Source organism: Gasterosteus aculeatus, chromosome 1, assembly GCF_964276395.1.
Source record: "Gasterosteus aculeatus chromosome 1, fGasAcu3.hap1.1, whole genome shotgun sequence".
NCBI lineage: Eukaryota > Metazoa > Chordata > Actinopteri > Perciformes > Gasterosteidae > Gasterosteus > Gasterosteus aculeatus.
Window position 1 is genome coordinate 8663371 of NC_135688.1, and position 129566 is coordinate 8792936.

At 44.0% G+C, this 129566-nt stretch overlaps 7 protein-coding genes across 23 annotated transcripts in view; 3 read left to right on the top strand and 4 right to left on the bottom strand.

Annotated features, from left to right (window-relative positions):
* abhd15a (abhydrolase domain containing 15a) overlaps positions 1-2605 on the bottom strand; it is a 10168-nt gene extending 7563 nt beyond the window's left edge. For both annotated transcript variants that reach the window (XR_013459811.1, XM_040185421.2), the window contains exon 1: positions 1637-2605. Coding sequence is in view for 1 of the 2 variants with exons in the window: in XM_040185421.2 (XP_040041355.2) it covers positions 1637-2158 (522 nt within the window). In the remaining variant the exon portion in view is untranslated. The remainder of the gene's footprint in view (positions 1-1636) is intronic.
* Positions 2606-23963: 21358 nt separating this feature from the next.
* On the top strand, positions 23964-58523 carry LOC120821767 (cGMP-inhibited 3',5'-cyclic phosphodiesterase 3A). 2 transcript variants are annotated; one of them, XM_040180765.2, is made up of 15 exons: positions 23964-26079; positions 48461-48706; positions 50563-50708; positions 50813-50928; positions 51020-51263; positions 51375-51451; positions 51543-51763; positions 51929-52057; positions 52250-52361; positions 52863-52970; positions 53104-53306; positions 53437-53640; positions 53868-54029; positions 54678-54951; positions 55603-58523. In XM_040180765.2, the coding sequence occupies exons 1-15, from the start codon at positions 25171-25173 to the stop codon at positions 55908-55910; spliced, it is 3459 nt and encodes a 1152-aa protein (XP_040036699.2). In that variant the 5' UTR covers positions 23964-25170; the 3' UTR covers positions 55911-58523. The 2 variants fall into 2 exon arrangements, with proteins under 2 accessions (XP_040036699.2, XP_040036708.2); XM_040180774.2 differs by having other exon boundaries at positions 53107-53306.
* A 4145-nt stretch (positions 58524-62668) lies between these two features.
* slco1c1 (solute carrier organic anion transporter family, member 1C1) lies at positions 62669-78690 on the top strand. Of its 2 annotated transcripts, XM_040177435.2 has the most exons (15): positions 62669-63049; positions 65209-65382; positions 68150-68291; positions 70767-70899; positions 71064-71185; positions 71261-71407; positions 71646-71744; positions 72747-72995; positions 73483-73647; positions 74263-74455; positions 74849-75014; positions 75248-75420; positions 75882-75946; positions 76156-76273; positions 76863-78690. In XM_040177435.2, the coding sequence occupies exons 2-15, from the start codon at positions 65284-65286 to the stop codon at positions 77098-77100; spliced, it is 2109 nt and encodes a 702-aa protein (XP_040033369.2). In that variant the 5' UTR covers positions 62669-63049; positions 65209-65283; the 3' UTR covers positions 77101-78690. The 2 variants fall into 2 exon arrangements, with proteins under 2 accessions (XP_040033369.2, XP_077954377.1); XM_078098251.1 differs by lacking the exon at positions 71646-71744 and having other exon boundaries at positions 62693-63049.
* On the bottom strand, positions 78317-82187 carry bcap29 (B cell receptor associated protein 29). Of its 4 annotated transcripts, XM_078098261.1 has the most exons (9): positions 81896-82004; positions 81576-81664; positions 81303-81416; positions 81104-81204; positions 80800-80947; positions 80578-80713; positions 80160-80262; positions 79938-80038; positions 78317-79708 (listed from the first exon to the last, which is right to left on the bottom strand). In XM_078098261.1, exons 3-9 carry the CDS (start codon positions 81392-81394, stop codon positions 79679-79681), a joined length of 711 nt encoding a protein of 236 aa, XP_077954387.1. In that variant the 5' UTR covers positions 81395-81416; positions 81576-81664; positions 81896-82004; the 3' UTR covers positions 78317-79678. The 4 variants fall into 4 exon arrangements, with proteins under 4 accessions (XP_077954387.1, XP_077954386.1, XP_077954384.1 ...); XM_078098260.1 differs by lacking the exon at positions 81576-81664 and having other exon boundaries at positions 81892-82187; XM_078098258.1 differs by lacking the exon at positions 81576-81664 and having other exon boundaries at positions 81896-82040.
* Positions 82188-82697: 510 nt separating this feature from the next.
* On the bottom strand, positions 82698-85219 carry dus4l (dihydrouridine synthase 4-like (S. cerevisiae)). Its single transcript, XM_040177454.2, has 6 exons — positions 84543-85219; positions 84291-84412; positions 84015-84132; positions 83559-83681; positions 83149-83375; positions 82698-83051 (listed from the first exon to the last, which is right to left on the bottom strand). The coding sequence occupies exons 1-6, from the start codon at positions 84632-84634 to the stop codon at positions 82786-82788; spliced, it is 948 nt and encodes a 315-aa protein (XP_040033388.2). The 5' UTR covers positions 84635-85219; the 3' UTR covers positions 82698-82785.
* Positions 85220-86789: 1570 nt separating this feature from the next.
* mnta (MAX network transcriptional repressor a) lies at positions 86790-99862 on the top strand. Of its 2 annotated transcripts, XM_040179770.2 has the most exons (6): positions 86790-87544; positions 90409-90982; positions 91271-91312; positions 91582-91693; positions 96727-96919; positions 97131-99862. In XM_040179770.2, exons 1-6 carry the CDS (start codon positions 87472-87474, stop codon positions 97895-97897), a joined length of 1761 nt encoding a protein of 586 aa, XP_040035704.2. In that variant the 5' UTR covers positions 86790-87471; the 3' UTR covers positions 97898-99862. The 2 variants fall into 2 exon arrangements, with proteins under 2 accessions (XP_040035704.2, XP_040035712.2); XM_040179778.2 differs by lacking the exon at positions 91271-91312.
* Positions 99863-100122: 260 nt separating this feature from the next.
* Positions 100123-117263, bottom strand: septin4b (septin 4b). 10 transcript variants are annotated; one of them, XM_040179800.2, is made up of 13 exons: positions 109658-109828; positions 108567-108856; positions 107518-107832; positions 107109-107205; positions 106914-107000; positions 106691-106814; positions 106356-106490; positions 105625-105742; positions 105386-105487; positions 104837-104933; positions 104488-104650; positions 103907-104003; positions 100123-102550 (listed from the first exon to the last, which is right to left on the bottom strand). In XM_040179800.2, the coding sequence occupies exons 2-13, from the start codon at positions 108651-108653 to the stop codon at positions 102482-102484; spliced, it is 1491 nt and encodes a 496-aa protein (XP_040035734.2). In that variant the 5' UTR covers positions 108654-108856; positions 109658-109828; the 3' UTR covers positions 100123-102481. The 10 variants fall into 10 exon arrangements, with proteins under 10 accessions (XP_040035734.2, XP_077954378.1, XP_077954380.1 ...); XM_078098252.1 differs by having other exon boundaries at positions 105356-105487; positions 109658-109798; XM_078098254.1 differs by lacking the exons at positions 108567-108856; positions 109658-109828 and adding an exon at positions 108908-108925 and having other exon boundaries at positions 105356-105487.
* Positions 117264-129566: the final 12303 nt, after the last annotated feature.

Consider the following 129566-nt stretch of genomic DNA (forward strand, 5'->3'; position numbering starts at 1 on the left):
TTTCTAAACAGGGAACAGAGGCCACTGAATGCCGGGTTGGTTCTCCACCAAGGTCTTTACACACCTCAAGTCCAAACTGACCTCTTAGTGTGACCTTTTTGAAGTTGAGAATGAAAATGAATTGAGTTTGTCGAGAGTATGGATATGCAGACTTTCTTGGACTTAACAGTTTAGATACAATCAGTGCTGATTTAAATAATTGGGAACTACTCTTCACTTTCTTTGACAAATATCATGAAAATCAAAGATCAGAATCTCTCACTGTAAAAATACTGTAAAAGGCGGATTAGCTTATCACAAAAACAGACACGTTTATTTCATATTAGCGATAAAGCAAATTAGTGTTTTCCCCCAATTAGCTAAATAGAAATGTTTTTTTTTCATAAATGTGTTGTGTGATGCTATATATATATTGTCACTTCATTCATGTTTAATGTTACTATATTTATGAATCATGCTGGACAACTTGAAAAAAGGGTGAAAGGTATAGACATAATCCATCTGCTGAAATGTTCTGTGTAACAGAGAAAGGGCCAAGAATCGCAGTCCAAAATAATCTACATTTCCTGTCTGTTCCTCTCTGAGTCACAGATATAGACCCACTTGTGCGTGGATGCCCACGCAAACATGAGCTCTTCTTACACGCATGCACGCACGCGCGCACACAGACACGCACACGCCACACAGACACACACACGCACACACTTATGCACCAGCGACAGGAGTGATCTTAATTGATCTGTATCCCTTGTGGTGCCTCTGCTTTCCCAAGCATGACTGCCTGGTGTCATCACAAACTGATTATGGCCCATAGATAAGCACGAGGCACACATCTGTCTAACTGTAGTAATTACGTTTTATCTCTCCATCAGTTGTTACACATATTTCTAATGTTTTAACACGGTTTTCTTTATATCACCTTTTTTTTTTTAGATCTACATTAAAAGTCGATCACTCTCGATTAATACCAAACCATTTGGGTTTGCAGGCTTCGAGTTCTTGCAGGGTTGTTATTTCTGACACGCGGCTGATAGGAGGCCTGTGACGGATTTACACACAGTACGAAATGAGCGATGCCAGGTGCCCAGAGTGCTGAGAGAGCCAGTAGGCAGTCATGTGGAGCACCGCCGCTCTTCCCCAGGCCTCTCACATCAAGCGATGCTTTGTAATCCCTCACTCAATTACCTCAGTCAGTGTATTGAACGAGCAGTTGAGAGACTGGTGCTGCCTCGCATCTGCTGGTTTCTTAACCCTGCGCCTCTTTTCTCCCCACTGAGCTTGTGAAGGCCTGAGCTCAAATGATTGCCTTTGCCTCAATGAGCGTGGTTGATTCGCACTTGAATGACTGCATGTGTACATCCTCATTTGACCTGTTATTGTATTTGTCTAATTTATGGCAACAAATGTTGGTTATTCAGGAATTGAAAAACAAATGCACTCTCAAGCAGCTGCCGAAGTAAATAAGAGACGATTAGAGACAGTTCATTAAATTGAAGTATGCTTGTTTAAATGACAATAACTGTCTGCTCAATGGACAAAACTGTCCGTTCTGTTTCTGCATGAATATTCTTTAGTCTATGTTTATTCAAACCTTATGAAGGACAATTTGACCAAAGTCCCCCCCATAAAAACGCACCTTCAACACATTTCTCGTGAACTTCCCAAAAGAGTTGGGGATGATGAGCAGAACGGGGCTGGCGGAGTGGCTGGACGTCCTGCGTCGTTTCTGGTAGGACGGCACTGCCCAGTCCAGGGCCACCAGCCCGTCGTCGCTCAGCTGCAGGTTGTCCCGCACGAACTGGACCGGGCTGTCGTAGGGCCAGCACGCCTCGTACACGCTCTGGAGCAAGGCGCTGGCCCGCCACGTCCAGCCGACGCGCGGCGAGTAATTAGTGAAAGTCCTGCAGTGTTTCAGCAGGTAGTTGGCCAGTGCGGACGGTTTGCATATCAGCGCCACCGCGCGCGTCGTGGAAACGTCGCTGCCGCCGTCTCGCTCCGAGACGCGTCCCCCGGCCTGGTCCCCGGTTCCCTGTTGCGAGCTCCTCCCCGGTCCCTTCGGCAATGCATCGGGCCGGCTCTTGGTGCCGAAATATGCGGAGCGCGGCCAGGTCACGGCCACCAGGATCACAACGCACAGCGCTACGAGCCATTCCAGCATCGGTGCGGTTGGGTCTTTGGACGCACCACGCACGCTTCCCTCGCCGTATTCTGGATCTTATAATCGCAAGCGCATACAATAGAAAACAGTCCACGGGGACATGCCAGCGTTTACGGTGTGCCGAGTCTTTGTGCAAAAATGATGCCGAGCTCGTCCTTGAAGTTTTTGCGCTTCCCCTCGGTGCCAAGGCGCACCGGTCTCTCTCGTCGTCGCAGGCGCGCTGTCTCAGTTAAGAAGCTCTCCTATTGTTCTGGCTCCTTGTTGCGTGCCGGTTAGCGCTCTCTAACTAACGTACGAGATTCCGTGCGCGTTGCGTGCGTCCAACGTGAACTGGTTCTTGGACACGACCATGTTCGGGACTGCGCTCAAGCCAACAGCTGGGAGCGCGAGACATGTCCGCGAGCAAAGCGGCTAACGCCGCCTCCAATCACACACCCCTCCCCTCCCTCTCCCCCGGACCCCCTCTCCCCTCGTCTACCACAGGAGAGCAGGTACCTTGTGCACGTGACAATGTCTGCTGTCATTCGCCATCTCGTGTAAAAGCTGTCAGTGCACCCAGTTAAAGGAATTCCTTCTGGATTCTATCATTGTGGACCATGCATATAGCACCACTGTGACTCATAATCGTGGAGAGAGAGAGAGAGAGTGTAACTAAATCGAAGTGATGGTTTAGGGAGGTAGGACCGTGTTCTTTGAACATGCACACTGTGATGCACAGTGAGAGCTGCACACATCCAGCTTGATTCAAGCTACTATGTTAAGAGATCACATTTCAGTCCCTCTTGATATCTTTGAAACCAAAACAGATACAACCGACCCATTCATTGATGAACTGGTAACTAAGAGAGCTGGGAAATTGTAATTGGAAATCTGATATGTTGCAGGATATCGGGCACATGGCACATCTCATCTAAGGAGTGACTGTGTGTAAAGGACGAGACGTTTTATCAAAAGGGGCCGTTATTCAAGCTTCCATGTAATGTTTAATTACAATTAAAGGAATCTTAATCGGTCACAAACTCACTTTCACAGGGTAAAATGACTGGAACAAAGTAATACATTTTACATTGATTGGAAGAGATGAGGTCAAGGAAGGTTAAATCAAACTTTGGCACCAGATAAAAGTAAGATTAGATAAGCTTTGGTAGACTTGGACGTTATACCCCAATATGGACGGGATAACTTGGTCAAAGACCCTAAAAAAAGTTGTACGATTTGTCGAAAGAAACAAACAGATACTGCTGTCCTGTGTTTGAAGACCTTCACCTTTATCTCTAGGTTTGTTGATGAGTGAAGAAGGCAGTTTTGTGGAACATGAAGTCATTAATCCTGTCTATATTGTCTCTCTATAACCATTTAACCATTAATTCAAGGACTTCCAAAGTTTACTAGAAGTCTATATATTGGTTTTGTTCAAGCAGATACATGAAATATTGTAAAATTATTCCTTCAGTGCAAGAAAAATGAGAAAAGCCCAATGCTGTAACGTTTTAGATGACAATCTCAGACACACCAACAAACTGACACCTAATCTGCAATCACACGTTGTACTTTAATATTCATAATAATTTCCCAAGAGACTGACAAAATGGGACAAGTAGACTTAGCCTCGAGGTTGGACTTTCTGCTGAAACGTAGGATCTTCACAGTGGAATAAATAGATACAATCAGTATGAAGAAGCTGATAGAATAACACAAAGGTTTTTCCTTTCGGTGAAAGCTGAAAATGAGCCAGTGGCCGTGATTACATTTTCTTTTGGGAAAGATCCCAATCTTTTTTATACTTTTATTCTAAAATAGTAATTCAGTATTTGGGGAAATGTTCGATTTGGTTCAGCAGCAGGAGTTGAATGAAAAGATTGACACCCCTGTGATTCATATGAAGCATATCATCCCCCTCGTGATTGTTTGAGTTTAAGTTCAGGCTACAATAGAGTGATTAGTATTAAAAGGGAGCAGGAGAGAAGAGCAGTGAAGACAAGGTGCCATTGAATCCCAGGAGGAGAAGAAGGAGCAAGCACCCTGCGCAGCCTCATGACCCATTTTTTGTGTGTGGTCCCGATCCGAGACATTCAATCAACTTTTAAATCTACTTATCTCCTTGGCGAGGATGCGAACCAGAGGACTTCAAAGGATTGTCGGTCGATCGGAAGTATAAGACACGATTTGGCTTTTCTTCTTCTCTTATGTCGTTTTAAGAGTAAACTTAGTTCAAAACACCAACGTCCTACATGAACAGTTGCAAAGGGAGAAACTCTACTTCGGTCACCTCTCCCAACCAAACCTCTGTAGCTGCAGCCAGACGCAGAAGGTCAAGGTCTGCCCTCAACCATTTCAAACACCAACACTAATTCATGTTGTGTTGCAGGACACGGCCTAACCCTGAACCCCGCTCTGACGTAGGTCTACTGTTGACTGACCCATGCCGAAAATCAAACATATGTGTCCACTTCTCTGGGTGGATATTTAACAGGCTGCAGGACAAATCCAAACACAAACTTGCTTTGTTGACATCAATAAGTCAGATTTGAATTGAGAGGGTAAACGTCGTCCTCCACACAAAGGAAAAATTAGGTCACGCTTGCAAGCTGTTTTCACCGCCACCTCTGTGCTCACAACCACATCCTAAGCAGCAGCGTCTCTGCTGCATTCAGACTTCCTCTGACATGAAAAGACGGCATACAAACCAACTTGCAGGTCAGCAGTAGATTGGATCTCGGAAAAAAACAACCTGCAGTACCTCAGTTTAGATCGTTTTCCCAGATATCATAATAGGTCTGTTCTACAAACGTATGTTATAACTTTTAAGGTCTAAATGCTACTGGAAAAAAAAAAATGTTAGAACACCGAGAAAGAGAAACCAAAAGCGCTGTCAGTCAAGTGGATGATTCAAAGCGTGTGTGTGTATTGTGTGATTTTCTAAGTCGGGGGTATTCATTTTATTCAAAAGACATAAACACTTTTTCGGTTGGCTACTAAAGTTGAAAAGGATTGCGGGGAGAAACACTGTGAGCTAATGGGCTTAGGACGGCTCCAACATAAGGCACAGGGAATAGATCTTTATTGAAATTGATTGTATTCAAAGACGTTTTGTTGATACAATAGCGTCATGAGTGTGACTGTTACAACTTGTTTTGTTCTCAGATGTGGTCCAAACGGTCCGCCAACCATCTGCTACTTCCCCTCTGCAGCTCTTCTAATCACTCGTTTCTGAACATTTTTGCCTGGTTTCCTCATGACTTAAATCCTGCTTTAATCAAGCCCGTGCGATCCTCTGGGAGTGGTGAGAGGGCATTTTGATCGGACACCCTGAAGCCACGGTGCCGGTTGCCATGGCGATCTAACTCGCTTTGAAGGGAGTCGACTTTACGTGCAAGTGGGAAGCTGGCCCTTTAGTTACCTCACGGATCCCAAAGCCTTGTTTTCTACCTCTCAGATGTAACTCATTGACAGGAATCTACTACTAAAGAAAGTCCAGATCAAAGCTGGTGTTTACGCTGGTTACTAGGAGGACATTTGCAATTACACCCAAAGGGGATACATGTTCATTAAAGCACCCGTAGCTTTTGTCACTGCGACATATGCAGTTAACCAGATGAGAGACAATCCCATGTAGTCTGTTTATGCTGGATCTCATCCAATTACAGCCGAGGTTAATCCAAGCGGCTTTGTTTGTCTTTTTCACCCACGGTCATTCTTTATGAGCTACAAAGCTGACCAGGTTCCCTTTGAGGTCGCACGGTGCTGTCGATGTGTTTGTATGTTGTCTATATATTGTGTGTGTTTGTACCAGTGGTGAATGTACAGTAAACAGAACACGAGCCCTCGGCTAGGAGCCTGGAAAGCGAGAAGGACATGCAGGAACAACAATTTGGATGAAGGTTGCCCAGATGTATTCTGCAGACATTATTAATCACAGTACTAAATGATTTATAGATGCTATTATGCAAATCAGAGGCTTTCTAAAGCCATGTCATAACTAGCAGCATCACGGCTTTAGGCTTCTTTCGTAGTCTGAGTACTGGAAACACTGGAGCACAACGTTTACTTATGTAACTTTATCACTAACATGTGTAGCAACTCCAAATGTAATATCTGCACATAATGTCATCTGTACTCTCACTAATGAGACTTACAGATTCCAATTATCAACAGCTGTAAGGGCAGGCAAGACACACACACACACACACACACACATCACATCACACTACAGTTAATTAAAGCGCCTTCACAAGGCTGCTTCTGTAGTGAAACAAATGAACCCCTGAGATCTTTACACATGTGTCAGTCACCGGGGTTTGGCGGTCAATTTCGTTTGGACTCCAGTGCGGGTGAAGTCTGTGCAGATTGTTATTAATTGCAGTCACTTAACCTTTATTGGAGCTCAAATGACACAAGCAGCTGGATTTTCTTCCACAGTCAGGAAACATGCAGCATTATACTCTCCCACATAAACCCACCACTTCCATCATCATTGCGGGTAGAAAATCATGCTTTATATAACCCTAAACATATTCATATTGTTATAATCTTCTATTTCCAGTCAGTACCACGATGATGACAATGATAGTGTGCTCTTTAAATAGCTCTAACGACATCGACAGTGAATGCCAGGAAGGAAGTTCTAAAATGAAGGGATGGGTGCACATAGAGTATGACCTTCACTCTCAGACAGAAATAGACCCACATAAACCAACCATATCCCCAAAATAATGAAGAAAATACTCATAAAAGCCCACAAGCACTTTGCAACCCGTTGAGGAGCAGGATACAAAACCCTCCCGCGAGGACCCAATTCACAGTAGACATTTGAACATAAAAAATGCTTTTACATGATGCAGGAAACCTTTCAAAGGGCTTTTATGTTGACTTGTTGTTGTGTCCCTCGTGAAAAATCCTTTGAGATGCAACCTAATAATCCTGAGTGATGCAGTGCGTTGGTCCTTTTAGAATGTCACAACACGTGAAGAGGCAATAACAAATAAATACAGGGTCGACATCTTTCCCGCTTCTTTGTCACAGCTCTGTCGCTTCTGCCGTCCCTCTTCTCACTCCACCTAATCAGTTCAATCTGTGCACCTGCCAGCCAACATCTCCTCAGCCCAATCCCGCTCACCTGTCGCATTTTTTCTTGGACTGATTTCCCGTTGCCGACGCTGCCTGACTCGGATTACGTCGCCTTGCCCCTGACCCGGTTATTCAGCCAGTCTCCTGTCTCTGGCCACGTCTTTTCCCGGTGACCCTACGACCCGTGAGGTTTGTCCAGAAGAATAAAGACTCTGCATTAAACTACTGATGCTGCTTTGTTGTACTGCTTCTCGGTCCCTCGCTCACTCAATTACAATATTATATATTTTTAAAGATAAGACCTCTAGGACTTTGGCCAGTACATCATAATTGAAATAGGAATTACATTTTTCACATTTGCAATTAATGTGTATTTGGAAAATCAGAAAATGTATTTCATTTGCACTGACTGTCAGCATCATGGTCTCAGGGGAGAGAAATATTGAAATATTTCACAAATACTCGTATATACTACTATATAAGCAATAAAATGATTATTAAGTATAATCATAGTATTATCAGATATGCACAAATGATGGCACAGGATTTACACGCACACAGAAGCCTAAAATCATTGTTTAGTTCAAACACAGTCAAGAGGGTTGAAGCGGCCTCAGATCTCTACTATGCAAATTCTGTCTCCCTTTTTTTACACATGCTGCACATCCTGTCTCTGAATGGACTCATGATATCACCGAGTATCAATTAAAACGTTAACATGTCAACACACACACATCAAAACAAATGGGTCTGGGTCAAAGCCGGAATTCCGTGCTTGTTACAGTAATGAAATTGTTTATTTAGGGATTAAATACTGTGGTATTTCTGAGAAGTGAGCACTGCAGTTCCCATTTCTAAACAGCCCACATACCCAAATACACAGAGAAGATAATCCTACCGTGTGTGTATGATACGAGATTACATTTTGTACCTAAAGGTTGCTAAAATTGAGAAGAATGGTAGACTCAAAGCTTATGATGTGGCATCCTCTATATAGACAAGCAAGTACCCGTGTTTGCAGCTTTACCCTGTTGCCTGCGCTAACGTCATTTAGGACATGCTGGCATTGAACAATTTCACGTACATTTTGTTTTTTAAATGGGATCAGCCATTGAGTGTGACAGATGAACACTGTGTGTGTGTGTGTGTGTGTGTGTGTGTGAAGATGAAGTGCGATGAGGATACATATTACTTACCAAGCATACAATCATACAAGAAGCCCTCTAATGTGAAAAATGGAGACAGAAAAGCCTTATTTGGACGCGTTACTGTTTAAGGTGACCAAATACTCCCAAACTATGAATAACGAAGGGCTACAAGCTGTTCGAAGTTTCTCCCCAAAAAGATATCTGAAATAAGAAGAATTGCATTATTACAACAAAACCAGGTTTGGTGTCGAGGCAAAGTCACATTCATACGTGAGTTGCCTATTTGCCCCGAAATAGTTGCTGCCAGCGGCGATTAACATTATCGTTAAAATCGTCATAAGGGAGGACCTGGTTAGCGTCAGTGGAAGCTCAATTTTAGCTGACTTTCCTTATTGCCTCAGGAATACTATACACCATGCCAACTGTATGCAGTGAGTGGCAGCAACGAGCACCTTTTTGTCCCATTTCTCCCTGTATACTGTGGTTATATTTTATTTCTCTATTACATAATACATAGAGCCATGCTAGTTATTGTCTTAAATGGCAATGTGTGACTGTAGCAGCAAAAAGAAAACTCAAAGTCTGAATATTGACTAAATGATGTTTGTTACAAAGTCACATGTTTGCTAACGTTAGCTACTGGTCATACCGGAGCAGGCAGGGCTGCTGAGTGAACTCAGGGGGGATCGTCTTGTGCTGTGAAGTATTGTAAGAATGAGTCATTCCTTCTTGTCAAGACTCACCTAGTCTTGCTTTAGTGCAGAAGCACTCTTCCCTCAATGGACTATGACATCAGTAAGTTCTGGCTGACGAGATCAACTGTTCCAAAGTAGAAAACAATGTCAGCCGCTGTCCGTGTGTGCGAAAGAAAGAATGAAAATGAAGAGAAAAATACTGAGCTCAAATACTGAGCTCACAACAGACGGGGAGAACATTCATTTAAAAGACAAATACATATTACCACCCCAACGACACCTGGTAAAAAAATTCATAGTAATGGTCTCGCGCTCCAAACACTTTTAATTATACAACGCAGTAACAGCTGTTCATGAATATACGGGAGTCTGCTGTGTACTGCGATCCTCACGACGCATCCACACATCCATTAGGTTGTATATTACAAGCTGTGCTAATTAGTTCTTAAACAAAAAAAGGGGTCGCTGCAGGAATAAAATGTCAGCTATAAAGGTCAGCTCCCGGTGACTAATACCAATGTGGCCTTAATGTTGAATGTGTTTTGGTAACAGAGAAGTGCCCACTCTAGTCTACACTTATGTTTCATGCATTTCTACATTGCATTTCTTCCACATGCTTTGCCCCGATTGAATAAAAGCCATAATCCAGAACACAAGTACGCACACTAACTACCACACCTTTCATGCCGCAGGAATTACTTACTCTTTCAGCAACAACTATAAAGGTGACCTCAAAGGATTATTTTGCCGTTCCATATTGATTGCATTAACTCAATAATATCTAGCAAAGACAAAACAAGTGTCCTCAGGCCTGAGCAGAGATCTGACACAAAAGCAAACCATCCTGAAACTGAACGGCACCTCTTGGTAGGTAATGAACTGAAAGCGGCCTGCAGCTCACTAAGAGCCGCCGCGGTGCAGCGGCCTCGACATCCTCTCTCCTGCAGCGTCTCTGAACAGCACGATAAGAGCTCCATAATTAGGAAGATAGAGCGGTATAGTGCGGGCCAGGGATTGTAAAAGCTAATGGGCTCACTAAACTGATCCATTAACAAGCTTTCTGTGGTCAGTGATGCGTTATGGCTAAATCAAACTCTTAAACACAATAATGTTCAGTCAGAGGGAGGAGCCGCAATGATCCGCCTTTTCGTAACAAATGTAGATGTAATTAAGTTATACGTACGGATTGAATACAACAGAAAACCAGGGTTCAGCAGAGCAAAGGAAACAGTGGAAACTACCGCAGTCTAAATGAATCTTTTATTTTGTTCTTCGTAATTATTCGGCCGACCGCTCTTTTAGAAACTCATTTCCATGTTAAATATAGTCAAGTGTGAGGTGCCTGCAATGCGGTAACAACCCCCAGGCTTTATTGTTTGGGGCAGCTTTCTTGCATGGCCAATTGGATGTGGTTCTACAGTGTTTCGTTATTTCCTTAAAGTGGACTTGAAACCTTTGGACTCATTTAAGTCCACCGGTGCGTTGCATATTTGATACAGAACAACAGTGAAAAGGCTCACATGCTACATGAAACAATGGAGCTTCAATGACCTTGAATAAAAACACAAATGACCCCCCCCCACCCACAGTGTTGCTCTCCAAACACAGAACCAACAAACTGCACCACCGCAGCTGTCTTACAGAGTAAAACACAAGCTCAAATATTGCAGAAGTCTGACACGACCCCTTAGAGTAGACAAACGAGTATCAGACAGCCTCCGATATCCCAGCAGTATCACGTCGGGACTGACAGCAGACGTGTTAGTGCACATGGAGACGGTTGAGGCACCGTAACATGTGAAATAACAGACTGTTTACCGAGTCAAGAGACGGCAAAGACAAAGCAATACGGAGCACTTTGGCCTGCCATCAGCGTGGATGCTGGAGCTTTTAAGGAGCCTGAATGAGGGCTGGCGTAACTTCATTAGTGTTCCCGGGCAGCAGTTACCAGGTGGGTTACACCGAGGGACGTCAGGGAGGATCCCATCTGCCGCCAAACAACCAATTAGCAGGTGGCAGAGACACACAGGCTCCGCCGACGGCCTCGGCTGTGACAAACCAAAGGCTGCCGTGTAATTACGTCGGCTGTCCAAGCCGTCCCCCTAGAGGTGTGTGGTGCTGCCGTTCATGTTTGGTTTTAGTGTGTGTGTGTGTGTGTGTGTGGGGGGGGGGTCACGGTAAACAGGGCACTTATTGATCCAGTCACTGTGAACACTCGGAGTGCATTAACTGTGTGAAATGGGACAAGGAGCATGTGTGTGATTGATTACCGTGTTGCTGCTAAAAGCTCAGGAATAAAACAATGATATGTGTAAGTAGTTTAAGTAGTGTACCTGGAATATCATGTGTCCTGTTCAAAAGCAAAGAAAGGAACACATCTCTGTTTTTTGACACTGATATACAGAAATAAACACTAGTGCATTTTAATAATGTCAGCCGTTGCCAAGTGATGCCGAGGATGGATCCTTCAGGCCCGTTACTGTTTGACCCTGTAGTAGCATCTAGTGGATAAATATTGTCAAAGCAGCTCAATGAGTCACACGTTTATCTTGATTACTTTACTACATCAACGTACAAATAATTAAAAAAAAGACAATGAATACTAAAACAGCACTTAATATGAATTTATATTCTATAAGCGTGATGTAATGGTTGTGTGCTTTGAGAAAAGTGAAATATAAGCGTAGTGACAGTTTCTGAGGTTAGATGTACGCCGACCTGAGAAAACTCTGAACACTCGGCTGTCTCTTTGCGTGTACACCAACTGAAATAAAAGTGTGGAACCAAAAAGAAAGATTTAAAAATAAGATTGTCCCTAATTACCTGTGGAACACATTTGAAGCCTAGTTTGATTATGATTTTGAAGACCTTGTCTTAACTTTGGCCTTATCTAAACTGGAGCACTTATGCACTCAGTTTTGTAGATTTGGTGAATAGAAGCCATTTGCTGACTTGTTGGTCATATTGTTTGTATTGGATTCAAAATATTTGCCTTCTCGCTCATTTTCCCATTAGGGAAAGGGCATCCTTTTCCTCTCCTGCAGTGAGTCGCCTCGGGGCAGCTCATTAATGGAACTGGGTCTGAGGCAGCAACTGGATGTTAGCTCGAAAACCAACAAATCAAAAGAACAAATAGACAAGAGTGTTTACTTCTGCATGAAGGAGATTTACGGCAGCCCACTGTGTGTGTGTGTGTGTGTGTGTGTGTGTTTTGTTAACCGCTGCACATTGTGTTCTCGGTCTACTTCTTCTTTTTATTCCACCATACCCAGGCTTTTCTTTTTACGTCAACTGTGGGTTCTCAAATATGTAGCTTTCAATCAAACATGTACATTTTTTCCCTTTGAAAAAAAATGTATGTACTGCGCAAAAAGCATGCAAGGCACACAGATGTCTGACAGAAGTGGCAATAGCGCCACACTGTGGCCAGCCATGAAGCACTTCAGTTGTTGTTTTGCGCTGTTTGTCTCAGTGTTGCAGATGTGATTCTATCTCTGTAACAATCTTCTAACCAACATCCAAGGCGGTTAAATGGCGTGAGTATTAATGAAATACAAACCCTATTGTGACTTTGTTTCTATGAATACATGCTGACATTTCTGCGCTGGGTTCATTGAGTTCAAAAGTGCAGCAGGCTTGTTAGCAATTTAAACAGGGAATTGTACCAATTGACTGTTTGACCCAAAAGTATTATTTACACACTATTTCAATCATCAGCAATTTTCAGTATTTTTTATATTTTCTACCAGCAGTGCCACATGAAACGGCATTATAAAAAAATAATACACAATCACAATATTCTCCCTTTATCAGTATGACATTGAGTATTCGATCTGTAAAAAACAGAAGGGAAATCCCCAAGCGTATTTTGCATACAAGCTAGAGTTTGCAGGCTCGCTCATGCATGTCTTCATGCTGGGCCATGAAAACATTTACTCATGTATGCATGAATGCTAAAGTAGGCCCACATGCAATGCACCTCTCGTGTCAGTTCCAACATTCACACACCCAAATGCACCAGCAACCCCCCTCTACCAACCCGCTGTATATCAGTGGTAAACCATGTGACCATCCATTGAAGCAAAATAATGTGGTCTTCCTCATCAAGTTGGAACAAAGTAGGACACTGAGCCGGGTCATGTGATAAGAAGGTGCATGACAAGATAATGCGGACCAAAATTAGAATGTTGCAACAAATTTGAATGTTGTATGCGTATTGCATGTGTATTTATGTATATATACACACACGTATGTATACACCTTATATAGAGACTAACTATTGACACTGAATATTAAGCCATATTTTGAATATTTAACCATAATTGCATGTGGATGAATCACAAACCCAGCAGAGGGTGAGCTCACAGATGCACACTCATATGGAAAGGTGTGATGAGTGCGCTTACTCTCCTTTTTTGGGATGACAACTGTGCCGTGAACAAACACTAAATGCAGCCAGACACACACTTGAGGTCGGGCTGTATTGAGATCTATTTGGGTTTCTGACATCTACACGCATCACTGGCTGATTTTGTCTGAGCTAATAAGCAAATGGCTCAGTAGGTGTTTCCTTTTTCACTGCAGCAGTAGCTAACACGAGCTTGGTAGAACACAAATGAGTGAAAAGAAATGCTGAAAGGTGTGAGACAGAGGGAGAGGGATCAGACCACTTAATACAGTGACGTGAATTTGTTAAGTGTGCATCAAACAGGAGAGCGTTGTCATGCCGGGTGGACCAATGAGAGGCGGAGAAATGGGGCCACTTATGACATCAATGCTGGCATTGCATGAGAGTCGGCTGCATGAGGGAGCTTTCCAGTGAGTAGACAGACGGAGTGAGAGCGCACACTAATGCTCCAGTCATAAGCGATGCGAAAACACAACCCGCACACTTTCTGCTTTACAATCCAGGTTTTTCCACGCTTTCTTGTTTTCCATTCACACTAGTGTATAGATACAGAACATAGTCGCACAAATATAGAAATATACACGGATTGACTTGATGTAGTACTGTATGTCTGCTGTGTTGTTAATCAATGAGGCCTTTCTTTAAGATCCTGTTTAAGCTTTTTGATGGAGCTTATTATTTTAGATAAAGCCGGATGAAGCGGCTGTTAGCTTTGTTCTTGATAAAAATCCCTCGTTTAAACCATTTCCCGTGAAAATAACATTTATATGAAAATATTTTGCATTATGTGTCAACATAATAGAAAGAACATTCATATCTTGACTTATTGGAAATATATCTGTCATTCATTTGATTAAAATACATATAATTAATGAACAGTAATAACCAAGCAGCTTTCTAAGTAATTGAGGTTTCAGAAATATTGTTTTCATATTTAAATGAATATTTGCAACCCAATGTTGGATTCTAAATCTGGTCACTATTTACTTCATAGTCAATATGTGTTCACTTTATAGTAGTTTATCTCTCTCTCTCTTTCACACACACAGATTGAGCTGATATGCGGCAGCTGCAGCTGCTGCTGCTGCTCAAACTATCCATATTCATCCATTTTACTCATCAATAATAGAGCAGAACAGTATTAGTTGTAGGTTTTGGATTCCGCTGTGCAGTTAAGATACAAGACACCAAAGCACCGACCATCTGAAAACAATTGATATTTGACAATATGTTTATGGTGTCAACCTGTAAAAATATTTGGCTAAATATCCGGAATCGGTCTGATAACACAACAATCTTTTGTATTGTTTGAGCCCCGTCCCCCCTTACAACTCCTGGCACATGTATGTATGCATGTCTGAATGCAATGCAAATCAGAAGGCATGTGGACATGCATCATTCATGAATATTGATGGGTATTTTTACACAGCGTGCATGTACCGGTATGTACGCATGCGTATGTACTGTGAGCTTGCTAAAACATTATAGATCCCGGATAGAAGGGATGTGTTCCCATTCACAAGCACACACAGACTTCAACGTGAATGAGCTCTTACTGATTGGAGGCTGACAACTTGTAATAACTTTTAAATCCTGTCCTCGTAACCGAAAGAGGAAACTCTTGCAAACACTTACACCCCGCTGGCTTAACTGACATGTGGTGCTCTACAAAAAGGTTGTTTTTCACCAATATTAGAGTCATGAACACCCATTCAAAGCGTCTTGATACACTGCATTGTTCACGCTGTCTAAAAGCAACAAAGGTTACCAGAAAGTAACAGCAAGCCGCTTGGCTGAGGTGGTACAAGGCTGCTAGATAAGCTGGTTCAAACGCACTCATATTCTGTGTATCCATCATAACAATGCGTACCCGTCAATGGTATTATGGTTGTGTGCGTGGTTTCAACAACCTAATCAGTTGTTGCTAAATGTGGGGTCACGGCAAGGTCTAATAAGACGGGATCTCAATGCGATTCAGGGAAGGAGAGATTTGCCAACTTTGAATAAAAATACCTCTGAGGATTGTGAGAAATTTCTGACGTCAGGGCATTCTTCTCAAAATGGGCCGTGGCTGATCAGAGGGTCCTGTTATGTTCCCACAATGTTAGTGATGACAACAAACACAAAACATCCACATTAAGTCCAGGATAACTTTATTATGTAAAATGAGCATCTGAGTTTTCCATCGCCACTTATTTCCAGAAGCTGATGGGATTTTTTACAATAAGAAAAGCCCCCTTGGATTTGACTAAATATAATTCTTCATTTCCATCTACTTTATTTCTTGCTCTCTCACCCTCCTTCCTGCTCTCTGTTGCTTTAAGCCCACAGCTCCTATGGGAAGGTGTTTGGACGGGAAGAAATGGTCTGGAGAGCGGGGGCAGAGGGGGGGGAGGGGGGAGGGGGGCAGAGGCAGGAAGGGAGCGAGGGAGTGGAGAGGGGGCTTTTACAGCTGTTTCTAGCGCTTTATTCTCTTTCTATTCCCATATGTGTATAAGGCCAATCCTGGTTTAGCCATGTACACATGCACACAGTGTGTGTGTGTGTGTGTGTGTGTATGTTGTGTGTGTGTGTGTGTGTGTGTGTGTGTGTGTGTGTGTGTGTGTGTGTGTGTGTGTGTGTGTGTGTGTGTGTGTGTGTGTGTGTGTGAATTAAACATTTTGCAAAGTTAGCCAGATTGTGAGTTGTTGCATTATGTTGCATAACTTCATCACGTTGCATTGTTTAGGGACTGAAGAGTCCAGAGGCAAGCAAGAATATTAGAAGCATAAAGTATGAAGTAATGACATCACCACTGGCTCTGTAATATCTGTATTTATAGGTTAAAAAACATGCAATTACAACCTGCTAAGCAGTGACATTAGCTGTGCGGGGGAGTGGTTCTCATTCACGCTGTAGCTTTTCCTGTTTTTCTAAGGAGTCGGACTAACGACCTTGCGGCCACATGCACGGTGCTGTAAACTTCCATGTAATACAGTCCTTTCCAAATAGTTAAAAACATTACATCATTTGTGTGTGTGGGTGTCTAACTTATTGTTGGATTGTTCAGTTTTTTCATTCTGTGATGATTGATTCAGATTTTGTATATTGATAATGTAGAATAGTACAAACTGTCGGGAAATGGGCAACTAAATGAGAAAAAGATTTAAAAAAACATGGTGCTAATGTTTATAGTGTTGGAGTTTATATTCCCTTATCTTACAATCTCTTTCAAAAATCCTGTTAAAATTAAAAAAATAGATCTTTCTCCTCATCTTTCACTATGCTCGCTGCTGGGTTTAGAGCTGCACAAATAAGGCCAATTACATGTGCTTCCTGGTATGCCTGCCTACTGTGACGCTGGTCCAATAATGGCTCCCTTGCTGGGCAGTAATCCCATAAGGATGATGACTAAATGGACCAGGCTTTTTGTTATTCCTCTCCAGTCGCTTGCTTCCTCTCCTGTTTAGAGCTTCTATGCCTGCTTGTGTGTTCACGGGGTTATGCATACATGAATGTATGGTACGTAATTGACTGCCTGTATGTGGTATTTTACAAATAAAGAGCGGGCCAGAAAACCGTTGTACGGTAATACCAGGCCAGCTGGGAAATGTAGTGGATTTTAGTTGCATTTCCTCCCAGTTGGTGGCCTCTGTGTCCCCAGCGGGGAGCATGAGGATGGCCTCTTTGTGAATTGCCTCTGGATCACAAACAGACCGACAACACTGCAGGGAAATCTCAGTCTGACAATTTTTATCCGGAAGCTCAACCTTTTAGTCACTATAATGTGGCCACAGCTCGTCGTTAATGATGCCTCAACGCTTTACTTGAATAAGGGTTAAGCTCCAGAAGAACAGGTTTTGTGCCATTCGTTGTCCTTCTGTGCATAATAGCAAATATGTGTATAGTTCTTCCGACCAGCTACGTGAAAAGTCACCCATAATAGTGAGGTGGGGCGATCTCGTAGTCATTGATATATGCCAACTTTCTAATCTCATCTCAATGCTGGATTGGTTTTTGAAAGGTCTGTGGGTTTTCGGGGGGTTCCAAAGCTTTTAAAATGTTCCCTTTCTGGCCCCCTTCCTAAGACCTCCACTCCAAGACCTCCAAGATCCTCCACTTGGAAATAGATGGCTCTTCTTTTCTGCGAGGCGACTGCACCTGTTTTCCCATTTGAGACATGCCACAGCAGGTTTTTTATCTTGACTGGATCTCAGAGATTTTAGTTCAATAGTGCAAGAAGAATTGAGTCACCAAACGGACATCATAGGGTGACATCATAAAAAAGAGAGGGAATAAGTTCCTTACCACCCGGTCTACCTACCAGAATGGAGTCTGAGGTTTAGCGTTTGACCATAGTAAAAATAAAAGTAAATTCTGTATATGTTCTGTAAAGGGTAATTATATATTAGAACCTATAAGAGATGCATGTGGTATTTAAATGCTAAATTATGCTTCATCCTTTATTTTAGTAGAGATTGTCGAGGTATAACTAATGACTGCAATAAAGGACTGGCTGCGTGATGGAATTCAGTCCTCCACACGGATGCATTTCAAAGCTCTTATGGGGGGGGGGGGGTAATCTGACAAACCAATTCAATATAACTGAAGAGGTGAATTGACACCGATGAAGAAAAACAGATTAGTAGTTAAAATGCAAACAGTTGCAGATTGTTTCAGAAAGTCAATCGTGCACGTACACATATTCGGCCGGCGTTGACACTCAAAGCTTACTTGCTTCCATCTATCACAGTCAATGCTTTACCTGCACTGCCAAAAGACTAATCCACTCTGGCAGCATTTCCCTCTTTTGTTTGAAAATCAACTAACTAAAACATCCATAGGCCAGTTGCACAGAAATGTCATTGGTTGCTGTGCAGATTAGAAAATGCTGCATAAGGTTAACCGACACAATGTCCCTCAAGGATGGTTTCTATTTCATAGATTTCATTGATACGCCTCACTGGGAGGCTTATCACAAACCTTATTCTCTGTATTTTAAAAGGCACTGGGGCGGCCTGGTGTATAGCTATGATTTGCATTTTTGTATTGTGGATGCCATTCAGGAGTTCAGTTCTCGGATCCTAATTTCATTTTAGCAGCTGTAATAAAGCTTTCCTTGGAATGAGTCATAGGAATTAGTAATAATAGCATTTCCTAGAGCTATATCTGCCATTTTTGCACTGCCTGTTTGTTGGCTGACAAGCATATGGATGGGATTGTTAGTTCGTTAGTAAAGGAGGAGCAATGTGATGTAACATGCTGTAAGTGCAATAGTGCCGCATAGGGAGGGATGTACGTGTGTGGCAGAGAGCCGGGGGATAAGTCAGCGAGGCAATGATGAGGACAGGGACGAGCCTGCATCATAAAGGCAGGCATGAAGGCTTGGACTGTTGATCCGACCAGAGTTCAACCAGGGACGGAAGTAAGCGAGGGTGCGACGGAGAGAAGGACCTGCCTGATCGAAAAAAATTGAGGGAGAATTGTTGCAGAAAGACGGTCGTTTTGCATCCTGGCCCTCGGGTGACCTTAGAGCTAGGGCTGTTTTTAAGGATGCTGATTCTAATCTTGTGTGTTCTCTTCAATGTTCACATTTACATCTTTGGTTGTGTATTTGCATTGTTGTTCAAGCATGAACAACAATGCATCAACGTGTCTTTCCCTGCCCTCCTGAATACATCCTCATTTTCAGATTTAAATGTTTCAGAGCCATGTGGCTGTGTGTCATGATGGTGTAAGGAAGTGATGTGATGCTGACAAAGTAATTAAAAAAGCTGATCAATGACAAACACAAGATGTAGTTACATGTTTATCCATTTTGCGTGTGTATGGTCTTGGGCTGCATGTAAAGGGCGGTCAGGGAAACTGAGATGGTCTGATGTTAATCAAGCTTGACACAGCTACATTAACTCCACTGGCCTTATACTGTCTCGCTGTCCTCCCCTGAATCTTGCTCACCTTTCTCTTTCCACCATCGCTCTCAGTCAGCAGCTCTTTGCTGATAGGTCAAAGGTTTATACAGCTCTTTAGGGTTCAGTTCAACGGCGTGTCAAGTTTCATTGGCCAAACAGAGAGGGAGGGAAACCGTCATTTTAATTTGCCAACGAAACAAAATGAATGTATTAGCTGGAAAATGTGTAACAAGAATCAAGTAGCCACATTCCTGCTGTTGGAACAAAAAAAAAAAGCTGCATGCTAATCATACCACCAGGGAGGTACCTTAGCCCCAGGAATGCAAGGTTTGACATTGCAGTGATTGGTAATGTGCCAACACAGAATCTGCACTGACATGGAGGCAAACAGCAGAAGGAAACGGCGCACACTGATGCACAGAGAACCAACTCGGCAAAAAAGATAAAAAGCACCTTTCCCCAGATTACAAACTATTTATGTAATAGCCATTCTTTGTGAGTAAAGATAACTAAATACAAAATATCTAAAGGTTTGCATAGGTCTGACAGAACAATGAAGATACAGTAAGCACTAACCGACCTCCTTTTGTGTGTTTTTTGTTGTCCTTTTTAGGCATCATTACTTGCTAGTATTGTTGGAAGGAAGGAGGAGCTCTATAATTATTCAAATGTGATGATGTAAGTACGGTGAAACCACATCATTAGGTAAGTAATTATTCAATCAGCTGCTCATGATGAATGGTGTAGGGGAACAAACAACAAACAAAACAATATTGTGAACAGCACACAGATCGTAGACTATTGGCATAATGTTCAAAAGCGATCATCAATTCACACGGGACGGAATACTTGTCCGGAGGAAGACAAGAGCCCTTGGAGCATTTCAGATAAGAGCTCACATAAAAGCTCACGAGCACTCAGACACACAGCCTGTGGAAAACACGGTCCCACATCTGCCTCTTTTCTTCTTGCCTCCCTCTTTCTCAATTTTAGTTTATTCCTGTAATGGGAGAATTAGTGCAGCTTACAGTTTTTTATTTGAATTCACGTGAGGCTGCTGGCTCTGTGTTCATCCCGAAATGTTTTTTTCATGGGTTTCTAGCAACTCCAGTTTGTTTTTGCTTGTTTGAGTAATTAATCCAACAGATTCAACAAAGACTTCAATTTCCTTAAAATACGAACATATTTGGATGGAAAGCCCAGACTCTAAGACCCTCATACTACATACATACAAACTGTTCAGTGGACTCATGGTGAATACAGGGCGACAGGCTGTTAAATATTCATCACATCCGGCCTTTCTATATAATTCATTGGTATTTTTCTCTCGGCTGCCACACCTTACGTGACTTCGTCTCTCACCGCTTGTTCTATCACACCAGCTTTGACCATATATTTGTTCTCTTTTAGTGGGATTCGTAAAGCACATTGGTATCACTAGTGGCGCTTTGTGTACACGTCTGTGTCCCCGTGTCGTCCCAGCGGATACCAGTGGTGTGTTGATAGCCGGACAAACACACATTGAGAGAGGGTCAGTCAGAGGGGGCAGAAGTGGGAGGGTGACACACAAGAATGGAGAGACTGTGTGCAAACAAATTGGACTGAGACCAGCGCTGAAGCAGAGGTACAACTCCTGATCATACGTCTTTCCTTTTCTCCGTCTGTTTGTACGCAAAGGAGCGGATGAATACACCAATCATATCTCTGGTATTTCCATCGATCAGGGGTCCCCTGTTTCAATGCCCGGGCCCCCAAAATAGCTTTAGGTTTTGGACGGGGTCCCCTTTTTAGACTCCTCTTAAAAATGTGTTCTACAAACAATACAAGGGCTTACGGCCAATGTAAAACACTGTTAGAATTTATTTCCTTACCTTTATTATGCAATGATTATTCCATTCTATTCCAAATCTCATATCACACAAGCGGGTGAAATCCTGCCAAGCAAGCTAGCTCACTAAATACCAATTAGAAAGATGGCCGTGGCTAATATGATGTTTGGATATGTTATAAATGATATAATAATGACAAGGATAATAATCATACATGCATAGTTGTACTCAAACCTGAAACCATACTTACACACAAACCATTCAATGTCTGGTATGGAATCCTTCGACATTTTCATAAGCTGGCTCTTTCCTGTCCCCAGATCTTTGACTGCTTGAGTAGAAGGGACACACACCTACACACACACACACACACACACACACACATCAAGGCCCCTATCAGAAATTCCTGAAGTATTAGAAGACACAATTTATGTTTTCATGTTACTGACGCAGTACTGCCCAAATAAAGAGACTTTGTTTGACCAGCAGGCACTGACTGGCTTGGTTGGGTTCTCCAGGTCCGGTCTGATAAGATCAAGCAGCAGCAGCCCTGATTAAGCCGGTCGCCGGGGTCTTTCTCCTCCTTGTGAAACATGGATAGGTCTTTGAAGAAAACACACTAGCACAAAATGCATATTTCCTTATTGTTTTATTGTTTTTGTTATATTGTGTCATGCATGCACATACAGGCCTTTAGACAGCGAGTATTTCAGCTGTGTGCCAAGTTGTTTCTGCTGCAAAAAGACCAATGTTGGAAGTGTATTTCTGGTGGAAAGTACCAAACAGGATATGGTACACTTTCTGCTGCGCTAACTCATAAAAAATGCATAGTCCATCAAGTAACAATTAACAAGAGACAGAGCTAGACTGAACATTATGTGTGTGTTGCGGATTGGGGCATTTCATGGTTGCATTTTGATATTTTTTGGCTTTTTTATTAAATTTTAACTAGTTGCATATTGACATTGCATACTTTTGGAATGATCCCACTGGGCAGTTTTACAATATTTGCTAATTATATTACCATTATATCAATTTTGATACATTCTAAAAAATAGATCATCCTAAGTTAACGATGAACCAAGAAAAAGAACTTGCATGCACGTGAACTGCCCTTCTGCCTTCACCTGATGAGAGTTATCTTCATAAACACACAGTATGTTTCACTAATGCAACTTATTCTACAGCATATTTGAATGTGCACTAAAACCTCTCTGCAGCAGGTAACCTGAAAAGATTCCTTTAAAATGTAAACGTAGGACTTACAGATCTTTATTTTTCAGACTCCACATGCATAAATAAAAAAAAACATTCCAACCAGACAGCATATGTTTTACCCTCCAAGGTATTACAAGCCTTCTGCAAGAGTGGCTCCTTGTATGATCGAACTCTGCGGGGAATCACTAATTTGATGTTTTGTTTATAGAGCAGGGAGTTCTGTGTCCTTGTCATACCGGCTTTCTTCAGGCCCCGGAGTTTGCCACTGCACCCAAAACTGTAGAGGACCGTGTGTACAGAGTTTCCCCTTCAGAGGAGCATAGTGTCAGAGCGGCATAACATTTCTGATGTTTGCCAGAACACGGAGAGGCAGAAGGGGAAAAATGAAGGAGAACAGTCATCTCACTGCTGCAAAAGCTCACAGGCTGCGGATGAAAAGTCCAAACATGACCTCCTGACGTCTATTCCCAACCGCTTGTGCTTGACCTCGACGGAAAGCGTCACAGGGTCAAGCTGAGACGTGACGGAGAATTCCACGAGCTTTAATGGGACTGCTGCAGTGGTTACAGAAACCCACTCTACTTTCACTAAGCTACGAAATGACCACCAACGGGAGATGTCACTGACGCCACGGCACGCTTACTGACCTCCGTCTGTTCTTCTCTGATGTGATCGCAGACCGTCTTTGAGGAGCCCGGTGGGAAAAAGGGGCTGAGAGTGGTTGAGTTAGATTGAGAACAAAACCAGCAGAGAAAAAGTGAACCTATAGCAGATGGAGGAGGTGTTTACTGTGCTGAAGAAAACAGACAGGTGAGAAGGCCTAACGAGAAAGACTGATTGTGGTTACTGTGTGTGTGTGTGTGTGTGTGTGTGTGTGTGTGTGTGTGTGTGTGTGTGTGTCAGCAGGGCAGGAAGGCATACGTTGATGACGACGGTGCAGCACATTGTCTACATCCGAATGTCCAAGTGTGGTTGTGTAAGCAAACCACATCCAACACACACTCACGTCCAGTCGTCTTCAAGCACCTCACAATGACAAATGACATTGTTGCAACACTTCCTTTGTGCAGCTGGAGAAACGCGTCTGGAAAACATCTCTGAAGGCAAAGATCGATGGATGTTTGTATCAACGGTGTGTTCGGGCTGATGGCCTAAACACTGCTAGAGGCCTCTTCTTTATTCGTACGGGTTCCCAAACCGTAGACAAAAGTTCCAACTCATTTGGGGTTTCGTGGCTTTCGTTTGCCTCTCTGAACCTTTTCTGACATGCCAACCTGTTTTTTTACAGAGCTGGAATGAGAGTAAACAGTTTGAACTGGTGAATATCCGCTTTGTGTACTGATGGGATAACTCAAACTTTTGCCCTCCACTGACCCATGTTGTTTAACGCTGCTGTGTTTAAAACACTATTCCTCTGCTTCACCGCGACAAAATGAATGTACCTTCTGTATTGCACAGATGTTTTGACAGATTAATTCGACAGCAATTCGGATCTATCGCAGTTTGTCATGACGTGTCATGATGTATTAATACGACACAATTTCTCAAATGTGTTTATAGACGATTTACAGTCGGTACCAAATACAACGACTTCTGTCAGACAAGGAAGAACAAAACTGTATGCAAAGTAAGGCTTCCCCTTCTAGCACAAGAAGTCAATTTGGTGTCTTTACAGACTAGATCAACATGTTAAAATTAGTGATGGTCTTAAATTGCCAAATTTTCTAGTTTTAGAAAATGCTCAAAATTCTAGCTGCAGCATTCTTTACCATTTGAGGACTTTTATTTGATTTAGTTGTATTAATAATAGTACGTGAAGAGATGACAGACTTATGCGACTGCAGTGCATCATTTTAAATCCTCACATCAAATGTAGGGCAAACAGGTGGAGGCTTCTATTTTATCCTTGGCCATTCTGCCACAGGGGGAAGAGGATGAAGGGATTTAGCATTCTAATCCAGGAAAAAGATACATATATCATGCGTAACAAGATGATTACTACTACAGCCAAATTCTCTTCTTTGTAGGATTGTGGATCTAACCTTAGTTTGGGTTTTTTTTTAGAGTACATTTTTGGAGGAAAATCAGTAGCTTCCTGAATTGATACAGATATACATTTTAAATATTACCTGAACCTGGTTGCTAAGTGGTATATTCTGTGTAAGTCTCAGTGGTGATCCTCCAGAATGTATTAAATGATTATTATAGTCAATGCACATCGTGGGCTGCTTTCTATCCTGGAAATCGACATGTAAACATGACAACCGTCCTCTGCGAACCGAGTCACATCGGCCTGCAGAATGAACAAAAACAAGCGGAAGAGCTGACACGTGCCTCAGGCATCACACACACACACACACACACACACACACACACACACACACACACACACACACACACACACACACACACACACTCAGGGCTATAGTGACCAGTGGGAGGGAAAGACGAAAGACAGACTGTGAGAAGGAGTCTAAGCAGAGGCCTGGGTGTGTGAAAAAGTCAGGGGTCTGCAAAACAACAGCAGACCAAATATAACGGGCAAGTTCTGAACCACACAACTCAAAAGAGAGAATCCAATCATTAAGTTTATTGAACTTTATTGTTTTTAGCAGCCGATCCTTGCTGACCGCTGTTCTGCTGCCGGCGGCGCACATCCCGTCCCGTTGGGAATCACGGAATGAGGCGCAGACACGGGGACTACTTATCTCGTCTCCCCGGCCGGCCCGCGCAACGTTTCCGCCCGACTGACCGCGATGGCCTTGGAGGCGGACGGCGACAGAGGTTCATCAAGAAGTGCCCACGAAAAACGACCCCGGGCGGCTCTGGAGCGCAACGGCCACGCGGAGACATGTGTCACCCCGCCGCACCGGGACGCGGGGGCCCACTCGCCGTGGCACACACTCGCCGCAACTTGGACGCGTCGAGGAGCGTCGCCTGCGCTCTGCGCTGCCTCCGTCTCTGTTATCCTCGCTCTGCTGCTCGCATTGGTCGACTGGGATGCGGGCAGCGACGGAAATAGCAGCGGCTCCGGCTCTCGTCTTCATTCGAACGCGGGCTGCGCTGCGGAGCTGCTGGTGACTGCGTGCTACTGCGTGCACCCCGTTTGCGCACTCGCATGTGCCTTCTTCTGGGGCGGGCTGTACCTCCTTCGCTGCGGGGTGCTCATCCGCACCGCGGTTTTCCTGTTAGCCGTGTGCCTCCTGGGCGAAGCCGCGGCGCAGTTCCTCCTGCGCGGCGCCGAGGAGGAGCAGCTGCTGTCCCACCCCGCGACCCTGGTAGTCCTCGGCTGCCTGGGCAGCGGGGCTTTGCTGGTTGTCCGGCTGCGTCAGGGAGTGTCCATCGTCGTCTTCGTCAGCGTCATCAGGGCAGCGTCGGTCGTCTCTCTGGGCAGCTTGCGGGCCAGCTGGAGACCCTACCTGGCCTACCTGCTGGGACTGCTGGGGGTTTTGCTTGCGAGGTATGCTGACCGGCTGCGGCCGGCCCCAGGGACCAGCGGGACGGGGTGCTGTGGCTCTGTGACCGGGGCGAAGGAGGAGGACATCCCTGTCTTCAAAAGGAGACGGAGGTCCAGCTCCATATCGGCCTCGGAGATGATGGCTCACAGTCAGAGCAACAGCAAGTCCCACCGCAGGACTTCGCTGCCTTGCATTCCGCGGGACCAGGTAAGACGCGTCCCGCTCCGGACGTCTGAGGCAAAGCATGACGGGTTCCTTTCCCCCCCCCCTTCTTATTGTCCTTCTCGGCCACTGTAAACCCGCAACGTTTTCGGCTCTCTTTCGGGGACGGCGATGTGTGACACCTTTACGCGCGTTTCCTTCGCGACAAACGGCCCAACCGGGGTAACACATATTGTTATAATAACACACTTTATCATGCTACTAAACATGTGTGTGCTTCATACACACGCTCACAGACCCGTTCTAGTATTTCTGGTGGTCGCACAGCGGTTCTCCTCTAACACTGCTGTTAATTCGGTCGTCGTTGTGCTGTTGAGAATCAAATGCATGGAACATACATGCACACAGCTGGCCAAGTCACCGTGCGCCCGCGAGAGCAAATGAATGCGTGTGCGTGCGTGCGTGTGCGTGTTTCCGCGCGAGCACATAGGTATGAGGTCACATGTGCATATTTTGTTCGGTTTCATTCTGGGTGCTGGCCGCGATGGGACATTGCCAATTGATTCAAGTTCGTCCCCATAAGAACATGAACAGTACACTGCTACCCTGATGTATTCATTAATGTGAAACCTAAGAATCCCGGTTGTTGGTTCTGGAGGTAACAGCAGAGAACGCAGTGATGAGTTCACATGTTTACTTTGGGACCCATTACAAAAATTCAGCTTGATGTGACCAAAAAGCCATGAATGAGCCGGATGTGCTCTGCCCCGAATACTTGTTCAATGTCCTTACTTGCAGCTTGAAGCACACTCTGCTCACATCCCAAAATAGCACTTATTTCACCTTCGGGAACATATGTGTGTTGGTTTATCTTTCGCTAAGATGTTTTTGTAATGTTCCTGTAAGTGAATCAGCATGCATCTAGCCTGTGTGATTGTGATTCACTCCTGATTGTGTTGATTGACTAAAATGTTGAGCCTAATCTGTGCCCCTACCAACCTTGGATTCAGGATACCACTTGACAGAAAGTTGAATGTTCAGATTTTCGGCATGTCCTACAGGGTTGAACGTGCATCAGAACAGCAGGATATGTTACCAGAAATCTGTCATGATAATCAATTTGATGACACAAATGCATGGAGGGAAACTTAAAGCAGTAAATGTATTACTTAAACAAAAAAGTAGGCATCCAACATTAATTAGCATTTGGGCCTGACTTGTGAGAGCAGCATCTATAAGCATCTCACATTTGGATTGAACGGAAAACATATCAAATCCTTTTTCGGATATAATCTTATTCATGGCCGGGAGTTGACCTTTGTTCCTTCTAGCGATGTTTGCGCCAATCATCCTTTCACACCCATGGATTCCTCCTGCACCGAAGGTTACTGTCCTGCTATCTTCGCCCCAGAATGTGCACTTGCCCTCTGGTGACAAACATGAGCTAAACACCAATACTTCCATTGGGAATGAACAAGGAGCTCACAACTAGAGATGGTAATCCATACACATGCATGTGCATGTGATACATTTGTCATACTCACCCATGGAGCTGTAGACTGACGACAGTGGTCTTTTCCCTGTTACCCTCATCTCATTTGATGATTTTGAGACTAAAGAAGGAAATGAAGTGTGGCTGAGTGTCAATGTATTTTCACGGTGCCGTCTGGCAACGGTCATAGATTTGGATTTTTATGAAAAATAACAAAATTAGAATTGTGCTTTTTATGATAGCGTGTCCTAGTCTGTATGTTTGGTCTTTTTAGGTGATCCTGTGGCTGCTCACATGCATTCGCCTTTCATTATTCACTGTTGGGACCACAAGCACACATGTGGTCCCATCTCACAGATTTCTCTCCCTCATTCGACTAGCGATGATCCCACATTAGCTGTCCGACTTTGGATGCCTGGTTGTTCATTGCTAATTGGTATCCAGGGAACTCTGACTTAGTGGACAATCTGCACTGTTACAACAGCTCCATTACCTGCTCGGTCCTATCAGGTCTGCAACAAGACTGATGACAAATTGAACTTTAAAACTTAAAATACCTCAATGTCGACCAGATGCTGAGTGCGTGTGCTCCCGTAGCCTCACTGTGTAATCTGTTGGACCAGTGAGAGGAACATGGAGATTGATGTGGTGCACAAAGAGAGGGGAACGCGCACACGGGATAGCACCCTTTTCAAAGATGACCAAAATTGTGGCATTTTCCAAACAATTAATTCATTTTTTACAGTTTATATAATATAGAATTACCTAAAAAGATCTGCCAATATTCCAGAAAGGTGTAAGATTCTAATTTCTGGCACATTGACAGATCTTGGGCTTTTTAGCTTTGTTATGGTATTTTACCTTGCTAGATGTTAAACTTTCTTCACCATTCAGTTGCCAACATTTGTCATTCTGCTGCTGTTTGTTAATGGAAAATCCCCCTGAAACCTTTTGTCAGTTCTCAAAACACGACTGGGTGTTCATACAGTGTGTGAATGACCACTTCAGTCTAATGAAAAGGCCCCATTGTCCTGAAAAGTTTGCATGTTTAAGAATACGCCATATTGCACTTCTTGCCTTTACTATTATTACAACATTTTCGGAAAATCTATATTTGTTCATGTCAAACATTTCCTCACTATGGAGTAAGCTTTGGAGGGTTTATTACTATTGATTAGTGAACAAAGGATTTTCAACACAACCCCAGTTTGCACAACAAACCACCCTATGAGGGCGAAACCCAGAGTGTAAGAAATCAAGAAATACAGTCATAATGATTTATCATTTAAGGAGCATATATCACATGTTGCGATTCCTCCTCCTACGACGGCACACGTTGTCAGACTGAAATGATTGTACCGTTGTTACAAGACAGACATTTAACAAAGCAGATCACTTACTCGCTCTCTTTCTCCTTAAACCTGTCATTTCCTTCTTTCCCAAAGTCTCTTTGCCACACAAACACACCCAGTTTGTAGGTACAGTTTATCTGTGCTGTAGATTATGACGCTCTCCAGAGTGCAGTTGTACCTGAGAGAAGCGGGCTCTTTTTTTTGTGCAGTATTTATGAAGCGGGCTGGCGCAGCGTGCCGAGCCAGAGGCAGGAGAGGCACTCTGCCCGACCGGTAGCTGGAATACAGCGTCGCCTATGTTGCTGTACTTCTGTTTTTCAGTTGAGAGGGATTTCTTTGTTTTGGTGTTGTACTGTACTTAAACAGTGTTATATAAACGTAACAAGATGTTTCGATAACATCAATACCAGACAGAGTTGAGTCTTAATTTGACCTGTTTTACTCCACTGTGATCTTTCGGGGCAAACTCCAGACAGAGGCCCTGCTTTTCGAGCTTTAGGGCCTCGGGGTCTCGGTGGAATGGGGATTTTGTGAGGGGGGGGGGGGGGGGGGAAGCCTCTGATAGTGTTTTTTGGGTCACTTACAATTAAAAGGCGCTCTATGTGTACAAGACAAAAATAACCATAAATAGAATGTCTAAAAAAAAAGCTATTTTACAGTCACAGCAAAATAAAACAGAAATGTTAACTTTTAGTCACTTGTTTCATCCAAAGCCATAAAAGGTGTGTTAAGAAAGTTTCACTACAAATGGAAACATGTCAAAGTATAATGCCGTAGCAGAGTGAAACAGATGAATACATTTCAATTTGGAGGTCAGACCTTGAATAAGGCCACGTTGCATAACATGTTCATTATCTCCTCATCATATACAGTGTGTGAATGAGAGAGGATGGGGGGGGGGGGGGGGGGGGGCGATGTCTATTTGAGGGAAGGCCCACATTCTCGCATTGACGCAAGTACTTTTCCAGGGAGACACGCAACCTGTTCTCGTTGCCGGAGCTTTCTGACTTTGTGTAACATTGAGGCTCATTATACCTTCGATGAGATGATGGGGAGTATCTTTTCACAAGATTGGTCACAAGTTGGTCGTACAAAACCACACAAGACATTCCCCATCCTCCACATCCAGTATGGAGCACACAACATCAGAGATGGCCCCTGTCAATCCAACATACCGACTTACAGACCAAACCCCCGGTGTTCATTTCTCAGTAAAAAAAGATGGTTGATCGCTAACGGCCCAAAAGTGCCACAAATACCAACTGCTCTTAGAGGCTCTTGATTGTTTGTTGCTGCAGTAAGGCAATGAAAGAGTGGCGTTAAGCAGAGAAAAGGTGGGAGAGAAGTCGAGTCGGATGTGCATAATTTCATGCCTAAGGAGAAAACATGGTTTGAATTCAGAAGCCCGGTCTGTGTTGCCAGATCTGTGTGGCCTTCTTCAATGGATCGTTCCATTCAAAAGAAACGCAGGAAGGTAGACAGACACAGTGAAACAACGAGAGAAAGGCCGCTTCATAAAATAAGGGATTGAAGGAACAGAACGCACTGGAATGAGCACGGGCGGCATCCAGCTCCAAGCAGCAGTCAGATAGACAAGTGAGGGTGTGTGTGAGAGAGGAGGAGGAGGATGGGGGGTGGGGGAGGGGGGGTCGGTGGACAAACTAGCTTGAGGGGACCTAACGAGCTTATGCGTGAGAGAGGAGCAGGGGGAGGGGGGGAGGCGAGGAGGGGAAAGGGAGAGCGTTGAAAGATTTGCACGGGAGGGTTGGGGAAGGAGGGGGGACTGAGAGGGCTTCCGCTGCCAAGCGCAGCAGAAGTGTTGTTGGTAAAAGGACAACTGTCTCGTCCCCGCCACCGACCTCCCTTCTTCCTTTCGCTTCCACACACGCCGTCGCCGCGAGCTGTGACGCGGACTCGCGGACGACACCGATGAGGCAAGTTCGCATTGATGAATGTGTTTTTATTTTTTTTTATATTTGTGTGTTTTTGTCTCCACGTGACCGAACACGGCTCCCATGCAATAAGCCCCCCCGCCCCCCCCCCGTCCCCGTCCCCGTCCCCAGTGACAGGAGAGGCCCAGTGTGTGTGCGTGAGTGAATGAGAGAGTGGCCTGAAACGCTGCAGCAAATAATTTTAACCCGGCCCGGCCACTACTGTACACACTCGCTCGCACACACACACACACGTACAGTGGCTTCCCTCCTGGCTGTTAGGTTTGGTGGCCCTTGGACAAGGATGGCCTTGTTACTTGATTCAATGGCGTGTTTAAGCTCCAAAATATGCTTGGTCAGAGGTGAAAAGGGGGAGGTGTGTGTGTGTGTGGGGGGGGGGGGGTTCTGTCCATACGTCCGTGTGCACGTCTGCCTGGTTCTCGTCACAGTAAACGCGTCGGCTCTGACGGTTCTCTGTGAGGACTTTACTCGTAATGACATTTGAAGTTTTTAGTTTTTGAGTAAATCCGTTTCACTGGGAAATTTTCAATTTGTACCCATTTGTTATTCTGTGGACAGTCGGGGAACAGCACGGCCAGTTTGTTTACCCTAGAATCGGCGTGTATTTGTTTCATGCAGGAATGGCTGGCATTTACTGCTGTGTGTGCTTTGACAGCTGTGCCTTTGCTTCGCAGACTTAAGGCGGACCTGCAAGAAAAGATGCATACATGCGATTTGATGATGATGACAAGTAATGATGCAGCTACCTGGGAGGATGCGTAACAGAACCACAGTGTTCCTGACTGAGCTGCCTGTCTTAAAGAATCCTACCGGTTTGAGTTCATTGTTTAAGAGTCATCCAATTCCATGAAAAGCAACACAGAATTTATCCTGTAAACAAGCAGCTTCAGGCCATAAACCTTTGTGCCATTGTCTCACAAAAAGTGTTAAAAGTTAAGTCAAGAGTCGCACTAGATGGCTTGTTTTGATGCACATTGATATTATAATCTAATCTCATTTCCTCTTGTAAGCAGGATACATTCATTGTATATGTTCTGGTATTTCCATTGGATTTGAACATAATAAAAAGATAAAATAACGGCAGCGTAAAAGCAATTCTAGCTGATCTTGCAGAGGAGGACATTACTTATTCAGTAATATCGCACAGTGACACAATTTCGGAGGCCATGTGTAAGAAACCTCATTTAAATGTAAAACCAATTAAAAACTCTGCCTTTGGCCTTAAATATCTTGCGTTGTATGACGATAGTTTCTCCAAACCTCTGTTTTCTTTACATATAAGTGAGATTATTTATATTTAAACTTAAGCACTCCCATCTAATTGCGAAACAATATTATTTAGGTCACAGTTTCATTAAACCGTATTCCAAAAGCGAGACACGGCCGAAAACAACTTCTGAAACCCCGCTGGACTCGCCAGAGCAGACGCCACGTGTGTAAATTAAATGATCCAGAGTCATCATAAAAGAAGTCAATGTTTGTGGACTCCCGTTTTGAATCCTCGAGACTGGCGTTTTTGTTGTGGCCATCTCGGATTGCGCTCTCGCCATCTTGGCTCCTGGCAACAAGGAAACGGAAGTGACCATGTTTGGACAAAGCAGAGGCGACGTAAGCGCCTTTTCCCCTTACTTAGATTTACATTGTAAAGCCTCTTTGGCTACCCAGAAAAGCGCTATAAAGAACAAAAGTATTATTTTTATTTGATAGCGGTCGTGAAACTGGCAAACCAAACGTAGCCTCGCCCCAAAGACTACCCTGCTTTACGGAATATTGTACACTAAATGGGGCCATCATTCATTTCTGTATCGAAGAGGAACTGAAACTAGCGATTTAGATCATAAACTTGCGTTTACAATGTTTACTGAGCTCACTTTAACTTTAAATTATTAACCCTGGAGTTCTGCAGGTCTACTGAAAATGATTGTTCCCAAAACATCTTTGCCAAAGGCTCTCATGCGATCGATGACGGGACTGTGTGTTTAACGCCACATTTAAGAGATTATGCCATCATTTCTTTCCACCAAGCACTCAATAATATGAGTTAACCTGTTTTCTCTTGTTTTAATCAATACTATAGAATATGTGTAAATCTAAAATGTATCATTGTGTATTTTTTACTGCACACACACACACACACACACACACCAAGCCTGGCCTTCGCTCCCAGATGTGCTGTGTCCTCGTGAAGCAGGACCTCTATTCAGATCGAGTGGAAATGTCATTGTGGATTATTTCACTAACCCAGTCAAGCGGTGTATGGTGTTGCAAATCGAACACACACACACACACACACATAGATTAAAACAATCAGGCACATACACACACATTCAGTCCATGCTGCCAGGCTCGTATGTATGTGCTTTTGTCTCAAATGTTACCATACAACCAGCTGCTAGCTTTCTTCTGTTCTTCTCCTCCATGCCAAGCTCCCATGGAAAAAACAATTATTCCCTCTCCCTCGCACGCACATGCAATAAAGAGAAGACCCTCAAATAAAAAACGGTTTCTTTGGAGTATACAAATCAATGCTGCTTTCATCTCAGCCTTTCAGTTTGGTGTTTACTATATCCATGCATCGTTGAGCACTGCTGAAATACAGGTGTGTGTGTGAGTGTGTGTGTGTGAGTGTGAGTGTGCACGTGCTTCCTAGTGGTTTATGCTCGGTCAACAGTCTGGCAGTGTGTTTGCCTTGGACGCCTCCAGCATGTAGATTACCCAATCAGATAATCAAGGGTATAATTGCATCACATGCATCTGGGAGTGTTTTTCCCTTCCATTATCCCTCATAATGCATGCACATACGTCACACACACACTCGCTGCAGACACAAATTGATGACGTACATCCAGCTTGCAATTGCGGGAGGTTGTCCGTGTTTGGACAAGTCTACCCATAGTCATCTGGACATATGAATACGCTCTACTGTGTTTGAAAGGGGAGTATCCCTATGAGAGACTCCAGCATACCTGCTCCTTTGAAACGGGGCCCAACAGGTTAGAATGATGGCTAAGGGGACGAATAAGATGAGATAATGCAATGTTACATTTCTCTGATGTTTAAAATAACTCGCCTGGGACATTTTGATATGAAATTGCCTTATTTTCTGACAGGTGATGTAATGGACTCAATTAGTTACATCGAACAAATGAACAAGATTCTAGATTTCAATATTTGTTCCGCCAATCACACGCTGTCACATGCATCATTAGTTACCAACAAAATGGCCCTTTGTGACGCAATGTGATTAACCTAGTATGTCTATTTCATAGCTTATCATCAAAACACTGGGTAGGAATCTTATCCCTAAATCTGTTGTCAGATCTTTATATACTGGAAGTAACACTAGGCCGTGTTCTGAGCTTTTTTTTTAGAACACGTCAACCGAAATTCCGATTAAAGCTAAGCAGCCATTAGATAAACGTACACCAGAAGTCCCTACTATACTATACTAATACTATTATTTATTTGTAAAATGTTTTTAATTTGGTTTCAAATCCATCATTTATTGATTCAATCTTTGCCGCCTCCTCTTTGGTAGACAATACACAAACCTCCCACCACTTCACCTCAAAGGTTCCTTACTTTATGTTCAAGTATGAACTGTCTTTGAAGTAATGAGTATTGAAATATAGTTGATATAATTGAATATAGTTTTGAGGAAAATAACGTATGTGCATTAATTGATAGTTTGGAGCTGCAGTGCATAGTCTTTGTGATTAAATATAAAGACATGAACATGAACTGCAGGATTTATTTGGGTGATATTATGCCTCGGCCCAGGGGCATTCGTAGTAAGAAAAGATCCCTTTTTCATTTTCTCTCTCTCACACAGACACACACACACACATGTTTTTTTTTCCTCTCTGTCCAACTTTTACAGGACAAATGCCAATGGCGGTATTGTTGTGTCCTCAGCTGCCATCACTCACTGTGTTATGTAAGACACTGTTGATATGCGTGTGTGTGTTGTTGGCAGGCTTCAGTCCTGATATGTCTTCTCTGAATTCACAATCATCCCAGTGTACCCAAACTAAGGTCCGGCTTCTTTCAGCACTACAGATGTGGAATTTGTTGGAATATGGCCATGCTTAGTTGTAACAGTTGGACACTGTGTTAAAAGGGGCAGCTAGTTAACTATAGCTATAACTATAGGTATTTCACATACATTTTCTTTTTTTTGAACATGGACACAATTTTTCTTTTTTAAACACACTTCCACAAAAGACATAGAAGTTTTAATTTTTTTAATGATTTTTTAATTTTTTTTAACTTAAATTGAATGCACAAAGTTTTGTCATGTTGTTTTATCTTTCAGTTCTTACTTAATCAATCCACCCTTAGACTGCTTAGCGAGTGGTCATTAATTAGGTTTATCAAATACATATGTGCAGGGGACAGAGTATTTCTTATCAAACAGGCCAGAAATATTTGGCCATAATCAGCTTTAATTTTTAATATTTCTACTTTGTTTATATGTAATTGTTCATCATCCATAATAACATGGTTGCTATCATTGATCAATGGACAAACTCTTTGTGAAACATAAACGCATACGGTTGAATAACAGTGAATAAATGCTATAGAATTTTCTTTTTTAATCTATTGACAAATTTTCACAGTATAATGTTTGCTAGTTTGCTACCTACGCTAGTGAAATCAATTATTAGCTACTTACGTTATCAATTCCAGACGCAGCCATCGTGTTTTCCAGAGCCGACGACGGAGGTCAATAACGAGTGAGCCGTCTCTCATCATCCTCATCTCTGATCAGAGGATCACATGCACAGTATTGATTAGGCAAGTCGTCTGGATCGGGTGGCGATAACACGTGTGTTAGTTGTTCCTTTTTAGCGAATTAGCTAACAAATTGCACAACGTGAAATCGCATCGGTGCATCGTCCCCATCGGGCCGGACAGACCGCCATGGAGGCTCTGAAATGAGGTAATTTACTATGGAATGAGTGTTAAAATCTGTGATTAGCGGGAGATGCTTGCAGAATGGAGGCCCATTATTCCTGGACTACAGCTTGTGCACATTTATGCAGAAGCAATGCACTAAAACGCACAGGTGATAAGCACTTTGACTATAATATGCTTTAATTCTGTTAGCCATGAATACACCATCTTCAGAGCTCAACAGCCTCATTAGCGGCGGCCATGGTGATTTCATTAATATTCCACGGAAAACGTTGACAATGTTACTGTCATAGACCATATCTTTCATTTCTCCAGTGCATTGCGCTAAATGGTTCTACCTTTCTACGATGTCTCGAACATCCTCCAGTGTATGTTTGACTAGGTTTGGAGCAGAGAGCCTATTTCAGGCCAAGTTTCAATGTTCCGAAATAATTGGACCCCTTCTATATACAGTTTTCTCTGCACACTGGGATGAAGCGTAATGAAGTTAGAGCTTGGTTCTCATCTGAAGAGCAGAATAATGTGTGGAGCTGTGATGTGGGTACAGGATGGCACACACACTGCACATACAAAAACTATCTCCTTCTCACTATGCCTCAATCAAGCACACGCGTAGAGCTCGCCATGCACACACACACAGACACACACACACACACACACACATCTAATGTATATGTGACTCTGACTCGTTTGGTTCCTGCAGGCTTGATGCAGCTTGTGCTAATGTCAATGCGTTTTTGGTCAGAATATGACTTATTCTTTTGCATATAACTGTCCATAGAATAGCTATTAAATGACATGTTCATTAGCACAACATGTAACTAAAACAAATCTAAGTACATCAGAAACAGTGTTGTTGAACAACTATTGTACCTATAATGAGTTATCTCCCATAACAAGTATTTGCTAAGGGAAACGTGAAAAAGCAAAACGTCCAGAAGCCCAGACACAAACTAGGATGTAAGTCGTGATACATGCAGCTCCAAATGGAAGACCAGTGTCTGGACGCTCACGTTTGTTTTCTCATGGGACTCTGAAACTGCTACCGCTCGGCAACGTTGGTGTCAATCAGCGAGAGCAGGAAGCTGACAGGGAGAAGTAGGTTAGCGGGAGCTGTGACGCACTCCCTCGCAGTAATAGGAGTAGAGAATGACAAGCTGGCGTCAGTAGCCTAACATGGGTACAACAACACAAGGGAAAAGCACCCCACTTAGCCGTGGAGCCTTGGAGGGAGGAGGAAGATGGGGAAGAAATAGTGCGTGTGTGTGTGTGTGTGTGTGTGTGTGTGTGTGTGTGTGTGTGTGTGTGTGTGTGTGTGTGTGTGTGTGTGTGTATGGGTGTGTGTTTTCTGATGAGTTATGTGCATGCATGAGGGCCCGTATGCATGTGATTCAGCTTCAGTGAAGTAAAGATGACAAGTAGATTGTGCAAGAATATGAATGCTCCCTATTTCCATTCTGTCTGCTATGTATGGAGATATCTTTTTATGGGCCACATTCTGTACACCATCAGTGATATACCTTGAAATGTTATATCAAATTGAGAAATCATTTACAGACATAATAATCAGATAGCAATGTCCTCTCTCATCCAATCCACTATTTGAAAAACCTAAAAAGAACCAAAAATAAGGAATATAATTGAAAAGATTTGTAATTTAACACAATATAAATTAGCATCTTATCTAAAATCTTGATCATATAGATTTCTGGCTTTGCCATTTGAAAACATGCATACTTATACATATGAAGTGTATAAGTATGAAGTCAACAAAGCAACCTCCTATCTTCTTCATTTACAGTGTTGAAATTTGGTGCATGTATTATTCAGGGAATAGTTATAATTAGCATTCAACACATCAGCAGATACAATACATCATGCTACCAGACATATGATCACATGCAACTGCCAAACCACAGCTTCATGAGTAGTTTGTTTGTGAGGCACAAATGGAAATTACAAAAATATAAATCCAAATGTGCTGACATATGCAATGCATGCATTTACTTGACACTGCATGCAAAGGCTTAGTCATGCAACTCTGCTGCACACACACATACTTGCCTGAGGAGGACAGTGGCTTCTGTCAACACAGTTTGTTCATTTGGGACAAAAGAGGCTCCAAAAATAAATATAAAGATAAACATGATTACCTGTTTTGTGAATGTCTCCCCCGACAGTGAACAAAAAACACCAATGGTTTATCTACAATAGATTTTGTTGTCATCTTATTGTGTTAACATTTTTATATTTGTACAGCATATTTACTAGAATGTGAGAAAAGTGCTTTTAAAACAGTCCTTGCCCTTCCTCTCTTGCTTACTTTTACTTATTCATAACTAGTTGGAACAAGTCATCTGACTGTGACTTCTGGGAATGCACCAAATTCAGGGGAACTTGCATGGATGGATTGTCCCCACATGTTTTACAGAGATTCCTAGTGCCCAGAAGATAATGTGTACTGACTTTTGTAATACTTTTAGTATAGAGCCACCAAGAGAGGGAATTCATTATAGGAAGAATTGACTTTACATTATTTATAGTCTTCATACTCACAGTCTTTTAAAAAAAAAAAAAAACATGCGTTGTGTCAAATATATGGATGGTCCTTAGTCTTAAATATCCTTAGTGTTGGCCACGGCCATCGAGCTTTTGATAATTTGACAATTATCTCTCGCATGTGCACTCTGACGAACAAGCGCTCGCTGGACGGCGTGAGGCGAGCGCGTGATGAGATGGATAAGCGATCTCTGGTGTGGTCTGGTTTCATAGTGCTTTGACGGGACCCCTGATGTGCTGATTGGAAACAATTAGCATCGGCAGCGCTAACGTGGTTTTGAGTAATGACGGCGATGAGTGCATTTCTGAAATCACGTTTGTGAGTGTGTGGGTGGGTGAGTCATCATCGTGCAGCCAAGAAGCCCAATCTCTCTCTCTCTCACATGCACACATGCACACACACACACACACACACACACACACACACACACACACACACACACACACACACACACATACATACACTGGTAGCTGTGCCAAGACCTTTTGGCGAAGCTACCAGTGTGTGGTGTGAGTGTGTGGACAGTGATTTTTGGGGTTACTATGAACGAGTTAGTGAGAAGTTGCCGTATCATCTGATGATTCTGCTTTTATCTCACTGCAAATAATTATTATCATAATTGGAAATATTTTGGTGAATTGGATTAGGACAATTTGAACAAATTTTGCTTATGATTTACTAAATGTAACTTTGCAATAAATATATGATGTAAATAGTTTTTCATGCACAACACAGCTTGCCCCATGTTAAGCATACCTGTGAAGAATACAGTTCATTGATTTGGACATGAAATGGACATAAAGTTTCAATGCAATATTTTACATTTTACCCACTAGATTAAAAAAGGTTGGATGAGGTGATGATATATCAGATTAGACACATTTAATGGTCTTTGGTGTCTGTCGTTGTTTTTAATTTAATTATACACGTTATACAGTAGTTCATCTTTTTTATGTATTTATAAGATAATTATTTCTTTATTGTTTGTTCCTAATTTGATTTGCGACCATCACTCTGTTTGTTACGTCCCTTTCCTCTGTCTCTTTAGTCTGCTCCAGCTGGGATCTAGTAAGAACAGTTGCTGGCCAGTAGGGGTTTTGCTCTGGCTTGCTGCGTTATTCAGGACTGCAGCGTCTGAGTCGTGACAAACACAGAGCATGCGCGTGAGTGTGCGTTAATGTGTTGGAGTGAATGCGTAAATCCACACTTGCATATATTGATCCAGGTAGATTATATTACATTTATTTAGTTCAGCTCAGAATCACAAATTCAGCCTTACAATCTGGACACTGCGGGATCCTTTGTCCCGGAAACCCTCACGTCGGCACAGGAATAACTCCCCTAAAGAAAACATTAACGGGGAGAAAAAGAGGCAGAGCGGTGGAGGAATGAACAACGTAAAAGATTTACAATACATTCAGTGCACATGACAGAAATACTGAAGCACCATAATAATTTAAAATACAAATAATAACAGTGGACGTACTAGAATAAGAATTATAACAAAGGTGTCAGCAATAGTGATGTGACTACTGATAATAATGTGTAGCAGGGATTGTTGCAGCGGATGTCAGGAGCAACCACCCTTTCAGATTTAACCCCCATCCACGGAAACCTGAGCGCTTCTTTCCGGGGAAGACGTAGAGTCTTTAGTATAAGTGTATGCTGACAATAATAGCAATGTGATTAGTAATAATCATTTTAGTAGCAATCGTTGACAGCGGCTCCTAAAAACAGTGTTGTGTTATGTGTTTTTTTGTTATAATGATTCGTTAGATATTGATGAACTGCTACATGCCATTCAGCAGTCGTGATTAGCATACAGTACATCATCAATGAATACTACATATTGTAGTAACAATAGATTACAGTGGTTTTTTTTTTTTTTTGTTACATTCTTCTTTAATTGGGAGAGCTTGGTGAATAATGTCTCTCAACAACAGAGCTGTAATTAGTAACAGATTGTAGTTGTTGACCAAGTTTGGAACGCATGTGAAATACGCAAAGGTCCGGCTTCTCCAGCAATGTAAGTGTTTGCATGAGAAGAAGAACCATCCTTACTTTGGTTTTAACCTATGCTCATATGAACTATGCATGAATGTGCATGAGTGCATTTAGGAGCAGTCTTCTTAAGAATGAATGATGGAGCTGTGAAGGATTATACGGCTCAGAGGAGCATTAAGCCGCTGTGATTTCCCAGACTCTTATAGATTTGACATGCCATGTGTATTTGAGCTGTAATGGAGGCCTTCGAGCAACAAAAGAGCACCGAGGAGGATTCAAGTAGATGATAGAAGCTGAAATGTGTGTGTTGTTTGTCATGGACAGAAAAGGAACTCATTTGAGCTTCCAAAGTATGATTTCTGCCGTCATGCAGCACTGCGACTGCTTCATTACTTCAATATGGAACCATCTGAATCTTAAGTAAACATCATTAACAAAATAGAAAAGAGGTTCTGATTATTTTACGTGATGGTAGTTCAGTGGGATTCAGCGTTACGGTGCAAACAACCTCCATCCCGTCCCCTGGGGCTCACATATAACATGAATCCACTGTATTAGGCAGATTATCTCATCTGCCATTCAAAATGCAAAGTCATCCCCAGTGGATGACAGTCGGGTCAACTCGCTTCGTGCCATTTCAACATCAGCCTACAAACTATGACAGCTTGTGCGGTTACATACGCGACACACGCTCGCAGACACACACGGGCGTGCACAGTGGACTTTTGCCCCCAACGGTTATTAAAATGATCATTATTATGAAGGAATTATGAACAAGACACATTCTGTATATTTACCTTATTTAATTAATAGAAGATTCTATAGAGCCAAAGCTATGTTTACACAAAGTGAATTCAACGTTAAGCTCTTGACTGTAAATGGCCTTAATGTTGTAAAGACTTCATGTTTAACAGTGCTTGTTGTATTTTAATGAAAAGAGTAGTCTTTATTTTATCTGGTTGGAATTACAAAATCAATTTCTACTCAAAAAACAGCGAGTTCAGTCTTTCTGGAGAATCTGAAAATCAGCACTTAAGCACGATAAGGAGCCGTCAATTATATTTTTCTGACAACGTAGCTGTGGCATAACCAGTCATTTGTCATTTTTTCCATAAACACTTTAAAATGTTGTGATTTATTGTGGATATTACCTCATACCAGCAGTGCCTTTTTTTCCAACTTAAAAGGAACCATAATGTCCGGATTCATTGTTCATTCACTGGTTTTTGAATACTGTATGTGTTAAACATTACATAACCAGAATAGTTACTTTGACCAAGTTGTTTCGTTTCTTGAATTTTAAATCTATAGCGATACAACTTAAACTGTGCTGCAAGCCGGTGATTATTGTGTCAGCCTTTGTTCTTAGTTGTGGAGGCTGGCAAGGGATCAAAATATAAGTGCTGTGAAGCTCCACAGGAGAACGTTTTTAAATACCCCCCCTCCCACGAATGTATAGTTCTTAACTGTGGGGGATGAAGCACTATTCAAGCTGAGAAACCATATCTAAGGAAGCTATTAGCCTGAGCTGTGAAGTACAGCATGATGACAAGTGTCAAGCCCCCTGCACCTGACATCATTTATCAAAATGAAAATGCATAAAGATCATGTTTTTCTAACACAGCAATGGTTAAATTTGAATTTAATATCCGATGGACTATTTCTGGCTCTTCTTCATCCCCACCCGGTGACAGTAACATGACATTCAGGTGGAAAGCGAACACACCCCATGAATTCTTCATTGTCTTGAACTTTACAAATTTCAGCAATAGTCCAAACAGTCGCATCTTGCTGCCATATCGGGTTACCGGTTGCCTGTTGCAGCTTTAAATGAACCCTCTTATACTCTGTGTGTGTAGTGCACAGATGGGTCTGGGATGAGCATATTTTACTCCAGCTATGCACAAATCGCAGAAACAGGAGAAAACTCCTGAGAAGCCCCTTTGATGGTTTGACTGAAATTGAATGACAGTTTCCTCTCATTGAACCAAAGATGGAAGGTGATTGTAGTAAGGCGGGCAGATAGATGGTGGCGGGGAGCCGTATGTGGATCAGCCCTCCGGCGGTAGGAGTGACTAGTTCTTTTCTTTTCTTCATCAGCAGCGCCCGCTCCTTTTTTATTTTTAGACGGGTTGACAGAGAGGGGGGTGAAGGGAGGAGTAGCTAAAGGAGAGAGACGTGTGCATAGATACAGCGGTGCTGCCTTGTGTCACGGAGTGGAAAGGTCTCTGGAAGTAGTTTCTATTCGTATGCTGGTAGCTCCACATTATGTGCCAGCCAGAATGGGACTTCAAGCGAGCTCTGAGCAGATCCCAGGTCAGTGCAGGCCTGAGGAAAAGGAGGCAGGAATGCTGCGTTTGTGTTTGGCATCATTTTTCCCAGCTTTGTGTTGATTTAATTGTTAATTGCTGAATGCCTTAATAAAGCCCCTTTCAGTCTCTCCTGTGGTTTATGTCGGTAGATCCTTCTACTTTTGTCTGATTATTTGCCTGTCCTCTGCCAACACCTGTTTAAGTTAAGGAATTAAGTAGCTTTGTTTTCTGAAGTAGCTGTTAAGTGTTTATTATACTTTATTATTATTTAAATCTTGAATTTTATCTGGGTTTTCATTGGAATTGGCTGAAAGCCTGGCCAGTGTTCCTCGCGCATCGGTATCAAGTCTCTCTGGTGGGGAAAAAATATAGAACAACGTTTTCATGCAAATCTGAATATGTTCAACACTGGTTTATAATGAGGAAAGTATCCGGCACTTTTTGCTTGGCTTAATGTTTGACACTCTTCACGTTGCATTATTTATACTCCATGGCTCTTTCTAGCAGTTTTATTTAGTGTTTTACTAGCTTGACATAAACTTTTACAAAGCATGGTTAAGAAAGATATTCCGAAAAGTCCAAGTTCATTCATAACATTTAGGATAAGAAGTGACCATTGGCTACTTTTCAACGTGTACACATATGGATGATTTTACTTTTTACTTCAAGGCTCAAACCAGCATGTTCTTACAGACAAACAAACTTTTGGTAAACCTTAAGCCATGCCCCCCAACAATAGATTATACTGGTTTAGACTTAATATTTAAACATTCCATCATTTTGCTCATACTGGACGTGCATCTGCTGTTTAAGCGAACAACAAAACTACCGCCTTAACAGACTTTTTATGAATCAATTTGCAACAGCGTCCCGATGCAGGAAGCTCTGCTCCGATAATGCACCTTACTTGCTGCTCGGCTTTTATGCATCTGCTATCTCGCGAAACACTTGACAAGTGGTGGGCGTAGTACAACTGTGACCAACCGAGCCCCAAACCCGGGATTTTATGGTCCACACTCGAGTCACTTTGATCTTTGTCCCGTTGTATCCTAGCAACCAGGTATTTTCAATACAACTGATTTAGGTGTAATGCAGGTCTTCTCTCCCCTGAACCACCAGTGAACCTTTTCAATTGGCAGATGCAGGTGCAGGGGCGGGTGAGAGGACGGAGGGAGGTCCATGAAGAAGACGAGGGGAGAGGAGAGGGCGAGGAAGTGTCTGTGGACCATGGTTATTGAAACGTCCGTTGCTTTGGATTGAGATTCTTAAAACGTTTACGAGTGAACAAGGGTTAAAGGATGGAAAGAGAGGATATCTATAGGAATCGAGATCGGGATTTACCGGTGGGTTTAACACATATGATGCAGAGAAAACACTCGGCCAGTGTCATGGGACGCCATCAGGACAATACACACCTCCCCAAACAGGTACAGCATTGGTTAAACTGGAGTCCCTCTTAGTTTGGGTGTATGGGCTTTGTCTGTGCAGGAAAAAGCCATTTAATCAGTGATGATGAGATTGTTTAAATGGGACAACTTGAAGCAACGTCTAAATGAAGCTTCCTGAGTTTTTAGGTCATCCACTCACTGGTGTTCGTTGGCAGGAGGGTGAAGGTACTGATGAGACATTCACTGTCACTCTGTTGTCCTGTTCTGCTGGATGTGTTTTCTCACATTTACACAATGGTTTGCATAGTTTCATTGTATTCCACCTAACCTTGACTTAGGCATATTTCGCTGGCTACTTTCAGCCCTAATATCAAAGCAGTGTGAAAACGTTCTCTTTATTTAATCGTTTTGTTCTCTACGGTTGGTGTAGTAGAACTGAAACAACGGGCAGCTCCCCACTGTGGTGCTGTGTTTAGAGTTGTTGTGGATTACTTTGTGGAGGAGTCTTCCTCCTTTTCACTTGACTACATGGCCTGCTCGGGGACTCGGATCCTCTCTCTCTCTCTCTGTCTCTGTTTTAACCATCTGCCTTCATGGCTGTTCTGCCTACACACCTCCTAACTGTTTCTCAGTCGAGCGCTGTAGTACGAGGGTAGAAACTAAAAAGAATTGTGATAAAAGGGGGAAAAGGCATAAATGAAATAAGGGAGAGGGGATATAACAAATAGGATAATAGTAATTGCAAGAGTAAAAGTGTACATCCCCGTTGGAAGAACAGACAAGTATATGCGGACTTCCTTATGTGAGTTTCTTGTGCTAGTTGCCTTTTAAATCCTCAAAGTGAAGGTCATTTAATAGAGAAAACAACATTATAGAGGGGCTAGCCTGTGAAGAATCATTTTGTTCAGTGCTATTTTCTGGAAATGTTGGATAAAATGTCTTTGTTAAGGGGTTATGACCCATCTTTCTGTGCACAGCATGTCCTGTAATACTCTGAAAGCCTGACAGTCCTGAGGGGCAATTCTGGTACACACGTGTGTGTGTGTGTGTGTGAGTGTGTGCGTGTGAGTGTGTGTACACTCATCTGTTCCCACTGTTGATTTACTCATTGACCATCGCTCCGCCTGCTGTCTCCTGTGGGCCTTTACGCTGGAAGGAATCGATAACCTTCTTCCTCGCCAGGCCCCCCCACCGCGTCTCTACCAGCACGCCGCTCTGTGACGCTCAAATACTTATGCATGTTGCACTGAAAGAGCTTGCAAATGCACACATGCATCCTGGCCTTTTTTTGAAATGCTTGAATATCCCACATCAAATAGATTAATGTGACCTTAAAACAGCTAAAACACACACACACACACACACTACTCTATCTCACTCTCTGCCTGGCATTAGCTGACCAGAGACCATTACTGCCAGGTAGTAGGTAAATGTCACAATAGCAGGATGTCATAAAGCTCTGGAGTGGTCTAATGGGTTTTGTTCAGGTTGAGGTGACACACGCACACTCGCACATGCAGACACGCACTCTTCCTGGAAACGCATCTTCCTGCGTGCTTGATGCATTTACTGATCACATCACGGAGCTGGGACTTGTTTAAAGAGCTTGTGCAATCTGTCTGAGAATCATCTGTCACTTTGTTTGAACAACAGAGGCGGGGTTCTTTTGTTATTTTAAGTATAGATTTACGTTTTCCCCTTTATTCCACCTTTTTACATTTCAGAGGAAGTGCAGAAACAGATACATGTACAGAAAAGTGACTTTGTGTATGCGGAGAGAAATAATAAGTAAAAAAAAGGCAAAGATACAAGCTGGAAGCCAAAAGCCGGGGTTGCTGCTGGATGCCAAGCCGAGTAGCCTCGGGAAACGGGCAGATGGGAGAGGGAAGGCTTATGGATGGAGGGATCACGTGAGCGAATTTGCTTCATGCGTTGGCACAGCGAGGGAGAGAAGGATGCGGGAAGAGAGCTGGATGGGAGGATAAGAAAACATGACGGCTAGTTTGAATGTCCTTATAGGCCCATCTTAGCAATGGTACGTTGTTCCATGACCTCTTTTATTTAAGGCATTTTATTTGGGGTTGTTGTCGGCTTTCCTCAGGATGTGAAGAGGAAAGACGGTTACATTAGGGGGGACATTTACCGTACATCATCCAAATACTGGTCTAACTTTAAAGGCATGAAAGCATCCCGGTTGTTATATACGGCTCCATTAGGAGCATTAAAAAATAAGAAATATTTAAAATGACCTCTGAAAAGGATTGAAAATATTTTCTGTGTTTGTAAAAATATTTGTAATGTTTTGTCTCTTGTTTCGACGATCAATATCCACCACTAATGTTCTTCCTCTAATGAAGAAAATACGTTTTTAGCTTTCTGTTCCAGTCACTGTCATTCATTCCCTAGATTTTGTAATCATTCACAAAGCTTCATGACTGTGACTTGGATAGTCAACATCACAGGCGTAAGTGGGAGAAATACTGCTTCAAAAAATGTGCAGAATAACTGTGTGATCAGCTATGAGTCTAACAGTACTGTTTTATAACACAGTTCATCCAGAGTTCAGTGAGGCTCCAGAGCTGCAAACAAAGTTCCCTCACCTCCAACTCTCTGTGCGGTGCATAGTCCCCGTTGCAGCTGTCTGTGTTACCAAATGGTGTGGTTTTTTTGTTTTTCTACTAATTCCGCAGAATCTATGAATCTATTTCTGTTTTGGGAGGGTGAAATTTGTATTTCTGATCCTCCAAAGCTACTTAATGAGTTGCGTATCACCACACCTCAAATCAGAAGCTAGTTAGTATATATTTTTATCCAACCGTACTCCATTTTTTGAGTTTGGTCCCTTTGTGACTTGAAAACACAATGTGACTCATTGCTCCGTTAGACCGTTAGATTCCATAAAATATCAACCAACCAATTTCAATCAAGTTTTGGATGCATTCACATGAGTTAACTTTGCTCATTACAAATTCTGAATACAAATGAATACAAATTTTGCATTCATGCACGTACTGTACAGGTATATTCACATTTGTACGAGTCGATACAAACGTTTCAGTGTCTGGTAATTTATTATAAGCTAATGAGCAGCTTATTAGCAAACGGTGACCTGTATATGGTCGACTTTTCACATAGATGAGCTTTCAATACGATGAATCAGTGACGGCCAGATGTAAGCAGTTATTCTTTAAAGGATCAACACACACACTGTGTCCTGTTCCTCGTGATGCTGGTGTGTTTGTTGGACCCGATGACCCAGTGAGCAAAGCATGTGTCCTTGACCAGAAAGCAGCAGAACATCTAAAGCGTGCTTGACCATAGAGTTGCAGTGTTTGTTGCTGTGTGTTCCTCTGGGTTGTTGAGGTGCAGCGTACTTCCTGACTCTATGCAGACCGTTTTGGTGAATCCCAGCAGTATGAGATAAAACCAGTTAAATATCCAGCACTGACATTTACATTCCACGGTATTAGAACAAATTAATTAGAACAAATAAATTAATATCTTAGATAGGCTTAGAGAATACATAATAACCACTGGCAATCCATTTGGTTTAAAAAGAAACATAGCACAGACTTATGTATTAATGCCTGAAGGAAAGCTTTAATGTCTCCAAGCAATGGCTCACGCTCACTGTGCAGCGTACGATCCAAGGAGGATCCCAAGTGTTCCTTCGCTTCTTGTGGAAGGCCAGGAACTAAGCGTGGTACATACAGCGAGATGTATCTGGGTCACATCAGGGATGATCTAAGCGATGATGACGATGCGCAGCTCCAGTGTAGCAAACTGTATGCAGAAGCCAATATGCTGGCAGGTACATTTTGTGTGTGTGCGGATGATGTGACGACAGCTCTCTTTAGAGCCTACTGTACTCCGCGCTATACGGCATCACCACTGGTGGTGCAGGCGGAGCGAGGAAACAATGAAACAGATTCCGGTGGTTGATGATGATGCTTTTAGAATCTGGCTGAAGCTCCCAAGATGGTTGAGGGCAGGTTACTTGTATATGTTTGTGCCTCTTAATGTTCCTGCCTTTCATGCTGTGTTGAATCATTTTATTTCCAAATTCAACCGGTTTAATGGATTGATTAAATGATTCACAAAATGTAATTGTAAAGATCCAACACACAGTGGTTCTTTGTATTCTTCTCTTTTTGGAAACATTGGAACAAATGACTGTATGTCTTTTCTCGTATTTCGTTTTGTTGTTTGTACTCATGTGTCAGAAAATGACGTTGAATTACTTTATTGCATTTTAAGACTTGAGCTAGCCCACACCATGATCTCATGGTTTGTTCCTCCTCGGGCCGCAGAACAACGTTTCATTTACAATAAAGACGGATTATTCTCTCTCTGCGAAGATAAAGAAGCTGCGATGTTTGTTCACCGCATCATCAGAGGACACGGACAAAGGATGGTCATCTCATCCTCGTCCTCTCTTCTCCTCCACAGCCGTCGAGCACGAGCGTGGTGGTGGACATCGCGGTGATGGGCGAGGCCCGCGGCCTCATCTCCGACCTGCTGGCAGACCCCTCGCTGCCCCCCAACACCTGCAGCTCTCTGAAGGCCGTCAGCAACCTCCTCGGCACCCAGATCAGCCTGCAGCCCCTCCACCGGCTCCGCATTCCTGCAGACACGCACACCTGCTCTGACTCTGAGGAGGGGCCCGAAAGAGCAGAGAGGCTGGCCATTCCAAAGGTAAATACTTACAAATGCGTTTTTATTTACATGAAAAGCCATGTTCAAACCCAATTTAGAATTTTGCTGACATAAGGGTTTAAACTTGATTTGATTGTTTACCGCTAACAGGAAGCACTGACTGTCCTCCCAGAAGGACTAAATGCCTCAAGACTGATCATAGGAATTATGTGGTCTGTTGCATAATGCTGATTAATACAGATTGGAAAATCAACCTGAAGGTCAGGACCTCTGCAATGATCCTCAATTAACTCTGAGGCATCCAAAGATTTTTTCTTCTCGTTATGCAATAACAAACACGCTGTCATGTCGCCTTTACATTGCTGATAGAAAGGTTTTCCAAGAGGTAGAAATGAGCTGCTTACAATTCATCACAATTAAGATATTACTTCATTTGAAAAGGGTACTTTTCAAAATCCATGCAAAAAATCCATTCAGCGCAACCAGAGAATTTGTCTTTTTTTATTTATGCATTCTCCATCCTTGTGGAAACCATGCGTCTACATTACATAGAGGACGTTCTATAGGACGTTCTGTTGAAATGCAGGGATCTCATGGTTGTAGCCGCTACAGAGCAGAAAAGAAGCGCGAGCTGCAGAGGTCTGGTATGCTCATATCTTTAACTCAACACCCCCGGACTCTTCTGTTGTTGAAACCCTTGATCAGATTTCATGCAGCTCCCGCTGGAGCTGCAAAAGCATCCATTTTTCTATATTTAGTAGTACTTCTAATGACTTGCAATCAGCCCTTGATGTGTAATATCGTTGGAGTTTCCCTTTAGGCAACAATTACGTTTACCACAATAAAATGCAACAAACAAAAATATATTTAAATATGTGAAACCAGAGGAAAGAGCCAGTTGTATCTAAGTTACGTTTTGTTGTATGCAGCAGAACCTCTTCTTGCAGACACCACCTCCATTTCCTCCGTCACTGCTGATGTAGTGTGGGCCTCTGAATGTAGCTAACAACGAGCCGCTGCCTTCCAGAGGGCTTTTTAATGTTTTACAAGGCCAGTGCTTCAAAATGTGTCTGTTCACTTAAGGCTGCAAGGAAACTAAATAAAGCGTGTGAAGCAATGCAGGATAGCCCACCACGTAAGTGACAAGCAGCCTTAACAGCGCCTGGCTGCACTCAAATGCTCAAACCCTCGTAGCCAAACGCAATGTGTCATTTAAGCTCTTTGCAGATTTGTGAGTTTGCATAAAGCAACTGTTAGATTTGGTGATTCGGTTCGCTGTGTCATGCTAATAGAAGGCTTTGATTAGCTTTTTTTAACTACAGGAGGGAAGTGTACCACAGAGCGCTATGCAGTCATCAGTCATGTGTGTGTGTGTGTGTGTGTGTGTGTGTGTGTGTGTGTGTGTGTGTGTGTGTGTGTGTGTGTGTGTGTGTGTGTGTGTTTGGGTGCGTGGGTGTGATTTATCGTCACCACGGGGGAAACAAACACCACTTTTCTACTTTCCGTTCTGTCATCCACAAAAAAACTGAACTTTTTTCCAGGATAATAAAACTTGTTGTTGTACCTGATGCTAAACTCTCTACTAGACCAAATATTGAATCAAGGAATATTTGTGAGGAAAGGTATTGGCTTTTTCCTTCCTGTTGTATTTAGTCTCTCGCTGACATTTTTTCAAGCAAATGTTACCTCTCTCTGTCAACCTTGCCTGTCATTCTCAAATAAATCTGGTTTAGAAGATGAAATAACAGCATTGCGGCATAAATTGTATACATATATACAATAGCAGTCACATTTACAATATACACACAGACAAGGCATTTTTGTTGCAGTTTCGAAAAAGCGTGCAAACATTACTTGGTTTCAATTGCAAACCTGTTTGTTTGTCGTTATTACAGCGTATAAGACGGAGTCTGCCCCCGGGATTGCTGAGGAGAATCTCGTCAACCTGGACCACGACCACCTCGGCTACGGGTCTGCCCACCTTAGAGCCGGGCCCTGTACGCCGAGACCGCTCAGCCAGCATCAAACACACTGGCGACAGGTAAGGCTTCCGCTCACGCTCACGCACGACAATCAACTAGGACCACGGTAGTTTTTAACTGTGACAGTGATGGGTTCTTTTTTTTTTTTAACGCTATTCATCAGTGAGTCATGGAACAACTCAGTGATGATGACCATCTCAAAGAGTCGCTCCATGTCTGCTTCCTGCGCTGTCTCCGTCACGTCCAACCACCTCCACGGCAAACCACCGGGAAGACCAGGTGTGTGTGTGTGTGTGTGTGTGCGCTGAGACAACAAGTGGAGTACGTTGAGTAAACTGAAATCAGCGTCCGTAACGCTGTCTTTTGTCAGGTTTCCCCTCCTCCAACGAGTCCCCGCTGGGCTCCCCGTGCCCGTCTCCCCCTGTGCAGGGCACGCCGGTCTCAAGCCCCACCGTCACGACGTGTTCGGTGCAGCTCCCGGAGCCGCCCGGGCCTCTGGCCGAGCGAAGCCCGGACCCTGTGGCCCACAAGAGCCACCACAAGGCTTTGACTCACAGTCAGAGCGCCCCGAGCTCCACCACCCCTTACTGGCGGCCTCCGTCACTCTGCGGCAGGTAACACAGATCCCGATCGCACACAGTGGAGTAGAGCAGGGACATTTTTTTTTGTTGTAGATTTTGTAGGATTGAAAACGGGTGCGTGTTTCTTTGCTCTCTTTCGACCAGCTGTGGAAGGCCATTCAACCACCGGCTAAATCGCAGGGCGGAATCAGCCGACAAAGGGGACAGAATACCCCATCCAGGTAAACGGCTGACAGCTGCAGGCCGCGGTAGCAGCCACCACGAGTGCGATCTACGAGTTAAAAACGTCTAACATGCGTGATGTCTCCTCAGATGAGCGCGCCGTCGCTTCCTCGGACTATGACAGCACCTACGACAGCACCTACGAGACCAACCACAGTGACAGCAGCGACTTTGCGCAGAACGAAGAGGAGGGAGAGGGAGGCAAGAAGCTGCCTGAAGCGAGGGAAGCTCGCAGCGAGTATCTGGCGGAGGGCATCGTCCTTCACCCGCTCCTGCCCTCCCCGGAGGAAGCCAGCGAGAGGATTCATCTGGTAACGGGAAAAAGTCAAGTCTAGTCACGTGTATCTATGTGTGGAATCAAACAACGATCAAAGCACGTTGTTGAGCGTCATACTCTGGTGACATAAACAGGTTTTTTTTCCTTTCTGACCTCCCCCCCACCCTCCCTTCCTCCCTCACTCCCTTTTACCTGGTAGGAAAAACCGATCTTGGCAGCGGAGCCTGTAACACTGCCAGAGCTGGAGCCTCTGTTGAGTCAACTCAACAACTGGAACTTTCCGATATTCAGTTTAGTGGAGAAGACTCAAGGCTGCATCCTCAGTCAGGTAAAGAGGGATTAGTGGGAAAATGTCGACAAACCCAGATGACATTTATATAACGAAAACACATACAGATAGTAGACCGTTCTATCAGAAAACATGTGCTGGGGAATGGGAGCTGCCTTGACAAAGCTTAACATCTGAACCTGTACAAAAAAAGATAAGAGCTAATGTGTTTTCCTCATGTTAACATCCCAGGTTTCCTATAAGCTCTTTGAAGACACAGGTCTATTCGAGACGTTCAGAATTCCTGTGCAAGAGTTCATGAACTACTTCCATGCTTTGGAAAACGGATACAGGGTCATTCCTTGTGAGTAGAAGATCTCCACTTTCTCCAATTCTTCAAGTAAAATATTGATACCCAGCATTACCTTCATCGGCCACAAGGGGGATGCATTGCGTCGTCACAGTAATAAAACAAAAGGCACACTTTTTGCTTTTAGTAATTAGTCAAATCTGCCCACTTTTATAGAAATGTCTGAACTGCTCTCTTTCAGCAAATGAAATAGTATTACAAAAAGTAATATTAACTTACAATACGATACTGATACTTACGATCAGGATGCCTAATAGTGAGCAGCATACCAAATACCATAATGGTTCAACATGATACATTACATTACAGGCAGAAGCCCCTTGTTTTTGCTTTGCCACATTCTCTCTCTGCAAGGGGCTTCATTTGTTGTTGTTTTTTTTATAGATATAAAATTTAAATTAAATAATGTTTAAAACCACTGCAGCTGTCTCTTGATCACAGTGGTTTTACCGCCCTCCACTGGTGTGAACTGGCATTTTATTTGACTCTCCCCAGATCACAACCGGACCCACGCCACTGACGTGCTACATGCTGTTTGGTACCTCACCACTCAGCCCGTACCAGGCCTGCCCAGCGCTCTGACGGAGAATGGGATGAACTCAGGTGATTATGATGGATTGATTGATTGATTGATTGATTGACTGGTCATTCGATCCCTACCTTCACATTTACATACCATGTTTCCCCCTCAGTGACTGAGGAAAGTGCTGTGTGTTTTTTTGTGTTTATTTTTCAGTAGACTCAGAGAATGGCATTAACGCCGGTGCCACGTGCTTCCTTGTGTCCAAGATGAACTCTGTGCTGGAAGACGGCTACGGCTCGCTGGCCGGCCTTATCCCCGGCCTGGAGCTCATGGCCCTGTACGTAGCTGCCGCCATGCACGATTATGACCATCCTGGAAGAACCAACGCCTTTCTAGTAGCTACTAGTGCACCACAGGTAAATCAGTACAGCAGCATGAATATTACATATATATATGTAATAAAATGACCAACACCAGACGATAGCAGCTTACATCTTGAATGCCGAGAGTGTTGGTTTCATTTTCTCCTCTGACCTCCCGTCGTAGGCTCTTCTGTACAATGATCGTTCAGTCTTGGAAAACCATCATGCAGCTTCGGCGTGGAACCTCTTCATGTCTCGACCTGAGTATAACTTCCTGGCTAACCTTGAACACGTGGAGTTCAAGCGCTTCCGCTTCCTAGTCATTGAAGCTATTCTGGCCACGGACCTCAAAAAGCACTTTGACTTCCTTGCAGAGTTTAATGCAAAGGTAAGATAAGATATCTATAATTAAACGTAGAACAAAAAAGTTACAGTCCAAAATATATCAATGATTGTCTATTCTCAGCTTTGATTGATCAATTTGTTCTGTTCCTGTAATAAAAAATTGGTCTTTTAGTCCAGAACTCAAGCTGACAACCGCTAAGTGGGGAACTCTTAACAATCCAGAGCTGTGTTTTCCATCTTCACATAAAGCTTCCTTTGCACATCCCCCAGGTGGGTGACGAAGGGGTGTCTGGTATTGACTGGACCAACGAAAATGACCGATTGCTGGTGTGCCAGATGTGCATCAAGCTGGCTGACGTCAATGGGCCGCTGAAGTGCAAGGAGCTGCACCTGCAGTGGACGGAGGGGATCGTAAACGAGTTCTACGAACAAGTATGCGGCTCGTCTCCCTCAAAATCTCCCTTTTAAAGTTATTAGCATTTAGACGCCTTAGACGTGTCCCTTAGAGGCGGAGCATCAATTGCTGCTTGCAGGCTGTCGGATGGTCGCCAAGGAAGGCAACGAGCACAAGCCAAGAAGCAGGCTGTATGGAGGATACGTTGTGAGGACTGTGACCGTTGTTTGGCCCCCTCGAGAAAAAGCGTGTCTGTAGGACCACATTTTTGCCAAGACACTATGTGTGTGTGTGTGTGTGTGTGTGAGAGTTGGTGCGTAAAAAAATGTACTATTTACCTGAGCTTAACAGACCGACAGACATTGTTTTAATGCATTTATCAGGTCAGCTGTGGGTAAAACCCCCATGTTCTCTTATTTATTTTCTACACATTTAAGACGGTTTGCAAAGTCTGAAATTAAATATCCTGTATTCCTAAAAACGGAATGTTAAGTTGATTGAAGAGACTGCAGGATTATTTTCTAGTCAATAGCTTTTGTCATCTTGGCGCTATAAAAATATAGGACAGTAGAACTTCTTTTCATTCTCTCAATGTCTCATCATTCAAAAATATAATGTTCCATTTTCCATCACTTTTACAATTTCTCTGGTTCTCGCACATTTGCTTTTGTTTTCACTCCTCCCAGGGTGACGAAGAAGCAACCCTGGGCCTTCCCATCAGCCCGTTCATGGACCGCTCCGCTCCGCAGCTCGCTAAACTACAGGAGTCGTTCATTGCTCACATAGTGGGACCTCTGTGCTCGTCCTATGACTCCGCCGCGCTCATGCCGGGATGCTGCGTCGACCTGCCTGAGGGGGAGTCGGATCCAGAAGAAGAGAAAGACGAGGAGAAAGAGGAACGCGATACAGAACAGGACGGTATGACGGATGAGGAAGCATCAACGAGTTCTAACACCTCCCGTAAGACGACCTCTTAATAATGAATGTTGCAGAAAATATCTCACAGATCTGTCAGTAATTCTTTTAAATATTTATTTACATTTATTGAAACGCAATTATAGTATTTGAGCCTTTTCATTCAATGTACTGTACCAAGAGTGATTATATGCTTGATACTGGCAATTGCTGTTATATAGTCAACATATTAATGTCCCATTTGAATAATAACTTTCTTTCTGATTTAGATTGAAAGATTGATGCAACATACCTTTCTGTGGTATTATGATGATAAAACTAAGAGACAGTTGTTTGTCATAAACACAGGAAACAAGGTGAAACAGCAAGCAAATCTCTCATGGGTTAAAAAAGAAAAGAAGAATTGGCCTCCAAGCACCGCTAAGCCTCAATCAGAATGAATCATTTTTAGTTGGCAATATTTAGTGAACAGAACCTTTGTAGTCTTGTTGTTAATGTGAAGTTGGGAGGTAACATTTAGGTTTTTGTGTGTATTTGACCATCGGCCAGTAAATCAAGCTTGATGATAAGCTGTCATCACATATTTAAAATACCGACATCACAATGTATGAATCCTAATCCAAACCTTGGCAAGTAAGCAACGTCACGGCCGACTTTGCCAGGATTTTGTCTAACTTCTGACTTTTTGTCCGACAGAGGACAGAGAAACCAAAAAGGTGAGCCGGAGGAAAGTGTTCTGCCAGATAACGCAACATATTCTGGAAAACCATGAAATGTGGAAAAGAGTCATTGCTGCCGAGGAGGAGGCTGAGAGAGCCGACCCGAACTGCATCGGCAGCCCGACTGATCCAATCACATCCATTCATGAGGAAGAGGAGGAGCAAGCAAGCAAAGAGGAGTCCGTCGATGGTCTTGATGGAAGAGAAGAGGTGCCGACTATAGAGGAAGAAGAAATCCTTCCGCAATCAGAGAGCTCAGGGGAAAAAGAGGAGGATCCAGAGTGATATTATGAACTTTGAACCTCCTACAACTTGGAATCTGAACGTTGTTCTGAAAATGTTTTTGTTTTTTTCCTAACTAAACTCTTGATATGGTAGCCAGCACATCACTTTGACACAACACTGTAGAAGATCTTTTGGGTAATATGTGCCTAACCAAAACTGGGAGGACAGGGATGATGCATGCCCAGTTCATCTGATGAGAAGACAGTAGTAGTAGTAGAAGAAGAACAACCTGTGGTATTTGTTATGGCCGCGGATCTTCCGCCCTGCCCTCGCCCAGGTCGCCCGTCCCGCACTACCGGCCGACCATGCTGACTCTCCGATTCACCCTTCACCAGTGAGTAATACACTGTCACCCTACCTCCCCCCGTTTTTGTGTTTCCCCTGCGTTTATCAGCACAGCGTAGGGCCGCCCAGCTGGTTGAGGATGTGCAACGGGTCCTTTCTCGGCGAAGACAATGGGATGAAAGCCAGGGGAAAAAGCTGTGTCCACTGAGGCTCAGGAGGGAGACGGGTGAAAGAAAAAGGGCCAGATGTAGTCCATTGTGTATACAAACGCACACCCGGACAGGCTTCACCGATACAAATACACATGCAGCAACTGTAGAAACACGTTTCTTACTTAAAACAGAACCCCGTTGCTCTAAAAGCTTTAGAGCATTGTTTCATGGAAAACAATGTTGGGATTTAGATCACACACCTACACGTTTCCAGGCCACGGAACTCAGGAAGGCAGAAACCTGTAGAAAAAATGTAACAAAAAAAGGCACTTGCCTGTTTCTTTCCCTAACATATTTGCGGCACTACTTATTTATTTACAAGACATGCGGTTTCCTTTCTGAAGTACAAAGGACCCACAAGAGAATTTAGATTAGTGATCACATTATGCTGTATATCACAGTGTCATTTTGTGTGCTCTCAGTTTGAGCCCTTCAACACAGCAGATCGTAATCCTTTCATAATTTAATCATGTTTAAATATAACTCAACACAGCTAATAAGGTAAGGTTTACTTTTCTAAGAAAATGTAATGCCCGCATTTTATGCCACTTCCCTTCCTTGTGCCATCTTACGTTTATAGTACTCAGCATTGGCAATAAATATTCCTTCTTTGCAATAACATTTATAGTCTGGTATGTAGGTCAAATATTTTAGAGAGTTAAGTAATCCCTTAAACCAAGCTCAGGCCAGAGCTGATTCACACCTCCAAATCACCCAAGAGCATTTACATTAATAAGGCATAAAAGAGAACGCAACCCCGTGGAGCCCACTGGCATCCGGGACGCTCTCAATCACATCCAAATCACTCATATTTTATAAAGGCAAGTGCTGTTAACTGTGATCAGAGTTTTCTCCCTACTGAGGAAATCAGAGACAGCAAATGGAAAAGACAGAATGAGAGATGTACACGTTTTACTTGCAGATGAGGAGATAATTATGCTTTCAACGTAAACATGGCATTGAAGATGACACCTGGATGTGCCGTGGTTTCTTTTAAAAGAAGCCCGGGCAACAGCGCAAAAGACAGTTCCATTGAAATCTGATCACAGGTCAGCAGACCTCGGGTTGTTGTTTTTCTTCCTTAGTCGTCCTTTACTGACAATGGAGTGTTCGGGTTAACAAGCTCTTAACCCGAACGCCGCGCTCTTCATTGATGTCGGTGCTGATGGAAAAAAAAGTGTGAACAAGGAGCCTCAGTAATGTTTCTGAGTCGTAGGAGCCTTAAGCTTAGCGCTGTTTTCACATGTCAGTAAATTCCATAAGATTCAGCCAGTTTGGTCAGATTCTAAATCAATCGATGACATATACATTCACAAGTGTGCAGCATGTGTTACACATAAGATACACTTGCTGATCTTTATTTCCAAATAACACAATGAAAAAAGGGGGAGCGACGCTAGTTGTCAAAGGAATGTAAGCATCAATCTCCGTGGGACAAAAGTACTTTGCAACATTGCATTTGGAAATCCCACAAAGATTAGCCGAGGTTCACAGGAGACGACGCAAAGTGTCCAGGAATCTGGGTGTTTCGTAAGTCTCCGCCGTCGTTCAGAAACAAAATAGCAAACAGACAATTGAAGCAATGTGAGTTGCTGATAAGTTCCTCGGCGAAGGCGGATGATAAATCACTGCCTGATGAAAAAAAAACATAACCAGGGAGGAAAAATTAAAAACAGAAACCAGAGCATAAGATAGAAAAAGAAAAATCTATTTGACATTATTCACGTGCACTCAATAAAAACTGGCAAAGCAATTGATTTAACTGCAGTGTTTTAAGACACTACGTTCTGAGCTGCTGTGACCCAATTTCTTGACTCAATTAGAGTTAAGCTAACTTAAAACTGTTTAAATCCACAGCTGTATCCATTGCACTTATCAAAGGTCCATTGTGCAAAGGAGGGCTAAACTGAGCAATGTAATGCCATTAACTGCTTATTCGCTGGACTTATTCGAACTGCGATGAAAACAAAGCCGGTGCTCACCAAAGCCTGAGCACTTTTTGACATAGTCAATCAGTTCTTTTATTCACGTTAATAACATGGGAGACATTAAGAAAAGAGACAGAAGGTTATATCAAGACATTTATGTGGATGAAAGTAAAAGAAAAAAAAGAAAACAAGCTCAAGAAGAATTCAATTGTCTATATCAGAAATGTGTTTTCACCCTAAACCATTCAGTGCTTAACAACAGTAAATGATTACATACATACAGGAACCCAAAATGTCATCACTGAACCGGTCTCTTTTTTTCAGTGAGGACAAAGTAAAAAAAAAGTATTTTATGTTGTTTGGCAACAGGGAAAAGTAAAAGGCAAAAGGATCTCTGACACCTGAATGAGCTGCCAACACAAAGTGCAGCATTTGTAGCTTAAGCAGCAAGATGCAGTTGGATTTATCCAAGTCCCCTCATGGACAAAATGTCTTCCACTAGCCTTGCATTGGTTTGTCGCTACCTGTAGCAGTAGAAACGATCTGGACGACACCAGTTGATACTCGACCGATCTACACGACTTTGGCTCGTACGAGACATCGACTCTTTTACTTGAGCGTTTTTTTTTAAGCTCTGTACAGCAACGTAGTTTTCGATCTTCAGTTATTCTCAAAATAACCAATTCTGTAAAATAAAAGCTCTGCAAGCATCCGGCCTCCTGCAAACGACAGGCACACAAGCCCACATGGACGGGCCGGTGCTCCTGCACTGTAAATACCTGACGCACCATATAGTATATCGAGGCTTCACTTGCCGTCTAATGTGCATACTCTTGCTATGAACTTTTTGCTTATATATTACATTTGCATGATCCCATGCTCCACCTCAGTGTTAGGGAATTTGTAGACTTCCTTTCACTCCTTTCACTTTATTTGTTTGTTTCAGTATTTTTTTTTTGGGAGAATTCAAAGTTCATTCGGGATCCAGTTAGTCAAATTCCTTCTGAGATTCCTCCTGTTGAGCCACGCCTCCCTTACTGTGGTCACTAGAGTGCAGCAATCAAAGAGACTTAATCAAAGCTGTGATAGAATCGGGGGGGTTACTATATTTTGTATTGAGGATCCAAAGCTGTTTGTAGCCATTTAGGGTTTTAGAAGAAATAACAGAGTGGTCCACTAGTTTCGCCTCAAATCTTCTAAGAAAAGGTTTCTCTCGTTTTTGCAATGCAGTGAATTGACCAAACCATTGTTTTTTGCCACAAATGTATACTTAAATTATTTCCCAGACCAAACTATTGTGTATTATATATTTCTCTACAGTATAAAATCCTATCCAAGTGAACATTAGTTGGAATTCATTTGCTTGATTATGCTGTTTACTTTTCCACAGTTGACACTGCATCACTTCAGAACAATAATGCAACTTGGAAAAAGTAGTGCCGACTTGCTGTTTGTTGGAATTTACGGGAACCTGCAACAGTTGATAAAATAATCTAAATTTGAACAATTTTGAGAAATTAAAACATTTAGGATCTAGGAAACAAGGAACCACTGACAGGGTCCCACAGTAGCTTATCCCCATTCTGAGACGCAGTGTTTTAGGGAGCATAAGTGATGTGGGAATGATCACAAATTGTCTTTGTTGCACCTATAAACGCACCAAACATTGATAGAAAACAGCAAACTACCGGGTCTACAACAAAAATGGTTTTATATCCAAGCCAATGCGAGTGGTTCATTTAAAAATGACCATGATAAGAGGGGGATTGCTGCACACTGGATTAACTTGCAAACCAAAGAAACTTTTTAAACTCCGTGGATTTCTTTTTTTTTGTGATTTGCACAAAATGAGCCCTAAAAGCAGCTTACATCTTATTGTTGGTCGGTACAATCCAAAACCTGGGCAATATATCTGGATATGCATACATTTTTTAACAGTTATCATATCAGACAGGGCACCTTAAAGCAAAATCATTTTAATTTTTTCATTCATAATAGACCAGGACAATCCATCCTGCCTGTTGTTATTTCACTGCCGTACCCACAGGCAGCAGAAGCACCTCAGTGCGGCTGACACACTGTTCTGACTAAAGCTCTTGTAGTTTATTTTGATCGTTTAATCCAAAAACATTCCCTTTTTTAATCGTTTGTTGTTTCAAACATTTTAAAACGGGGCTATGCTCTTGTGCCATTTTCACATGTATGTAAGTATGTCTACATTGAATGCTACATTCATCAGCTTTCCTTTTTTTGTCGCAAGGTAAAACCAAAACAACCTTTTTCCTTTTTTCTCCCACCTTGAAAGCAAGAATAAAGAGACTGGTATGTTTTTACTTTCAATGGCAGGCGCTTCGCAGGTTCAATTTGTTTCTTCTCTCCAGGATCTTGCACTTAACACATGTAGCAATACCTACAGGATGGGGAATTGTGTGATTCACCAGTATTTGTTCAAGCGGAATATGACATTTTATTTCTAGATATTGTTTGACTTTGTATAAAAAAACATATACTGTACAGATGCAAAAGTATATTATAACAAAAAACTTTTAGAAAAATATTTATTTTTACTGTTTTTTGTAATTTAGACACAATACTGTAGCTCCTCTATTGCCAGACTTACTGGAAGTGCCTCTCGATAATGTATTACAAAGTAACTATACAAAATTATTATTAGAACCTGTCACTAGCAGAGCAGTGTTGATGTTGTAATGTGAATATTGTTGAATAATACGATTTATAAATGCTGCGCATGTGTTTGTCTGGTTCTTTACTCATTTCTCAAAATATCAGTTGGACTTTAAGACATGTTTAAAACTAAATTAACAAGAATAAATGATAATTGGTACAGTGAAATGTGAGTTTGACTCCATATAAGTAGCAGCTGTTGAACCTGTATTTTTCTGCTGGTAATAAGTGTAATTTATTGCATATGCCTGCTTCTCCATTATCTCTCTTACCTTTCCAGTCTCATGAAATCGTATCTCAGGAATGCATTGAGGGAACTATTTCAAATATGGTCCAAACTTGGACCACTTGGACTCAAGGTGATGATGAAACTGATTTGATTTTGATGGTCAATGGCAACTGTGACCTCACATGACACGTTCTTGACCATAATTGTCTAAAATATATACATTAAACATTTAGACACATGTCTAATAGAAGGAAAAAAACAAAAGACAATTATTTCATGTCATAACTCAGGAACAGAGATTATGACCGTGTTTCACGTTTGGTCAAATCCTGAATGCGTCACACGGTTGAACCCTCCTCGGCCTATTGTAGCTCTCTACGTGTTCACGACTTTGCAATAAGTGGTGCTGTTAGATTTGAATGTATACACATTTAACTTCCCATATGTGTAATCTACGTGCAGCTAAGTGAAATAAGGGGACACTGCTTTACACACGAGCAAGAGAAAACCACCACAGGACCGCGGCGAACACGGAGCCTCTGTGGTCGTGGGAACAGATTTGCTTTCACAGGTTTGAGTTGGGAGAGGAAGTGCAGACAAAACGCCACAAAGGATCATATTAACCATCTGATTTCAAGTACATCCAAGAGGTAAGTAAGTCACTTTGTAGCATGGCGGAGACATTACGGCCGGACGTTACTAATCATCTAGTTATTGTTGGTACAGGACCCACATTGAGACCGGCCTTACTCAAGGTGAGTGGACCATTCACATTCCCTTTGCTGCAGGGTGTGTAGACACAGATGCATGGACAGACGTAACGCCGCCGGCCTGAATATAATTCACAATTTTGTCTGGGAACTCAAAATATATGAATTATTGCATGAATTATTACCCTTCTAAAAGGGTATTTTTATTATTGAAAGCTTGTAGTGCTTGGACTTAGCATGAATAAAAATGAATGATATCATTTGTCTAAAACCAAGAATATCCTCTTCTATTATAGGCCCATTACTAAATACATATGTATACATATTTACCACATGCTTTACGGTAACTTTGTCCACATTTACAGTCAATGCAATTAGTAAGCTAATTATATAAACCAGAACTCAATAATATAAAATAAAAAAACCCTTTAAAAAAAGTAATCTCTGAATTGGTTTAATCCGGGTAACTCGTGATAATCTCATTCACAAAATGCAGCCTGACCACGTGACCACGACACAACCAAAGAGGGGGAACGCAGCAAAGTAAAATCTCATAAAATAAATCAGAAATCCAAAATCGTAAACATCAGCTCTCAGCGTTTATTTTATAACACGACAGCAGCTTGATAACGAATGTCGCTGCCAGTGCTTTATGGTTCTAATACAGCTTCGTAGAACTGTACATAACTGAGAGAGAGACAAAGAGAGAGAGAGAGAGAGAGAGAGAGAGAGAGAGAGAGAGAGAGAGAGAGAGAGAGAGAGGGGGGGGGGGGGGAGTCACCAGCGGGGGTCACCTCGCCGGGGTGCGTTAGGTATCCTCACGCTGCTTTTCACCGATGAACACCGACCCCGCAGCTGTTCGGGGCGGAATAAAATTGCCCATCTGATCCGGATCAGTCGGCTGGAAATGAGCTGCGGAGATCGGAGCGTCCATGAAAACAGCCGTCGCTTCTCCTCCGCTGCCCTCCGCGTGAGAGCTCAGACCGGGGCCGGTCGGACTGAGGCTCCCGGTGGGTCCGGTCGGGTTGTGGACCTTTGAAGACCTTTGAAGCTCGAGCAACTTGAGGACTTGTTTTCCACAAGTACCGAAGTAAGAGCAGCAATCCTCTCGTTCTGATTTGTGTCATGTATTAATATTGTTGTTCAGGATGTCTGATGAAAAAATGTCTTTGCGTGTCTTTGATATTAAGCCTTGGCAATATCAAATTAAAATAAAAGAGAACTGACCGTGTTAACTAATAAATATCAAATCAAATGGCATCATATCTATATAAAAAAATGGTCATCCAAGAATGTCAATGAAAATGTTTTGTTTTATACACGTTTAAGTTCAACAGCAGTGGTTATCAAGGTCAATGGACACGGTGGTGGTGAGAATTCTCCATAAGATAACTGGTGGACCTGCAAAGCATCAAGTTCATCCTTGACTCCAGGTTGCCAAATTTTGGTAAATGTCCTCAATGCGTTCCAGAGACGACACACAAACTAGATGTGTAATAAGGCCAGAAAGAAGACAAATACCACTCTTTGTATACAATTATGAATAAGCAGGAGGGGAGGGAGAAAGCAGCACATCGTTGTTAATGCTTGATATGATGATGTCGATGTCATATTATCACTATTGAGATATCTATGTTTATAGAGAAAGGGAAGAAATATGTGAACACAATGAAGTGTGAGGAGTACATGCTGGCCCCAGTGCTTGTCATGCAATTAAATCAATTGCATTTACTATTAATTTAAAGGAGAAATCTGTGAACAACAGCAACCATTCACACGTAACGCTTGCTTTATGTATGGAATTTACTGGCTGCATTCTATTCTAACTGAGTATAGGGGCCTTTTACGGGAATTACCCTAAAGAAAAACAAAGCTGTCACAAGCAGAAACGAGCTGACTGATGACACTATATTTCAAGAAATATGTGTTGTCCCTGATGTCTAAATGCAAATCAAAGTGTGCTCCTTCTATCATAGTAATGAGAAAAAAATGCTTTTGGTGGATACAGAGCTTGAGTTAAAGCTCTGACGTTATTAATGCCACAACAATTCACCCTAACCTGACGGCCTTTTAGATGAAATTACCCACTTTTCATCCCAGTTGAGGCTGAATATAGAAGTTCAGACTTTGATTACTGTGATAAATGTTTTTTACTGTGACGAGTGGGACGGAGAGAAGGAACGTCACAATCGTTGGTGCTGCAGATGGAAATTACAGCTTCATATTGGCCAACTTGAAGCTGCTGCGTCTAATTCCTTAAAAGTAGGTCAGACCTGTCGCTATGGTCTTTAAGACAGATATGAATTGAGGGACAAATCAAAACGTGTTACATTTGGTCCCAAATGCAGTATGATTGGCAGAAATGGTGATCTGGAGGAAACCGCAGTAACGAAAGAGGGCATCAGATTAAAAAAGACAGTGTCTTTCTAGACATTAGATGAACAGGATAAATAGGAACTTAAACCGCAGAAACTCCTTATTTTAAACAGCAGCTATAAAACAACTGAATGGAAAACATATGTGAGTGCTTTTAGCAATGCCCTACTTTGTTAATTGGAACCCCTCTGATGATGATGATTCTTTTAATACAGCTCAGCAGAGAGCATGATCAAGCACTGCATGGGTTGGTTCAGGCATTTCCTGCTGCAGATACATTATGGAACCAATAAAGTACATCATACCGGCATTTCCGTCACGTACTGCCTATAATATAAGCATGTGGCAAACAAATTAACTCTTTCCCTTATGCACACATCGCTACCTTATGCATTCAATATTTACTGTATACTGTATGTAACACACACAAGTCTAACACATGTATTCCACACATGTTTGCAATTAAAGGGAATATGTGTTAGCAGAGGTTGCAAAATAGACAAGCCAAGTTAAATGGCACCATTGTGGCTCAGCATCAGATCTTTTAGGCTTCATATTGCGTTATTAGCAGATGTAAGGGGAATTGTATCAGCTTCACAACCCCGGGTCACATGCTGTCAGTCACCGGCAGAACAATACAACAAAGCATCTTGATATGTAGAATTGTTATTTCAGCGTTCTGATACCGGGGAAACATTTTGTTCTTGAAAAAGTCTCCGCATCTGCTGCGCCATTACAATGTTTGGTCGTGATTTAAGTCTTAAGATCTCTCCAACACATACAGGCACTATTGTTCGTGTGTTCGTGTGTCAGCCTGCTGGCTGATGGCAGAGGACGAGAAGTGGGTCACATGCTTGAATTATCCATTCGCAGGATTTGCATGCATCTGTGCCAAGAAACAGCGGTACGTGGGGGACTTCTGCAAATGAGACACAGAGACGGTTCTGAATGATGGAGGCGGGAGCTGAGCGAGGGCGCTCGCAGGGGAACGGACACAGTGACGCCGCGGCCGGGCAACCGCGCTCCTCTCCCTGCACCAGCCTCAAGGTACACAAGTTAGCGTGTCAAAGGACGAGTAGACCCGCACCTCAAACAGTCGTTTCCGCAAGGACGATGTGTGTCTGGGAGGGAGGCTGTCGTTTTTAACATCAGGGTTCTCTCTGTCTAAATAATGTACAGGAATGTAAAGGTTGATAGAGGATCATAATACTAACTGTACTGTATTACACAAGATGTTTTTGCTCTTTGCACATCTGGTAGTATGCATCTGTCTGTTTTTTTTATGTTTCACTTGCATACATACATCCATACTAAGTATGAGGGGCCTTCTGTGCTCTGAACATATTTCGGCCATACCAGAGGATCTCAAACAGCAGATGGAGTTTGCTCAGCTTTTCTTTGCACTGTCCGAGGATTTTTCCTTCAACAAGGTTAATTTAGAAGCTGTTCATCAATTAACACAATCTTCATAATTTTGACCGTGGGATATTTAATAGAATCATTCTGATTCAATCATTCATTGAGGACTCTTTTGTCCTCTTGTTGCCACAGTACCAAAATATCAAGTTTCTTTCTAAGAAAAAAAGGACTGAGAACATCAGTGAATTTCATGTGTGTTTTTTTAGACCACCCTCAAGATGTTTTTCTTCACTCAAATAACCTTCTCAAATAAAAAAAGTACCAGATGCAGCAGGATCACAAGCTTGTTAGTTGAAATCAATGAAGAAAGAACAAAAGCGGGTCACAGTTTAGGACGAGGCTTTGTTTAATTAACACTTGCTGTGAATCCCTTTTCAATGACCTTGTATCACAATGTGACCACTGCTTCGGCACAAGCTAATACCTCACAATGCACACCATTGTTGCAAATCCCCAAATGAACTAGATGTAAAAAAAAGAAAAAGTAATTCACTGCGTAAGATTTACTCATGGTTGAATTTTTGACTGGTGCTGTAAATCAACCTTTTAGCTGACACGCTAAAAGGTTGCGGTTGATGAGTCAACTGAGAAAAAAAGATGCTTCATCTGAGAACAGTTCAAAAAAAGTTAACGGTTTCTAAATAACCGAACAAGAGCAAGAAGAAACTGCCCCGACTCAAACAGCTTTAAATGTTTTAAAATAGATTATCTAAGAATGTGAATGTAAGAATGGCTTTGGGGGAAAGCAACTTCTGGGTTTTCTGACAGTTCACAGCAAGTGCACAATTTCCCCAGCAAAATGAGTGTGTGGTAGACTGTGAAAAAGCATTACTGTTGCTTGGAGGTAGAAGTTAATTGAATTCTCGCTCTCAGGTCCCCCCAGGAAATGCACATGAGATGAGCTAATTTCATTAATGGCCTTTAGTCAGAACTGGTGGTTTGCAGGATCTCAATAGATAGTCTGTTTGCACCAATTTCATCATATTATGTAAATAGACACTTTGTATCAGGATGTATAAGACAAGTTATTACAGTAAAACATGTGATTATGACACAACTGTTGTTGCATATGCTGAATAGACCTCTAACCAAATACTTATTTTTTCCTTTCTATCTCTGACAATGCTGTTTTATAAGTGCTGGTAGCAAGTCAGCTGCCTCTTATCCCTGAGTGTTGAAAAGCTCAAGATGATTATCTGAACTTTTTAAGTGATTTGATAGTGTTATTGGTGAATAATACCACACGTTGTCCTGTCTGCATCCATGGTGTGTCTTTGCCTGATTGTTTGTGTAATGTGACTCTCTTTGCTGCTTTTCTCACGTCAGTACTGAACACTGAGACGCAGTACAAGAAGTATGACCAAGGCCACAACCCGTTACTCATTCACAAGCATTCAGGGAGACTGGACGAGGTTAAACTTAGTCTTTAGACCACACAAAGGCTTTTTTTTCAGCTGCAAAATGCACCAAAAATCAAGAAGTAAAGCTAGAGACAATAATGACTTTATTCAGGTAGCTTCACTATATTTTGTTCTATAAATAAAGAATGGTTCCCACAAATTTCCCAGTACATACAACCACGATCAATGACAAATGGTAGCGCAAAGATTTTAGTGAAGAAGCAAAGTTACTAGTGTGCATTAATGGGACATTGATTTCCCACAGAAGGAGAGAGAGAGAGAGAAGAGGAGAGAGAGGAGCTCAGTGTATCAGAGGAGGTCCTCTGCCTGTCCAGGCCTACAGCAGCATAATTAGGGCTGGCAAAGCTGAGCCAGCCCTATGTAGTATATCAAAGAGGGTCTGAATGTGTCACTAACCCCCCCGGACGGATAGTGGAAGAAGAGGAGCTTGATGGTAGCTTTTGGAACATTGTGAAATAAAGCAATGTTGGCAGACAGAATTGTCATGTTGTTGATCCTAAGTCTTTGAATATTGATTATTTTCCGTTTAAAAAACAACAACTGTCACAAAGAATATCTTTTATGTTTTTGATTATTTAGAGTCGGTTTACTTTGCGTTGGAGGTGGATTGGAGTTTATAAATGATTGTGACTGTTGAATCCAGTGAGAATCCCAGTCACTGTGAGAAGAGTCTCACAGCTTTTCAGGCTCATTAGAGCACAATTAAAAACCATCAAGATAAAACGATATCATTCCCTATGTACTCTTTCTCTGTCTCATTTATGTATTGGGAAGTTTGAGCTGCATGTACCTTGTACAAATGTAAACCTGTTAATCCACGACCTTCGAGTAGATTATTAATGACACTAAGGATAAAACACTTCACTTGCATGTTGTGTTTTTAATATTTTTATTCTTCTGTGCATATTAATGTCAACACTCTTTCCATGTTTCCCTTCCTCTCTTTTTTTCCTCGTCTCTCTCTCTTCCCCCAGATGTTTCTGGCGGCTTTGTCATTTGCTTATTTTGCGAAGGCACTGTCGGGGAGCTACATGAAGAGCACAATAACTCAGCTGGAGAGGCGCTTTGACATCCCCAGTTACCTAATAGGCGTCATTGACGGGAGCTTCGAGGTCGGTGAGTAGAGCTTCCAGCCACTGTTGTTATTTTGTTGTTCTGTTCTGCAGCCTCCGTTTCATGGGCCCCCCTCCCTCCTCTCATGTATGAATGGGTCACTGAGGTATTCAAACTGCAGATAAAAGATTCATCAGGCTCCCAAGAAGAGGACAGATCAGCGTGTGTGTGTGTGAGTGTGTACGTTTGTATGCACAGTGAGTCATGGTGTCGAGCAGGGACAGGCTCCAAGCTCCCTCTCTGCTGTGGACAGTCGGACTGAAGAATGTTTAAGGTTATGTTAGGCAGCGAGGTCTCTATACTATGGTTACACACATGGGAATCCAGCTGCCAGGTATACAAATATCTAGTTTGATTAGTGCAACATTACGTATTGCATATATTTTTATGAAATACCACATTCACCTTTTTTTTCACAGTAGTGACAAATTATCTTTGGATAAATCATGTTTCAATGCAAAACAAAAGGCAGAGGTCAGTTAACAAAAACTGACAAAAAGCAATTTTACTTATTCTATTTATTTCTTAGATTATTTAGTGATATGTTGGGATGTTGTGTATAAGGAATACTGACCCCAGCTACTTTGTCTCTGTCCATCTACATGTTTGCTCAGAAATAACAAGAAATTGCTGGTTCCAAATGTGAAAGTTATGTAATTAGGACGCGATATCAACCTCAGTCCACCTGGATGACAGCAAAAGCATGAAGAAGCTGCTTTTTACAGTAGAACCCAACTGATTTTACGCATCTAAGTCTGTTAACTGTCCTTGCTGAGGACTACTTCATATGTGGAAAAAGAAGTTTAAAGCCTTTTGTGGCTCCCAATGGGCTGTAGAAACAATTGTACTATGTCACTGTCCCCAAGTGATGTCACTGGAGATTTACAAACAGTTAAAAACAGTTGACATAAAAGAAAACAGTCATTAAAAAGATTTTAAAGAGACGTTAAAAGTCTAAAAAAAGACAAAAACTTGCAGTGTAGTTTAAGAATGTCTTTAAGAATTGCAAATTGTGGAAATGGTCAATTAAAGGCAGCAGCAAACAGAAAAGTCTTCAATCTGGACTTAAAGGAGTTGAGGGACTCAGCAGACCTGCAGCTTTCTGGGACTTTGTTCCAGATATGTGGAGCAGAAAAACTGAACGCTGCTTCTCCGTGTTTAGTTGTGAGTCTGGGAGCAGAAAGTAGACCAGCCACAGACAGCCAAAGGGCTCGGGATGGTTCATAAGGTGTCAGCAGATCAGAAATATCAGAATAAACCACTCAGTGCTTTATAAACCAACAGCAGGCTTACAATCAGTTGCTGTTCACATTAGAAACCTAAATCTGAAATCAGGTATTAGTTTTTAGCTACTTATTGAACATAACATGCTGATAACTGTAGTAGTAGTGTTAGTACCAGGGGTCACTGCTAGTGAGTCGATCTGTCTGCATCACTGCTGTTTACAAACCACAACATCTGCACATCCTGGATGTGACCTGTGGTTCCCCTTAACACAGATCCTTATTGATGACATTCACCAAAGTATGTTACTAGATTGTCCCCCGACCAGTTTCTAGGTCATTCATGTGCGGCCGGTCCATTCGACTAATGTGTGTTTTGCCGCTCATGAATAACACAAAGCTTGGGGAACGAGATGAGACCCTGAAATTTATACATACAGATAAAAGTCACAATCCGTTGTCAGCCGTTCTATTTCTGTGATTTGTTGTCAAGAAGTTGGTTTCTGCCCATAGTGGCACGGTAGTAATTAAGTTTTGTCTTCAGTAACATTAGACTGCTGTTACTCTGATGGAGATGAACTGCACATGCTGGATAGAAAGGGTGATAGACACCTCCAACACCCCCGATCTCTCCTCTTCCGTATCTCTCCATCTCCTGGGAAAGCTGCTTTTCTCGCGTGGCCTTGGCAACTCGCTTTGTCTATAAGACCGTTGTCCGGGTAACATGGAGGCCGAGCAGCAGGAAGTAGGAAGAGCAAGTGAGCGGAAAGTGCGAGAAACGAGAGAGGAGAGCAGAGAAAATAGAAGACAAAGAGGAGAGGAATCCATCCATCCATCCATTGTCAAACCGCTTATCCTGCACTCAGGGTCGCGGGGGGGCTGGAGTCCAGAGGAGAGGAATGAAGAAGAAAAAAGAATGAAGAGCATTCAATGATAAATATGATAACAATTGATGATTCACAGATGAAGAGTCTATTATACGCTGCACCAAAAACTCCTGGATTGTACCTGCACATACTCATAGTCCACATCAAAGAGTAGAGAAATTAAAATTAGAATTTAATCCAAGGTCGTATTGTGTGCCTATTGAAAAAGAAAAATTCAGATGTACTTCCAAAGAAAAACATTTATTATTATTTTTTTTTTACTAAGTCTGTAAATCTAAAATAATGAAGAAACGATTATGTTCGTTCAACCTTTCTTCATCATGTGGAGAAGCGCCGTGCCACTAGCTGACTGCACATGTTCCTCACAGGCAACCTGCTGGTGATAGCTTTCGTCAGTTACTTCGGGGCCAAACTCCATCGGCCAAAGATCATCGCGGTGGGTTGTGTCCTGATGTCCATCGGCACCTTCATCATCGCCCTGCCTCACTTCATCATCGGACGGTAAGTTAGAAAACCCTTACGGGACTAGTTGTTTTATTTAATAAAAACACATTAATGACAGCTGCTCCCAGGAGCCGCAGCAGACTCAAATTTGCTTAATGATGTAATGATTATTATTTTTGATTTCCTGTATTTTAAACGTTCCCTTCATATTTTGTGTACAGTTATGAATTTGAAACATCGGTGCGATGGGTAGTGAACTCCACACAGAACCCCTCTCCGTGTCCGGTGGGCCGACCATCAGACCTGACCCGAGAGGCTAAAAGGCCTCAAGTGCCAGCCACAGGTGAGCACTCCTGCACTTCCGCAATAGTGTTTACAAGTAAATAAGCCTGAGATTGCTTTAATTTGTTCCCTTCAGGTTGTGAGGGTGACTCCTACCTGTCCATGTGGATCTATGTCCTCCTGGGAAATGTCTTGCGGGGAATTGGGGAGACGCCTGTTCAGCCTCTTGGGATCTCCTACATAGATGATTTTGCTGGTGAAGAGAATGCCGCTCTCTATGTCGGTAAGGGAATTCCAACCCAGTGATGGAGATAAACACACTGTATCGTTGATTACATGCACATGATCTGCAAATTGGCTTATTATTATTGCAACTACTTCCGTGTTAAAAAGCTTTAAACGGCAGAGTAACGTTTTGAGTGCTTGGTAGTCCGGAAATTGAGCAAATGTATTTAATAGACACAGAATCCTAAACAGCTTGTGTGTTGTGTTGCTTTGTGGGGGTGCATTCCATATCCTAGGCTGTGTGCAGACCATTTCGGTGGTTGGCCCTGTGTTTGGCTACCTGTTAGGCTCCCTGTGTGCCAAAATCTATGTGGACATTGGGTTTGTAAAAATGGGTGAGTTTAAATATTTTGAAGGTGAAGTCTGGAAACAGTCGATGTCAATGTATCATAATAACCTATGAAATACATAATCGTGGTTGGTTTCAGTCACTTAGATCAGATTCAATATTTTATACCATTCCATAATTGCAAAGTAGGTCTTTTTCACAGAATATATTTGTCACATGGTGTATGTAATAAAACAAATGGTGGCCTGGTATATTCAATGCTGTCTCACTGTCGTGACCTTATGAGACACTTGAATAGAAAAGAGTTATCAGTAATGGTTTTAGTAAAAGCTCAACTTTTCTAACTTTTCTAAAGCAAACCAAACCAAAATGTTTTCCCTGAACAAAGAGCTTTTTCCATTTATTTAACTTAGGCAGGATATTATCAGACATAATTACGGGTGGATCACATCATATGTATGTTCACAGACCCCGAACAGGTGTACAGGATTAGCACCAATTAGCTAATGAACAAGGTCTGGTGGTGCATAAGAAGGTCAAAGCCCAGTGACGCGCTACAATCAAATAGAGTGCAGGAGGTGGAGAAGAAGAAGAAGAAGAAGACGGACAAATAGAAAAAGAAATAAACTGAAGGGACAAAGGGCTGGAAGGAAGAGATAAACACAGATAATGGAGACGCAAACCAGGCGCAGAAAAAAGGTCTATCAGAGGAAAGAATGGCAGAAAAAGTCATGTCAGATGACACCAATAAACAGATTCACCGGTGATGAATATGTGTTTTTAAAGGTTGTTCTGATGAACTCTGATCTGCCTTATGCTCCCATTTGCCCTCATTGTTCCATCTTTGCAACCTTTCATTTGGGTGTCAAGTCTAAAGAGTTCAGTAAGCTTTATAAAGCCTTTAACGATATTACAAAAAACTGCATATCATATTATAAAATTGTTACAAATAAAATAAATAATTTAGGACTTGTGTTTATGCATATTTGTATCACTGAGAATGTATTACATCATCTCATCATCTCTACCCCCCCCCCCCCCAACACAGAAACTATCACCATCACCCCATCCGATTCTCGCTGGGTGGGGGCCTGGTGGCTTGGCTACCTCATAGCTGGGGTCATCACCCTGCTCTCCGCTATACCATTCTGGTTCCTGCCTCGCTCCCTGCCTGTGGCTGGGCCCCGGGGCCCAGACAAATGCACGGCAGAGCGGACAAGGTTCATTAAAGAACCTCCTCTTATGAAGCACAAGTATCCTGCAGACGAAAATACAACTTTCATAGAGATGGCTAAAGGTAAATCATTTTGATATAGCACATCACGATTCTCACATGGGGTCTTTAAAAATGAGAAATGTTTATAAAAAGCCTCAAAAAATATATATTTGATATCATGCATTGTTTATAGCTATGGGACTAGAAGTCTTGCTCATTCTCTTTGTGGGCGCATGACCAGGTTTGTTGAAGCGTTACCGCCACCAACTGTCAATGAGCGGAATATTGTGGAATCGGCAGAAGGACCTGAATAGTGTACAATAGAAAGAAAAAGCAGATCCATGCATAAAAACATTTCTCCCTGTGCTCAAAATTGTATTTTCTTAAATGTGTTGTCACAATGCTGATTGTTTTCAGACAATAGTCCTTGATCTTCCTACTACTTCATGTAGACAGCAAGGCTAACATAGCAATCACAGCAGTAATCAAATACTCACTTTTATAGAGAGATATTGCATCATTACTTTTGGGCACGTGTGTTTCAATCCCTATTTCAATCCTCCTACAGACTTCATTCCGACCCTGCGGACTCTGCTGGGACACCCTGTGTATTTGATCTACCTGTGTGTGACAATCATCCAGCTGAACTCGCTCATTGGCATGGTCACCTACAAGCCCAAGTACATCGAGCAGCACTTCAGGCAGTCCGCGTCAAAGGCCAACTTCCTCATGGGTATGGCTCCCCCCCCTCTAAATAATCCCTAAATCATCCGGAGAACATTGTGTTCCCGGTTAATTGATGTCATTTTGCATTTGCTGAATAAAGCAGAAGAATAAAATGAGGAAGAGAGGGTATGATTAAAGAAAGGGAACTGGGTCAGGGCTGTTAGCGGCCTACTAACTGCATCTGCTGCAGATAAGTAAGCTCAGTGGATATAAAAGTGCTTTGCATATACAATGAAACATCTAACGAAGCTGATAACACAAGATGAAAGTCTCTTCCTGTTGTCTCATCAAAACATGCCTGCCCTGAATATACTGGCCACATATGAAAGAGAATGCAGTATTAGCGACCGGTGCAGATTACATGGTTGTAGATTAAAAAAAAGTGCATGTCTCTAGTTTCATTTTAAACGCATGTATAAGAGAAGAGACTGAAAATATAAAAAGCAAGAGACTCTTTCTAATCAAGTTGACTGTCTTGTTTTATTCTTCTCGATTTTGCCAAGTTTAAGGAATAATAGCTGTGCTTTGAGACACTATCAGAATATATTTTACAATCCAAAATCAAGCTTTTGAAGTAACATTTTATTCCAGATAACGATGGATTTGCTGTCCCTCTTATTAGGTATGATCAACATCCCAGCTGTGGCACTGGGGATGTTTTCTGGAGGGCTTCTGATGAAGAGACTCAAGCTGAACATCATGGGAGCGGCCAGGTTTGCCTTCGGCACGTCTCTGATCGGTTACATCCTGTCGCTGCTCTTCTTCGCAATGAGCTGCGATAACGCAGAGGTAGCCGGTGTGACGCTTTCCTACACGTGAGTCTACGAAAAAAAGAAAATCACAAATAGCATGTCAGGGTTTCTGTTTTTATTGTATGTTAATATTCTAATAATACGCTACCATAAGTTTCCATTGGGATGAAAGAGCAGCCTGATAACTTCAAAGAGATGGAAATAACAGAAGTGTGACATTTAGAAGAGAAAGCAATGGATAAAAGGAATCATTTCCCCCCAATGATACATTTTCTTTTGTTCACCACAAGTCACCAATAAAACATGTGGCAGTTTCTGCTCGCCACTAGTCGATGTTTATCTTACTAATGCATTATGCCACTTTGTAATCCCGTGAAGAGCGTCCTGACATAATTGGTCATATGCAGGTATGTAATGGGATATTAAACGATTTCCTCTGGCTCTAACCCTCCCCAGCATGGATGGGATATCTTATGATAAACACTCAGTGTTCGCGTCCTGCAACTCGGACTGCTTCTGTTCATCGAGTGACTGGGACCCGGTCTGTGGAGAGAACGGCATCACGTATGTTTCTCCGTGCCTCGCCGGCTGCACCGCCTCTGCTGGCTCGGGGAAAAACACAGTAAGTTGACATGGTACTCAAACTATGAGAAAAATTACACATGGAACATTTTTACGAAAAGAATAGAAGATCATACACTTACCATATTAGATGTTTAGTAGATGATGTGAGTGCTATCAAAGGAGCCAAGTCCTCTTTTCTATATAACATTCTTGAATTTCGTTGTGAACATACGTGTAACGGGCTTCGATGTCCTGCTGTACATGGTCACGTGACTGTGGATGTCCCTGCAGGTCTTCTCTAACTGTAGCTGTGTCGGTGCGGCTGGTAATTTCACCGCCACTACAGGCCAGTGTCTTCACAAGGAGGACTGTGACGGGATGTTCCCGTACTTCCTGGCTCTCTCTGTCGTCACTTCCTTCATCATCTCCCTCGGGGGAACACCGGGCTACATGTTTCTCATCAGGTCAGTTTTACTTTTTTTTTTTTTTAAAAGGACTTTGACTTGAATACCCTTCACTCAGTTCACTCAGACGGCTACAAGGGGTTATGTTGTGTGTTTATGTTACCTTTCTGTCTTCATTTCATATTTGACAGACTGAAGCTATTTTAATTTGGGCGTAAAGATCAAAATATCAGGCACTTACTCCTAAAGCCTCATCAGCTGATCCTGGTCCTTTTCAAAAGGAGTCGCCCAACTGGAATTGTGTTGTTTTTTGCTGTTTTATTGTACGATACATGATGCACTCTATCTTCCTGGAATATTTGAACATGCTTTGTTTACATTGTCTATCGGTTTAACGGTACAATATTTGACAGTAAGACTGTTAAAAGAAAGCCCTGAGCGTTTTGTTTTGAGTATATGACATTTTTGAACAAGTTTTTACAATGTTACCTAAAAAATATCTGCAATTTCTCTTCCCGAAGGTGCATCAAACCACAACTAAAATCTTTGGCGTTGGGTTTCCATGCTCTGGCTACGCGTACCCTCGGTATGTCTCCTTTAAAACATCCTTTATCAGGCATGTTGCAGTGGGTCACGGTTAGATATGAACTCTGTAAATGCGTTTTCTTGGGTTTACGCACAAATATCAGTGTTTCAGTCTTACTTGACTGTATTTTTTTCCGCGTTGTGGACTACAATCTATTGTGTTTCACTCCTCGGGGACGTGGTTGTGAAAACATGTTTGTGGTCTTACAGCAGGGATCCCGGCACCCATTTACTTTGGAGCAATCATTGACACCACGTGCCTGAAATGGGGTCAGAAAAGGTGTGGAGGCGTAGGAGCCTGTAGGATCTACAACACCACCGCCTACAGGTAGCAGGCAGACTTTTATGGAGCTTTCATTTTCAAGATTCAAGATTGAGTTAAGTGAAAGGATCCAGTGTGCATTAGATACCATGTTTTACTTTTTCTGTTATTTTCTTTATAAAACTTATACATTTGGTTGCAACGCAACGGGTAGTTAAAGTTAAAGGGTAGTTAATATACGGTAAACTTTGCTGCTGCACATTGGCTGCCATATATTTTGATTATGGTATCTGTAACAATCAGAAACTTGTGCATTTCTTCTTGGACCATCTTATGTTACCTTGAAAGAGAAAACAACACTATCTTCCCATGCAAATGTGTGCGTCTGGAAAGGAAATGTTAGAGTGTAATTGTACAAATGATTTAACTTTTTTCTTCTTTTTTTCGCCACCATCCCTATTTGCATGAAATCCTCCTCCTTCTCGGGGTCATAACCCAATCAAACGCTCAGACACGTGCGTATTTAGATTGAGAGTGACTTACACTCACTGGTATGAATGTCCTGGATGTCCTCTCATACACCCATAGAACTCTCATCCCATGTCTCCTCCCGTCTTGTCAGAAGCAACCTAATGTTCACGTCTTCACCTCTCAGGATAGCCTACCTGGGTCTCACTCTGAGCCTACGGACGCTCTCCTTCCTCGTTTGCATCCCGGGCTTCATCCTGCTCGGCCGACAGCTGAGGATGGAGGAGAGGAGCGCCGTCCACGGGGATCTGGCCAACGGCGGGGCGGAGCTGGAGGCGCTCCGGAAGGAGGAGTTTGTGACTTCCAGTGCGGACCGATCGCAGCAAACGGCCGACAGCAGCACAGACAGGGAGACACGGCTGTGACAGAAGCCCCTCGCCCCCCCCCCCCCCCCCCCCCCACACACACACACATACACACAGGTAAACAATTGCAACCACACACATACAGATACACACAGACTCAAATTCAATTTGCAGGGATCATCTCATATAAAGCATCAATTCTATGTTTGTACTGAAGGCTTTGTCAGTTTAACAGAAATCTGATATTTCCTGAACGTACATGCTTTTGTTTTTTTCAATGTAAAAATATTTTTCAGATTTGATGGTTTGCACAAGCTATTGGATACTTGGCTTGTGTAGACCACTAACAACAAGTATCAAGCTGCCTCTTTGGATTTTTTTATTCAAATGTTTTTCTTCCTGCAATCAGAAGGGGAAAAGTGGCCATCAACAAGACGTGTGGCTCTAACTTTTGACAAAAAAAATTATAATTAAGGTGAGGGAAATTGAATGAGACGGAAAGAAAGGATTCATTATTTCTCCTAAAAATAGAAAAGATAGAACAGCTTATTATAAAAAATATGCGTGAACCTGTATTTCAGTATCTTTTTATGCCAGATGTTGATATGACGTATGTGCCTCATTCACTCAACTGTTACCTCTATATCATGTATCTCACATTTTGAACAGATGTATGAATGTCATTCCATTTTGCTTTCGCTCACCGTTAAATGAATGCAAGTCTAAACATTTAACTTCAGGTGGACTCTAAAGGTTTGCTGCGTTACCTTGAGCCCAAAGTCAGGTGTGACTGTATTGCAGTTCCTGGAGTGCGCTTTCTGGATCTGAAAGTGTTCCTTTGGTACTCCATCCCACTAAAAATGGAAATTGTACTTAGGTGAGATTTACTTACCGGTTTTTCTAGTGTAGGCTGCTCCATATTTGTATACTTTCAACCGGCTTCAGGACAAATGAACTCGCATATAAATCTGGTATAAATATTGTATCTTAGAATTTGACTAAATCTACTTAAAATATCTGAATACACCTCGGCAGGCTCTGATATAACACAATATTTTTGTTGAAACAGATGCTTGCTCTTGTTTGTGCAGGATGTTGTGCCTTTGAAAGGTCTGAATTTGTACTGTTGCATCATTGATGGAGGATATCTCCACAAGGAATGTGCATTTATGTAATTGATTTTTATAAGCTCTGTTGGTTTGTTCTGTGTTTGTATTTGTAAGTGTGCTTGAACTCCTGTGCATAAACCTACAAACAGAACGATCATGGTCCATTCTCAGGTTTTTACCATTGATTTTATTCTGAAACAGCTTTATCCAACAATCGGAAACCACATCATTGAAATCCATCTTAATTCATCGGTTGGCTACTATAAGTATTTCTTTTATCTTTGTAAATGTACAGCATATCGACGTTTTGTAACTTTATTAAAATGTGCTTGTTAGGTGACTGAATGGTATTTTTGATTCAGGTTTAGTTTCAGGCACACAAGCAGAGACTCGGTGTAGAGGAGGAAGTCATTATCTCAATAATGTAAGCCATTTACTTGCATTAAAGAAATCCGAATGTAAATAATTTTCTTGGGATTATTTTTGTAAAGTTTTAAAGATCTTAAATGTAATACTAAATAAACCCGTTGGTTGGTTGAAACTGGTGGTGTTATTTATTCAAAACAAGCCATGGCTTTGAGAAATGTATATAGTGTATCTAAAAGGCACTATGTGATGTCTGAAACATAAATATCAGAAACATAAATATCAGAATACAACTTGAATAGGACTTTTTGCAAAGCTTTAATCTGAAGAGTGACTTTGGTAAACCTAACAACATATTTATTTACGTATTTATGAATAAAAAAAACTTTAAGCATCTGGTGATTGCGTGACAAGGCTCAGTGTGGGTAACAGAAATATAATAAAAACCCTACAGCCCCTTTCCAACAACAACAACAACAACCTCTACAACATGCAGGGCAGCAAATATACCACAAACTGGACCTGAACAGTTTTGAGTTAAGACATTAAAAAATGATAAGTGGATATTCGGTATTAACTATATCCATCTTCAACATGTATATATTAAGGAAGGAACAGAACGGATGTATAGAGATCATAGCTGGAATAAAACAAAGAACATGCGATGTGCAACTGTAAATGCCCACTATATCTGCACAGCCATGCCAGCACAAGCACAGCTGAGCTCAAATTGGGTACAGAAATAAGTATCAAAATACATTCATAGCAGTCACATCTCCAGCTTTTAACAAATCTTGCACTCTACGCTAACGACAAACCTTAAGCAGCACTCATCCTGGTTGCATATTTCTTTTAACAGACAAACGGCTCTGTGATCAGACCTGAATCAATTACTGACTAAACCCAATGCAACGTCCACCCACAGTTAATCTGCAAAGTCACCGGGGCCAAAACAGGGACACACCTAATGTTACCAATGTTATTAAGGGCAGTCTGACTTTGAATAGGAATCACCTCCCAGTACCATACGTTTCCCGCCTGGCTTTATGATATGCGCTGTGCCACCAGGTGTTATATGAAGGTGAAGCATGTGTTGCAGTGTCTCGTCGTGAATGGGTTAAATTTCTGTGTAAACACTTCAAACTTTAAATATCTTGAAGAAACTAGTCGTCTTTTTTGTTTTCATCTTGATTCTGAAAAGACAAAAAAATAACAGTGGAAGGAAAATTTCAGTTAGTATGTTCAAAAATACAGAAACAAAATATATTCCATTCATGTTTCTTTAGTTGAGATTGTTGAGAAAAACAACCCTCGTTTTTAATATCTCAGTAACAGAACATAGCCTTTGAGTTGATGAAGAAATGACCAGGCTTCTAAATTTTGGGAATTATTGAGGCAGTGAGTGACATGACTCAGCATCACCTGGAGCGCCTGATGTTCTATCAGCAGTCTGTCATACTCCCTGGCGAGGCCGTCCGCCTGCTTCTTTATTACATCAGCCTCTGACTTGGAGTTCTTCAGTGCTGGAAAGGAAACACACATCAGGACAGGGCATCCTCATGGCTTCAGAAGGGAATAGTTTTAAAGGTCACGGTTCGATTTAAAAATGAACATAAACTTTACAGTGTGCATGTGGATACTAACCGTCTTCTGAGGTCCTCAGTTCTTCTTTCAGTTTATCCACCTCTTTTCTCAATAGCTCCATGCCTTGTGTGGTAGCATTTCCCCCCTTCCCTTCCATCAGAGTCTGAAATGAAACCAAATGACATGAACCTCGAGAACATAGAATAGTCGAGAACTTTGTCGGCTACGTGTAACCGATGTAAAATGCTCAGTGTGTATTTGTGGACAAATGTGCACGGAAACAAGTTCACATGCCACCTTGGGAAAGCACTCCAGTAGCCTCAATGCACCCCCCCCAACGCCCCCTCCAGAAAAGGTGTGGAACTGACACACCACACCAGTGTAGGCACCCCTGGTCTAATGTATATTTTGTAGTTGCGGGTCTAACAACAGTGAGAACTTCTTCAGTGAGTCTTGGCCTGACCAATGTGAAGCCTACCTGTTTCAGCAGCTCGTTTTCCTTCGAGTACTTCTTGACATCCTGGTTAGCGCTCTCAGCCTGCGCCTGAAGAGCAACCGTGGAGCCGGACACTGATGCCAGTTGGTTAATCAAGGTGACCACTCGCTTCATAACCCTGCGAATAGATAATAATAACAGCAAGTTTGAGGAAAAACCGTTGCTCTCTTATACTGAAACCCAGATGCCACGTCAAAGACTCACAGCCAGAGGAAGACAGCGAAGCCGGAGATGTAGAGGTTCCTCTGGGCTCTGAAAAGCTTCATGTGCAGATGATCGAACATGTTTGGCTGCAGCTTGGCTTCTGTGCCGAGATCTCTAGAGGAGTATTTCCTCACCTCACGCACCGCATCTAAAGAAGATGACCAAAATCGACCCCTTTTCAGCAACTTGAATTGAAATTGAAGTTTCTCGTTTGTGTCACGGCATTTAATAGTATGTCGAGAAGCTGTTTTGACAATAGACAGTGACAACAGACAATGTCAAGTGGTGCAAAATGTTTACTCACCAAGGAAGAGAACAATGAGTACTATGATCATCGTGAGAAACACTTTGTTCCAGAACCTTGCCATAAAGCTCCAGATCCTCAGCTGGAAAATACTCTGCCATCTTCAACCAACATTTACATATCATTAAAAGATTCGATACAGTGACATTCACAATATATTCTGAACAGGCAAAAGGGTCAGAGTATGTGAAGGATGTACCTCCTGGCTGAGATGAAGGGTAGACAGAGGATAATAAGGACACCGATCTCCACATAGAGAAAGAGAGCCACAACCGTCCATTGCAGCGTCATCTCCGACGAGGGCCTTTAGAACCTGACAAAAGACGGACATGGAAGTCTACAGAAAACCAGTAAAGCACTGGGTTCCGGAGGTTTAGCCAGCTGCTTTTACTCCACTTGGACAACAATGCAGCCTCAGTTGAACGACATGCTGACTTAAGCTCCTTAGCGACTTTGTTCAAAGGGCACATACCTTAAAGAGTAAACTCGCCAAACTGTAACTTCACGTTGGTCAAACGCAGGTTATTGCTTAACGTTACTTTACAGTCCCACCCACAAGCACTGACAAAAAAGAAATTATGTTTGTATGCTTATTATGGATACATATGATACACGTTACTCTTTTCATCTTCATAGGTCCAAGGGTCCGTTAAGGCGAGCCACCGATATAACGTTATTAAAAGTTACCCTGCGCAATACAGAATTAACGCTAACTGGCTAGCGCTAAACATTTAAATGGAAATTAGAAGGTATCGAAAAGTCAGTAGTCAGGCATAAAGAATACGTACTTACAATAAAATCACCAGAAAGAGCAAAAACAGCAAACGGTAAGAGACAACTTTTGTAATAATCAATGGAAAGTTTTTATGTCTCTCCCCCACTTCCTGTTCCTGTCGTTGGGGCCATTCAGGTCACGTGACGGACCTAGTTTCCGGTCCTGGTGTTTTCCCACGTGACCTATTTTTCCGGTTCTAGGGTTTTTCCAAAATAAGGTATATAATTTTCAAGATGATTTTCTTTAGCCAATTGTTTTTCTTCATAAAACCAGTTAAGTAATACATTTTAATAAAACAATAAATCAATCCCTCCCTGTTTTGCATTGATTCAATTGAATAATTTAGTAGGCAAAATTACACTAATTATAAGAATATAGCAGGTATTTAAATGATGGGTACTCAACCACAAAATTTATAAGCATTACCAATAAAGATTATATAAATATTAGAGTTAACAGTATCACCTTAGGATTTGTATTAAGTTCATGATTTTTTTTAATGCAAATTTCAACACTTGCCGCTAGTTGTGGTATCCGTAATAATTGATAACCATTTTGCGTACTTAGCAAAAAAACAAGTGGGATTTTGAGAATCTGTAAAATACAATAATCTTGGTGATAAAACTGATCAAAACCCGCGTGACCTTTGAGGGTGTGCAGATACATGGTCCATGTTCAATGTGGTAAATATTCAGGGAGGATAAAAGAAAATACTCAATTCTTAGTATGTAGCTTACATTTAGTGGTTTAGCTATAAATAATAATGATTTATATAATTAGCTAGACAATTAAAAAATACACCAATTAAGAAGACAGGCCTCTGTGGCTTCGCAGTTTTATTTGACATAAAAATAAAAACGTTAATACATTTTTTTTTTTAAAGTTAAAATATCAAATTTCAATGTTATTATGCTGCCAGATTTTGCACCGTCCCGTATGTGTTCTCGAGGTAATCAATTACAGCTGAAGTACTGGATAGAGAATTAAACACCTTTCTTTCAGGCTGGGAGCTAACCCTCTCCAGCATGTAGATAAGATGATGGTGGAAGCAGGTGAATTGAGTGCCCTGCTCAATAGCGATGTCCACCCAGTCCCATACGCACTCCAAAGGAGTGTCCTCATAGCCGGTGAACATGGCAGGGTTTGAAAGCAACCCCCGCGCAGCCATCACACCTAATAAGCAAATCCAAACAAAAATGTTTTTTTTTAATCCGTCATTAGTTGATAAAACGTATTTGTTATGGGTGTGATCTGATGAAAGCAAACCTACCATCTACCCCAGTAAGCTGGTGAATGGTCTCCACATCACGGAGGTACTTTATGTCCCCATTGGCGATCACAGGGATGGATACACTGTCTTTGATCGTTTTGATGGCCTCATAATGGACGGGCTGGTGGCGTTCTTCTGCTGTGCGGCCGTGGACCGTTATCCATGACACACCTGCTGATTCAGCCTTCTGACACAGATCCACTGTTTGCCTCAGATCCTTGTGAATTCTTTGGGGGGGGGGGGGGAGAACATTTTGGTTATTTGATTTTAACACAGCAGAGTACAGTTAGATGAAAACTGAAAGAGTATTTTGGCATTGAAAAATCAAGCAAAACACTATTGTCCAATAACATTGTTCTTAAAACAGATATCTTGTTCCAGAGATATTTTATTTTGAACAAGAACATTACCTAATTTTGATGGATGCGGTATAGTTGGGATTGTCCACTTGATTTCTGACATGTCTGACCATGTCTTTCACAAGTTCAGGCTTATTGATGAGGCATGCGCCATAACCGGCTGACATAGCCCATCTGAAAAACACACAAGACAATCAAAGACAATTTAACAATCCAAATAAAAATCATCTAAATAAAATTGAAGATTTGCAAGCATTTATACTGGGCACATCATTTAATAGATCTTTGTACACTAATTAATTATAGAAACATTTAGTTAGTATTACAAACAGTAGTGGTAAAAACAGAAAGATTTGATATTTATTAATTTCTAAAAAGAATAATAATTCAAACAAACTATTAGCAATTGACCCTAAATCAACTAAACAACATGAAATAAGCAAGTAGGCAAAAAAAAAGGAAGAAAGGAGGCCCAAACGTATCAAGGGCTGCTCTCAGTGACTGTACCTCTGGGGACATCCACAGTTGAGGTCAACTCCATCGGAGAAAGGTGCAACCACACAGGCTGCATCAGCCAGACTCTGAGCATCATGGGCAGCAAACTGTACTATCAAGGGCCGGTCACCTGCAGGGGTCAAATACATGGGAATATATATACTTAGTTCTCAGCAAGCTACAGCAACATAGCATCATGTGCAACGCTCACAATCAACAACACATTCATCGTGTTGCTGGATGGGCATCTCTGTGTGAAGATGCTGTGCCGCACAGGTGGCTACTCACTCTCATTGGTGGTGAATTCACTGTCTCTGGCTTTGACCGATCGCAGGAAGTCAGCAGCAACTATCATCGGGGTGAAGCAGATATCACAGCTGTATTTCCTCACCAAGGACCTGAATGCAAGCCTACGGGAGGAAAAAAATACATCAATGGGCATTGATGGCAAAAGGCAGCCCGGTATAAAGAGGAGAGGTGCACGCAGGGTGTTTTCCCTTCTTGGATTTCAAACAACAACAGAGAGAACACGACACTTACTTTGAATATCGAACCATTGGCGCACATATTTTCAGGACTTTTCCTTTTTCGAACATGTCCATGACGGTGGTGTTTCCGTTCGATGTCTCCATCCTCCTCAAGGAAAGTTAACGTCGGTCTGCTAGCTAATGTTAGCATAACAAGCCTAACGAGCGATTATTGAGTTTACGGATGGATTCCGTCTTGTGACATCTATTTTCTCGTGTCTAATACTAAAGCCAGCTGGATACGGTCCGTGAAAGCCAACACGTTCACATAACGTTTGCTAGGTTTACTTCGGAACGAAACAAATAGTCCACCATGCTGGAGGGAAATGTGGGCGTGTCTATGACCTCTGAACCCATTGCGTCATTCCGTGTTATAACGTATGTGTGTTTATTTTTTTCACTTCTTGAATTTAAAGTCAAATCTAAATTAAACTGAGAACCCATTTCCAGCGACGAATGAATGAAAATAGTCAGACTACGTACACAAACGTACGCAAGGATACATTTCTTCGAGCCTGTGTTACTTTCAGAATGCTTTTTGGTGCTGATTTGTCAATAACTTCGTAATTATTTTTTACATGATATTCACATATGAATGGGGAGGCGGGTCCATGCTGGTGCAGTGCATCTTCAATCCCAGTCTATTTCGGGCGAGAGAGATTGGTCGCCAGTCAATCGCAGGGCTGACACAAAGACGAACAAGCATTCACACAGAGCATGTGTTTGGACGAGTACACGGAGAGAACCCACGAAGACACGGGAGAACATGCAGACACTTAGAAAGGCCACAACAACATGGATCAATACGGCCATTAAAAGTGATTTTTCTATTGTCTCTTTTTGTTCTATTTAGGTAATTACCAAAGACTTAAAGTGTAAAAAAAATATAAACCTTTAAAAATGTGCTCAAATTTGATTCAATGCAGTTGCGGGCTGTGCCATCTCAGCTCAACATAACCTCATAATGACGTCACCACAGCTACAGGTCATGACTTGTTTCGTGTCAACGCCTCCTCTTTACATAACAGTGCAACAGTTTGACAAGTGGAATAGAATGTTGCATGAAGCGTTTTCAAGAGCACCGTAGCTTGCAACTCGACTGAGAAGCGCTCATTGCTGCACGTAGCAGCTGCTCGCTCTGTGACGCGTTTGACGTCAACTGCGTCACAAAGCGAGGACATCTGCTGAGAGCCTAGGCAGGGAAACAGAAACTGATGTCTGTTTTTTTTGTGTTTATGTTTCTAGTTTATTGTAGAAAGCCCTTCAAATAGGCTTTATCATCCAAAAAGCTATCCAAAAATATTGTCATTATGTATGTGCGTCATTATGCAATGACTCTACTGATCCGGCTCACTTGGGATCAAAGTGGTCAGTATGTGGCCCCTTAATAAGTTTGACACCCCCCTGTTTTATACACACACTGATTTCGGCAGTTTAAAAATATATATTTATGGTGCAGTACACTTAAAAGACCGCATGAGGACAGTGTTTTTCTTCTAAAAGTAAAACGATTCATGTCGTGATCTTTTTCATTAAGATTACATTCTTCTCGGTGAATAACTTTTGAGTTCATCCTAACATTTCTTAAAATCCATCTTTTTTTAAACTCAGGATGTTCCGCTCAGTCCTTCCTCTGCCTGTAGAGCCCTTCGTATTGCGGCCTTCTATTATTACTCTGCTGTAGACAACATACTTCCTGACCAGAGCTGAGTGAATAACAGGAAAAGAAAACCAAGCATCCAGGGCCACTTGCTTGTGCGTGCACTTTTCTTGTGTGTTGCAAGCAGAAAACCAGTTCTTGCTGGTACTACGACCCTAGGTTGCACGAGGACTTTGACTTCACAAGCCTGTGTATTTGTGTGAGAATGTCAATAGAATAGTCTGGCTATTCCTGGGCCATTTTTTTTTATATAATTAGAACATGTGGAAATATTCTGCTTGTTTGTTTGTTGTTACAATAGTACAGACGTATTGGTTTCAAAATATGCTAATAATAAGTAACGCATTTTAGTATTCATGCTGAGTGCCCCCATTTCAGAATGATGTCATATATATTTTGATAATAGTCAGCCCATTAATACGAGCATTTATTTGTTGAATACATCAAATAGAAAGGAGAATATTTCCCTCTGCACATGATGGATGTAAATGTTCTACAGTCAGGGTAACATATGAACAATAGAGACGGTTGTCAGAGTCACGGACACCGAGCTTTAAACTAAAACATGTGTGACCTTAGGCTGTTCACACACACACGCACACGCACACACGCACACATTTAAGCCTATTCAGGAAAGTAGCCGTCGGGACCAGCGTGGCGTTTCCATAGCGACATTTCATCCAGAATGCTTAAGTACGGGCGTTAGACGGCAGGGTCCCGGATGTTAAGTAACGTTGTTAGACGTAACGTAAGAATGCAACTTCTCATTTAAAAGCCCTCGCGCAGAAATCGCTCCTAGTCGCGTATTCCCTTTGATGAAAGCTGCTCTCCGGAGGCGAGGGGTTTTTAAAGCGGCCGGATGACGTCAGCGTCTCCACGCAGCCGCCAAAGAGATCAGACAAAGCGTGCCGCCGTTTTTTTTCTTTTTTTTTTCTTTCTACAAACGCTCACGATCGGAGGTTTGTAACGCGGTTGTTAATCCATTCCGAATAATGTCCGTGTTTTGTCCCTTTTCGCGGGGAGGGAGCGCGTCCCGGGGCGTGTGGGCGGTTACGGGCGCTGTGCGTGATTCACAAACCTTATTTGTTCGTACTACTTTGAGCGCCATCTTGTTTGTAACTCTTCTACGTAAGTGGTAGAGTTCCTACCGAGGGGGGTGTCCGATTACCCTTTTTCCCGGCGTTAGTCTGGAAAGCTCTCCCTGTAGGGCGCGTATTGCCTTTGCTTTGTCTCCTATTCAAAAAAAAGGAAGAGAAGCCGCAGTCTTTCTAACTGGACAGAAATGAGCATCGAAACGCTTCTGGAAGCAGCCAAGTTTTTGGAATTGCAAGCCCAGCAACAACATAAAGCACGTGGTAAGTTCAATTTTATTTTTAATCATATACAGCATCGGTAACTTTGGACACACCAATTGCAAAACACTTTCCTTTTTTTGTTGTTTTGACGGAAGGATCCGTTTTCTGAGTTGCAGTCAAACCCCGCGTACATTCATTAACTTACGTTAATCACTAAACGCGTTTTACATCTGAACGCGATCGAATACCGAGCAGGATGTGTCGCGATCGGTGACACATTAGTTTTACTTTCACATTCGCGTGTGTGTGTGTGCAGAATTTTCGTTTCCCCTTTGAATCACGTAACGTTGCGTCTCCCCCCCTTCCTCCCGAAGCCGCCGCTGTCCACAATAGCTAATAATAAACCCGCACGGACTGCTGCAGTATCAGGGGTTACTGCGCCGAGCTGCATAGACAACAACAGGACGCTGCACGGCGGCACCTCGGGGGTCTCCGGAGCGCGCGCCCCCCTCCTTTCCTTCTTCTCCGTATAACTGGTGTTTTTCTCCCATGCGGGGATAAAGGGCGGTGGCGCAGGGAAGCTCGTTTTACATAATGACCTAACGCCGCCCGCCGGGGATCAAGTGACTGGCGGCGTTCAGGCTTCCCCTAACGTGCTTTCTTTCTTCTCTCTCCCCCTCCCCGCCCCCCAAATCCGTGCCGCGCTAAACACGTGACGCGTCGTGCTTGTGTAACGCGGCGTACGTGTGTCGCTCGGATCGATCGTAACTGGTAAAAAAATAATCGTAACCCCCCCCTGCAGCCTTTCTGCCGCTTTTTAGGGCGCTAGCGTGTCTGTGGATGACGTGTGCCAGCTTTGACCACGCCTTCGGATGGTTACAGCGTGGGGGTGGCCACGCCCTTTTCACCACGTGCGTGCTCATAGTGCGTGCTGGGTTACCCCTCCCAAAGATTGTTAAGGAAGAAGATGAGTCACTACGACGTGTATATTAATAGAGTACTGTTTGAATTGTGACAATACCACAAATGGCTTAGTTTTAATAACAAGAAGCATTAAACAACGCACACTGCTACTAATTAGATCTAACAAAGAGGAAGACGCATGTTTTTACAGGTTTATTATGTGATTGTTTTGCTAGATTTCTACCATTCACACCGAGACGTTAACACAAGCTCATTATTTTTCAATATCGCACCCATTTAAAGACGTTTAAAAAGAGTTTTTAGTAATCTCATTTTACCAGAATAACTTGGTGGCAGGAGAGCGGAGATGATTCCCATCCAACATAGCTGTACCACTGGAGCATATCCTTCGACCTCCGCACTTGTTCCCACAACCAGTAAAGCCCTGTTAACAAATGTACTCAAGTCTACATGAGCAAAACAACTGTTGATGAACATGAAAATGTCTCAATGCAGAATAGACCTCAGGTTACGACAGGTTAACCTGAACCTGAGCAGTTAACCAGCTCCCCTCGTAATTAAAAACAGTGGTCAAAGACAATAAATAAGGAGTTTTTTTCCCCCATGTTGTGATGTCTGATGGAGGCTCAGAGTGGGCGCTCCTGCCTTCCCCCTCACCCTGCTCCTCTCACCATGCTGCATTGGGAGAGCAGTCTCTCCTTAACCCCCCTCCCTCCCCTGTCCTCCCCCTGCTACTGTAGAGCAGGTCACTGTGTGGAGAAAAGTAGGCCACTGTTTCTCGATGTGATGCAGTTATATAATGACTATAGAAAATCCTCTTGTTTTCGTAGTGCATCCTACATGCTCCCTCAGAGAAAGGAAACGGTGTGTGTCTGCGCCGTAATCCGAACAATCAGTGTCTCATAAGAGGGGTCAACGTCTTATGAAAGCTGTCCAGCACAGAAGCCAGGACACCTTGTTATTTTCTACACTATTGTACTGTAAACGTATGTATGCAGCAGACATCAGACCTGGAAATGTTGCTTTTTTCCATTTGCTAGATTTAGTTCTTTACAACGTGGATATAATCAAAGCCGTATTACTGTCCTTTTCACATCATCCTGAATGGATTGTAATCAGTGGTCTTCTCTGGAAATATGAAGTTGTATTGATCACTCAGAAAACTACTGGTGTCAAGTTGAATTTTTTCTAACCCAAATGAGCAACACTGATTACTAAAAGGTAATTGAAGGTTACGATGTTCAGCGTTGTCATTAATCCTCCTTTGTGTTTAGTGCCGCATGGAACCCTCGTCCTCTTAACAATTATGAAATTGACAACCACTTGCGTTTGCCATCTCGACATCGAACGTCGCTGCCAGCTGCCATAGCAACTAGACTCCTGCATCCGTACGTTATGAAGAGGGCGTCTCGAACATAATTGGATCGAACCAAAAAGGAAGCTAAAGATCTTTGACTCTTCTTTAATTGTCAAAATACAGCACGTCTCTGAAGCGTGTCCAGGCGCGTCCCATTGTTTGTCCCATTTTCCGGTGCACGCTTGGCTACCAATGTTTGTCCAAGTTGATGCAATACGAATCCCCGACGTGTGGTGTTTACAGCAATTATTTTGAATCAGCAAAACACGCACGTCGCACCGCTCACGTTGGCCTTTTCCGTGAAGTGATCCCCAGTCCACGTTGTTTTTTTATAACCCTCTTCGCAACCTGCAGCATGTTATGTCCTTGTCACAGGGGACAGAGGATTCCCCCTGGGTGGGGCTTTGTCAGTAGAGATGTAGATCAGACTTGCACCCACCTCCCCGACACCACCTGGCAAGTGGACTGTGATTACACTACAGCTGACAAAAAAACACAATTTAAAAAAATGTTAAACAAAGAAGCAGCTGTCTTGCAGCAGTAATGTCCAATAAATGATTGCACAAATGTCGGCGAGTGCCGATGGAGAGCGAGGACACGTTTCCACCTCCGGTTTGACGGGTTTGTCTTGTTTCCTCCACAGAGGATGAACAAAAGGAAAAGCAACGTCTGGAGCAGCTGGCGGAGCAGAGGCACTGTGATGTGAACTATAACTCAACGCTCCACATCAACAATGTCCCTAAAGCGGAGGAGCGCCGCCCGCTGCCCGTCCCGCCATCTCTGGCTCCCCCCCCCATGTCCATCACCGTCATCCCCATCCCCGTGGTTGCCCCCAACCCGGCGGGCTCACCCACGCTGCCCGTCGCCACGCTCTCCCCTCCAGCCGCCGCCGCCGTTCTGCCGCGCTCTCCCCAAACCAGACCCGACCACACGACCTCTGTGCTGACCGCCAACCACAAGCAGGTGATGCAGAACCACCACCATCACCACCACCACCACCAACAGCTCATCGCCCAAACCCCCAACGCCAAACTCCAGCAGCTGGTTCACCGCTATCCGGGCTCCATCGTCTCCCCCCCCCAACAACACGCCTTACTCCCCCTGCCGGGCCCCGCGGCCCAGCAGGCGCCGCCACCGCCGCCGCTACAGAACGGCCCCGTGAGCCGGGGGAGTCCTCCGGACGACGGCCGCCAGCTGGACAAGAAGCGGCCCGGGGGGTACGTCAGCGTAACTGAAATGGGGCCACAACAACGACGGGAGTGTCGCTTTTAATTCAGGCGTTCGTTTTTGTTTTTTTGTGTCAAAATATCGGTTGCATAAGTAGCAACTAGCAACATTTAGCATTTGTGAAGCTGTTACATTATTGATCCTCTGATACACTGTAACTACACTACCTGCTCGCAAAAACACAAGGGAACTTTTCTTTGGTTGATTAAGATTATTCTTGTCACATTGCCCTTTTTAAACACCAAATTCTTACTGTGCTCTCATCTGTGCTCTTACAGGGCAGGCACAAGAGAAGTGCATAACAAGCTTGAGAAAAACAGGTGGGTTCAACCTGTCTACCATAGGGCCTCCTAAAGGAGAGTGCAATCTGAGGTTATTTGTGCTGTTACGTCTGAATAATGCTGTACTAGTAACGTAGTGTGTTGTCTCTGAAACTGGCTGGTGCCTTTTTGTTTTGTAGTGGTTTCATTTGCTCTTTTTGTAGTTGAGGACACCAATTGCAAATACTGATCATGCAGTGATACCGCGGTGGCTCAGCCATTTCCCGCTGTCTTCAATCTCCTCTCTCTTTTTGTTTTGTGTCCGTCAGACGAGCACATTTGAAGGAGTGCTTTGAGACGCTGAAGAAGAACATCCCCAACATCGACGAGAAGAAGACCTCCAACCTGAGCGTGCTGAGAAGCGCGCTGAGATACATTCAGGTGAGACGAGCCCACCGCCCATTTTCCTCCGTGAACGCTGAGCATTCACGTGACGTCGATGAATTCAGGCTCCCCGTGGCCGACGCAGTGGATCGCCACGGGTCAGACGTCGCCAGTTCTGTCGCCGACTCGAGTGAAGCCGCGTTGGCTGCAAAACGCCCGAACCGTTGATGTGCAACAGTTTGCTCCGTCGGCTGACGCGTAGATGGAGAAGTGTGAAAAGCCTCGGTCAACCGCTTCTCTTCTTCTTTCTTGCAACCCTCCACATGCTCCTAACAGGGAGCGCAGCTACGCCCGTGACACAACTCTTGGTTACGGATTCTCTTCAGGCATGAAGTGTTCATGACGGTGGAAAGGAAAAAATAAGGGATAAGAGGGTTTTTTTTATTTTTTGTTTGGCATTGGGTTTTTAATTTAACCAGGTTTCCACTACAATTTCCTGCTTAGGCTGGTGTTCCCCCTTAAAGGGGCGTGGCAACAACAAATAGATGACACATTGCCGCTCTGATGTGTGCTTGTGAACCGGTTCATTTATTTACGATTACTCTTGAACAAACTGAGCGTCCATTATCTAGAAGCCAAGCTGCATTATGAGCTATGCGCGTTTTCCCCAAGAGGAGCGGCACATTGTAAAAAAAGGGGGAAATAACTCCATAAGTAGCATACGCACGGTCACATCTGTAACTGTCCAGCGTTCGCTTAATCGACTCTGAATACGATGATGATAAATGGGTGGATTCCACCGTACCGTGGTCATCTACATGATACGCACATCCTGCTCTCCCAGCTATCGGGGATGAACTGGATTTGAAAGTGATTCTGGGTCTAACAGTCTGCACAAAGACGTCTGAAATCCTCCTATTCATTCATTGTAGGGATTCATAGCATTTGTAAAAAGTATGTTTCCCGTCTACCAATGAGGGGCCGTGTGTTTGTGCACATATGTGTGTGCACATATATGTGTGTGTGTGTGCGTTAGCATCCTGGTTGTAAACAGCCGGTGCAAAGGTCCACTGCTGGCCCAGTTTGACTCTTTCAGGGTGACTGTGCGGCTGGGTGGGTCGTGGTGTCAAGCCTTCTCTCGCCATGTTGGCACCAATGCTAAGGAATGGTTCTCAGGTTTTGTGTGCATCTGCTGTATTTGTTCAAATCTCATGGCCTCTCTCTTTGCTAAATGTGCTAGGTGAGGCAGCTGCTGTTGTGGGAACCACCACAGAACTGGTTTGGAGTACTTCCAGGTATCTGCGTGTCTGCGGACCGACTTTGTTGATGGCATCACAACCACGCTCGGTGCATTCGTGAAGCCGCCCAGCTGTGTTGTTGTTGTGGGTGAAAGCCACGTTTGCAAGACGGGTGACGGCTGCTGTGATTCCATCGCATCCGATCATCTCTGGTTCTTAGGCCCACATTTGGTTTAGCGCAGCAGTCCTGGGCTACCTGCTGTGCTCTGTGAAAGCACCCCCCTATTGCCCCCTCACTGCAGAAGCGCCCGCTGATGTGCATCTAGACACTGAGCTGCTGGTTTGAAGCTCTAGGAAGCAGCAGTCTGGTTTCTTCCTCACTGCGTGTGGATACTGAGAGAAAGTAGGACAGCGTGGGTGCAGAGCGAGTACGTCAACCCCCCCCATTCTCCCCCCACGATGAAGCAACACCACGTTAAGAGGTTTGTGTTCGACTGGCCTCCTATCCACAGCCGACCCCCACAGAGTGGTGTGTTTTTTTTTCTTCTTCTAGCAAGTGAAGAAAATGGTGTCAGCCTCCAACATCCCGTTAAAACAATACGTATATTCTGTAGACCTCACAAACAGCAGCGGAGCGACTGGCCTTTTGTTCCCCGGGAGTGGAGGTAAAGAAAGGGAACGGGAACCTGACGCCACGTGTTCACCGCGTCCTCGTGACACGCGCGGTGCGGACGCGTGTCCTGCGGCCACACCCCCCCTTCCCTCCCCTGTTCATTTCAAGTCCGAATGACGCAGCGACCAATTGGGCAGAACACCCACCACGTAAATACGATTGGCTTGATGTTACCGGCGTCTACGTCTACGTGTACGACATGTTGTTCCTAAAGGCTTAAGAGCCGGGATGCATGCGCCCCTCCCCTCCCTACATCCTGTCTGCCTGAGCTTTTAAGGCCACATGAGCAGCGAGCACATGGCTAGCCTGAGCTGCGTGACGTCACCCCTCCCCCGCCCCCTTGCGTGCCCCTCCCCCCCCCTGCTGCAACAGGCGGGACTTGCATGTAGCGCCAGGCTGAGCAACCGAGCGGTAAACACGCGGCTCGTCTTACTCCGCCCCCGCGCTTTATTTCCCCCTCGTCGCCGACTGAACTTGTTCCTCTGCTGTCCGTCCCACTCTGCCGCCTTTCAAACGTGTCCTGGTGTAGAGGTGGAGGAGGGTGGGTGTTTTTTTTTGGTGTGAATTAAATGTAATTGTGCACTTAAAGACATATTTCCCGGGGGGGGGCGTGCTGTAAAAACGAAGCCGCACTTCGCGTTGTGCTACTCATTCAGCCATGAAACATTAAAAAGAATCAAGTCAATGCGGACTATTGAGCGCTCCTTCGCCGCGCTGAGGCAATCGGGTCAGTTCATGGCCAGCGCAAAACTCGCACACGAGGAGCGGTGTGCAAAAGTGGGGGATTTGTTTTGTCCCCAGACAAGCCGGTTATTGTTGCACTCCGGCGCCATGTGAGGTTCTCTGTTTCAGCTCGGAGGCACAGCGAGACACGGGTTCACGGTTACCACACTGTCACAAGACCTGTGCTGGAGCCTGATCCTCCGAAGGCTTGTGCAGAATGTCTGCAACGTGGCCTCCTCGGGCTGCCGGCCCTTTAAGAGAGACCAGCCTTGAGCCGCCTGCTGCAAAAGTGAGTCAGTGAGTGCAGCACGCATTGCTCTCTTTCGATCCCCCGCTACCCCTCCCCCCCCCCCCCCCCCCCCTCTCCGTGGAGCCATGTGCTCGGCACTCGCATCGCCTGGTGACGGCGCTTGAGCGGTGTTTACCTTCCACGCGCTCGCACGTATACTGCAGCGCGGCCCCCCCGTGTGCTGAGCTGGAGGTTCACAAGCATCAAGGCCTCGTCTCCGTCAAAGGTGGAGCACGGGAGTCTGGCACTTTCAGAGACAAGGTACTCCGCCAGATCAGTTGTGACGCCGCTCACGTAAAGCTTCCTGCCGAAACATGTGTAGGAGCCAGACCACGTGACACGTGTTTTGCATGCTGTTTGCACCATCTCTTTTGCCCCGTTCTGTAAGATGGAGATAAAAGCGTTCTTTGATCAAATCGGGGTCTTCTTTTTACCGCGTTACTAATGAATCTTTTGGATGCAGAAACAATTTTAGGAGAAAAACTAAACGGCACCTTTGGCACGCAAAGGTGTGCGTGTTCTTTCGGGTTACCGAGGAAACGTTAATAGGTCTTCCTCTGTTCCCATGACGACCAAAGATGGGGGCATTTTCAGTAGTTAATTTGTTGAGACCGAGGATAATGTTAATGTGTGCTGACTGGAGTACGGATACATCAGCGCTTCTCGAGGGAGAGAGGTCGCTGCAGACGCATCTGAGGAAACGCGTCTGTCCTCACGAGCGCCTCACTCGTCCTGCTCTCCAGGCGTCCATTAACATGCAGTAACTAAATATATTGTACTGTACGGTGTACACGCACAGACCGCGCTTTCTACGTGTAACCAAGCACAACACACACACACACGCCTTCTTCAAGCCAGCACTCTTACACACGATGACTTGCACATGGATCACACACACACACACACACACAGTGTCCACTCTTTAGGGAAATGGCTTTATGATCCTGTCTTTGGGTTTGCTGCTAACCGATTCCACACTGTGTCATTTCCTGAGCCGTTCCCCCTGCAGGCCAGAGTGCACGTCGGATACTTGTGATAAATTATTGTGAAGTGTTCAGTTGAAAAACATAAATCCTCCCCCGTCTGTTTAAAAATAATAATAAAATGAGCCTCCACAAGGCTGTTGCTCAACGTTTCTTTGGTTGATTAAGTTTCCGTGCACTTCCTGCTCCAGCAGCTCTCCCCTCTTAGTCCCGCTCAGTGTGTTTTGCTTGGTGTCAGCTGATGGGTTAAAGGAAATTGGGTCACGGGAGAGCCAGTGCCTGGATACACCTACAACTTTCCATACCCCCCCCCTCACGTCCTCCAGCCCTCGTGCCTCTGCAGGCTCCTATCACAGGACTTTTATTTCTTGGTCTTATTCCGTATTAATCAGCTACAAAGACGGCGCAAGCATCAATGATTGTTTTCTTTTGCGTTTTATTGGCTTTAACTTTGGGCGGTAGAATTCCTTTGAGGCTCAAATAAAAAAGATAACTAACTAATTGGCTCTGAAAGAACGAAATAAATGAACGTGATCAAGAATCGGAAGCCCGGTCGGGGACATCTGGAAGAATTCAGACAACAACAACTTCTCTCGTTCTGGTAGATTTATTTGTCAGATCTCACACACACACACACACACACACACGTAAGTATCAGCGCTGCGTTTGCAAAGGCAGGAGCAGTTCTGTCGGCTCGCAGGCCGGAAAAGAACAACTGATCAGGAAGAACGCATTTTGTACTTCTTATATAAAAGGAAAGATTTCAAGTCCTCTCGCCGCAACTCACGATCCAATCACATACAATGTGTGGTCTCCTAACATCCATGTAAACATAACGAACAAAGCGTGAGTGGTCCTTGGTGTGTCTCTAAATCTCATCCTCATCAGACCTGTGTCTGCCTGGTTGACACTTTTCCCTCTGACCTCCTGACGCACTCCTCAAGACACTAACTCCCTAAAGGAGCTCTACGAAAGAGCTTTTGATTATCAGCCGTGTTTCAAAGATCGTTCACCACAGTCTTATTCTAAGCCATTGAGTAGGATGTTAAATTGAAAACGTCTCTGACAGTGTCAAGAAAATGAAGCTGTATGAAGACCGGATGTATTCTGCTGTCGTTGTATTGGATTATCACACGGTCACCAGCCACTTACACTTATTGACCATCGTCCGCTCTCTCTTCCAGACGTTGAAGCGGAAAGAGAAGGAGTACGAGCACGACATGGAGCGGCTGGCCAGAGAGAAGATCGCCACGCAGCAGCGACTAGCAGCGCTGAAGAACGAGCTGAGCCAGTGGATGGACGTGATCGAAATCGACCGCGTCCTCAGGCAGACCGTGCAGCCGGAGGAGGACCAGGCGTCCACCTCGACGGCCTCAGGTAGACTGACCCTCAGGGGCCGAAAGGCATATCCCAATGTGAATATAGCGTAATGTATGTTAAGAAGATAGAAGATGAAGTGAATGTAAATGTGAAAAGTGTGGCCACATTTTCTCGTTCAACTCAATGAGAAAGCGTGTCCAAGGAGCTAAAGGAAATCCCGCCGCATCTGATGATACTGAGCTTATTATTTCCTCTGTTGGTCCTGCAGAAGGTGAGGACGTCATGGACGAGGACATGGAGGATGAGAGCGCTCCGAGAGCACAGGCCGCCTTGCCCACCGCGCCTCCGACCATGAAACCTGGGCCGCACGCAGCTCGCGTACCTCCCCAGACCCCAACCCTGATACCCACCACTACCTCCTTCATCACCCAACACATCTCCATCCAGCACCACCCTCAGCTCCAGCCGCTGGCCGTGACTCCTCCGCAGCCAGTGTCCAAGCCCGCCGCCCGCCTCACCCCCAGTCAGCCCCTGATGCCCACCCACGCGCAGATGGTGAGCGCCTCCAGCCTGCACCCCACGGTCATTGCCCGTGCTTCAGTGTCCCACCCGTCGGTGATCCAGGCGGTCAACCACGTCATCCACGGGGGGGGGCCCAAACACATTGCCCACCTCGCTCCATCCACGACCGCCAGCGGCGTCCACCTGGCCCCCGGCCACCAACCCATCGGCCACATCACCATGCACCCGGTGGCCCACCTGAGCCAGCATCTGCCCGCCCTCTACCCCCAACCGGTGGCTGTCACGCAATCGGCTGTGGTCGGTCACATCACCCACACGCTGAACCACGGCCACCCGCACATGAACGGCGCCGCCGCAACCAGCCAACCGGCCGCCGCCATTGTCGGCAAGCAGACAGCAGTGAGCGCCCAGATGGTGACCCACCACCCGCAGCTGGTGGGTCAGACGGTGCTGAACCCTGTGACAATGGTGACCATGCCCTCCTTCCCCATCAGCACCCTGAAGCTGGCTTGAACGCAGGACCACCAGGCTGGGAGACGGAGACGCCCCCTGCTCAAAAGGCGAGTGGAGGGGGCGGGGCGGGCGGGGGAGAGGGGGAGACCAGGCTGCCCGACGAGGCCGCGAGAGCCGCTGGACGCCTCCGGCACCAGAAGTCATCAAGAAGCAGCACAGCTGATACGAAGCCAGGAACATTCCTTCAACGGACCCTCTTTCCATACTCGTCCACCACAGGGTCCTGAGATCTTGATCTTCAATTTAGGACATTGTTGGAAGTCATCACGTTGTGCGTTTGTTTGTGTGTGTGCGGCAATATACGGGCAGATGAATTCGACCGTCACATGTCACTGGCGTTGCGTGAGCTTTCGCAGAAGCTGCTTCGTAGAGCAAAGCGCCGCCACGCGAGGACGCCGTCTGCGTCCGTGGCCCCGGTAGTGTTCACGTAGGAGCTGGGCGGGGGGGCGGGGGGAGGTGTTAGAACGCCGCGGATGAACTAGTAGTAGATCATGTGTTTCAGAGGCTGCACCGTAAGCTCAAGAGTGCGAAACCAGTCATAACCAGCGCGTTGGGAATGTGATCTAGAGGCGCTCCGCCTCCCCAGAGGAGGCGCCAGGCTGCAGGGAAACCACGGACTGAAGCCTGAACAGAAGCTGCAGTCCCGGGCGACGGCGCGTACAGCCACAGCGCGCCCTGCTGGCTGACTTCAAGTTGTCGATGACGATTAAAAGAAGAAATAAAAAAAGTTTCAGTTAAGTCATTTGTCGATGGGTAATTTAGAAGAGCAACTTAAGAACAGAATATGCAGTTTCGTCAGGGTTTGATTTTAAGTTTTGGACACTCAAATTGTTACTTTCCACTCGCTGAGCACAAGAAAGTTAAAGGATGAAGTTTTGTTTGTCACAGCTGCTATGTATTTTTTTTAAATTTCTTTTTATGTTCTCGCCAAATAGAATCCAGTTTTAGATGCCCCTTAAATGTAAACACCACAACACAGTAGTGTGTTTAAATACTAAACGTGTGAGAAACAAACCGGGACACCGCGAGGAGGGATCGAGTGTTCCCGGGTTTTCAATGTGAATACATAAAAAAAAAAAAAAGGTCCATAAAATGTAGTTAGGTGACTTTGGTAGGATGTGAGTCTGCGTGCTGTGAAAGCATTGGATCATGTCGAAGGAGCCGTGGCGCGAAGTGATCTGGACAATGTGTTTTATTTAAGATCATCCTTTTCCAAAGCTTAGCACTGTGAACATTTCTATAGTCTCCATGAGCAGTTTAGCGTAGCACTTGCTAGAAGAGCAGCAGGCCGTGTTCTCCTCGTTTACTCTGAATGTACTCGTCTATGAAAGAGGTGGAGCGGCGCGCTCGTCAGAAGTTAAGCCCTCCTTCCCCCCTTTTTAAAAAAACAAACAAAACAAATGCGATTACTTTATTAAAGTATCTTGTGTAACATTTAAAGATGATTTTGTACTTTTAAGACTTACTGTTGCTTGTTTCATCTGGAGAATATTTTTTTTTAATGTCCAGACGTATGTGAAAGTATGGATTGTTTTTTCACCTTGGACCATGTACAGTGCTGTACATCAGGGAGGACTCTCCCCCCCCTTGATGTTACGTTTGGAAAGAGTATTCTCCCCGTAATTGTTATCTATTTCGTTCTGATGCAATATGATTAAAGCGCGGAATCTTAGCTTTGACTAAATAGTTGAAGAGATAAAGTAACTTTTTTCATCCTCATGTTATGCAAATGATATTGAACAAATCATATTGTAGCAAAACAAAATGTGTACAAACAAACAATGATTCAGATACTTGAAGAAGCAACAATATACTTGTGTGTTTTCCCTATGGAGAAAGTTTGTATATAGCCTGTAATTGTTGGGCTGCATTTAGATCTAATTGTATTATGTAAAAAGCTGGGGAAAGTATGTAAAATAAAAATTTATAAAAAATATACTTAATAAATTGAATTATGTTTACAAATGTCTGGAGCCCCTTTTTTGCCAAATGTTATGGTTACGGTCTGCTTGCCAAGAACATTAGTTTAATTATCACTTAATTATGCAATAATCCTGTTGATTGCTTTTTTTGGAAAGAGTAAGCTTGCATCTTCAAATGTTTTGTTCAACCAAAAAACAGCACCACAAGATACTGATACTGAGTACCGTACATTGAAATGTAAAAGGCCAAAATATTGTATGGTGTAAAAAAAAATTGGCTATTTGTTTCTTTCGTACTACAACATGACCTTTAGAAATTTTATTTTTATACATTTACATTAAAAAATTTTGTTTTTTGGCACGTTAGAACATTACTTCTTTAAACACACTTTAGAATAGAATAAATAGGCCTCATGTACTAGGAGTCATTTTGTACAATGACTTTTACATTTATGATACATTAGGCAACTTTACAGTAACATTTAATGACAGTCTACTTTGACTTTATCCGTTGGATTTGAATAAAATATTCCAAGATGTTTAATGACATACTAAATGAGAATTAAGAATATTGTCATCAAAAGAATAAACAATCACAGGCATAGGCCTACTAAAGTAATCAAAATGTTTTTAAAAAGTCATAGTATGTAATATGAAATATAGTATAGTGGTATAAACATGTCATTAGAAGTCATAGTGTGTAAAGAAAATAAAAAATGTAATTGTATATTATGCCAAATTGTCTTCGACAGTTATGGAATATCAGAATGACATTAAAAAGTAATGGTATGGTATCCAAAACGGTTGCTTTCTTTTCAGTCAGTACGCCAATGTCATAAAATGTAAAAAAAGTTGTAGTAAAGTAATTAAATAAAGATCAAGTCAACATAGTTCCAAACCGTTGTTTTTGTTCACGGTACATTCAGGCCACTACTTTTGAACAAGGGCAGGTTTTCTGATCTTTGCTACTGAAAATAAAAGGCAACCAATCACACTGTAGAACATAGAAGACATGCAAGCAACGAGGAATGTTGGTTATAAACACACATAGTGTGTAATGATGGACATTATCATGTAGGATTAGTTGATTAAAGTGTTTTACAGGTTCAACTCTTTTATTAAAATAAACTCAAAGCACTCAATTCAGCGCACATTTCACAACATAAAAGCTAAACCCAATGTCTGATGGAGACTCAGTATTATATTTATTTTTTATTACGACATTAGAATTTGTACATATCGTACTCTCCATTTGCATTTCATTTTTAAATTTATTACATAAATGTATTTCAAAAAGTAGGATAACAAGACAAATTTGATATAAAAAAAAAACTAATACCTGACTCTGGGACAGAATCTCGTGGAATGTCTTTTTTTAACATAAAGGTAACAACATTCCATTGATTTATATTTGGGAACATAGAAAAGATTAGCAAAATAATGTTAAACGCATTATTTTTTTTCATTAGCTTGTCAATACAAAACTTATTTTGCAAATTGAAAAACTCAAATCAATTAAGTTTGTCATTGTTGGCTTTGGTAACGTTACAATTAGCACACATTTTATATCCCTTGGACACAACTATACCAACCAAAGTTAAATTAAAAAAAACCTCCTCCACCTCCTCTCAATATTTTCTCCCCAACCATTAAGTAGCTACATATTTCCATTGCCCGCAAATAACCTGATCACTAAATTGATCTGCAATCTGAAAAAAACCTTCACAGAACACATGCAAAAATAAATACACTGCATGGCCTTTACTGCAACCTTTGCCCCCTAAATCCTAATCCACACCAACGACTAGACGTCATCAGCAGTTCTGGAGGAAGAACTCTGTTTGGGGTAAATTCTGCAGTTTATACTACTTTGTTTTTATAAAAGGTGGATTATTTAAATGCAAACAGTACAGTAAGCTTTGCATTGAGTGGAGTAACTAACATCCATGCTGTTGGGAAGCAGAGGGGGCAACTATGATACACATGCAGATGCTGATAAAGCAAAGTCTGAATGAACCTAAACGATCCGCAGATTAAGATTAAACCAAATTAAACAGCAAGAACCTCAGATGAAGAGAAATACAAATAAAACAGTCATCTATACACAATGTCAAGATGTGTAGTTTAAATACAACCAGGAGCACATAAAAGAAGAAAAGCAATACAACTATATTTATGAGCATAATATAGAAAATTAAATTATTACAATATGTAAAACAAACCAACAAAAAAAAAAGTAGGCCATGACATGTAAACCTCATATAAGATCATGTAAAAATAGAATAACCCTGTGATCATGTGACTAAATAAAGTTCATATATTGGAAAAATCTGATCGCAACATGCGCCCCTCTTGTCATTCACACAAACATCTTTTGAATCCTTTAAACATGTTGACAAATCAGAAAGCAGAGGAGTGGAGGGGCGAGTGTGTTTTGGCGGCGAGTGAGGCCATCGTGTCAGAGAGGAGAAAGGGAGGCCTGCAAATGTCAGAGCATCTTACCGCCTCCTCGCAGCTCCCTGATCCAAGTGTTACGTGCTACAGATGAGGTTCAGTGGTGGTTGGCCGGACGTCAACGTTCGAGGATGGAATAAAAACTTTCCCCGGGGGACTAGTTTGTCTTCTGAAACACAGAGACGTGCACCCCGGCGCTCGTCCTGCGTTAATAGCCTTCCTTCTGAGTGTGCATTTGATCCTGGATCCTCTGCAGCATCGCCTGCATCCGCCGCAACTGTGAGCAGAGGGGAGACAATAATTATTCACACGTGACCGAGCGGGGAATTCAAGAGACACTCATGATGCCAGACTGCTCTCTGCAGAACACGTGAGAAGGGCTGAACATCTGTAAGGAGCGGCTGGCTCCTCCAGCTGCCACTTTATCCACACTGCAGGCAAAACGATCGGCCTTTGTGTTACAAAAGCAGTAAAACGTACTCGCATCACATGCAGTTCTTTTCTCTTATGGTTCAAAGAATTCAAACGTGAATATTTGTTCTCTCCGATTTAGCTTAACTTTTGTTGGAGAACCAACATACGACCGTACGTGCCGTGATGTGTGCAGAGCGGTGCGTGTTGGGTTTGCGCTCATCATTTTCCAGTCTCAAACACACAGTGAGAATGTGCAGTGTCACAGTTTAGATTGTTCTTATAGTCACACACACACACAAAGACACGGTGAAATAACCATCACAGCCCACAATCACAGGACCAAATGACTTGTTGGCTGAGCGGAGACAAATATTCTTGGCAGACAACGAACGAAACGATTGTAAAAGAAAAATGCTTCAGATTAATTGATTGTTGCAAATCTATTGTTTAACCACATGCTAATACTGGTTCCACAAAAAAAACACTTGAAAGAAAAAAATCTCTTTATTTAAAATAAATAGATATAGTGGGGAAGTCGGGATGATGATCATTCACCACACACAGATCTTTCATTAATATGAAAACTCACACCATCTACAATGATGTGTGTGTCTGCTTTCGTCTTTTGTTGACTTACCTGAAAACACGTCACACTTTGTCGGAAAACGGGTATGTAATAATAAATGGAGCCTAAAAGTATTACTTTTACATCTACAGAAGAGGTATTATTTCATCATATCCTCTAACCAAAGCATATTTCATGGCATTTTAGCCTTTAAATATCTGTTGTCAGTCTGTTAAATTCTAACAATACTAATTTCTTGTATGCACCGCAATATAAAACCTGCAATGGAAGTTTTTACCAATGCCGGTTTTCAACCAGTGGTATTATAAAACATTGGTCTTTTCCTACCATCAGTTCAAACTCAAGGACGGACGGGGGGCCGGGGGGGGGTTAAGGTTCTGAATGTATAATTACACCAATTCATGTTTTTTAAGGCTACTCATTGTCAGCCTCAGAAAACATGATCTGAATGTGCTTCAAAGAAAAACATCGGTGTCCTAGAGACACTCAGAGGGCTTCATCGGAAAGGTCTCTCTGATCCGAGGGCGTCTCTGCGCGGGGCGGAGGCTCGGGGTTCTCGTGGGGGGCGGCACTTTGTTCACACTCGTGCTCGTGTTGGCTGTGCGAGTCCCGCTGTTGCTCGGCGTGCCGTACCTCCTCATCTTTCTCTCGGATGAGCTTTTCTGTCTCGTCACCCACGGCGGGCACCACCGGGATGGGGAAGTCGGTGCCGCTCTCCCTGGTCAGTTTACTGCGGAGAGATGCACGTCATGGTGAGAAAATTAAACATCTACTGTACCGTAAAGAGTGAGCCCGCAATGCTAGATGGATCTGGACCGTTTAAGTGAATTACACGATATCACACAACACAACATCACCCTACCAAGAGAATACAGGCACTATGTACACAGACACCAGACCTATGTCAGATCATCAGTGTCACAAGCCAAAACCAGGCATGTGCATAGCACGAGAAATCTTCCCCAGGTGCTAGGTAACTAGTTGCTGTCGAAATAATGCTGTAAACAGACTGTTGAATTACTAAGAAAAATATATATATGATTGAAAGTTATTTCAATGTGTCCGTAGGATGGATAAAGGACAAAATCGTATCAATAGACCTCTTAAAAAAGGATTTCCTCTTCAAAAGTATGGTCTACAAACGTCTATATATGTTTACTCTTCATATTGGTTGCAGTATGTAAAAGGACCCCCTTGCTCCAGTTCAAGCGTACTTGCGGTTGCGTTCCTTCACAACCATGCGGGTCATGTTCTGGATGCAGTGGGCTCTGTAGTTCTCGTAGTGAGTCTCCCGGGTGACGTCCTTCAGATCTTGCATGTGCGTGCGAACAAGCATGTTCCTCAGCTTCACGAAGTCACAGTGGGCCGAGTTCTCCACTGCAAAGTGGGAGTGAGAGGATCAGTCTCGACCAGTTGTTTGCACCGAACCAGCGCGGGCAACGCTCAACGAAAACGCGTGGAGAATCAATGGAGAATCAAAGGAAGACGGGCATTCATGCACGCGGCGCCTCTAAAGGCGGACTGTACGTTCACGTGATGGGGGTGGCGAGGGGGCGGGCCTACCTTCCACGATGCCCCAGGGATAGAGACGGCCTCGCACCCGCTTCCCTTTGGCCTCCACCACCGTGTTGCTGCCGATCACGGCGAAGGGGATGCTCTCCTTGTTGGGGGAACAGAAAAGGGCCAAATTAAAATGCCGGCAGAGAGATGTGGCAGGCGAGAGTGTGGAGGAGTTACGTTTGGACGCAGTGCACGTGGGTTTACTTTGTCTTTTCCACATTTTACTCCTTGTTTCCATATTCATACTCCTAAAATCCAGACTCCACTGCATGTCTTTGGTATGAATTATTTAAATAATTTCCTATTCAGACGGACGCAGAGAGACAAATACGGGCACAATGACGGCCAGCTTATGATGGAGAGCTAAACACGGTTGACTCATCTAGTCTGTGAAGTCTGCAGTGGACTGACTGCCAAAGTCTTGTGTTATACGGTGCAAGTATTCATTCAACGAAGTGCAAAACGTTTTCGGGCACGATCAGAAAATAAATGTGCAGTTTCTCGGGTTATTAAATTATCCACCTGAAGACAGCTGGCATCTCTGGCTCGTACCTTCAGCTGATGGTCCTGCTGCTTAAAGTCATCATCTTCGTCTGAGTCACAGTCAGGGAACTGGTATATCTTGATACCATACTGCTCGATCTCCTCTCGGATCTACGGGGAGACAAGCGACAGAGAAAGTACGGAGTGAAAAAACGAGTCCTGTGAATCTCTGCTAAGTAGGGAGAGTGTCCTTTGAGGGAGGAGACACACGTATAGATGAGAAGTCCTTTGATCGCGATCAGCCTTGCCTTGAATTTCTTCTTCTTGACCTCAGCAGGCGTGAGTGTGTCGGCTTTGGCCAAAATGGGGACGATGTTGACCTTTTCGTGAAGAGCTTTCATAAACTCCACATCCAGAGGCCGCAGGCTGCAGGAGACATGAAACAAACGTGTACACAGAAAGACGGTGAGACACAAATCCCTCAAAGTGAACGATACAACGTCTATCTTAAGCTAACGTGAACAGCTGCCCTCCCTTAGTGACCTCTCACTCTCTAATGAGTAATGACTGACGCTCATCAACAGAGGGGGATGTTTCTCCGTCGCTGCACTTCTAGAATGATCGGCTGGAGGCAAGTTTGTTCTTTAATGAGGACTGTGATGTGGAACGACAACTGCAGCACAACTGCGGCAAAAAGCGCCGCATCGGCACAAACAAACGATTAGAGTCCTGCGATATAAATTCACCTGAAGGCGGATGAGAATCGCTTTAAACTTCGCGCAGCCGGCGGCTGCATTTAACAACTCACGGCACTGCAGGTAAAAAACCGGCATGAAACAGAAAGGTGGTTGTGTTTGCACAGAAAGGCAAAAGGTTGTATGTTGCCACGCACGCCATGTGAAAGTAAAAAGGTCGTCACTGTTCTGATGTAAACTCCTGCAGCACAGACATCACCACTGCAGCAGAGAGGGTTTGACATTCGACAGAGAGAGGGAGGGAGGCTAGCTAAACCCCAGGCAGCACCGAGGATGCGTCGTACCCGTGGCCGAAGGGCGAGATGAAGTAGAGGCAGCAGTGTACGCGGTTGTCCTGGATGTTCTTGCGGTTGAGGCCGCTCTCGTCCCTGAAGTACTGCTCGAACTGCTGGTCGATGTAGTCGGCCACGGACTTCCAGCTGGAGCAGAAGCACACGGGGGGATATTTAGTCTCCAAGGCAACGCACCCCCACGGCAACACCCGAAATACTGCGCGGGACTATTTATAAACACAACAAAGCTAAAAAGAGATTTTTTTTCTCTTTGCTCTTTGAATATTTTCATTTTTTGGTCATTGTCTTTCTTTTCGGGTTGATCCGTGAAGATGTTTGTCGTGTACCATTCGGTGTTGTTTACAGCATCCCCAAACCCGGGCGTGTCCACGATGGTGAGCTTCAGTTTGACACCTTTCTCTTCTATATCCACTGTGTGCTTGGTGATTTCTACAGTTTGTGTGATCCGCTCTACGGAAAGGACACAAACGCACGGCTGTCAATATCAGCCACGACACACGGGAGAGCAAATGGTGAGAAAAAGTACATCAAAAGCTGGGGCTCCCTCACCTTCAGCATTGAGCAGCTTCCTATCTTTGTAAAGATCTGTGAGAAAGAGACTGTTGACCAGGGTGGACTTTCCCAGGCCGGACTCCCCTTCAAACAAAAAACAACACAGAAAAAAAAAGCAAGACTTTTCAGTCTCTTTGAACTAAACAGCGGGCTTAAGATCAAATGCCTGCTAATGTGCACAGCGGGATTTACCTGCCACCATGAGCGTGAAGTCAAATCCCTTCTTCACTGACTTGCGGTGAACCTGGTTTGGCAGCGTTGCAAAACCCACATATTCCTTGTCCTGGTCCTGAAAAACACAAAGAAAAGATGAAATAAGACATCAGGGAAGCACACATTACCCTGCATGACTTGAACTATGCAGCTCTGTGATCAACCACTCCAAAAGTTTGACACCTCAATCAACAACGAAAACGCATCACTACGACCTCAAAGCTCAAATCACAACCTGCTCCACCAGAGAATCACCTTTTTTTTTTTTAGGCCACGCAGCAACAACAAATTATAGCTCAGTCTGAGCATCAACAACAACGCGGCCTCCGCAGCGGAACTCAACCACACACACACACACACAACTCGTCCAGTCCCGGCCCCTTGTTACCTCGTTGTTGTTGTACGGGTCAAATGGACCCCAGGGACTCTTGGGCCTGGTGGGACTGATTGGGACCGACGACAAGTCAAACTCCGCACTTTGGCGCCGCGGTAGTCGGGGTTCAGAGCGTGAACCCGACTGCGCCCGGGCCGCCGCGGGGAGGTGCAACTGTGACGGGGTGTGAGGGCGGTCTTTGCCCTCAGCCGCCCTGTCGGGCTCACGGCCGCGGGGGCCGGGGAGGAGGTCGGGGCTGTCGCGCCCTGCTGGGTGGGGAGGCTCTTGCATAATGTTCTCCACCTCCGAGTCGTCCGAATGGCATGAATGCTAGAGAGACGACACGGCGGAAGGGGTGCGTGAGGCGGAAACAAGTTCAGGTTGTATTGAGGAGGGGGAAAAGGGTCGAGATCCAGACGGGAGGAACATTTTAGAAACGGCTGCAATATCTCGTGGTGACGTAGAATGTCAGAATGTCAAAAGAAATCTTTCTCACTGTGTTTGTGTGTTATGTAATTGAGATAAAACTAATGTTGAATAAGCTGTGGCACTTGGATGTGCACTTAATCCCACATTCCTGGAAGCAGAGAGTGACTTTCCTACATCATAAACTATAAATGTCCTGACCACTTCAAGTCAATTTCGCAGTGCTAACGTAAAGCCAAAAGGCCTTTCCTCATGGTTGTTATTAGAGGACGGGCATACAGGTCAAATCACCAAAATAAAATTAATTATAAGCTTTTCCTGAAAGCGGACACACAGAGGAGGTGTAGGGTGTTGTGCATACTCCAGTTACCACAAACTAGTTTCCCTGCTAGTGGAGAACAGACCTAAATTATGCAATGGTCCACAGAAAGCATGAGGAATTAAATGAGGCAATTTAAATTCAGCAGTCGGCCCGTAGTGTGACTCTGCACCCGTATCATGTGGTAGATGAAGTTACGAGGCTGTATGTAAAATAACTATAATTATCTTCAGGGCTTAACAGGTAAAGTCTGCCACTATATGGGGGGTAAAATGAGGGGTTTGTTTTGGGTTTTTTGAGTGGGCCACATCACTGCTACCTGTTCAGCATCATGGTGATTAGGGGAGGCAGCTAAGGACTCGTGCTCGTCCGATGAAGCGTGAGCCTCGTGGGCACCGTCCTCCATTGCAACCGGGGACACGGTGCACTCTGCAATCTCACAACCAGAAGGGAGCAATCACGCCCGGAGGGGGGGGTTTCGGAACAGGGAGGACAGGGAGGGGAGGGAGGCGCAGGGGGTCCGCCACGAGGAAACAAGGTGCACGGGGATCGAGAGGCGTGGGCGATGGGACGAAAGGAAGGAGCGTTCAGGAAGGGCGGAAAACAAGACTGAAGAAGAGGGGAAAAAAATAAAATAAAGCAAAAGTTACAACATCGTACCATTTACCACAGGAAATGGCGTGATTGCAGAGAAGATACAAGTCACCAGGGGGATGGTTGAGCGGTGCGTAACGTCTTCCACCGGTGGCCTGAGTGCTTAATGTTATTAGATTCTCTGATATCAGTCTAGTCAGTGTCTCAGGCACCAACAATGCACCATCAGACGCAGTGCCAGCAGATGAGATCATCTGTGCCACAATGTGGGAGCAAAGTAAAACACAAAGAGTCAAACCTCTGCCCGAGTCGGTCCAGACTAGAGACACTCTGGAGTTTGATATCAGTGTGTAACCAAAAAAATAAACGTGACTCATTCCATTTCAGTCCCCAATACGTTTATGACCTCCATTCAGGGCCGACAGTTTGAATTAAGCTGGGTACAGAGCTTCAGGGCAGAAGGGAAATTGATAGTTTGAAAATCAGTGACCTGCTTTCAATGTAAAATCAATGTCCAACGCAGTTGGTCCTGTGACCCACATAAAAAAAAAAAAAAAAAAATGGTTGACTGCAAAGCTCTGACCACTTTGCAGACAAACTGATCAGAACTATAATCCCATTTCCCTCCTATTTTGGGTGTTAAAGCAAACCGGCTGAGAGAACCACACCATCGGATGGAATCTGACAAAAAGAACATCACTACTGACGTTTCTACAGAAGCAGCAGTCAAAACACACGAAAGCTTTCTTCTTTACGAAAGCTGCATCACAACCCCCCCCCCCCCCCCCCCCTCCCACCTCCCACGCGTGGCCTCACCTGTGGTCCCTTCAAAATCAGCACAGAAAAGCCTCCTCTCGTTGCCTCCGCGCGCACTGCTCGCCACGACCGCTGCAGCAGGAAGCAGCGAGCCGGCGGCTCGGGCATTTATACGCCTCCATCCCAGAGGACGCGACGCCCTTCAGCACCATCGAGCCACTGGACTGATTTTGGACGGAATTGACGAGCCACGCGTCACGAGGCTGAACGCGCTCACAGCTTTGTAGCAGTACGAGGCGATTATCCTGTTAACACACCTTGATGGTTCAGCGTCACAATAAACCTCTATGGGGGATTGAACATGTGTCCCCCCCCCCAATGCTGCTCAACATCCCCACAAACCCCCCCCACAACTGCTGTATCAAACATGAATTCACTAACTTATGAATCAATTGACTAGAAACTATTTAGAAGGTGTTTGCCTTCACATTCCACATTAAGGAGATGTTCACGGTTGTGTATTTTCTGTCTGACCACTTTCCAAAGGTGGCTTCTCTTAATGTGGACCCTTCGAGGGTCCTGGGTCACAGCTTTCGTCTGCAAGCCAAACTGCTCGTTCTTTAAATCTAAACCCATGAGGCATCGGCCTAGTTTCCACTGAGCACTCTGAAGTCAGAACGTTTTCCTCTCCAACTGAACGAGCCAGGTTATCGGCCCCTGCTGTGTGATTATATATTCAAGTTAAAAATACACAGGGAAGGAATTTCATTGTTTCATGCATGTCAGCCCTGGAGGCCAAAAACACATACGTTTTCTCTTAAGCTCTTAATTTGATATCCTGACAGTCAACTGGGGGGACAAAATAACAAGATGATGTGATGCAGCCCACAAAAAAGCTCCGGGTTTGACATTTGTGATCGCGCTCCTGCCTTGAGGAAAACCAGTATGGGAGAATCATTATGCTTCAGTAATCTAACAGATCCTAAAGGAAGAGATTTAATCCGATTCTTACTTTCAGCACTTTTTACACATGCAAATATTTCCACTAGTCGTGAGCTTTATGAGGCCTTTTCAGATTCCCGCTGAACTTCTGTCTTCCACATATCGACCTCTTCCCAGGTGGAGGTCTCAAGTCTGTGCTACTAACTCGTCAACTCTAAAAGTGAGACACAAAACTGTTGTTACAAATTCTAAATGGCCCCAATGAGCCAACATGGCTCATAAACCCACTTTTAACTACGGAGTCAAATAAAAAAACATGATAATTTGTTGGAATTCCTCCGAACGTTGGCGGGTGAGTTTAAATTTAAGTAAGTTTGCTCACAGTTGAGTGTAAATAACATCATCCAAAGTCAAACATGTACTCTCTGCCAACAATCAATCTTTGCTGTGCTCAGCCAATAGAAAACCAACGGCAGGCTATCGTGTGTGTAGCAGACAAACCAATATACTGATGAAACACATGATTGACTTTCCAAGCGAACATCAATTGGGCTCTGGTGAGACAAACTAACTCAGTCACAGCGGAGACCTGAACCAATAACAATTTCCATAACCAGCCAAAACCGACATTTCAGTTCCTCTTGAGGGTTTGTCCACTGTGACAAATAAGCAGCCTCCATACGCTGGGATGCCGTGCAGAGTTTGTCAGTGAAGAAAATGGTTGAATAAACCCTCAGACTCCGGAGAGGCACAATGAAGCCACCGACACACGGCTGGAAATGCATCAAACACGCTAAAACAACAAACAAAACACTTCATGGGTATTTTGGTACAAATAAGTCTTCAACTAACTCAAACGTCTTCGGGTTTAAAGACTCTCCCACATTGCTGAAACCCAGTTCAACCTGAACGTGCACGAAGTCGTGCGGTTTACGTCTGCTTTGTTGGTGTTGGCTGCCGCGGTGCTGACGGATGATGATTTGCTGCATGAATCGCAGCTCTCGGGTGGGAAATGCTCCCGCTGTGTGACATGGGAAATTGCCAGAAGTCAAAGAAACGAAGCAGCACGCCGTTGTTGACCTCCTGTGATGAAAGCACATTCCAGCTTGGGAGGAAACGCAGTCGACAGAGTCATTTATAATCCAGCTGCAATAATTACTATGCTATTATTCAAAGAAAGCTACATCATTTTAGCTTGGCATGCTTTGCCCCAGCTGGCAGGAATGCGTTCATAATAATAAGTGTGGGACACGAGGGACATGAGGCATAAAGTGGGGCCGCAGCAGCAACGCATTTGTACACACTGTGATCTTAAGCTCTGGTTGTATTTTTTATTCCTATTGCAAAAAAGTGAATGTTGTCGATGGCAAAGGGTGAATACCAGCGAGGTTTCCCTGTTGTAGTGCAGTAGCAGGTGGTGAAGTGAGACACGTGCGCCCTGTTTGAATGCTGCAGGTTATTTAGATTGTTATAGCGGGACTCTGTGTGAAGCTGCCCCAGTGCAGAGGGGGACACAGGGGGACATAAGTATTCCCCCTTCACCACACACACACACACCTGCAGCTACAGAGCTGATACATCTCCATGTGACCGAAACTTCCCATGAATTCAGTAAAACAGAATTCCCAATGAAAACTTCCATTCCCTGTGTGCCAGATTGGGGTGAAAAGAAGCCACTCCACCGTGAGGTTCCTGCAGCTCTGCCCCAAAGGAATTCCTGTCAGTGTCTCCCACCATCAGAGATGCTCTCGATGCATTTAGCTGTCACATCGGATCAATAAACGTGGGCTTTAACATCTTAAGAGGTGGACGGCGGGGAAAAGCTCCACACGGTGTCTTAGCACTCACGTGGGAAACAAAATAAAAACCTCTCAGTGGCTCCGCAGAAAAAAAATTATGACAAGTTAGTGTGAGAGCACAAAGCCATGTCACATGCAGAAGAACAGTCCGGCTCATACGTGGATGATCGACACCCGGGCACATGTGCACTGTATATGCAACAGTAGGGAAAATCTGCAGCCAAAAAAAAAAAAAAAAAAACAGCGGCCCACAAACAAATTGCACAAGCACATACCTCTGCATGAGTGTTCGGTTCCGTTTTTGCTGCCATATTATCCGTTCAGAACCGGTACTCCGATAGTTGCAAGAGAGATCAGCAGAAAAAAGGCCTTCGCAAAGCTCCTTGGACTGAATGTCACTTTTCCACTCGTTTCAGGGAACCCCACGTTACATAAGCACACCTATTTTCCCCGCCTCACCAGTCAGATGGCATCCAGTTCTGTTCCAACTCCCCTCACCCCCACATACTTGATCTGGAAAGGTCTTTTTTTTTTAAATGTATAAACCGGTACACAGGTCGATGTGTGCCACTCTGCATCTGGAGGATTTCGAAAGTCTCAAAAGCCCAATCTGCGAGCTGATATGCAGATGAGCTGCCTCACATCACAGACTTCTTACAAAGGCCGTCACATCCAACCCAGACCGTCCAGCTGGCATCGCCAGGGCCCGGGTGGTACCAGGCAAATCTGTGAGAGTGTGCGTGTGTGTTCATGATGGGGAGGAGAGGTGACTTATGGCCTACATGCTACAAATAATCTTTGTATCGAATACACTTTCTCACACACACACACACACACACACACACACACTTAAATGGGCCACAGCACAAAGCCTTTCCATTAATCTTGGTGGTTCTCTGAGCCTGGCAAGTCTTACAATACTCACACATTCTTAAGGAATGCGGATTTTGTGATTACGTTATTGCGTTGGGTGTTGTAGAGACGCGAATGAGCTTAATGACTCTAATCTATATACTGTGTGGCATTTAAAAAGAGATATTTCTCAACCACACATACAGAGGGCACGGTTTGAAAAGTCCAGCGTGTGCCTGGGATAGAAACTTCAGTATTTCAGTTTGACTTGGGAAGGAAAAAAGGAAACAAAATGCACAATTCAGCAGGGAGTTGATTTTCTGCTTATGGGAGGAAGAACTCGACGTAACGCGATCCCAATCTCAACAGCTCACGCCGCAAAGTGTGCCAACACAGCAGTAATGACTACCATAAGTAAGAGCCGGGGAGCAACACAAACAGTATCAGGTCAACAGACCCGCCAGTCCAGCCAACCACACAGTCGGCAAATCCCCCTCAATGTGACACGCACGGAGCAGGCCGTGATGAGGGGGGGCAGCGTTTCGTCTTACAGACGGGAGGCGTTACTTCCTGTCGGGAAAGACTCCGGGGAGACGAGTTGAGGTCCGCCCACGGACCTCTCTGGCCGGCGCTCATCACCAGAGCGATTAACCCGGAGCGCCTGAAAGGGCTGACGGTGCCCGAGGGGTGGATGGCTTTTAGATACACAATCTCAGGCCACACACACACACACACACACACACACACACACACACACACACACACACACACACGGGCCATCTCTGGTGGCGTGAGGGTCACATGCCCGGTGGTAATTAAGATGGTATTTCAGAGAAGATCCAAGCCAACGGAGCGGCTCGTCCCCACAGAGCCGGGCGTTGTGTGTGTGTGTGTGTGTGCGTGGAGCGCCAAATGACGTCTCTACTTGTTGTAGAGCGTGCAGCTGTGCCCCATGGGGAGCACGCAGCGGAGAGAGGGCAGTGCCACCTGCTGCTCACGACTGGAAAAGAAACAGCTGGACTACAGATAAACAGCTGCTGAAGGGGCTGCAGGTGTGTTGCATGGCACACACACACACGCACACGCACACGCGTACCTGTCTAGATGCGCACAGATGTGTAAAATTATGAAGGAAAAGCTTTTCTTCGCTGGGAATGATGAGTTTGTTGTCACAATATGGTCTCCACTACAAGTTCACGGTGTACACGCCGGCTCCGCACACACAAGCTGGAGGAAAGAAAGGACGACCTGTTTCAGTTTGAGGTCAACAGGAAAATATGCAGAAAACACGCAGAAACTTTGAATTGGATATACATTTTCTCCTGCACAGTGTGAGAAAGTGGGTGAACAGTGGCTGGGTGCTGACGCCCTCTGAAGCAGAATCCACCAGGAACATAAATATTGTTCAACAATGGCGAAGGACGACGGACCCGCTGAACTTACACTTCCTGCACTTCCTCCTCCATTCAATTAAGGCCCTTTATCGGACATCGAGATTCCTGTTGGAAAGCGGCTGAAGCCCTTTTCTCACTTTGTTTTTTCCCCCCTTAAAAAGTGGCCTGGTGCAACAAAGGCTCATGTGACTCGGTGTGTGTGTGTGTGTGTGTGCGCTTTCGGCTGTACGACTTAAAGAAAGGGAGAGGCTTTTCCCGATTAAGAGAATTCCTCTGACTCGTTTTAAAATCCCACAGTACATTACATTCCAGTCTTTTAAAGGTTTATGAGCGACAGTATTCGCTGGTAGTCACCTGTGGCTGGTCCAGTCTGCACGTCCACTGACCCAAAACATGAACCAGCTTTTAGCTACATTTCTCCTATTTTGGAAATTCATCTTGACTGAGATCTAGAAAACAAGGGGGTGGAGGGGCAATTATGGCAATAAGAATTATGTCCTTAGTTTTGGGGTGTATGCACTGTTTGGTTTGTTATCTTTTCCAACAGCTTGAGAAGCATCATTAGCAAGAAGCATGGACGCTATAATGTGACCTGGCTGAATTAAGAAAGAATCGTTATAACATCAAGCAGATTTAGAGCCTATCACAATCACACACACACACACACACACACACACACACACGCACACGCACACGGCGCTGGAATCGCTCCTGAGAAGCCACAACAAGGGCGCCGGCTTCTCCACGGCGCTTTAATATCGCCGTCTCTGGCCGAGACCTGGCTGCTTTAATGAGCTGTGATGCCCGTTCCCAGCCATCATTCAACACCAGCAGCAGGAATGATCACGTCTATTGGTTTCCAGTGATCCCATCTTGCGGTATTGCTTAAGAGTGAACAGCCCCCAAAGAGCAACACCTGTGGGGCAAAAGGCGACGGTCAGACAAAACAAGCCCAACATCTGCCGGCTGGTGAACTCGGCGTGGCCCCGGCGAGGGGGAAGAGTCACCAGGTTGTCGCGCTTCTGCAATGCTGGATTCCAGCCAGCGCAGCTCCCACATTGCACGAACACAGGACCACCTTGTGCGATTTGGCCCTTATCTCAGCGCTCCTGGAGAAACAGAAACACGGTCGGCATTGTGTCCTGACCAGATTCAATAAGAGAAATTACATCAGCGTCTCGGCCGGGTTTCCTGTCTTGACCAAATGTGCCGTTCGGGTGGAAACGGAGCAAACGTAGTTTGACTAGTCAGAGGTTCGTTACTTCTGCGGGAGGTCGGCCCCGAGGGCAGGGAAAGCTTGACGTCTGTGTAAATGTGCGCCACCGGAAAAAATAAGTACACCTGACAGATAATCTGTGAACAACTTGCAGCTTTTCCTGCTACTTTAACATCCTCTGCCATCTGCTGTGTTGAAAGCGGAGCGTGGCGGGAAACGCAAATGTGCTTTTGTTAAGCCCTGAAACAACAATACGGATTGAATGTGTAATTACACTGCACTACACTGTCTTTTTATAATGTGTTTTCACGGGAAAATCCCCAAGAACTGCAAAAAGATCCCAAGATCATGATGTTTCACCCCGATCCAATATTTGTAAAGAGCCCAACCGGCCTGTTCACGGTGCCGTTCTTCCTTCCCGAGTGACAGTTTATCTCATATTTCAAAAGCTGGAGGAGCACGTCCGACACATCTGCCCTTCAACCATAGATGAGCCTGCTGTGGAGATGATTTGCAACCATGTGGCCCTCATCAGTCTCCGCCGTCTTATGTGGTTAAGCAGTAGTCTACCAGTTTGTAAAGAGAAAAATATAGAAAATAATAATAATAAAATAAAAAATAGAATGATTTCTGCTGATTCCGTTTTTGGATTTAAGAGGTATTTATCCTCCTTGTGAGCGAAACAGACGGCGTCGATGAGTCCTGGGGCGGTGCCCAGGCTCACACATGATGGCCTACACGTAATTGTCCCCTTCCTCTTTCCCTACCCATCGGTTCTCCACCTCCGGATGTAATCTGGCCTCTAATCTTGATGCCCAAACACACCAGGAGCCGCACAAAAAGATTGGAAACCTCAACACACACACACACACACACACACACACACACACACACACGATGCCTTGCCATTAACTCTTCTGTGATCCCAGTGTCTTCAGCAGCTCGAACATACAATGTTTGTTGTAGTTTGCATGCAATAACATCATGTAGGATTCAGTTGACTGTCAGCTGCTACTGCACAGCTGGAATAAACATACAGGAACATCTGGCTGGCAGGAGCAGCCTCTTACAGATGAAAAAAGACACTACTGTACATCTCAGTCACCACCAAAAGCATTTCAATGCTCAATCTCAAGACAAGCAGACGGCGTAGACGAGGATGAGACGCTCATTAGCACATTATTGTCGTTATAACACACGCGCTGGAGGCTTGTTCGGGGGAAACTGTGCTGAACAGAAAGCCAAAAAAAAAAAAGACAGCTTGATGAAACTGTCCGTCCTCTGGTCACATTACGGCCCGGTGGCCGAGCTTCACCCTCGTCTCACCACAACGCCGACGACACGCTGTGCTTACCATTCTGCAGATGGCCGAGACAAATAAACGCAGCAGCAGCAGCAGCAGCAGCGCTCAGCCCCCCCCAGGTGAGTCGGCAATAACGTAACGCTGCGTGCGGACACGAGCCGCATCGCCGGCTCCACCGGCTGGTGCTCCGCTGCAGACACGGAGCAGCAGGGGTGGAAGAAGAGGGAGTGGGATGACGACAGAGACCCAGACTCTCAGTAAACAGCTGTAAAAAAAAGCTAAATGTTTGGGTCCATTGAGTGGGGCATGATGATATTTATTCGTCTGCTCCCTCACACATCAACTGAACCGTTCAGCGCCAGAGTTAGCACTTCTTCTACAAGTGTTCAGTCGTGAGAAGTAGTTCTGCAGATTTCCGCAATTCAAGCGAACGAGAGAGCATGACATTATAAATATCTTATGGTGTGCGTCCCCAGAAGTCTCACCTCAAGTGTCTAATGAGTGTCAAAAGGAAGCGGCACGTCAGCAAGACACCTGGCATCCTGCAGTCTCTCACAGCGAGATTTACTCCCCACAGGGACAATTACGTGCCACGAGTTTTATATTAGGATCTCTAACAGATGTGAAAACACTTGAGCAATGAATGTAGAATGTAGACAGTAGCTCTGCTGATATTATGAGCTACTTGAAGGCCAAAAGGGAAATCTCTAACTATCATTTCTAGGTTTCTGTAGAACAAACTATCAAAAGCAGACGTTCTCCTTTTTAAAGTGGGTCATTGCACCAGATGGGACCTGTGTGCGGTGGAATAGATGCAGGATTTAGTGGAGTGAAATATAAGTGGAGTGTATACGTGTAGTTTAGACTACTATCTACCGTAACATACCTTATAATCAAAGTCTTCCCTTTAATGCAGCGAGTATTTATTCTAATAAAAAAAAGAAAAACTTTTGAGGGTTCTTTGAAGCCTTTTTGAGGAAGCTGCACTCAGAAACACGAAGCGTGCGGGTCGAGCTGAACGGAGTGATAAGCTCCGCTCATCAGCAGCCTCGGAGGTCTTCGTGGCCCGAGCCTCTATGTCACGACGTAACGCTGATGTGGAGAGAAGCTTGTGGGTGAAGGGCAAGTTCAGGGAAAGAATCAGCAACAGTGACAGAACGATGGCGAGAGGGGAGAGAAAAAAAAAAGGCTTTGAGCAATGAAGAGACCGATACACAGAGAGACAGACTGCGATGACATCTGACGACCCACAAGGGTTTTTTCCTTGTGGGTCTGCTCGCTCCGAACTCCACAGGCACGACCCCAAAAGGACACAAGGGATATGCCTATGAAATTTACATTCCTGCAGTCCATGCAAGCTCAATATGGCCATAAAACCATTAAAAATAGAAGTATTGTAGAGAGTGAAATGCTCCCAGCCCTTGACAAAGTTTAGGCTCCGGTTGCAGAAGCTCTCAAAATGTCATTCCACCAGATGTTCGAGTTTAATCCCTCAATCTAAAATAGGGATTTGTTTACACAAAGTCAGCGCAGCACACATTTTGGAATGATAGGACCAGAATATTTTGTAAATACAAGTGCAAAGTCATTGTATATGCAATATATACAAAACAAAAACACCGATAACTGTGTCAAAGTGACACTGTTTAACCCCTCATACGTGCTGATGAGGACAGGATGGTAATCTGCGTGCACTGACATTAATCTGGCAGGGACTATAATGGGTTCATGCCATCTGTGACTGAGGAATAAGCGTCCTGTGTTGACATGGGTCTAAATTTGTGTGCAATAGTGCCCCCTGCCCTCCCTCTCTGGGTCAAGCCGTAAACTCCAGATGTGTTTGACTTAAGTGTTTATGTTCACGGACGCTTCTGTGTGTACCATCGATTGTGTGTGAGAGGACGGATTGCTGACAAAGCTGACCTTGTCGAGACGGCAGCAGTTTGGAAAATTAAATAACTGCACATCATGTAAAATAAACTGAAAGGAGATTAAAGAAGAATTCCAGTGGAAATATGTTAAATGGAATACACATAATCTAGTTGGGATGCAGAGAACGCGGCCCCGTGGGTAGAGTCCTCTGCACTGTGTGAATCAGACACGGGTTTAAAGGAGGTAGGCGGCTGCACAGGACGGCTGGCCGGGCTCAGATACTCCTGCCTCACACAGCATCTGCATGGGCTGAAGTTTACGTGAATAGAAATGTGAAAAATGCATAATTTCAGGGAGGGAATTTTCCCGCTTGCTCCCTTCCACAAGTTGGGAGCAGGAATCCGATGGCTGACCTCCGTCTGGATTCTCAGGCTAGCTCTATTAATAGCCCAGACACCAGTCCAGCACAAGGCTCCTAGAGCAGCAGGCGGGGTTCGCTCAGCGGGCCCCCGCTAGAGTCTGGCTCTCAGTGGACCAGACAGCTGATCGGGAAGAAAAAGACGGCTCCCGAATACCCGTTTCTCATCCCTAAACTCATTGCAGTCGAAGCAAATACACTGAATTCCAGTCAACGTCTGTCATGCACTTTCTAAAAACACTTTGGCTTCTCCTGCAGAAAGGGGGCAACCCATTGTGGCGCCAATGGAATCTGGACAGCAATGCTGTGCCATTTCCAAAGTGCTCATTTTATGTCTCCAAAAAAGTGGTATACGTTGTCTTAAGATGTCACGCTGAGCTCTTTTTTTTCTTTCTCCTGCCCACTCATGCTGCGGTTCTTCCAGGGAAAACAATGTCGTAACCAAAGTGTCCGAGTGGAAGAGGCCACATGTGTCCTTTTAGAGAAACACTGTCTCGGAGCTGCATCTCACCGTCGGACCACTAACTTTCTCCCCGTGGTCTCGGCACCAGAACGATGAGGAAGCTGCACCGCGTTCGGCGCCCCAAACGCAGCCTCTCGCGTCCGCTCGGGTCTCACTGACGTGAGAGCCCTTCAAACTGCTCAGCTGGGAAGTTACACCGTGACATGTTTGAAGACCAACTCTCAGACGTGTGTGTATTTAGTATTTTGATGCAACACATCGTTAGAGGTCGTCTCCGCAAGCTCGGCCTCCTCCTCCAGGCTGCTCCTAAATACGTCACATTCCTCACCATCATAAATATCTCAAACTGGGCAGCTGGCAGTCTCCTGTGTGCAACAGGAGAGAGTTTAAGTAGCGCACGCTGGTCTGACACCTCCGGTTCAGGAGCCGGAGGGGATCGTTCAGACTCAGTGAATCATTTTCGATGAAGACTATTCACTTTGGGTACATTCAGTAACACTCACAGTACACTTGACACACTCGACATAAGGTCCTCAATCAATACCAACTGCTGGTAAAACGAATTGGAACACTGCAATGGAAAGAAAAAGAGAATGAGGTGACTCCTTAGCATAAAGTATTAAATAAAAAAAGAGGCTGGCATCAGAGAAGCATGCAGTCGAAATAACAGTTGCTTAGGGGCTTTATGACATCACAGTTCTTCTGAGCTTCTCTGCGAGCATGAAGTTGGTTTGGCTTCTGTTCTCCGCCCCGACATCTCCAGGAGACCCAGCGGGATCATTTTCTGGAAACTTTCCATCTGAGAGACTCTATCGTGAGGTGTCCATGCAGTGGTCACCAGTCTCACTTCTGCAGCTGAACGTGAGGTTGATTTAGCGGTCAGCCTCAGCGATGCAGACGCTCTTCCCACACTAGCTAATCGAAGACAAATGAAATGCTGTGGGCTCTCTTCCGTTTTGTTTTTTTACAGCGCTGATTTAAGAATATCCCCAGGCGATGTGTGTGTGACCCCTTTCTTTTGTACAGACAGTTTAAAGGGGCCCACCTGCTGTAAAGCTCTTTACGGAGTCTCTTTCATTAAAAAGCCCAGTGAAAACAAACACTAAGGCTACCGAGAGAAAGTTCTGAATTAACACCGCCTATCACCCTATAAAGAGTTGCCCTCGGCAACCCTGTAAATCTGCTAAAACTACAGGATGTTTTTTTTTTCTTGTTTCCTTTCAATGACCTGGAGTCTAAAAAAAAGACGGGATGAGGTTTTCCAACGGTATAAATAAGGAAGTCATTAGATCTTAGGGAGCGTAAATACCAAATAAAGCAGTCAGTCAGTAATCTCACACACAGACGCACGATAAGATAGACGCATGTACTTAACACTACCTCACACGGAGCAGCAGGAAATGAGCACGTGGTTTCCTGCCAGTAAAAAGTTTAACAACACTCCATATTCAAGCAATTTTGGTTACATCTAGTAATGTCAAGGATTTAATGTAATTAGGAAATATAAATAAATAATGAGGTATGAGGGATGCAGGGAGTATTTATGATTGCAACCTGTTGATACACCATCTCGAAAAAATGATCAAGGAATTAGAAAGGGTTGAGTATTAATCATGCAGTGGATTGAAGTGTTCTTAACAGCCTTAATTAGTGGATATTTCCAGCGGACTCACTTTGACGGGCGGTAATTAAGGATGTTAATATGCCCCTCAGACACAAAGAAGCACCGGTGTGAAGCATGAATAAAACCCCTTTAACTGACAGACCGGCATGTAGATACAACTACAAAGATCTAAAGCTGGCAATTTCCTTGCAAATTGTACTTCTCGCGGTGTACTTTCGGTCCGTGGCCCGGCGGTGAGGGCGGAGGCGTGGATGGAGATGATGCGTATGAAGCTGGACTCCGATGGGGTTCGAGCTGCTGGATAATAGGAAGGTCAACATGCCACAGGTATGCGAGTGTGTCTATGAGGGTTCCACAGAAAGCCAGAGGGACTTATGCCTGCGAGCGAGAGACAGGACTCGCTCCTTTGTACACCGGAAGACAAATGTTGACAAACATCTTATGAGCGAAGGGAGCACATGAAAAGGGAACGAGGGGAAGGGAGAGAGAGGGGGAGGGGGGAGGGACCTGACTCTCGGGACAGAAGGAGGCGGGAGGCACGAGTCTCCTCTTTGATCCTTCAATAGGACGCACATGTTGTGGCGTTCACCCACTTCCTACGATCCCGGGTTCTCAGACACTTCCGTTCCAATTCCAAACATGAGCAACGGTAAAGATTTCCTCCGCTGACGATTCATACTTCAAAGAGTCAGACTTATAAATCATAGTTTCTTGATCCAGGTTGTAATGGTAACAGGGAACCAATCAAAACCGTCACAGGAGATGATATGGTGATCCTCACCAACCCTGGTCACGTTTACCGGGCTGGTGGTTGACACCTTTTTGTTCAGGTCTGTCCAGCGTCGGTTTTTAAAAGATGAAAAAGTCTCAGTAGAAAAGCCTAAAGCGGTCAGACTTCCAACGCAGATGCAGATCTTTCAAAAGAAAAACAGACTGACGTGCCAAGAAAGATGAAAGAGGTTCTAGTGCATGTAGTCACATCAGTATGCGAACAGTGCAGATTAGATCTCAACTGATCGTGCGATACTTGAAAAAAAAGAAGCAGAATTCGCATGTGAATCACCTGCAATGCCGCCGAGTCAACGGTGTCCAGATCAAGGAAAATATCAAAAAAATCGTCGCGGACTTGTGCAACTCCATTCTTGCAGAATGCCACTGACGGATTGGTTCCTTCCTCCCGTCTCTTACCTCTTCTCACGGAGCCGCCTCCTGAAATCCCATCGCAGTGACACTCTGAACATTGTGGTTAAAGTCACAGCCTCCTCTCACCTCTCTATCATTGTGTTACAGGGTGCTGAGACAAACACACACTCTGCCGACACCCAAGTGCTTAAATCTGATACTACCATCTGTTTTGTGTGTTTGTATGTGTGTTCCTGCTGGTTGTGTTGATGCTGTGGCTAGGAGAAGAATAAAGCAGGTTTCTTTTCACTTCTGTTTCATTAGTTTAAATATGGGTGCGGTGGATTCCCTTCACTGCGAGTCAAACCCTGCAACAGCAGAGCCAAAATCCACGCAGATTCTTAATCTAAAACCCAGACCCTGAAGATAAAGGCCTCATTTCCACTGACAAAGTGAATCAAGATAGAGGACTCGTGTCCTCTGGCGGCATTCCTTGTCTACATGCCCCATCTTGGAACAGATCTCCTCCGTCTCTCCTGCTCTTCCTTTTGGCTTGCCCTTGAATCCCCCCCCCCCCTTCCTTCACCCTCCATCCCGGCACGGTGGAAGCATCTGGAAGTGTTTTCTTAAGGGGAGTGGAGGGCGCTGCAGCGGAGGACCATGCTGGCTCTGGACATGCACAACTGTCATCTTCATGCATTAGCGCACACACACAAGATGTTAACTATCACTCACGTACTTCAGCACTCACGGCTGCCATCACACGATGTCTAACTCATCTAATATTTAAATCTTAAGTGCTAAAAATAACCCACAGACTGAATACCACGCCCACTGCTCTTGGTGGGTTAAGACCATGGTGAATAATTCAATTATTTGGAAAAGAGAATGATGGTCTCAGGAGCTCAAAATGTCACCTGCAAAACATCACTCACCTAAAAATCCTCCCGGGTCACATATCACCATTTATAAGTTCCCCTGGTATCTTACCGGCGGTCTCACGCGCGTCTTCACAGTGGCTGCAGTTAAACCCCCTGACACAGAGATAAGATCGAGGCCTCCTGGCTCTGGACCGCTGTCAGGTTGTGTGTCCCTTCATTGCGACACACAACGTAACGGGCAAGAGGAAAATGTACATCTCTGATGTACCCGTGTTCAGAGTTAAGACATTACCTACAATTACTGAGAGGCCTTTACAAAGCAAAGCTCACGGAGTAAGTCTTTATGGCATGACAAGGACTTTGGAGACAAAGTCAGCGTTCCTTATGAAACATACAGTGTGTCCCGAGGATCGAGCCTTAAGTCAAACAATGAGGTCAGAGCTTGCTACAAGCTCGTTAAATGTTGGCATTTACTTGTGACATTTCATAAGGTCTTTGCCATTATTAGGCTCCACAGTAGCAATAGGAGGGAAGGCTAACGAATCAAACAATAAAACCTCTACGAAAATGCTAATATTTAGCAAAATGCTTAAACTGAGCTACAGTGCATCATGGGAAAATGTGTCCCACGGCTTGTAGTCCTCAAATATGGAATTACTGCATAACATATTGACACATAAGCCAAACACATGTAACAACAACAGGAATTTGAGAGTTGTCCCACGAGGGATTGTGGTTAGGAATGAAGGCTACAAATAATACATTGTGCAATGTGAACATGAAACGTAGGCAAGCCAAAAAAAATGTAAAACAGCCCCAGTGGGGTTGTGAATTTAAGCCCGATAAAAACAAACCAGGCAAGCTCCGGAGCGGCATCGCTGGGTGTCGCCATGCCGTCCTCGGATGGACAATCAAAGAGCAGCTGGACAACACAAATGATTCATAGAGCGGGAGAATCCTTTACTGTCTTTGATCGTCAAGGTCACACCACCTTGATAACCGATGACCTCAACACCTGCCAGAGGGCCGGTCATCCCCGGGTTGGTTTTTCGAGCAAGGACCATGGGAACTAGGCTGAGATTATTTATAGCGGGTAGGGGGGGGGAGGGACTTGGCAAGGGCCACTTCTACGAGGCTTTAGAGGAATGTCTGAGGTCGCCCTCTGACACAAACTTCTGCAGAGTGCGGAGGCCAGAGGCCGGGTTGATGTGGGACATCTGCAGAGATAAAGACGCCGGCCAATTAGCTGGAGGGTCTGGTGAGCGGGCCAGAGGGGACAGGAAGGAAGCGGTGAGCATTGGACGTTAGGATGTAAGAGGAGAATCAAATAGGGCAATTCAGGAAGCCATTTTGAAGCCATTTTTCGATTTGCCGTTTAGCAAAATAAGACGAAGCCTATTAGCGGGCGGTCTTGTAGCAGATATTCCAGACAGGTTTTTTCAGGTAGGACTTTTTCTGACAACTATGGTTCTGCCAAATTTGATCTCTTTCTTTTGCCAAAAAATGCTAAGTGCAGGCAAATCCACACCTCCAAAAAACAACAAAAAGAAGTTTACTAAAACGAATATATATACACACACACACACACACACACACACACATTATTTCCCTTGTGATGGTGTCATTAAACCCAAAATCAACCTGAACAATGACTGTAAGCCCAAAATCTTTCTTCTGTAGGAAAGGCTTTTACAAACAAAATAATATTGACACCACAAATCCCTCTTGAAGCCCTCGTCTTTCACCGTCTCTTCATTGTTGTCGCACTCAGCGCCGCGCGCTCGCTCCCTAACCTGATTGTTTGCCCTCGCATCACGCCGAAAATGCCCAGAGGGCCGCCTGTCGAAGACAGAGCTCGCGGGCCCAAACCCGGACGCCGCAGCCATCACCACTGGGCCATCACACGCCGGATCTCCACACATGCACCGAGAGGGGAGCGCCCACCCTTTGCCCAGAGGAGGGTCTCACACACACACACACACACACACACACACACACACAGGTCAGGATTTACTGACGAGCGACCTCACAGAGAGGAGCGGTGCTGCGTGGATTCACTGAGGTAACGTAATGGATGACAGGATTACCGCGCAGGAGTATAATGTCAGCACCTGATACTGGGTGCCGGTTGGCATTCGCGTGATCGTGAATATGACGACATGAAGGAAGAGTGAGGTTGTTTTCAGAGCGTGCCCTCATCTAACACAGGGAACGCCCAGTGTGAAAAAGTAATCCCATCTCACGCCCGTCATTTAACATTCCCGAAACTAATCCACCTGCGATGTTTTGTGTTGCAATAAAATGTACTGTATGTGTCTCTCCAACAGTCAAATGCCAATCGGCGCACAGACGGGTGTGGTGCAGCATACTTTCCAATTCTGCCTTTTCCAGTTTGCAAACGGGACACAACGAGGGCGCACGCGCCGAAGCAGTGACGGCTGATGAGAAAAACAGGCGTAGCTACGAGGGAAACAGAGGAAAGGGGAAAAACCGGCATCCACTGCAGTAGCTAGCGAGCTAATGGGCTAATAAAGTCCAAGTATAGACTGACTATACTTTGGCTGCAGCGGTAAGCAGCAATGGAAGGCACAAGAAGCTAATGGCTAGTTGAGTAAAAGCCACAGAGGAATGAACCATGGTGAGAGTGTGTGTGTGTGAGTGTGTGTGAGAGAGACAAGCCGCCCTGGCTTCTCTGTCCACAGCTGGCGCTACCCGTGATCAGTGACGTCATTCTGTGTGTGTTCTTGTACGTGAGGTTCGGTGGCATTTTTTAGGTTTACGGAGCCGGGGTGTGGACACGTGGGAAGGGCACTTCGGCTACGTCCACCAGGACCGTCAAAGAGGACAGAGACACGTGTGCTTAATGAGGACACACGATGGGTGTGGTTTCGGAGGGCGGGGACTACTTTTATGTAGACATCTGCTAGTTTAATCGCATACCCAGAGAGAGAGGGGTGCCAAACCATCAGAGATTAATCAGCGAACGCCGTCACCCAGCCGGTAGCGGCAGCGGCAGCTTGGCCGCAAGAACTTGAACAGATGTGGAAAGTTGCCCCACAAGGTGTTCCCTCTGTTGTCACATGGGCTTGGAATGTTGCTAAGGAAGGAACCAGGTTTGTCGCACTCACACGGATCCACACCTCTCCACCGGCCTGTGAATGCTTTGGGCTTAAAAACAAACACACCCACCCTGCTGCCCGCCCCCACCCGCTTTCCATCCCCACTCAGCCGGGCCAAACACAGCTGCAGGGTTTTCTTTCGGATGCACAGAGTGACACAGAGAAGAGGATGAGGGGCGGTTTTGACGGGCAGGTGGCAGGACGCTGGCTACTGGAAAGGCGATGACAGGACGCTGAGACACTGCAGAAGGATGGGCAAGATGTTGCCAACGAGTAAAACTCGCAGACCAAGCAGGTTCTCGGTGGCCACAATAGGAACAAGAAAACACACCTGACGCCTCTTTGATGTCAAGTAGAAAACCTCCAAAAGCACAACAGCCAAGTCACACGAGCTCAGTGGATTTACAGTGAGAATCATGTCATTCAGCAGCATTTTCAGCAATAAATCTCAAGTTTGAATCATACTTCGCATGTTTCCAACTCAGCATGAAGAAAACATAAGCCTCTTTAGATGAACAAGAACTGGGTGGAAACCCGCCTGAACAGCAGCGGCTGTCAGAGGTGAAATCAACAAACCACAATGTCCTCATTTCGGAGAGATAATCAAGGCAAAATCTCCTTTCACCAGTGACCTACTTAGTCATTGGCAGCAGATTTTAAGGAAAACTCGGCTTTCTTACCTCATCATCTGGTTTGAGGAGGACGGTTGATCCACAGGAGAAATCAGGTCAAAGCGCACAGCCAACGGGGGTCAAACATAGGAAAGGAGACAAACACAACACTGTAAACATGTCGAAAACGTATCGCCTGGAAGACCACAACGCTTGGATGACATCTAAACCTTGCGTAGTGGTTACCACACATCATAGTATTTGACACCCGGGTGATCAGGATCAGTGGGACATTATTCAATGTTTTAAGGAAAGGGAAACCCTACAACTCTCACATAAAACAAGTCATGCACCGGTTAAATCTTTATATTTCTCCTTTGTCACTTAAGAAATATATATTTCTAAACGATGCAGACCTGCTCAAGCTTGAGTTTGCGAACCGAATTTAGTATTCAAAGGCCGAGCTTGCTTGTGTTCCTCAAATACATCTTTTCCCCTCGAGGAAAGATTTACAACGATACAGGACAGCAATTGTTATAAACAACTACACATCCGCACCCCGCTGCTGAAAGTCATTTTCTGTGCTTCTGGAAGCACATTGACAGTTTTGGGGGTTTCAGTTTCCTGACTGAAGAGTTTCTAAAGACACGCTGAGACAGTTCTCAACAGTCATCGGTAAAACAAAAAAGTCATTCATGGAAAAAAATGTGATCTTATCGCCAAGATGTCCTATCTGAAGTGGCTCCGCTACGGTGGGAATCGGCAGAGAAGCTGTAAAGGTGAATCTCAGGGCACACAATGTGGTTTTCTGGTTGAGAAAAGAAAACCCAACCGCATAGGGAATGAACTCTGGAGCAGGCGACACAGATTTAAAATAGCCCGGTTTCTCGTCGTTCTTTCACGGCCTCTGGTTTAAACCAATGTTACATTTAGGTAGATTAGTGTAGTCCATGGAACACACAAAAAAGCTCCCCCACACACACACAGTATTTAAGCACCCAAGCTCTCTAGTAACACTTTTGTAATCCAGCACAATGCTCACATCTGGAGTTACAGCAACAGAGGACACGATGAACCAAACCGCATGGAGGTCAAGCGCGACCCGCGTCCACCGGAGAGGCTGTCATCTGTGTCCTCACCTGCCACAGAAGCGCTACACGGGACGACTGCTTCAATGAGACAACAGTCCCAATAAAGTCCCCTGTTTGGACAGAGCGAGCTCTCTGACATGGTCTCAGGTGTGATAAATCACAGGTGAATACGGAGTGATTGTTGTGGTAAATAAAGCGACGGGAGCGTGTGGACCCGGTCTCGGTACCGCTCTTGCACACCGGGAGGACTGGCGGGATTAAGGTTTAGCAGAACGAACCGGACCCTCCGGTCCGGACAGAGAGTCATTTAATAATAAAAGTGTGCGGATTAAATGGGACGTAGAGGCTCGCGCTGTGCGTGAGTTTTAACGGAGACCCGTGTGTCTTTATTAACGACTACAAAAAAAGACATTTAAAGGGAAAGTGTGGACTGCGTCTTGGTGTCACTCCGGTGGACGAGACTAAACGTCCCGGACGCGGAGTCCGATGTGAGCTCAACGTTACTCACCGTGGTTGAAGATTGTGGACCGAAACCGGTGGTTGCTGGACGAATGCTCCATTTTTATTTTTTTAATAATGCGGCGACCTTCTTCTTCTTCCTTTTTTTCTTTTTTTTTTCTTCGTTGGTATTTCCTTAATTTCCTCTCCAGATCCAAACACAACTGCGGTGAAATGACAGCAGCCCGCCCGCGTGCTGTGAATGCGCGCGCCCCCCTCCTTCTCCTCCCCCCTCCCTTCTGTGCTAGGCCCGTGACGTCACGATGGCTCCGCAGCAGCGGCGTCGGAATGAAAACAATCGCACATGGACGCGATGTGGGGAAGAAAGGTTCGCTTGGAAGTGTAAATGTTTACTGTTACTCATCCTGCACGCAATGTTGACATTTATCATCCAACGCCACCGTTCAAAAAAAAAAAAAGTATATTATTGCATATGGAGTTTTTGAGGTAGATTGTAGGGATTGCTTATTTATATGTATATGTATAAGTTCTACAATAATAAAATAAAATAAACAATTTCTCCATCTCAACTTCAACATGCAGTAATAACAGCAATCCAATACAAATGACGATTTTAGCGCAACATTTTTGCAGCACTATGACATTTACTGATGCTTTACTGTACAGCTCGTACAGTACTGTACTACATTACTTGTTGTAGAATGAGTAAGACTCATACTGTCCACCTTTGAGAGTGACGAGTAGCTGCATTTTATATTTTTATTTTCTACAATATCATTTCAACTTCTAGTGACATCTAGTGG

Excerpts from the sequence above, each read along its gene's own strand:
- slco1c1 (XM_040177435.2), top strand. The coding sequence starts at position 65,284 with ATGATGGAGGCGGGAGCTGAGCGAGGGCGCTCGCAGGGGAACGGACAC. Across the intron at positions 71,408-71,645 it reads GAATGCCGCTCTCTATGTCG|GCTGTGTGCAGACCATTTCG; the intron begins GTAAGGGAATTC and ends TCCATATCCTAG. Across the intron at positions 74,456-74,848 it reads GGTGTGACGCTTTCCTACAC|CATGGATGGGATATCTTATG; the intron begins GTGAGTCTACGA and ends AACCCTCCCCAG.
- dus4l (XM_040177454.2), bottom strand. The coding sequence starts at position 84,634 with ATGGAGACATCGAACGGAAACACCACCGTCATGGACATGTTCGAAAAA. Across the intron at positions 84,133-84,290 it reads TGAATTCACCACCAATGAGA|GTGACCGGCCCTTGATAGTA; the intron begins GTGAGTAGCCAC and ends TGACCCCTGCAG. Across the intron at positions 83,682-84,014 it reads AACTGTGGATGTCCCCAGAG|ATGGGCTATGTCAGCCGGTT; the intron begins GTACAGTCACTG and ends TGTGTTTTTCAG.
- septin4b (XM_040179791.2), bottom strand. The coding sequence starts at position 108,653 with ATGGAGGACGGTGCCCACGAGGCTCACGCTTCATCGGACGAGCACGAG. Across the intron at positions 105,488-105,624 it reads TCAAGAAGAAGAAATTCAAG|ATCCGAGAGGAGATCGAGCA; the intron begins GCAAGGCTGATC and ends GTCTCCCCGTAG. Across the intron at positions 104,934-105,385 it reads AGCAGGACCATCAGCTGAAG|GAGAGCATCCCCTTCGCCGT; the intron begins GTACGAGCCAGA and ends TCCCCCAACAAG.
- mnta (XM_040179770.2), top strand. The coding sequence starts at position 87,472 with ATGAGCATCGAAACGCTTCTGGAAGCAGCCAAGTTTTTGGAATTGCAA. Across the intron at positions 87,545-90,408 it reads GCAACAACATAAAGCACGTG|AGGATGAACAAAAGGAAAAG; the intron begins GTAAGTTCAATT and ends TTTCCTCCACAG. Across the intron at positions 91,694-96,726 it reads GCGCGCTGAGATACATTCAG|ACGTTGAAGCGGAAAGAGAA; the intron begins GTGAGACGAGCC and ends TCTCTCTTCCAG.
- LOC120821767 (XM_040180765.2), top strand. The coding sequence starts at position 25,171 with ATGGCCTTGGAGGCGGACGGCGACAGAGGTTCATCAAGAAGTGCCCAC. Across the intron at positions 52,362-52,862 it reads CGGATACAGGGTCATTCCTT|ATCACAACCGGACCCACGCC; the intron begins GTGAGTAGAAGA and ends GACTCTCCCCAG. Across the intron at positions 52,971-53,103 it reads GGAGAATGGGATGAACTCAG|TAGACTCAGAGAATGGCATT; the intron begins GTGATTATGATG and ends TTTATTTTTCAG.
- bcap29 (XM_078098260.1), bottom strand. The coding sequence starts at position 81,394 with ATGACGCTGCAATGGACGGTTGTGGCTCTCTTTCTCTATGTGGAGATC. Across the intron at positions 80,948-81,103 it reads ACTCATTGTTCTCTTCCTTG|ATGCGGTGCGTGAGGTGAGG; the intron begins GTGAGTAAACAT and ends CATCTTCTTTAG. Across the intron at positions 79,709-79,937 it reads TAGAACATCAGGCGCTCCAG|AATCAAGATGAAAACAAAAA; the intron begins GTGATGCTGAGT and ends TTGTCTTTTCAG.